General features: G+C 34.7%; 11 protein-coding genes, 1 long non-coding RNA gene and 1 pseudogene across 40 annotated transcripts in view; 3 read left to right on the top strand and 10 right to left on the bottom strand.

The window, feature by feature from the left end:
• LOC132033988 (bidirectional sugar transporter SWEET1-like) overlaps window positions 1–16276 on the bottom strand; it is an 18298-nt gene extending 2022 nt beyond the window's left edge. For 2 of the 8 annotated variants that reach the window (XR_009408911.1, XM_059424185.1), the window contains exons 1-2: window positions 16022–16256; window positions 2710–2981 (exon numbers count right to left, since the gene is read on the bottom strand). Coding sequence is in view for 4 of the 8 variants with exons in the window: in XM_059424185.1 (XP_059280168.1) it covers window positions 2710–2736 (27 nt within the window). In the remaining 4 variants the exon portion in view is untranslated. Of the gene's footprint in view, window positions 1–2709; window positions 2982–16021 lie in introns of all 8 variants that reach the window. The other 6 variants (XM_059424186.1, XM_059424187.1, XR_009408909.1 and 3 more) reach the window with 5 other exon arrangements.
• A 1923-nt stretch (window positions 16277–18199) lies between these two features.
• LOC132033987 (bidirectional sugar transporter SWEET1-like) lies at window positions 18200–20644 on the bottom strand. The gene is made up of 6 exons (XM_059424182.1): window positions 20428–20644; window positions 20291–20327; window positions 19993–20088; window positions 19308–19587; window positions 18723–18842; window positions 18200–18602 (listed from the first exon to the last, which is right to left on the bottom strand). Exons 1-6 carry the CDS (start codon window positions 20468–20470, stop codon window positions 18405–18407), a joined length of 774 nt encoding a protein of 257 aa, XP_059280165.1. The 5' UTR covers window positions 20471–20644; the 3' UTR covers window positions 18200–18404.
• An 11693-nt stretch (window positions 20645–32337) lies between these two features.
• Window positions 32338–37214, bottom strand: LOC132033986 (bidirectional sugar transporter SWEET1-like). Of its 2 annotated transcripts, XM_059424180.1 has the most exons (6): window positions 37025–37214; window positions 36862–36898; window positions 36569–36664; window positions 34565–34844; window positions 32949–33068; window positions 32338–32680 (listed from the first exon to the last, which is right to left on the bottom strand). In XM_059424180.1, the coding sequence occupies exons 1-6, from the start codon at window positions 37065–37067 to the stop codon at window positions 32504–32506; spliced, it is 753 nt and encodes a 250-aa protein (XP_059280163.1). In that variant the 5' UTR covers window positions 37068–37214; the 3' UTR covers window positions 32338–32503. The 2 variants fall into 2 exon arrangements, with proteins under 2 accessions (XP_059280163.1, XP_059280164.1); XM_059424181.1 differs by lacking the exon at window positions 36862–36898 and having other exon boundaries at window positions 37025–37179.
• An 8620-nt stretch (window positions 37215–45834) lies between these two features.
• Window positions 45835–48772, bottom strand: LOC132035479 (bidirectional sugar transporter SWEET1-like). The gene is made up of 6 exons (XM_059425762.1): window positions 48642–48772; window positions 48492–48528; window positions 48269–48364; window positions 47501–47780; window positions 46529–46648; window positions 45835–46029 (listed from the first exon to the last, which is right to left on the bottom strand). Exons 1-6 carry the CDS (start codon window positions 48691–48693, stop codon window positions 45850–45852), a joined length of 765 nt encoding a protein of 254 aa, XP_059281745.1. The 5' UTR covers window positions 48694–48772; the 3' UTR covers window positions 45835–45849.
• A 16565-nt stretch (window positions 48773–65337) lies between these two features.
• Window positions 65338–72652, bottom strand: LOC132033984 (bidirectional sugar transporter SWEET1-like). 7 transcript variants are annotated; one of them, XM_059424179.1, is made up of 7 exons: window positions 71825–71899; window positions 70881–70913; window positions 69070–69106; window positions 68838–68952; window positions 67442–67721; window positions 65909–66028; window positions 65338–65722 (listed from the first exon to the last, which is right to left on the bottom strand). In XM_059424179.1, the coding sequence occupies exons 3-7, from the start codon at window positions 69101–69103 to the stop codon at window positions 65573–65575; spliced, it is 699 nt and encodes a 232-aa protein (XP_059280162.1). In that variant the 5' UTR covers window positions 69104–69106; window positions 70881–70913; window positions 71825–71899; the 3' UTR covers window positions 65338–65572. The 7 variants fall into 7 exon arrangements, with proteins under 7 accessions (XP_059280162.1, XP_059280158.1, XP_059280160.1 ...); XM_059424175.1 differs by lacking the exon at window positions 70881–70913 and having other exon boundaries at window positions 71824–72652; XM_059424177.1 differs by lacking the exon at window positions 71825–71899 and having other exon boundaries at window positions 68838–68933.
• LOC132033978 (pentatricopeptide repeat-containing protein At3g29230-like) lies at window positions 71864–80206 on the bottom strand. 3 transcript variants are annotated; one of them, XM_059424166.1, is made up of 3 exons: window positions 77001–80206; window positions 75346–76826; window positions 71864–72000 (listed from the first exon to the last, which is right to left on the bottom strand). In XM_059424166.1, the coding sequence occupies exon 1, from the start codon at window positions 80176–80178 to the stop codon at window positions 78352–78354; it is 1827 nt and encodes a 608-aa protein (XP_059280149.1). In that variant the 5' UTR covers window positions 80179–80206; the 3' UTR covers window positions 71864–72000; window positions 75346–76826; window positions 77001–78351. The 3 variants fall into 3 exon arrangements, with proteins under 3 accessions (XP_059280149.1, XP_059280151.1, XP_059280150.1); XM_059424168.1 differs by having other exon boundaries at window positions 78053–80206; XM_059424167.1 differs by lacking the exon at window positions 71864–72000 and having other exon boundaries at window positions 76824–77458; window positions 78053–80206.
• Window positions 80207–84710: 4504 nt separating this feature from the next.
• Window positions 84711–86572, top strand: LOC132033980 (pentatricopeptide repeat-containing protein At3g21470). Its single transcript, XM_059424169.1, has one exon. The coding sequence runs from the start codon at window positions 84756–84758 to the stop codon at window positions 86385–86387; it is 1632 nt and encodes a 543-aa protein (XP_059280152.1). The 5' UTR covers window positions 84711–84755; the 3' UTR covers window positions 86388–86572.
• Window positions 86432–89266, bottom strand: LOC132033982 (psbP domain-containing protein 4, chloroplastic). The gene is made up of 5 exons (XM_059424172.1): window positions 88639–89266; window positions 88238–88341; window positions 87981–88092; window positions 86875–87102; window positions 86432–86789 (listed from the first exon to the last, which is right to left on the bottom strand). The coding sequence occupies exons 1-5, from the start codon at window positions 88961–88963 to the stop codon at window positions 86725–86727; spliced, it is 834 nt and encodes a 277-aa protein (XP_059280155.1). The 5' UTR covers window positions 88964–89266; the 3' UTR covers window positions 86432–86724.
• A 262-nt stretch (window positions 89267–89528) lies between these two features.
• Window positions 89529–95276, bottom strand: LOC132033983 (uncharacterized; annotated as a pseudogene).
• Window positions 95277–95403: 127 nt separating this feature from the next.
• LOC132033981 (probable glucuronoxylan glucuronosyltransferase F8H) lies at window positions 95404–101793 on the bottom strand. Its single transcript, XM_059424170.1, has 8 exons — window positions 101364–101793; window positions 98047–98193; window positions 97789–97853; window positions 97253–97322; window positions 96622–96840; window positions 96334–96477; window positions 96114–96249; window positions 95404–96026 (listed from the first exon to the last, which is right to left on the bottom strand). Exons 1-8 carry the CDS (start codon window positions 101718–101720, stop codon window positions 95797–95799), a joined length of 1368 nt encoding a protein of 455 aa, XP_059280153.1. The 5' UTR covers window positions 101721–101793; the 3' UTR covers window positions 95404–95796.
• A 581-nt stretch (window positions 101794–102374) lies between these two features.
• Window positions 102375–107342, top strand: LOC132035476 (putative transcription elongation factor SPT5 homolog 1). Of its 8 annotated transcripts, none has more exons than XM_059425760.1 (7): window positions 102375–102582; window positions 103772–103873; window positions 104058–104206; window positions 104951–105109; window positions 105215–105293; window positions 105636–106090; window positions 106161–107342. In XM_059425760.1, exons 3-6 carry the CDS (start codon window positions 104156–104158, stop codon window positions 105872–105874), a joined length of 528 nt encoding a protein of 175 aa, XP_059281743.1. In that variant the 5' UTR covers window positions 102375–102582; window positions 103772–103873; window positions 104058–104155; the 3' UTR covers window positions 105875–106090; window positions 106161–107342. The 8 variants fall into 8 exon arrangements, 1 of the variants encoding a protein (XP_059281743.1); XR_009409276.1 differs by lacking the exon at window positions 105215–105293 and having other exon boundaries at window positions 102380–102582; window positions 104951–105038; window positions 106161–106418; window positions 106534–107340; XR_009409275.1 differs by lacking the exon at window positions 105215–105293 and having other exon boundaries at window positions 102381–102582; window positions 104951–105047; window positions 106161–106418; window positions 106534–107339.
• A 1056-nt stretch (window positions 107343–108398) lies between these two features.
• LOC132033977 (peroxidase 43-like) lies at window positions 108399–111654 on the bottom strand. Its single transcript, XM_059424165.1, has 4 exons — window positions 111250–111654; window positions 110910–111092; window positions 109751–109913; window positions 108399–108840 (listed from the first exon to the last, which is right to left on the bottom strand). Exons 1-4 carry the CDS (start codon window positions 111472–111474, stop codon window positions 108410–108412), a joined length of 1002 nt encoding a protein of 333 aa, XP_059280148.1. The 5' UTR covers window positions 111475–111654; the 3' UTR covers window positions 108399–108409.
• Window positions 111655–135813: 24159 nt separating this feature from the next.
• LOC132033975 (uncharacterized) lies at window positions 135814–140979 on the top strand. 6 transcript variants are annotated; one of them, XR_009408907.1, is made up of 7 exons: window positions 135814–136052; window positions 136412–136499; window positions 137232–137353; window positions 138299–138404; window positions 139448–139621; window positions 139969–140133; window positions 140669–140979. It is a non-coding gene; the product is annotated as an uncharacterized LOC132033975 (long non-coding RNA). The 6 variants fall into 6 exon arrangements; XR_009408906.1 differs by having other exon boundaries at window positions 139938–140133; XR_009408908.1 differs by lacking the exon at window positions 139448–139621 and having other exon boundaries at window positions 135824–136052; window positions 139938–140071.
• The last annotated feature ends 3200 nt before the right edge of the window (window positions 140980–144179 follow it).

The following is a 144179-nucleotide window of genomic DNA, read 5'->3' as shown; positions in this document are numbered from 1 at the left end:
TCTTGAGAAAAACCAGTTTGTTGTGAAAAACCGTGAGGATGCACAGGTTGAGTGTCCAATTTACCCCCCGCTCCCCCCCCCCCCCACACACCCCTATCGAAAACCCACCCCTATCCTCATTCAATAAAAAAAATAAAAAATAAAAACAATTTATGAGCTTTTAATAACAACAAAATAAAAATTGGATTACTACTCTTTGGACACAATTTATGACGCAATTGGAATTTAAAAAAAAAAAAAAAATTGAAAATCAGATTCTAAGGGAGCTAATAATATTTCAGGAAAAAGCCAAGCCAAAGCCAAAAGAAGGATCTGAGGAAGCTACTACTGCTGGTGCTGCTGGAGAGAAGTGAAGGAAAATGAGAGGGGAGATGGAGCTATTTGCCACTAAATATAGTGCATAATAATTTGCACTTAATAATATTATCTAGTAGTAATGAATAAAGTGGCAGCTCTTATTGTAACCCTTTTCTTTCCTATGTCTATGAATAATAATAATAATAAATAAGATGTTGAGAAGTTCTCAACTTCATCTAATATTAGAGTTACTTGATGCGTTTCTTTAATTATTCATCTAGGGCTTTTTTCTTTTCCGTGGCTTCCATTTTGGATTCTAATTAGTCATGATAGGAGTATATTTATGACTAATTAAAAACTAATCATCATTATCAAAGAACTACTTAGTTCTTTTGCAAAAAGTGATTCTTATACGAGCTAGTATATATTGTCTCTAATTTTATAAGCTAATTAACTCCTAATGTATATTGAGATTCAAACTCTTTGGAGAAGTTTAAACCCTAAAGGATCGAGTAGTTTTAGGAAAATTCCATATAAAGTTTCGTATCAGTCACACAATATTTCGTTTATTTTATAAAATCATGCATGATTAATTTGTCGTGTCGTTTCAAGCATTAAATCAGAATTACACTATTCCGAGTCTACTACCGTAAACCAAATGGTATATACTAATTCTGGTATAACTTATACGAGAATCAACATAATTTAATATTAATATATGTTATACATACAACTAATTACTACAAAAAGAAATTAACTACAATTTTTTGCCAATCTGAATAATAGGATACCAACAGAATTTTGCTATTTAACGACATAATTTGTTAAGAGAGTAATTCCTTTTTCTTTTAAAGTATGCATTATTTTGCACGGGAGAAATATTTCAGATACGATAGAATGTAAGATAAGAATACGTGTATAGCAATACATTTATAAGAGAATTTAAAGACAAATATGCTCTTAAATTAGACAAATATATCTATATGTAACAATCAGTGTTTATTATTCACTGCGTAAAAATCCATGCATTTATCTTTCATCATATAAAAATTTCAACATTATTTTTCTCTTTTTTTGGAAATTAAGCATTTTATTAATCACCAAAGTAATATTCACAAAGCGAAGCCAGATAACTCATCCAGCTTGATCAAGAAAGCTATCTGGCTTCGCTTTAGAATATGCATTTCTCCTATAGAATTAGAATATGCATTTCTCCGAGAAAGTCCTACTGGCATCAAGAGCTTGAGCACTACAAAGACATACTATTCTTCTGGCAATTATATCCTCGGTAACCTCTTGTGCTCAAAGACTCTAGTATTTCTCTCCTTCCACAGTGCATGAACAAATTCTGCATACACTAGTTTCACCACTTTAGCTGCTTGGCTTTTGACCTTTGTTCAGTGTAGCAACCAGTGCAGATTTTGTGTCCAGTTCTGCCGTGTAGGCTGTTGAATTTGTAGCCATGCATAAGCTAGACCCCACCTTGACCACAAAGGGGAAAGTAACAAACAAATGATCTCGAGTTTCATCCTCAATTTTGCACAACACACTTGGAATCCACTTTTATACCTCAGCTTATGCAAATATTTTTAATGCATGTATTATTAATACCCTCATCTTTATTTAACATTTTATCCATATAAGCCTCTTTATCTGTAAGGTCAGGGTAAGATACACACTACCCTCCCTGCACTCCCACTGCTTGATTTTGCAGGTATGTTGTTGTTGTTTATCCCGTATAAGATAAAATATAAATTTTCACATATAGCTTATGCAAAATTTATTTATGAGAAAAATAAAAGTAAGTAACCAAACATGATATAACACTATACTTTGGAACTTAACGTAGGGATTAAGTCCCTTCAAACCCAACAAAACGACACCTAAGTGAAGTGGCTTAATCTTTTTAGAGCTATCGCCATTTGTAACGAAAGTAGGCTCCCTTTTAAGAAAATTGAACATCTAACAGCAAAATCATCCAAACTCCCATCCAAAATTGGAACTTGTCCATCAGTATAAGAACAAATATGAGTGTAGGAAAGAGAACAAATGGTGTAAAGCGCGTATCTTTTTCCATGTTCTGGACATTTTCTTATTACACAGGAGCACCTTATCTAGAACTGAACATCTAATAACACATTCTCCTAACCCCCAACCACCTCTTGCACATCCAAAGTTTGGACCTATCTATCTATCAACTTAACAGAAATTACAAGAGAATGGTAAAAAAGAACTTTAATTAATGGTGTTCAAGTGCTTATTTTTTTTAAGTAACATTCTAACAGGAACCCTTAAAAAGCTGAACATCTAAAGTTCGTACCTTTCTGTCAAGTTTACAGAAACTATGATGTGTAGACAAGAAAACTAAAACTATAAAATAAATAACTGCTGGAGAAAGAGTAAGAAACTTACTATGATAGCTAGAGGAGATCCATACATAATGATGGAGAAGATAGCGGCAGGGATACCGCAGAAGAGCTTCCTGTTATTCCCATGTAAAGCGAGCAGGGAAACAAGGGCTACTGCATCGAAAACAGTAAGGACTAATAGATGAAGTGCTGAGATTTACTTCTTCTCTTTCTTTGGTGCAAATGCAAAGCACATGAATGCTCTCAATTACAGCTCCAGTCCCATTGATTGTAGACACCAACAGATTGATTGGTGACACAAATGGTAAGCCATACCTATCCAATTGAGAGACAAACAAACCAGTTCAAGAAAACATACATCACTTCTGTAACAAAATCTAGAAGAGATAGGAACCAAAAGTATTTTTAGAGTGGGAAAATCATTTAAATCTTTATTATGTTAATGAACAAAGACCATTTCTTTCTCTAAAAACAGATGGCCACATCCAAAAATTTGAGGAACCAAACACGTTTTAATATCTTACTCATCCAAAAGAACAACTTTTTTGAGAAAGAGAACAGTACTCGCACAGAGGATTTTCTATTTGCCTGCCTTTGTACTTTATATTGAGTACAGTAAAGAAGAGAAACAAGAAACCAAAAACAAAAAACCAACAGAAACACAATCGGCAAACCAATTCAAAATAAAAGAAATCAAAGAAAAACACAAGAAAGACACGTTATGTATTAGTTGCAAACCTCTAATTGGCCACTTATCTTTATAGAAGCAGCCAATTTCTTTTCACTAAACCAAGCCTATACCATAACCCTGAAAGCTCTCTCTCTCTCTCTCAGTTTTTCCTTTTGAAAAAAATGGAAAACAAGAAACCACCACTCCCAGGTAGCCCCAGTAAGCTTGAAAGGATTGCTTCTGTTAAATCTTCCGCCATCTCTGATGAACTCTTCCTTGCTAGGGTTTGTTTCTTTTCTACTTTTTTTCTCCATCACTTAATCAAATCTAACACTTTTTATTTCTTTCTCTCATTCTTTGTTTATAAATGATCACTTGGTTTTTATTTCATTGCAATAAATTCATTAGATTATTTTTTGTGATTAAAGAACCACTCAATTCTACTTAAGTTTCACACAATCTTTTATAACAGAAAAATTACTCAGCGTTGCTTAAATATCGTAGAAAAACATTAGGAAAAAACAAAGAGATATGATACTTAGACAAGGTTGAATAGATCTTTTTTTGTTACAAAAAAGGTTATGTAGTAACTTTCTGTTATACTTGAACAAAATTGAGCGATTTTTATGTCAGAAAACTTGAACAAATTTCAGTGATTTTTATGTCAGAAAATATATATAATGTAATCGTCTTGAATTATTATGGCTTATTGGTGAATATAGAGAATACTAACAGCTATCCTTTTTAGTTCGTTTCAGGAAGCAGCGTTGAGGTGTTTAACCCAGTTTCTTGAGAAAAATGGTGACCATGCATTCCAGGTTGAGTGTCCGAGTTCTCCACCCCCGCACACACACACACCCCTTCATTCACAATAATAATAATAGACAATCCAAACTTGTACAAATGAAAAAAAAATGTACAAATGAGAAAAGTTTGATTATCCATAGTTTTGGACTTCTACACCGCCAAGACTCATAAGTTTTGGATCAGCTCATATATTTGACAACATTGCATAAATATAAATGATAGAGAAAACAAATTGACTACTTTGAAAATGACCAGTTTCAATAAAGTAGTTAGTAGCTAAACAATGTTAACCGACAAAAAAGCAAAAGTAGATGTTACAAAGTACATGTTGCAATTCGCATGCAACTCTTAAGAGGACAAAATTTGGTGGGTGGGTAAAGACAGAACATCTTCACATTTTTTCTTCTTAAATTAGCTTCTTCGGTTGTTTTTTGTCTTTGGTGCAACTAATCTTATCTTCTTGTTTTGTCACTCCTTTTATGAGCTTCTAACAACAACCAAAAAAGAAAAGAAAAAAGCAGTCAATTATTACTCTTTTGGACACAATTTATGACCGAAGGAATTGACAAAAAAATAATTTGAACATCAGACTCTGATGGAGCTAATGATAATTCAGAAAAAAGGCAAGCCAAAGCCAAAAGAAGGATCTGAGGAAGCTACTACTGTTGATGCAGCTGGGAAAGAAGGAATATGAGAGGGGAGATGAAGCTATTTGCCACTAAATATGGTGTATTATAATTTGCACTTAATAATATTATCTTGTAGTAATGAATAAAGTGGCAGATCTTATTATCTTATTCTCTGGCGTTTATCTTAGAATTACATTAATCCAAGTTTACTATCGGAAAACCAAATGGTATATACTAACTCTGATATAACTTATACGAGAATTAATATAATTATAAATATATTAATGTATCATATATATAATTAAATACTACAAAAAAGAAATTAACTACTACAATTTTTTCGCTAATTCGTCTAAATAGGATTACCAATAGAATTTTGCTACATAATGATAAAATTTATTAGTGACTAATTCCTTTCTTTATGGTATGTATTATTTTGTATGGGACAGAATGTGAGATAAGAACAGGTGCATAACAATACATGGATAAAAATATTTAAAGACAAAAATTCTCTTAAGTTAGACAAATATAACTGTATGTAACCATCAATTAATTATTATTATTATGATTAACTGCATGCAGGACAATTCCTACATTTATTTTCATCATATAAAAATTTTCAACATTATTATCTCCACATACATAATATTTATACTATAATCCTTGCATAATTAGAGGGAAAACTAAAGACCCCTAAGTGGGCCATTTGGTTTAGAGACAAGTTATGTAGGAGTTACAATGTTGGTATTAGTAACATTGAGAATTTGGGATTAGTAATGCAGAAATTAACAATTTAAGGATTATAATATAACGATTATTTGAATGTTATTTAACTTGATATATTACAGAACTAAAAATACAATTATTATTATTTTTGATAAGGAATTTGTCACACCCCGATCCTACTAGGGTGTGATGGGCACCCGACCCCATAATCGGAGCCGAGCGAACCCGCTGACTCTTATTGCACATATGAACTACGCCGTTTTTTTTTCCAACTAGCAATAACATAGATAGCACAAATATGAACATAGACTAATAAGCTTTACGATCATACTATACAGCGACGGGAACGATTCTGGGAGTACAAAACGACATCGTACATATATCCGTCTACGAGCCTCTAAACATAGACACATATACATAGGAAGGGCCGAGTACCGCCGTGCCCGAATATATACGCAAAAGTAATACCAAGGACCGGGGCTCCGAAACAACGGGAGCGCCGCAAAAATGCCGCCGAGGAACTCCTAGGAATCGTATCCCATTGTCCGTCGACTCCGCGCATGAAACGCAGCGCCCCGGTGTTAAGGGGCGTCGCACGAATAATGTACCGAGTATGTAAGACATGGAAAATAACATATACAGGGGTATAGATTATAAATAACAATATCGTGGAGTCATGGATATATATACCGAGGTAAGAAAGTAACCTGTGCATAGGAACACCTTTTTCAGGCCGAATACCATGCATGCTTATTGTCTCCTTTTTGAAAAACATTTCTTTTCATAGACATAGAAATAGAATTTATGTCATATCGTAGTATCATAGCATAGCATAGTATATATAGTATCATAGCATAGCATAGTATATCATAGTATCATAGTATAGCATAGTATATCATAGTATCATAGCATAGCATAGTAAATCATAGCACCGAACAAAGGTGTCGGCTCGCCCACATAGTATAATTCCCGCGTCCGGCATCCCGCGTCCGGGATGATATCAAGTCAAGTACGGATACATGCACCGTGAGTAACCCGCTCATAGCGCTCTGGCCTTTTTCCCGCTTTTCCCCAAATACATTTTTATACATATATATATATATATATATCATAGCATGCAGGGGAGCCCAAGAAAATCGTGTATCCATCGGAGTGACGTAAGGTCGGGAACCTCCGATTATATTATAGAGTAATTAAGGGCGCTTATCTCACCTTGAAGGGATGGTTAATATAAGGCAAGACTATTAGTGGAGAGCGATATTATGAGAAAGTATAACATAGGATCATAGGGCATCGTTTGTGTACTTAGAATCTTTAAAGGAAAACACTATTCATGAGTAGAGCCGAGGGTTCAAGAAATAGTTTAACGTTCTCATCTCGGCACTGGAATCATAGACTTGGAACCTTTAATCATAGAATCATCATTTTTTTTTCATCATAGAGTCATAGTCGTCGTCTTAGTCATTAAGGCTTGCAATAATATAAAACTTAGTTTTTGGAGAAAACGAGTATTTAGGAAAACATTTGTAAACTTTTAGGAAGGAAAATCATGTTTTGAAATCAGGATTAGTTAAAACAACTATGATTTAGTAGTTAAAATAATAACCAAAAACTTTCCTTAGTTATTAAATGAAAATAAGTCAAAGGGGACAATAGGGAAGAATTCGGGAATAGTGGGCCCACCTCGGGTCAAATGAGGCGGCATATCAAATTTACGTATATTACAATTCATGGCGTCACTTGGGAGGGTCTTAGGGTGATCGAGTCCTATTTGTGTAAGTTTTGGATGTCCAAGAAATTTTTCCAACATTTTATGCAAGTTCTAATTCAATTCTACTGAGTGAATAGTAACTATTTTCAATCTTAGATTCCGAGAAAAGGAATGGTCCTCGGGACACGTAGTCGACTTAGTACGTCTAAGACATGCCATAGAAAGAAGGGTGAAGCCTTACATACCTCTTTTTGCTCCTTATGCTATTCCAAATTCAAGCTCCAACTTCGCGTAATCTACAATTTGGTCATGTTTACCAAATGTTAGTTCAAGTGTCTAGAAGTAGAATCTCAAATGACACTTGTCTACCGAAATTTCGAAAGACTTCCTCCGTAAATACATCATTCCCCAAGAATCATCTTAGCCAATTTTCATCAACAACAATCCGGGAATTCAACCCGGCCAAACTAACAATCATAATATCGCAACTATAATAACAATTTCCAATTTCAATCCAAAATACATTCTAGCAACTTAATCAATATACTACTTCCTTCAAAGCCTTCCAACTTCAATAAAAACATTATAATTCATATGCCAACCACACCATACTAACAACATTATCCCTCATACATACAAGAACATAATATTCAATTTAAATACTTCAATCACAAGTCTCCAACTTCTACAACTTCACAAGATTATTATGCATTCATTAGCAACATAGTATCCACAACACCACAACAACCAAAACACTAAATAAAATCGGCTCATCTTCTTTCATCATTCTACACATATACACGGCTACACATACATCATGCCATTCACGGCCAACATCATATGTATATGGCTACAACTTCTCAAAATTTATTCAACTTCCATTATCAACATGGCTTCCAAAACAATAACAACCAAATACTAGATAGAATGCTTAAGACATAATTCACACACACACCTAGACACACACGGCCACCCCTCTATATTCATGTTCTTCATGGATTCCATTCATTTTCATGCACTATGACATGCACAAGCATCCATAACATGAAAAGGAAGTAAATTCTTACCTTTTTCCTTCAACTCTTCCCTTGGCAGGTTGTGACTTTGTGCCAACTAGTAGTTTCTCTCTCTAACAACTATACCACGTTAACGGGGACCCTTGAATTAGTAAGAATACTATGAGAAACAATTTTTTTTGAAGCAAGATTTTTGGTCTTCTTTTCTCCACCCCTTGGCCGAACTTGCTTGTCTTTCTCCTTCAAGTTTTCTTTCTTGAACTTTCTTGAATTATGAAGAAGAATAAGGATAGACACCTTATTAATCACATGAAATTTTAATTTCACATGGGCTTGGGCTATAGCCATGGCCGGTTGGGCCTCTTGAATTTCCTTGAAATTTTTAAGCCCAATTAATTCATAGCTAGTTCTCATAATTCATGAAGATTGTTCTCCCATTTCCAAATTTTGCCCTTCGTCTTCCTTACGTTTCCACGAGTCATATTGCGAATTTTTCCTTTATACCCTTGACCTTTCTTAATAATTCCACTTCTAAATTCCTCATAAGCCATTCATACGCTTAACAAGATAAAGATATGGCCTTGCTTGTTGTCCTCCCGCGATTGTCTTGAATTATCCAATTGCACAAAAATGCGGGATATAACATCCTCCCCCCCTTTGGAACATTCGTCCTCGAATGTTAAGCGGCCTTATAGGGTATTGTGACACTTTGGGGAGGTCCCCCCGCATAGATGCCTTACACGTCGCTTAACATATCTATTTCGGGAAGCCCGGGGTTACTTGTAGGCCGCGAGTTAATTAACTTCGCTCTGAGCGCTGGCCTTAAGTTAATAGGTCCTCCTTATCGAAACTTGAGTTGTCCTGGTCCAATTTAGGTCTAACATATCCTTCTCCCCTTTCTGCTAGTCTAGTCCGTCCCAACCTACACGACTTCTATCGAGTTCCTAACCCAATACGCTCAGTAATATAAGGCGCGATATATATATATATAACATTATAAACCTAAATTAGTCGATACATATACATTATAGAAAAATACTAATAATATACCTGGTGCGTCGTCAGGGGACAGCTCAGATCTGTCGGTCGGCCCTACTACTCTCGCGGGCCGAACCCTACCGCCACGTCGAGATGGGCGGTCGCGCATAAAATGACCCGCCTAGCACAGCATAGCAAACATCTCGCACCCGCGCGACACCCGCCCCCGCATGTAATCTACGGCACCGAAGGCATCGTGGTGCGGTGGTCTCCTCGGCTAGACTCACCGCTATACCGGAAACCCGTAACTCCATAGCCCCGACCGACCTACGGCCGAGCTTGATCTCATCATACCTCCGCGGCAATCGCGCATCACATGGCCAATCCGACCGCAAACAAAGCAAGCTCCCCGTATCCAAATAACACCGCCCGCAGCGCGGCTCGTCACATCGCGCGCACCGCGCGGGGGGGTAGCCCCGTACCACCGAAGTCGGCTCTACGCCGGGACCCCGAAACTCGGCACTCCGATCCGGTCCCGAATACTCAAAATGCCCCCGTACCGTCCCCTTCGTACTCCCTTCTAGCCCTTTTTTCTCGCGACCCCCATCACCAAATTCCACCCCGTCGTTGAGCCTCGAGTGGCTACTATTTGAGTTACCGTGGAAGGACACCGTCTCTCCCCGACCGGGGCCTCGGGGAACCGGGAGGTTCGGGACCGGAGTGGGAGCTCCTTCTTGCTCCCCAACATCGGAGAGTGCGAATAGCACGAGAGGTGGCCTCGTTGTGGGACTCACCCTCCTCAATATTTACCGCCTCCGCCTTTCGTCGCTTATCTTACCCTTCTCGGCGGCCGTCACTCTCATCTTCACAAGCGTCGCTGAAAATGTAACACTGGATTAGAAATAGGAAAACCTCTTATTATAGCTCTATCGCACGATCTAGGATACAAGGAAGGTCAAATTTCCTAAATGCCCTGCAGCCTCCTGTCTATAAGTGTGGCGCGCTACACACCCATAGACAGGGACTCTACCGGACACGACTCGTAGACAAACCCCTAGGACCGCCGCTTCGATACCACTTTGTCACACCCCGATCCTACTAGGGTGTGATGGGCACCCGACCCCATAATCGGAGCCGAGCGAACCCGCTGACTCTTATTGCACATATGAACTACGCCGTTTTTTTTTTTCCAACTAGCAATAACATAGATAGCACAAATATGAACATAGACTAATAAGCTTTACGATCATACTATACAGCGACGGGAACAGTCGGGAGTACAAAACAGCTACTGTACATATCGTCACGAGCCTCTAAACACGTACACATATACATAGGAAGGGCCGAGCACCGCCGTGCCCGAATATATACACAAAAGTAATACCAAGGGACTGGGGTTCCGAAACAACCGGAGCGCCGCAAAAATGCCGCCGAGGAACTCCAGAATCGATCCGCTGTCTGGCCGACTCCGCGCGGCATGAAACGCGCCGCCCGCAAAAAGGGGCGTCGGTACGAATAATGTACCGAGTATGTAAGACATGGAAAATAACATATATTGTGGGGGTATAGATTATAAATAACAATATCGTGGAGTCATGGATATATATACCGAGGTAAGAAAGTAACTGTGCATAGGAACACCTTTTTTCAAAGCCGAATACCATGCATGCTTATTGTCTCCTTTTTGAAAAACATTTCTTTTCATAGACATAGAAATAGAATTTATGTCATATCGTAGTATCATAGCATAGCATAGTATATCATAGTATCATAGCATAGCATAGTATATCATAGTATCATAGCATAGCATAGTATATCATAGTATCATAGCATAGCATAGTAAATCATAGCACCGAAATTGCTGTCGGCTCGCCCACATAGTATAATTCCCGCGTCCGGCATCCCGCGTCCGGGATGATATCAAGTCAAGTACGGATACATGCACCGTGAGTAACCCCGCTCATAGCGCTCTGCCCTTTTTCCCAGTTTTCCCCAAATACATTTTTATACATATATATATATATATATATCATAGCATGCAGGGGAGCCCAAGAAAATCGTGTATCCATCGGAGTGACGTAAGGTCGGGAACCTCCGATTATATTATAGAGTAATTAAGGGCGCTTATCTCACCTTGAAGGGATGGTTAATATAAGGCAAGACTATTAGTGGAGAGCGATATTATGAGAAAGTATAACATAGGATCATAGGGCATCGTTTGTGTACTTAGAATCTTTAAAGGAAAACACTATTCATGAGTAGAGCCGAGGGTTCAAGAAATAGTTTAACGTTCTCATCTCGCACCGGAATCATAGACTTGGAACCTTTAATCATAGAATCATCATTTTTTTTTTCATCATAGAGTCATAGTCGTCGTCTTAGTCATTAAGGCTTGCAATAATATAAAACTTAGTTTTTGGAGAAAACGAGTATTTAGGAAAACATTTGTAAACTTTTAGGAAGGAAAATCATGTTTTGAAATCAAGGGATTAGTTAAAACAACTATGATTTAGTAGTTAAAATAATAACCAAAAACTTTCCTTAGTTATTAAATGAAAATAAGTCAAAGGGGACAATAGGGAAGAATTCGGGAATAGTGGGCCCACCTCGGGTCAAATGAGGCGGCATATCAAATTTACGTATATTACAATTCATGGCGTCACTTGGGAGGGTCTTAGGGTGATCGAGTCCTATTTGTGTAAGTTTTGGATGTCCAAGAAATTTTTCCAACATTTTATGCAAGTTCTAATTCAATTCTACTGAGTGAATAGTAACTATTTTCAATCTTAGATTCCGAGAAAAGGAATGGTCCTCGGGACACGTAGTCGACTTAGTACGTCTAAGACATGCCATAGAAAGAAGGGTGAAGCCTTACATACCTCTTTTTGCTCCTTATGCTATTCCAAATTCAAGCTCCAACTTCGCCAGAATCTACAATTTGGTCATGTTTACCAAATGTTAGTTCAAGTGTCTAGAAGTAGAATCTCAAAGTGACACTTGTCTACCGAAATTTCGGCAAAGACTTCCTCTCGTAAATACATCATTCCCCAAGAATCATCTTAGCCAATTTTCATCAACAACAATCCAGAATTCAACCCGGCCAAACTAACAATCATAATATCGCAACTATAATAACAATTTCCAATTTCAATCCAAAATACATTCTAGCAACTTAATCAATATACTACTTCCTTCAAAGCCTTCCAACTTCAATAAAAACATTATAATTCATATGCCAACCACACCATACTAACAACATTATCCCTCATACATACAAGAACATAATATTCAATTTAAATACTTCAATCACAAGTCTCCAACTTCTACAACTTCACAAGATTATTATGCATTCATTAGCAACATAGTATCCACAACACCACAACAACCAAAACACTAAATAAAATCGGCTCATCTTCTTTCATCATTCTACACATATACACGGCTACACATACATCATGCCATTCACGGCCAACATCATATGTATATGGCTACAACTTCTCAAAATTTATTCAACTTCCATTATCAACATGGCTTCCAAAACAATAACAACCAAATACTAGATAGAATGCTTAAGACATAATTCAACACACACCTAGACACACACGGCCACCCCTCTATATTCATGTTCTTCATGGATTCCATTCATTTTCATGCACTATGACATGCACAAGCATCCATAACATGAAAAGGAAGTAAATTCTTACCTTTTTCCTTCAACTCTTCCCTTGGCTTGGGTTGTGACTTTGTGCCAACTAGTAGTTTTCTCTCTCTAACAACTATACCACGTTAACGGGGACCCTTGAATTAGTAAGAATACTATGAGAAACAATTTTTTTGAAGCAAGATTTTTGGTCTTCTTTTCTCCACCCCTTGGCCGAACTTGCTTGTCTTTCTCCTTCAAGTTTTCTTTCTTGAACTTTCTTGAATTATGAAGAAGAATAAGGATAGACACCTTATTAATCACATGAAATTTTAATTTCACATGGGCTTGGGCTATAGCCATGGCCGGTTGGGCCTCTTGAATTTCCTTGAAATTTTTAAGCCCAATTAATTCATAGCTAGTTCTCATAATTCATGAAGATTGTTCTCCCATTTCCAAATTTTGCCCTTCGTCTTCCTTACGTTTCCACGAGTCATATTGCGAATTTTTCCTTTATACCCTTGACCTTTCTTAATAATTCCACTTCTAAATTCCTCATAAGCCATTCATACGCTTAACAAGATAAAGATATGGCCTTGCTTGTTGTCCTCCCGCGATTGTCTTGAATTATCCAATTGCACAAAAATGCGGGATATAACAGAATTTAAATATTACAAAACTAGAAATACAATATATGATCTAAAATATGTGTGATTACTTTCTTAAAAAATAAAAACAATTATTTACTATTATAAGGGTTAGTTTTCATTCATGTATTATTAATACCCTCATCTTTATTCTACATTTTATCCCGTAAAGATAATACATAAATTCATGCATATAGCTTGAGGAAAATAAAAATAATGAAACATGATATAACATAATACTTTGGATTTAATGTAGGGATTAATTTAGATTTAATGTAGGGATCAAAACCCAACCAAACGATACCTAAGTGCATGAACTAGTCATGCGATGGAGTAAATATCTCAAAAGGTCACTCAAGTATGTAAAATTATGTAGCAAACTCACTTAAATTAGTTCTGTATCAATAAAGTCACTCAACTTATGATTTTTCTCTTACAAAGTCGCTTTATATGATTTGTCATCAGCAAAATATGACTTGGAAAAATAAATAAATTTTTTATGTCATGTAAATATATCGGATCTTTTAATATTTTATTATTTGTGGGGTCCATGTCTACATGGCATAAAAATTAATTTGTTTTGTCAAGTCAGATTTTTCTATGACAAACCTTGTAGAGTGACTTTTTAAGAGAAAACTCATAAGTTGAGTGACTTTTTTTATTATAAAACTAAGTTAAATGACTTTGCTAAATAATTTCACATACTTGAGTGACCTTTTGAGATATTTACTCTCATGTGATGCTAATGCTCGAATAAGTTTCCTTGTTAGGGTTCAAAACGTTTTAATACTTTTCACATGCCTCTTCATCTGTTTCTTTGTCACGTTCTGATTGTAATTCTAAACATTATATCAACGTCATTGACATTCTTCCCCTACTTCTTGTTAAAATTTATGTTACATTGTTATGTACTCACCGCAATCTTTGGTTTGTCGCCTTCTTATCTTCCCTTTCTACTTTTCTCCCCTTTATTAATTTTTGTTGTCTTTACAAGAATTTATTGATTTAAAATACAATCTTCATTTTGTCGTGTACTCTTTGCAAATCCTTATTTTGTTGCCTCCTTCATTACCCTTCGCTTCTTTGTTCTTTCTCCAATCATTATTCTTTCCGATGCTCATCTTTTCATCTCTTTCTTTGGCGTGTTCTGATCATAAATCTAAACATTATAATGTACTCACCGAAAATCTTTATTTTGTCGCCTTTTTAACTTCCTTTCCTATTTTTTCCCCCTTTTTCTAATTTTTGTTATCTTTGTTGGAATTTCTCAATTAAAAATATAATCTTCATTTTGTCGTTCACTCACTGCAAATCTTTACGTTGTTGCCTCCTTCATTACCTTCACTTATTTGTTCTTTCTAATCAATTATTTCTCCTGATGCTCATCTTTTCATCTCATTCTTCGCTGCTTTCCGATTGTAAACCTAAATATGGTATCAACATTATTGTGATTCTACTAAACAGGCAGCCTACAACTAAATACATAGGTGCAGACTTTGCAATCGTATGCCCCAAGAACTAAGGTGATTAAAGTTCTCTGGAAACCCCCAGATACTGGTTGGGTGAAATGCAATAATGATGGGGCGTCTAGAGGAAATCCTGGAAGAGGATCATGGGGATTCTGTGTGAGAAATGAGACTGGAGATGTGATAGTTGCTAAGGCAAAACAGATGGAAGATCCTAATTGTACTAATAGTCAGGCGGAAGCTATGGCTATAGTACACGCTCTGAGATATATGGAGGAAAGGCAGTATTATCAGGATTATAATTGAAACAGACTCTCTTTTATTAAAGAATATCAGTCTCAGAGCTTGGGAAATCCCCTGGCAGATAATTGAAATGGTGGAGGAAATCTGGAGATTAATGACTCATAAAACAGTTAGGGTGATGCATATAATGAGAGAGGCTAATATGTTGGCAGATCACCTAGCTAATTTTGCATGAGATCATGGAGAAGTGGCTTCAGATTCTTTCAAGGGGTTGGGAACTCAGGGGAGGAGATTGATTAACAATGATAAGTTACAATTACCAACCCGCAAGGGTGGCTCAGTTGGTAATGGAGGTCTCAGGCTTGAAACCCCCTGCCTACAACAACAGGGGATTTGCCTTCTGGGTTGAGCTCGTCGCACCAGGCTTGCCTACTGCGGGTTGTCTCTTTTGTGTGGTTTGCGGGCTATACTGTAAAAGAGCAGGGTTTAAACTGTGCGCACCCGAAGGGTAGCGGGCTGCGGGTTCCCTTGCCATCAAAAAAGTTACAATTACCATACCTAAGGATCAGACGGTGCAAGAGATGAATGAAAACATTGAAGGAAGGAGAACAAGTCATATTTTCTATGTTCAAATCTTGTTGTAGAAGGAGAAGATGGGAAATAAGTTTATCTAACATTAGTTCCTTGTTTTGGAGGTATCAAATACATAAGCATAAAGAACATAGCAGGACCAACACAAGGACAACCCAAAAAACAGAGACTGAATGGCACTGAAACAAAAAAAAAAAAAAAAAAAAAAAAAAAAGGAGTTGCAAGATTTACCAGCATACAAGTGAATGGAGAACAACATCTTCAAGAAACAACAGACGAATCAGCAGCAATCGCACAAGTTTCAACCACAAGACCACAATATAAAGATCGACCAGGGAAGCCAACGGGAAAGACATCAAATTAGTTTCCAATTAGGGATTTCGCTTTTGTTCTTCTTTTCCTGAACTACCTTACTATTTAGGATTTCATTTTGTGCATTGCAAGACATTTACTTTTAATAATAATAAAACAGCCCCTGGGACCTTATTTTATAAAATAAAAAAATAAAAAAAATAAAAAATTGGTAACTAATTTTGTAAGGGCAATTTGCACGATTGCCTTATTTCAGGGTCCCAGATTCGAACTCCGGCTCAATCAGAAAATAAAAGATGCAAGGTAGAATTTCGTAGCAAAATTAAGCCTATTCGGGCAAGGCCTAATTTTTGTAGAATTCCAGTCGAGTAAGAAAAAAACTATGCCTTGTGAAATTGTTCTTTTTTTTTACTGAACAGGGTTCAAACCCAAAATATCGGAATATTTTCGGTCACTTTTTTAAGCAAAGGGTAAAATTTAAAGACCGACAATTTAAGGTGCAAAAATTAAAGACTAGCGCCTTTGAAGGAAATCCGTGCAAAAAAATGATTTTGTAAGCCCTCGGCAAATTGCTCACGTAGCTGAATTTTCCAATCGAGTTAACGCTTAATGAAGGAGGTGGACTTCAACCAATTCAGCCCATCTTATGAAAGGGGCCACAGATTGATCAAGTGTGTTTATGGAATAATTACTTGGCATATCTAACTCTAAGAGGTAATTATTGATAATAATTACCTTTTAATTTATATATATTTAGTAGGTACAGTGATTTTGTAAATTATTATTCGTAGCTACACTAAAATGCATTAGATTTATGGGTTGTATTTCTCCCTCACTCCTCTCTTCTCCCTCACCTCTCTCTCTCTCTCCCCTCCATCGCCTCTCTCTCCGTTCCCTCTCAGATCCGCTCCCTCACCTCTCTCTCTCCTCCATCGCCGTCGCTCACCCCTTGCATGCATCGAAGGATCTAATTGACTTTCCCTTCTAATGCTTTTAGTTATATTTTACCGATTTTATATTCGCTCAGTGTTAATTTTCAAAAAGTAATGTTGCTATGTGATAGAATTTAGAAACCCAGCAAACTGTAAGATGACGAAATATATGTGTAGAAGTTATTCGTTATTCACATTTGACTGGAAATACGAGTTAATCTAATGGCGTTGAGTGGCTGATTGTTTTGGAGTTCAGACCCGGCGATGGCGCGTGGAGATTCACACACGTCGGAGAAACCGGAATCCTTGAACAACATGAGATCTCAGATCTGAATGTATTTGTCATTTTTTTAGTGTATTTTTTTCATTTGACCAAAGATCTGACTGGAATTCCTGGCTTCTTCTCCTTCTTGTATATCATATCTGAGTGTAATCGTCATTTTTTGAGTATTTTTTTGTATTTGACCAAAGATTTGATCAGAATCCATGGCTTCTTCTCCTTTTTGTAACTCAAAATTTAAGTGTATTTTCGTCATTTTTTGAGTGTATATATAAGTTTAATGTATTTGACTAATTGTATTTTTGGGAAAACTGGGTATATTTTATTTTATTTATATATTGATGTATCCACGGTTGCCTTCAAATGGGGTTGTCTTTAAATTTTGCCCTTTAGATGCGCTGGTCTCCAATTTTGTCCTTCAAAATAAAGAACTATGCTTAACGTGGCATAAGTTCTTTAAGGAATCCGGCATAAATTATGAGATATTATGAACGAAAATATAAATTTATGTCCGTGAAAAAATTGTTTGTCTTGACAGATAAAAATTAAAGACCAGCACAAAATAGGATCAAAAGTGCAAATGACCCTTTCCTCAGTTCGAACTATGGGGGCTGAGGCTGACCAGGTCCTCACATTAATGACCCATTCTACAAAATTACATTTGGCCCTCTGGTATGTTAATATGTTAGTCAGCATTCACACACACACTATCCATTAAAATTGATCCTCCCACCCTGTTCCCTCTCCCACAAAACACACATACATACACCAACCCCCCCCCCGCCCCCCCCCCCCCCCCCAAAAAAAAAAAAAAAAAAAAAAAAAAGGAGAGAAACAAAAGTGATTCATTAAACAGGCATTAGAATTTAGAAGAAACCAAAGAACTAAAAGAAGGATCATGGTTTATTTCAGCAGCAATGAGGAGAAAAAGTTAAAAGAAAAACTTAAGTGGGAATTTCTAAACATATGAACTAGTCCAATACTAAACAGAACAAACAGATGTGTCAAGGATCACTAGAGCAAATCGCAAGCATATTAGCACCTAAAAAATACAGATTTCAGAACATCATTCAAGAATTTAGCACATGTCCTAAACTTGCTCAACCTTTGACTTGTTATGGAAGCTAGATTGCTTCTCTTCATTGTGAGACTTGCCAAAGCTTTTGTCATTTCCCATCTCCAAGGACTCAACAGGGGTTGATTTCTTAGTAAATCCCTTCTTGTCACAGTATATTGCATATAAGATAAGCTGCACTGTTCCTAAACCAAAGCCAAAACCATTTGGGATCTGCAATGTTACAACATTTATTGTTTAGTAAATCCTTAATCAAGTGCAAGATCCATATTTTGGTATACTGAAAGAGTGAAAGTTGATCAACATCACTTCTTAATTCTAATAGGTACTTACAGCAACAAAGGGGTCCTTGCCAAGAAGGCCAAAGGCAAACCAGGAAGCACCACATAAGAACACGAACAGTGACAAGAAAAATGGCATAAACTCCACGCTCTTCGTCTTGGTTACCAGTCTCTGTATACATAAAATTTATCTTGAGTTTAAGGCTACTAATAAAGTAGGTATTAGGTAAAATGGCTTAAATTTTTGAAAGCCACTAAATAGTAGGTAAAGTGGCTTAAATTTTCTGAAAGCTATCAAACATTTCCAACAAAAGTAGGAATCCCTTATGTTAAAATTGAACATCTAACAACAAAATCATCCCAAATTGGAACTTATCCACCAGTCTATGAGTGTTAGAAAGAGAACAAAAAATGGTGTTAATTATCTTTTTCCAAGTTTTGGAAATTATCTTATTAGAAAGAAGCCCCTTATTTAAAACTGAACATCTAATAACACATTCCCCTAACCCCCACCTTCTTGAGCATCAAAGTTTGGACCTTTTTACAGAAAATTATAAAGTATAGTCAAGAGAATGGAAAAAAAAAGAACTCTAATTAACTGCAGAAAAAGATTAAGAAATGGTGTCAAGGAACTTACTATGATGGATAGAGGAGATCCATACATAATGATAGAGAATATAGTGGCAGCTATACCACAGAAGAGCTTCCTGTTATTTCCATGTAAAGCAAGCATGGAAACAAGGGCTACTGCAGCAAAAACAGTAAGGACTAATAGAAGAAGTGCTGAGATTTTCTTCTTCTCTTTCTTTGGTGCAAAAGCAATGAAGATCAGTACATAACTGCTCTCAATTACAGCTCCAGTCCCATTGATTGTTGACACCAATAGATTGTTTGGTGACACAAATGGTAATCCATACCTATCCAATTGATACACAAACAAACCAGTTCAAGAAAACATACATCACTTTCCACTACAAAATCAAGATTAATAGAAACCAACAATATTTTTAATGAACAAGATGATGTCTTTCTCCATAAACAGATAGCCAAATCCTAAGATTTGAGTAACTGAACACATCCTAACATTTTACTTGTCCAAAAACTGGGACAGCAATCTTTATGGCAAAAGAAAAGGAAGAAACAAAAACAAGAAAGAGTAATTGTTGAGAGGTTCAAAGTTTAGCACTGATTATCAGTGGAAATCATATAAGTAGAGTTCTTGAAATGACTTAATTACCCTAAAATTAACATAAAGTATGATAAAGGAGTTCATTAATTGGAACTGAAAAAGGTAACAATACAACAATTTTCTTTAAACTTACCATGCAGAAAGCAGGCAGTTGAGTAAAGTCATCACGTAAGGCAAGCCAGAGAATTGTTCAGTGGATCTGTTTTGAATAATCCTCTTGAATGTGATTCTAAATTCAGCCAACAAAAGAAGAAAGAAATCCAAATGAAAGTTAGAAAGTTAAATAAAAAATTCATGTAGAAACACCCCTTTTTTTCTCATCTGTCATTCCAAACAAAAGTTATAAAGTATGAACACCAAGAACATAATATACAAGAAAAGTAAAGAATCCACTTTTTAAGAAATGTAAAAGTTCTTGAAAATGCTCTCACATTGGTGCCAAGAACAGAAACAGAGCTGTGGCATTTCCTGCAAAACAGAGAAGAAGAAAACAAAGGAAATTGAGAATGCAATACACAAAACGAAAAATCAAATACAAAAACCCTTCAAGAAGAGTGAAGAAACATACCAAATATTCCAAACACAAAATGCAGAGTATGAACAACACCCATTGCTTCTTTACTAGTTCACAACAACTTCTTTGATTCAGAGATAGGGAAGACTGGTTTTTGAAGAAACTTACAAAACTCTCCAAGAATTTCAAATAATTGGATACCCAAATGAGAAAACTGAACAAGAATTCGAAAATAAGAGACTGTTTCTTTTGAAAATAGAGTCATATAGAAGGGTATATATAGGGCCAGATGAAAGAAGGACAGTAAGTCAGTAACTGCTAAAAAACACTAAAGTTTATATTAAGAGTATTTTTCTTTTTCCACCCTTTCCTTGTCCCTATCAGTTGGGTCACACAACTATTTCTGTGTGCGTTGAGCTTTCATATTTCAGGACGTTGAGCTTTTATATTTTTCTTACTAGTACTACTAACATTGCCTATTTTCTTCAATGTGATTAAAGTTTATTTTGATGATAATTGGTACTCCTATTTTATACGTGGTGTGACAGTTTCAGGTTGGAAGTTAAAAGTGAAAAAATAAAATTTCTCTAGACTTATATGTACAACAATAACAACATACTGAGGGTGATCTCACAAGTGGAATCTAGGGAGGGTCGGGTGTATGCAAATCTTACTTTTACCTTTGCAGTAGAAAGGTTGTTTTCGGTATATCGTCGGCTTAAGAATAGTGTTTTTTAAAACAGGTATGAGAAAAACATACGAGTAAAAATAAAGATGAAAATATGGAGAGAAAACAAGTATTGACAGCAAAAATAGTAAAATAGCTAAAGTAAAAAAAAATAACAGTAGTAATATATCTTCTTTTTTTAAGTTAATCATGCAGTGTCAAAATTCAATAATTAATTGATTTCACGCCATAAAAAGTTCACTATCAGAGTTTTAGTGCTTCTACCAGCAAGGACTTTCTATTCCCGGGACTTGAATACGATAATATCAATTAATTAAAGAAGGAAGAATCTTCTATCATTGCACTGCAGTTCCTGGTGGTGTTCACCCCCCCCCCCCCCCCAACCACCACACACTCTTCAATACTTGTCACATTTTACTTTTAGAGAGTCAAATTACATGAAATTTAACCAACATTATAAGATATACTAAAGTTAATTAAATTCACTCTCGGAAAACAACAATACATGACAATCATTTGGGAAAGAGGGAATAGAGGGGAAAAAGGAAAAGGCATACATATTGATGATATCTCAAATTTGGAAAAACAATATGTTCTGCTTATAAAACAAAGCCTTCTATCATCTTAAAACAAACAAGTTTCCTTCTTTCTTTTTTTTTTTTTTTTTTTTCCTTCCAAAAAAAGGGTAAACGAAGCAAGAACTAATTCTCACCTTTAACCAAATACTGTTCTCATGATGCTAATCAAAGCACTCAACGAAAGAAAAAAATGAAGTAAGGAAGTTATATACTCATATTTAGTACAATTGCTTGTATAGGTGACTAATTAGTCTAAGCCTATTTAACAAACCTTCTCTTTATTAACAACTTTAGCCATAAATACGTCAAAACATGCTGAACAAATTTGAGATGTCATCAATTAATACACCTTTTCCTTTTTGCCCTTCTGGTCACAATTAGTTAGTTGATCCATTTAATACCTTCGCATTTTGATATGTACATCCTTCTTCACTTTTCTCGCTCTTTCCTCTCTTTTTTCCTTATTGTTTTTATATGTGTGATCAAGTCTAAATTTTAGTTTTCTGCTCGTTTATTTCTCTCCTTTTGTTTTTCTTGGTAGTAATAAGAGTTTACTTTCTCGTGTGCCATCTGTATTTAATAGTTGCTTGGCGTTTTAAAAGAAAAAGGTAAAAGCACATAGAAAGACAATGATTCGATTGGCCACGAATGGAGTTATTTGGTGAATGAACCTCTATACTCATGTCAGAACATTAGTACGAATCGTTATATGATTTAAACTTCATTGATCTGATGGTACATTAAAAAAAAATTAACAATATAATTGTTATATTTCCCTAAAAAAATGTGCTTTACAGATGAGGAAAGTTGTAGAGTTCATTGATGATTAAATTATAATTGGATGTTGTAGCAAGTCAGTTGTGCAATAGAGCTGGCGCAAAGATAGTAATGAGAAAATGCGACGAACTGAAAAATGCATTATATATCCATGAAATATACTCTTTTCGGAGAGCGATCTAGGCGTGAATTTGGCAGCAAAAAACCTTTCTGAAAGCAAGAAACACCAATCTGGATAGTTATTCTCTTTTTACATAGTTTCCTATAAAGTAGTATATAACAATACCAGACCCCTTATATTATAGGGCATATTTTTGGTCATATTATTGCTAATATATGTATTTTTACTCCATATTATATGCTTTATAAAATAAGATAGAGTTTTTTTGCATAATTTAATACGGTATAACACCGCCAAATCAAACGATATACATTAGTTATGGGAAGACTATTTTGTTTAATCAGCCGACCAATCACCACATTACTTCGGTTATACGAGATAATCCGTCCAAGTTATTATTGTATTGTTTTACACGGGATTTTATACCAAATCTAGCTTTCCTAATTCCTTCCATTAAATGATCCTACCATTTTCTTGGTCTATTTTAGAGCGAGATTGCAAGTTAATCATTTTATATTTCCTTTTTATGTGGTGCTTATGTTGTTTAATTTTTCTCACTTTCAACTTTGCGTAATAGTCATTAGGCATCCGAGTTTAATGATATAAGTTTTTGTTAGAGGTAAGTGTTATGATTCAAATTCGTGAGTCGTGTTAGGCATCTATAGAAACATTATCTAATAGACGAACGCGGTATTTTTTTCAGTTCATGATTTATTTGTTAATGCCAACTAATTGACATGTTAAAGAAAAACGTCAAGCAAAAAAATGACTTGACCATGTTAAAGACAATAAGAACTTCATTGGTGCATCAACTGAAACAATGTCTATGGTAGAGTAAGGACTAGAAAATAGTCATACAACAACATGTGCTGATATTAGCTTGCTGAAAATGTCACTGAAGTTCTCATTTTTATAATAAGCAGAAGGAAGAGAGTACACACAACATCCATGCTCATTTGGATTAATTTTTCCCCAAAATTAACATCATAAAGTGTGTTCTTGTATGTGTGGTTGGAGAGCAAGAAGGACAGCAACTAAATGGAAGTCGAGAATGATGCACCAAGGTAGAAATCGACAATGAAGTCAATAGGTAGATATTTAAAGTTAATCACCTTAACTATCCTTTTTGGCCCTTTTTTCTCTGGTTAACTCCAAGTCAATCACCGAGCTACAAACTCGCAGTTTACATAGTTTTTTATCGATCTGAACTGATACCACTATAGTACTTTTGTAGTTTGTTTGTGTCTTAAAAGACTGATGCTTGAAACACCACTAAGATATTACATGTGAATGTGTCTCGTTCAGTTATAAAGAGAATCACAGGTGAAAGACCAATCCTATACTTGATTAGAGAGAATTCTTGAAATAGATTGTCTTTTTAAATATTACTTGTTTCCGTCATTGGAAATTATGGATGATTTTGGCCAGAAACTGATAGTCTCAATCATGCCATGAATTGAGCGACCGTTCACAAGTCATAGATGGTCGTCTTTAGCGAAGTTCCGCCTTTCCAACCTCTCCTACAACATTTATTTTGTCAAAGAAGAACGAAATAGGCACACTAACTACTCTGATTGGGCTTGGATTACTCACCCATCTCAACTAGTTGTGTACATTAATAGGTATAAAAAAAAGAGCAAAAAGAGTTGAGTTCGAGCTTTTTCTCTTCACTAGTGCAACAATGTATAATAAAAAAAATCTTCGTTTCTCCTTCTTTAACTAATAAGTTCGTGATTCAGTTTTGATTCATGTAGCAATGTATCATCTCAGGGCCTCCTAGCCGCCTCATTAATAACGTGCATTCAAACAAGTTCTCTTTCAACAATAAATACCATGATACAAAATGAAACACATATCCTTAATCTTTGACTTTTATTCTCTTTTTCCCCATCTTGAAAATGATATTCATTGTAAGAGGGTCATGGAATTGATATAATTTGGAGAACCTTATGCACGAGCCATCGTTTAATATTAGTGCTCCTAAGATTTCTTTAAAAAGAATAAAGAAATTTTTTACCCACTTTTTGTTTAAACATCAAAATGCACCAACTTAATAAGTGTTTAAAATGTGAGATGAATAGGTTATCGTTATGGTTTCCTTGCCTGTGAATGTGAAACAACATTTCAAAACAAAATATTGTAATTGTGTCCCGTTACTCCCTCGGATAATATTTATGGATAAGTTCTTCAACTTCAAAATTATGATCTCTCCCCAATCCACCGCAAGTAGTTATTGCCTTATTGACAATTCTTACATTTAAATGTACAACTAGTCCGCATCTATAAGTTACATTAAAATTGCACATTCATGGCCACATATATGATCCGAAATCACAATCTAATAAATAAGAAAAAGACAAAACACTCATAAAAGTTTAAAAGAGATGGTGAGATATCACTGATATTGGAAACACAGTTTATCAGAATTTCTCCCGATGGGAAGTATATATCTCTCCTTTGAGTTGAGTTTTTGGTCGTTTTGACTCTTTTTAAAAGTTCAATTAGGATGTTTTGGGATCTGCTAAATATGATTGAGGTGAAAAGTTGAAGAGGGAGTACTTTTAATTTTGATATCTTAAATTAGAAATTACTGCAGGGTAACGAGGCGAATAAATGACAATATAACGATATACCGTCAACATAACAATCATCCTCTATAATAATATTTAACTATAACGGTCAAGTTTTCTTTGGAATCGACTTTCATATTATGTCAACATCTCGCTATAACAGTCAAAAATATTCGGACAAATGATTCCACTATAGAGAGGTTTGACTGTAATTGGAAATCATGTCGAAAAGAAAAGAAGAATAAAAAACGGAAGGAAGGAAGAAAGAAAGGGAAGTACATTCATTGAAGGTTACAACTTACACTGCCCTAATAAACAGGACTCTCTTCAGTTTCTTACCTAAATCCCACTGGCTGCAAATGGGGTGTCTAAATCAAGAATTGGCCACAAAATAGAAATACAAGCATTTGCAGCAATTTGTTGTGATAAGAGTTCCAAGTATTATTCTCATCAATTTCATGAATCTTTGCAACCATGACATCCAATGCTTTTGAGCTTAGGGACTCCAATAATTCCTGTTGCATTCAATTTGTGGGGAAGCATAAGATCTTTTCTACACTAATTGGCCCTGTCCTGTATATATGCCCTTTGACCTAGGTAGGTTTTAGTCTTCCTATCTACCTTTCGTGGTTTTTAATTAGGGGTTTAGTTTATTATTTGCTATCCATTAAAAATAACTATTCGGTATTCAAAATCAACTGACCTGATTAATTCGGATCCGTATCATGTAGAACTCATTAAAGGAGGAATCGTACCCAACTAGTAGCTTCTTCATTTCCAAAATATAATTAAGAGTAGAGGAATCACATTATAATTAAGAGTAGAGGAATCACATTATAATTAAGAGTAGAGGAATCACATTCATCCTACCATGCACACTCGATGATAGTTTTATATAATTAAGAGTACAGGAACCACATTCATCCTACCATGCACACTCGTTGATAGTTTTATTTGCTCTCTCATTACAAGGAAAAGGCCAAAGATCATAATTATTGCCGACAAGTGTAACCTTCATAATTTACCTTTGACACAATTAGGAAGCATAGTTTTGTTACGTATGTAATTTTAAGATGCTACTAATTTTGTTCTTGAGTTTATGATTAGCTAATTGTTATGATAATCTTGTCAAGTTGCACCCTATAGCATAGGTGTCTTAAACAGGGAAAAAGACATGTCTAATTTGTCATGTTAGTTAAGATTTTCAGGTATGCACTTGCAATCATGAATGATTCGATACTCTTTTAAAGTAAATACGTAAAGTTAGCGGACGTTAGTAAACCAAAAGGTGCTTTATTAGTCAGAATATTCCACAATAGTGTCCGACCTTTCTTCTCTAGGATAGTAATATCTTTGTGCATTTCTGTGACAAAGTTTGAAAAGACAAAGTTAAAATAAAAAGGAAGATTTTCAAATAAGATTATAAAAAAGTCATAACATTTGTATAGTTATAAGATTTTTGAAATTTGGGTCCTAAATATATCTCACAACATTTGTGTTAGCTGCATTAAAGTTTCATGCTAAGGGTAAATTGATAAATTTTAGTTAATATATTTTGAAACTTAAGAAATTATCACTCTTTTTGGAACGGAGCCGGAAGGAAATGTTGCCTCATAAACTTTAATAGAGGGAGCATTGGACAAATCTAGCTAGATAGCAGATGTGCCCGCCCGGCGCCCGCTATGAGACGTGTATAAATTTGGACAATTTCATACTTTGATGAGTACGTGCAAGCAACAAGATGACAGTGTATGCCAAGAAAAAAATCTCTTTTTGTTTTTTCCTCAATCCTAAATTATAATTCGTTTTATTTATAATCGGATATAGAGTTTAACCAAAAAAAAAAAAAAAAAAAAAAAAGTAACACAATATATCAAAGGTACCTTTAAAATCTTATGGGAAACGTGTGCCATTCTCTTTTGAATTTACTGAAAAAGGAAAGATTTTTTTGGCTATAGTATTCTCTTGTTCTAGGATTAGTTTCATATGCCTTTGTCCTCTTCAAACTTCAAATATGCAAAATAAACAAACTCTACGCCTACCTTGACGCATTTTGTCAACTTAATTAGATGCAGCGAATACTATCGTAGTATAAGTCCATTAATGTCGGTATCAATGGTTAAAGAATGGAACGTGGATCACTTTGGAGTTCGGACGAAAAGTACTAAATATAATCTTCTTGGCTTTTATATTCAGAAGAGAAATATTCCTAAAGCATAGTGTACATATTAATTTAAAGGTTAGATGTTATAGATGATGATCACCCAACTTTCACTTTATTGCGTTAAAGTTATTGAACTATTTTTTGTAATGAAAAGAAAAACAAACTTACTTAAGTATCAAAAAAGTTACTTTCTCCGTCCCAATTTATGTGATGTAGTTTGATTGGGCCCGGAATTTAAGAAATAAAGGAAGACTTTTGAATCTTGTGGTCTAAAACAAGTCAAAGATATTTGCGTGGTTATAAATCATCTCGTAAAGCGTAAAGAGTAAAGTTTAAAGTTAAATTGTTGCTAAATAAGGAAAATTGTCATTCTTTTTTGGACTGATTAAAAAGGAAAGTGTGTCATATAAATTGGAATAGAGGGAGTATTAGTAACATATTTTTCACGATTAAAAAAAAAAATCGACTTTACGCAAGTATTATAGAATAAAGTGAAAAAATCGAAATGCACCCAAGGCCCAAGCCCAACCATCTTGATGGTGGTTTACGTAAGACCATAACAATATATTGTATCAAATTATTGGATGTAGAAATGACTGTGAGATAATATTGGAGACTGCACAACATCTGTTTGTTGATTGTTCTTGGATAAAATCATTACGAGGTGGTATTAGCAGCTGATTTGTCAACATATCCAACAAAGGGGCATTCTGCAAAGCATAATCCAGATTAAAAACAAGCATTGAAAGACATCCAAAAAAGAAATTATGGCAGCAACATATGGGGCCATAATCTACACCCTACCTGGAAAGCTAGAAATTGATTTTCTTTTTAGAGATTATACCTTACAGAGGTATTTTGTATTGCAGCAAATATAAGTAGCTAGAGATAAGGGAAGGAGTGGAAACACTTGGGGATCTAAGTGAGCGCGTAGACGTGAAAGTTTTATCCAAAGATCACTTTGTACTTAAATTAGCATTTTGAGGCCTATATCCGTGGTTAACCTGTGGAAGGATGCCATGGATGTCAGGTGTTCTTTAGGCATATTAAAATGTTTGTCTGTCTATGATAATATCCACATTTATTACCAAATAGGAATTTTGTTAACATTGTTGACGACGCTCTTTCACTTTTAGCATCCTTCAGTCTGAGGGAAAGAGTAATATATGAAGCGTTAATAAGATGTCTAAACTGATTCTGGCTTGCTAGCCATCCTCTCAGCCGCTCTTACTTGAAAAAAAAAAAAAAGGTGTTATGTTTGTGGGGGTGGACGAAGCAAGGATCTAAATCGGGTGTGCTCCAAGCTGTTTTCCAAGTAGGAAACGGACCACAACATATGATCTCACGAGTGGGATTTGGGGAGGGTAGAGTGTACACATACCTGTCTACCGTACCCTTACCTCATAGAGATAGAGAGGTTGTTCTCGATAGACTCTCGGCTCAAATAAAACATTCCACAGCAATTTGAAGGAGGGGATACGGAAATGATAAAAACAGTAACAACAACAACAAAATGATGCGCTAGGGAAAGTAGTATCTTTTTTAAATTACCAAATTGAACTTACAAGTGAGTTACTGTCATTCTTGAAAGCCAAGGAGACATTTTACAAACTTATTTTTATTGTAATAATAATGTTGTACCTAAAGCTCAGATTCCAAGATCTGTGGTATGCATGGTACAATATTTTTGAATCAGTTCCAGTGCGTCAGATAATCACGGCATTACTTGTTTGGTGTGGAGGAAAGGAAATCGGACAACGTTTCACTCGTCACAAAGTCATGTGATCTTTTAACACCATAATTTGGAGGAAAATTCCGAGACAGAAAAGGGTTTACAGTTCCAAGAATATATCCAGTTGTGCACATACTATTTGGAATGTTGTGCGTAGCAAAATCATACTGTTTGGATACATGCATCATTTAAACTTATCTTGGGTTTTAGTTTTCAATTATCCTTTATGGGAAACGAACAATTGAAGAAATACATAATATGTGGATTGGATACCACAAAATCACACTGTGGTACGTATTTTAGTATTAATTTATATGTAAATAATACTAGTACTTGTTTAATATATATAAAATATTTTAAATCTTATTTTATTTTTTAGAACTCTCGGTAACATATTTTTATAGCCATAAAATTCAACATATTTAAAATTTAAAGTTCAAAAGTTTTTGCTCTTCTATAAATTTTTTGCCAACTTAGACGCAGCAACATAAATCATAATGGATGGAATTATGTTTGGATAGATACGGTCCCCAACTTTATATTTGTTCTCCTTTCTTTTTTATTTTGTTTTATTATACGTATATATCTCTACTAGAACGGTAGAACCTATTTTATAATTCATACATATGTCAAGTATATGTACAAGGACGATTCGTTTACAGAACGGTGACTATTTGGTGTTTCTTTTTCTTTAATATTTCTATTATATATAAGTGTCCAAGAGAGACTAACATAGCAATGAATACTTGTACCAAAAGCTATATAAATTATACACTTTAACCAATTATTTTTTTATCTCACGTGGACATATGTCATAGTACTGAATATTTATTCTCTTCTTATGTATACGTGTATGAACTTTAATTTTAATTCTCTGACACATTTATTTCCTCCGCAAACTTTTAGTTGTCCACTTTTGATTTTTCACGTTCTTTAAGAATTAATCAATGAAGTACTCCCTCCGTCCCATATTACTTGGCCACATTACTAAAAATATATGTCTAAATTACTTGTTCATCTACAAAATCAAGATAAAATTAATTAAATCTTTCCAACTTTACCGTCTCCGTCCCATATTATTTGGCTACTGAATATTTATTCTCTTCTCATGTATACATGTATGCACTTCAATTTTAATTCTCCGACACATTTATTTCCTCCGTGCACTTTTACTTTTTCACTTTTGATTTTTCACGTTCTTTAGAATTAATAAATGAAGTACTCCCTCCGTCTCATATTACTTGGCCACATTAATAAACTACTTTTTTATCCCACGTGGACATATGTCATAGTACTGAATATTTATTCTCTTCTCATGCATACACGTATGCACTTTAATTTTAATTTTCTGACACATATTTATTTCTTCCGTGCACTTTTGACTTTTCACGTTCTTTAAGAATTAATAAATGAAGTACTCCCTCCGTACCATATTACTTGGCCACATTACTAAAAATATATGTCCAAATTACTTGCTCATTTACAAAATCAAAATAAAATTAATTAAAATCTTTCCCATCTTACCCTCTCCGTCCCATATTACTTGGCTAAATTACTTGTTCATTAACAAAATCAAAATAAAATTAATTAAATCTGTCCCATCTTCCCTTAGTAATAAATGTTCTTGAAAATAGTCAATTTTGATTAGAATATATTTATTGGAGAGAGATAGGGGTAAGATAGTAAATTATATCTTTTATTTATGATTTCTTAAGGGGCGTGCAAAAGGGAAAGTGGCAAGTAATATGGGACGAAGGGAGTATAGATTTTACCATAATATTCATATTTATTAGTGTAAGTTTCAATAGCCTTGTAAAATGATTTGAAAATGAGTAATTAATGTGAAAGGTAAAATTAATAATAAGAAGAATTTTTTTTCTCTTGATATGTTAAAGTTGACAAGTAAAAGTGAACGGAGGGAGTGACTTTTATTCCCGTTTTCCTTCTTTGTCAATACTTTAAATGTGAAGAGAGGACGAACAATAGCATTGTAAATTTGTACCAAAAGTTATATAAATTGTACATTTTAACTAACTACTTTTTTATCCCACTTGGACATATGTCATAATACTGAGTATTTATTCTCTTCTCATGTATACACGTATGCACTTCAATTTTAATTCTCCTACACATATTTATTCCCTCCGTGCATTTTTACTTGTGCACTTTTGACTTTTTACGTTCTTTAAGAATTAATAAAATGAAGTATATATTTTATCACAATATCCATATTTTTAGTATATAGTCTCAATAGCCTTAGAAAATGATTTGAAAATGAATAATTAATGTGAAGGGTAAAATAAGAAGAAGAAAAATTTCTTTCTCTTGATATGTTAACGTGGACAAGTAAAAGTGAAGGGAGGGAGTGACTTTTATCCCTGTTTTCCTTCTTTGTCACTACTTTACTTATTTTACTCTCCTTTGCATTCTCTGGTTATTGTTCTTTTACATTTATAAAATGTATTACTTTATATTTTCATTTCGGAATCAAAGGTGATTTACCATATAACATATATCTTTCTAATTTTGATTTCTTTTGTAACAATTCCCTTTTATCTATAATTGTTAATATAAAAAATTATAATGTAACTAATTTACCCCTTATTAACATATTTTTTAATTAATTTAACAAAAATATTTTATTAGTTTTGCTTTTAAAAAAATCAAATATATACAACAGTGGTTCTTATGTTTGGATCTGAACAGTTAATTAATTAAGATGTCTATCAACCTGTCGATATACATATAAGATATTAAATAATTTAAAACAAAAAATCTAGAATCAAAATATTAATTTTCCCTCATATTCTTACTAATTTTCTTTTTCACATTGATGAATAACTTTCATTGTCATGATAATGAGAAAAAAATCTGACTCTTTCCATCTCAAAGACTTAATTCCATCATATGTTTTTAATTTTTAAACTCCATTTTTTAATTATAACTAAAGTGATGGTACATAAAATACATTTTGTATATGTTGCTATATATAATAACAATTAGAATGTTTTTAAAAGTTATTTACAAAATACAAACCTTAAAGACTAGCTAATTAAAGTGAATAAACATGTTCGGTGCACGGACATATATTGCTAGTTTTCTTTCTATTTGTGAAACTTTAGAAGTTGGTATCGGTTGCCACTTGAAACGACCTGCCATTTTTAAGCTTTTCCATAAGTGCAACGACAAAACGTTGTGGATAAAAAAATGTGATGTGCAAATATTGTTAAAACTTATGATCATTAGTTTTCTTTTTTATCAAAAAGTGATGAAATTTGTATTTTTTTTCCTTGTTAGAAGAGACCATAAATATATCTGAAATACAAAAATGAAATTATTGGGAAAGACTTTCATTTCTTAAAGAACTTTCACAGGGGAAATAGTAATTATGTCTAGGTTATTACAAGTACACTTAATTTTTTGAGGATTACTCCTTCCAATTAGGAAAAAATGAGCATAAAGTTTAGCTACATATTTTTGATTAAATAATCCCATAATAATCATGCTTTTGCATCACCATTTTGGGTGTTAGGTACTTCCTTCTCTTGGGGTTTCCCTAATTCCATATCTGCCTTTCCATTTTCCTCAGCTTTCTTGCCTTTTCCTTTGTTGCCTCTATAAATTGCATACAATATCAGTTGTGCTGTTCCTAGCAAGCCTCCTACACCATTTGGTACCTGCGAAAATTTGTCGAGTAGTGACATTTACTCCAGTAAATACTTATTCGAGCTCAGTATTTACGACATATCAAACAATTTAACCTTAAGAATTGTATAAATTAAAAGTAGGAATATGTGTCACTTAATCACGGATAACTGATAAAACTTTATATACCCGACATAGGTGTTGGATGTACACACCGAGTACGAGTAAAAAAAAAAAAAATTCAATTTACCATGCCATTAATTATTTTTTTGTAAATAAATGTAAGATTATTGTGCTTACTGCAATGAATGGGTCCTTTCCAAGCAATCCATAGACAAACCATGAGGTACCACATAGAAAGACAAACAAGGACAAGAAGAAAGGCATGTACTCCACGCTTTTAGTCTTGATCACTAGCCTCTGCCAAAAAAGGAAATAGATCAATAACAACAAATTCCATGAAATATACTTGACAAGTTATTTAACCAACCAAAAAAGATAAGAGCTGTCAACAAAAGTAGCTTGGAATGATTTAGGACAATGATTAGTCTATTCTTTTAAATAGCACAGCTGTTCAAGATAAATATTGTTTTCCATTAATTTTTTATAATTTTTTCCGCAGGCATTTGATATGCAAAACCTACTAGGCCGACTAATCTGATTCGCGCCAGGTAAGTCCATTAGAAAGATATGTGCTCCGTATCAAGAGGTTTTTGTGAACTCAAGATCTTGGTTAAAAGCAAGGAAGTTCTGAAATTTAGGATAAAATTCACAAAATAGCCATTTTTATTTTGAATCCATATAATTAAAAAATAATCACTGTCACGGAGTTTCAAATTTCACCGGTGAAACACATTTTTCATGAAATTTTCACTTGTAAAATTTAAAACTCCATAACAATGGCTATTTTTCAAAGATGGAGTCGAAAAGTGGCCAAAGACGTTATTACTATCGGAACTTATTAGTTCAACTAAGGGAAAACTACGTATATATACATATTAAGGAGAAATATTTACGAAACGTGACGATAGTTTTTCTTATTTACAAAACATAAAGAATAATTACAAAACTTGATAGTGTATGAATACTGTATGAAGTCAAGTATATTGAGTCCAGAAAATTTTATTTTTTCTCTGCAGAGTGTATGATTAGTGTATGAATACAGTACGTATATTCATACAACTTTCATACACGATTCACACATATTTTTCATGCTCACCGGAAAATAGTCAGATCTGGCCGGAGCAATGAAGAAGACGAAGGGAACAGTGGTTTGGCCGGAGCAACGAAGAAGAAGATCTGGCACAGAATTTTTCCATTTGATGGTGGTGGGAAGAAGATGGATTTTTCCATTTGATGGTGGTGGGAAGAAGATGGACTACAATCTGGCAGCACTGAAATTGCTTTGCTCACAGCTACACAATGCCAAAGAAACCAAAACCTATCAAAACCAGCCGGCTTTCACTCTTTCTGGCATTCTTTTTCAATGTTCTTGGCTCCAGGTCTCAACAACACTCTCTCGTTTTTCATCTCCCCTTCGCCACCAGATCTGGCCGGTTCTCTGCCAAAGCTCCGGTAGATTCCACCGCCGGAGGATGGACGGAACCCTCGCCGGCGGGAAGACCATTAGCGGTTGTTAGAATTGGGTATTGGAATGGGTTTTTTTTGGGTAGAATGTGTATGTGTATAGGTATTGTAATATTATGTTTTGTAAATAAAAAAATATCGTAACGTTTCGTAAATATTCTCTCTAAATATGTAAATTTATGATTTGTGCAGATTAAGCCCACTAACGGGGTGACACACTCCAAAAGGTTCTCCATATTCTCGAACTCAAACCAAAATATTTAATTTAAGGATAAAGGGATCTCAAGAATCTCACTAAATGTCACGAGGAGTAAGATAAAGATACATACCATAATTGACAAAGGAGAACCATACATAATGATGGAGAAAATTGCAGCAGCAAAGCCACAAAAGACCTTCCTTTTATTGCCATGGAGGGCAAACATTGAGACTAATGCCACAGTTGAGAATATGGAAAGGACAAAAAACAGAAGTCCAGAGATTTTTGCCTTTTCCTTCTTGGGTGCAAATATGAGGAATACCAACACATAAAATGCCTCAAGTCCTGCACCTGTGCCATTGATAATTGATACCAATATATTGTTTGGTGACACAAATGGCAGACCATACCTGTTATAATGATATAATCCATCAAAGATTTAATTAATCACAAATTTTACACAACCATCATATAATTAGAAATTTCAGGAGCATAATGTTGGTATGAATCAGCAGAGGCAGATCTAGGATTTGAAGGTGACGGGTGCCACAATTTCTTCAATATACATCTTGTTAGGAACATATATTTGGGTCGGGTTCATCTTTTTTTAGTTTATTCGGGTCAACTTAATAGACTTTTTTTATTTGCAAATATGAAAATTACATCTCAAAAATCAGGAAACGAACATAATTAACATCTTAAACAAGGAATCACACTTATTAACACCCATTAACAACAGAAGTAAAATCAACATTTTCACCAAGGGACTTGCATCTCTTTTGTATATTAAAAAATGAATTTGCACAAGTAAAATAATATCTTCAATAAGGGAATTACACCAATCAAAATAAGAAAAATAATAGGAAAACTCTTCAATAGGTAAATACTCCCCATAAGTAAATGTAGAATTAGATAAACTTCAAAGTTCTCAAAAATAAATCATAAATTTCATGTTTTTTCTAAGCAGTGCTTACGAAATTTCCATCACAATTTAAGTAGTAAAGTGATTTAAATTGAACATAACAATTACAGAATAGCATAAATTTTTATAATACACTCCCTCCGTCCATTTTTATTTGTCTATTATACTAAAAATATATGTCCACTTTTACTTGTAAGTTATATAGTTTGGAAAACCAAGACATAATTTACCCTTTTATACCTATTTTACCCTTATTATTAAGTACTCCAATTCATTTCTCATTTTATTTATTACTTATTAAGAGTGTCTCAAGTCAAATATAGATAAGTAAACATGGACGGAGGGAGTAATAAACAAAAGAAATTATAAAAACAAAAAATTGAATTTTGATCTCAATCCAAAATTTTCATTGAGAGCCAAGTTTTTCGATTTAAATACTCACAGATTTGAGATTAAGAGAAATATTTAATTTAAGGGTTTTTGAAGTTTCTATTTGTGTGTTCTCGCTTGAGATTATAGAGAAAATAATAGAAAAGAGGAAAATCAATATAAGTAATAAAAAGATAAATAGAAAATTGGGAGGGAAAAGGGAATTACTGGTACAAAAAAAGTAAAAAGCGCAAAGGAAAATGGGAGTCGGAAAATATTCAAGATAGATTCAAACATTCAGTCTATCTAGGCAGACTTTTTTATCCCCTAATTTACGGTCGGAGCTAGCGGGATCAAATATTTAACCTAATTTAAATAAATTACAACATAGGTATATAAAAAATTTATTAATTGAGGGGTACTCCCATGGTGAAGAGTGGATCCGCCCCTGTTTCTGAGTCAAATCGGTACGGATATAATTTCTTTTATGGAAACACTTTCCTTCGCACCAAACACACCCTTAAGGTGAAACGCATTTTTCTTTATCTTTTTAACCGATGTGTCTTAATTCTTTTTTTATGTAAAGCATATCCATACTATAGTACTTCACCAATTTAATACCCACACCTTATCTAGAATTCTGCTTTTGACTGTTCAACAGGGGAAATTTGTTTCAATAAAAGGGACTTACAAGTACGAGGAAGAGGGAGCAAATTAAAAGATGAGACTAGAATAGAAGGTCAAAGTAAGTCAAATTTCCTAAAAGAAAAGAACTACTAGAAGAAAACTGAAACAAAATTAAAGCACATATATATATGTGTTAGTTTAATTCAAGAAATTTACCAAGTAGAGAGCAAGCAGTTGAGCAGAGTCATTACATATGGTATGCCTGAGAATTGCTCGGTTGACCTATTCATAATGACCCTCTTGAATGTAATCCTATACCAACAAGAAGAAAAAAATGTTAATGAAATGTTTTTGGTCAATAGTGTTCGGGCATTCTGTATGCACCTCGACTATTTTACGATTACTAGGTAATTTACTACCAACACAATATCAAGTAATTCAGCCCACCAACATTTTTCAGGAAACACATTTCATTTAAAAAATTGAAAGAAAAATTCAAGAAGGCTTACATTGGAGCCAAGAAGAGAAACAAGCCAGTAATATTGCCTATATCAAGAAACAGTAAGAAGAATAGAAGAAGTCATGAAAAAAGAAAGTATAATGAAAATCCAAGAAAACGAAAAGGAATTAAAAATGGAAGGGCCACTAGTGAATAGAACTGAGAAGTAGTACCAAAAATCCCAAACAAAGTGTGGAGAATTTTGATGATTGCCATAGCAGAGGTTTTAGTTAATTTCTTCAAGAAAGTTGGAAAAGAAAAGGCAAAAAGGAGATATTGTGCAGAGAAGCAAAACGGTGCTGTTTGTAGGAAATAATATGGGGAGGAGATATATTATGTGTATAAATAGCGCCATAAAACAAACAGGTTGGCTAAAAGAAACAATCTTTTTTGCTTTCTAGCTCCATACGTGTTGTATTGGTAGTAGTACTAGTATGAGATGAGGTCCTTATCCTTCTCTTTTTAGGTAATCTAGTGCTCTCTCTTCTTCTCTCCATACTTCCTTCAATTTTTCACCAAATCCTTTATTCTTTTGTTCTATATTTTTACGCACACAAATTGGATATATACAACCATGATTGAAGCTCAAGTAGATTCATGAAATGCTGGAAGTCACACCTAAAAGTCCAATATTTGCTCCTAATAAGACGGTTGGGCAATAGGGTATACATGGACCGAGTTGGTTCGGCTTTTTTAAAGACCAAACCAAATCAATTGCATCAGGTTTTTAAATCTATAAACCAAACCAAATCAATAAAAGTCGGGTTTTTCACTCTCGGATTTTCTCGATTTTTTCGGGTTGCTCGGGTTTTTTGGGTTTTTTCTGGTAAAGTCTTCATACAAAACATATAACTTGTACTTCAAATATTTCTTTAGTCCTAGTAAGACATTTAATGCCTAATTAAGATATTTATTAAGAAAATAACACAAAAACGTGAGATGAGAAATGAAATTGTACTAAAATATTCAACGAAAAAAATTAATGAAATTACAAAAAATAAAATGATCATAATCTAAAAGTATTAAGTCATGCTAAAATAAGTACGGCTAATAAGTATTAATTACATGACTAGATATTAAAAAAAAAAGTTATGTATTTTCACTTTCTAAACTAATATAAAACTAAAGAATAGATATCAACATTATTGTCATTAGGTGTTAGATATGAATTACTTTTGTCGACACATTAGTATTGATTTGATTTTTGTTGAGTTTTATTTCATTTACTACTATCATTGGGCTATAAAATTTATTGGACCATTCAAAATTCTAATTTCAAGCTTGAAATAATATGTTAAAAGATAAAAAAAAAAACGATGAAAAAGTCAAAGAAACATTTATAAATTACATTATAAATAAATATTTTTATGTATAAAATATGTTTGAAAGTTTATAAATGTAATGTCGGGTTGGTTTGATTCGGTTTGATTGTTTTTAGTTAAAACCAAACCAAACCAATAGTGTTCGGGTTTTTCTTTTCAAAATCAAACCAAGTCAAACCAAACCACTAGTCGGGTTTTTTTTCGGATTGGTTCGGATTATAGGTTTGGTGCGGTTTGTCAATTTGCTTTGTAAACCCCTATTTGGCAATATATTTTTTTTTTTTACGTATACAAATGAACTATCCAAAAAAAATTAGTTAAGATGTCATTTCACAATTATTGTAATGGAGAAAATGCAGTTCAAATTGGATGCTCAATGGATCAAATCACATAACTAATTAGAGAACTTGTTGATTGTGTCACCAGCGAGTTTATATTTTGGCCGACTAAAATTTGTAGGGCCTGTTTGGAAAGCCACCTGGTAATTGGAATTGGTGTAATTACTAGGGTAGTAATTACACAGCCTAGTAATTACACAGTAGTGTAATGATAACGACTATTTGTTTATAACGTAACGTAATTACAGTGTAATTGCAAGCGTCTTTATTTGGTTGCACAAGTGTAATTACAAATGTCGTTTAAGTTAAAAATAAAATTTAATTATAAAAAAATTAAAATTAATATTTAAAAAATATTTCCTTTATAAATGATATTAAATTAGTTATCTAATAACACATTGTTTCTTGAAAATATATTAATTAATAATCATATATTTGTAACTAATATTGTAACAAAAATAATTGATATATATTTTTCAAATTAATATTTAATTTTAATTAATTATAAAACTTAAAAGAAGACTTTTTTTGTGAGAACGTCATGGATTGGATGTTTGGCAAAAAAATAATATTAATAAATATAATGTCATAACATTATTCAAATGTTTGACACAAAAAATCCATCAAATGTAAGTGAAAAATAAACAAGATGCAATGTGAAAGCAAATAACTTAAAATTGAAGATATAACCTAAATTCAAAATCCAAAAGAAAAAGTTCAACATAATACTCTTATGTCAAATTCCAACATTACATAAGTAAGTTCCAACGTAACTTAAGTAAATAATTCAAAAGAAAGGAAAAATATAAGTCTATAATCTCATTCACAATGAAATTCTACTTTAATAACGTCACCCGTTATATGTCAAGTTTGTTAATAACTCATTCTTTCCAATATTAAGAGGTGTAGTTTCAAATATTAGAATAATAACACGGTTATGCTAAATGAATAAAATAAAAAAACACGAAAGCAATTACTTTTAATCACAAGAAGTAAGGTTGAGAACGAAAAGAAAGAAAATGAAAAATAAATAATATAAAAATAAAAATACATTTTAAAAAATAAAAATAATAAAAAAGTAAAAATAAAAAGAAATTAAAATAATAGAAATAAAAAAATATTAAAAATCAAAAAAATTAAAATAATAGAAATAAAATAAATTAAAAATAAAAATAAATTAAAGTAAAAAAATAAACAAACTAAAACCCTGTAATTACAGGGTGTAATTACACCCAATTCCTGCCCCCCCTTGAGAATTGGAGAGTGTAATTACACCCTGTCAATTACACCCAATTCCCACCTAACTGTGTAATTACTTGATCAATCAAACAAGCCAAACTGTGTAATTACACCCAATTCCAATTACCTGGGTGGCTTCCAAACAGGCCCGTAATAGCTTTAATGAATGGAATGAATCTCACATCAGCGAAGGACGAGAACCTAACATGATTTGGGCAATCCCTCCTCCCTTTGAACTAGTTTTTGGGGGTGTGAATCAGGTCCAAGGTCCATTTTATCAAGCTTTAGAGCTTAGTGTATCATACAAGACGATAATTGATTAGCTTCTTTCTTTTCAAAGAAAACCCTTCAAATGGTTTTAAAAAAAAAAGGGAGAAGAAAACCCTTCAATTACTACGTGAATGTACCGAAAAATCAAAGCAAAGTTGCTAGTGTAAAATATGAACAACATTTTAACAAAATTAAGTTTAACGGGAAAAAATCTCCATTATTTCTTCTTAATTCCTTTGAAATTAATGCAATCGGAATCAATCGCTTTTAAAATTGTTGGGAACAAGATTTTCCCCCATTTCTATTAGTAATACTCTCAGATAACTTTTAAAAATATATAGTAGTAATGTTGCAGCCTACTGAAAATGGGGACCCTAGTGGTGGTCCTATTCTACTTAAAGTAACATCAATATATCCATGAAAAGTGCGTCCTCCTACTCTTTGTATTTTCTTCGTCATATTTCATTGTAGTTACCAATCAAAATATCCAATTCCTATAGTTACAATTTTCCTAATCCAATTCATGAATAAATCCAAACATACATATAGAATGATAATATTACCAAATATCTATTTTCCCCAACAACGACAAGCTGCCAGTTGGAAATATTCATAATGTTTTCGAAGAATCATTGAAAATGTTAATATGAAAGAGAGAATTAACGGATTTTGGTGACTGAGATATAAAGTGTTGTACTCTAACCTTAAGCAAATATTTAGACAGAAATTTCAAGTAGTGGAACAAACAAACAATTGGTTTGCTAGGTTTGGAATATTTTCTCTGAAAGCTTTGCACCATTTGCCCTTTTGATGTGTGGTCTTTGAGGTTTATGCGTTCTATCAACAAAGTTGTAAAATGATTTTTATCTCATTAAAGTCACTAAATTTTATGTATTTTATCAATTTAGTCATAAAATCATTTGTTGTATCATTAGTGTCACTGAACCAAACATGAAAAAAAAAAAAATCTTAGAGAATCTATTTAATTATTTGAAAAAATTTCACCTTTAAAATTATTTTTTCCGACTAAATGTATGGCAAGGAGAGTAACCAAACATGACATGTCTGATGTCCCCACTCCCACCCCCCTTGTCTGATGGTATTGATCAGTTATCACTTTTCCATTAAATTTGAGAGTTGCATCTTGCAAGCCTAACAAAAATATCTATCTGAATTCTGTTGGAATTTGAAGGCAGTTTGAGAAAAGAGTAAATGCATTTGGAACTTAGCCTTTTTAGCCCCATACACGAATCCAAAACTTAAACTCTAAAAGAAATGCTATTATTTGTAGAGCTAATTCAGCTCAAAGATATTCTTAATTATATGATGTGACATTGTTCAGTTTGGGCCAAGTCCGCACGATTTTTCTCAAAGGTCTCACATCATTAAGAGATTGCACACCTTATATGTATTTTCCCTATTTTTTTGGCTATCAATGTGAGATTTTGTTCGCACACCCAACATGTAACGACCCGTTTGGCCTTTACTGAACTTCCCTTAATTCATCCTAAAACCTCCTTGATCAATTGTGCCGTTAGTGTTACGCGGGGGATTTTTCTATTTAAGTTGACCCGTAGTCAAGTTAGAGGGAAATTAAAAATCGAGTAGGGCCATTGGGCCCAGTACTTCGCAGAAGCGAGGGGTGGACCACTGCAGCGGGTCCGCCCTAGTGGACTATCTCTCGCTATAGCGGACTGTTCGCAATGTGAGGTTCCGCCCTAGCGGATTTCACTTCTGCCACAGCGGAAGAGGTGATTTCCCTTTAGTCTGCCCCCGCGACCTGTTTTCCTCCATAGCGGTAGCTCGCTACAGCGGCTCCACGTTCGCCACAGCGGGTGACGCTGGAAAGACCTAGTATTTAAAGCTCATTTCGGGATTTGACCCAATTTTTCTCCCAACTCTCAATCTAAGCCACCATTTGGGGCATTTCCAGAGCTAATCTCGTGGGTGCTTGGGAAAGATAACACTTAGAACTCATTTATTTCATCTCTCTTGAATCTCTTCCTTCAATTAGTAAGTTTTGATTATAGGTTCAATGAAAATGGTGGTTCCTAACTTGCAAAAACCCTAGAAAGGTAAAATGGGTTTTCATTACTTAAAAACATGGCATTTTCGAAGGAACCATTAGATGCATACTCTATGCTAGTTAACCAAACCCAAATCCTATTCCACTATTTTTGTAAATGGGTTAAGACTTGGTTTTCTTGAAATTCGGGATTTAAAAGGAAGAATGCTTATTATGACTTGTATTGACATAGATAACCATGAAAATCTAGATTATTAGTCAAGGGAAACCTAGAAAACCTAGTTTGAGGAAAAGTTTCGATTTTACCGTTGTGGGCCTGAAATTGTATTTAGATTCTCAGGAATCCTAGCGGGTATGAATGCCTCATTTCTCGACGCTTGCTTACTCGGATTTCCTTACTATTCCCAGACCCTTCCGCCTCGGCTTCCTGTTCGAAAACGGAAGATGAAGATCAAGTGGATGTTCGCGATACCTGCTCGGCCTCGAGGTAGGTTACGACTTACTTGAGTTAGACTCCGATTAGGATTTCATATATGTGCAATAGAAAGTAGCGGAGAAAGCATGCCTAAGTATCCAAACATAAAGTTGGGTTGGATAGTCCTAGGTTGGTACTGTTATGTGAGGTTGTTGCCTCATTATTCTTATTATATATCTCATTGGTTGTGAATGTTAGCGTTGGTATGACATGACTGAGTCTGTACCATATTGTTGAGTCCTACTGATGATTCTAGTTTACCTTAGGGTTAGACTTCGGTTAGCGAAACATATGTAGAGTTAGTGATTGTTGGAGAAAACATGTTACGCCTTCGGGTATGAAGTTAGGATGAATTACTTAGGTTGGTACTGTTGTTTGATTATGGCTTGTTGCCGCATTGTGATCTATTGGCTTGTTGCCACGTTTGTGATGCTAGGCTTGATGTTGAGTTGCCTTATCATGATTGTGAAACCGTATCTCTCATTTACTTGATATTGTCTTCTAAGAGGAAGAAAGTGATTTATTCGTGATATTGTGATACGTGTCCATGTGTGGCACGATTGATATTGATAGATTCTTGTGATATAAGTCTATGTGTGGCACCATTGATACTGATAGATTCTCATTGGCATTGATATCATTCATGCATTTATACTCATATATTTGGATCGGGTTGCGCGCCGCAACATATATTATACTTATATTGGATCGGGTTGCGCGCCGCAACATATTTTATACATATATTGGATCGGGTTGCGCGCTACAACATATATTTAACCTAATTAGGATCGGGTTTCACGTTCCAATATTGGATTGGATTCGTGTGCCGCAGCAGGTACATGGACTTCGTAGGTCCCCCATGGGTCATGAATATCGAGGCGTGGAGGTATTCCACTCAGAGCGTGTGTGTATCGTTGCATTGCATATGCATTCATCATTATCATCTCATTGCATCTATTGATCGGATTCGTATGTTGTACTTGTGTTGTGATCACTCTGAGGAATTGTGGAAAACTTGACAGACTTATGTTTAGATGCTTCACCATAGGCTATGATTCGGTTGTTAGTCTTTCTGTACTTGTGATGCTATGCTTGAACTGTGCTTGGTGGTATTGTTCGACCCCGTTCTTAGAAATTGAACTCCGAGTTGATTGTTGTATATCCTTGTTGTGCAAATTGGCCTGTTTATCTTGTTAAGAGAAGTGGAAGTTTATACTGTTGAGGGTAGTCATATCTTGAGTAGTAGGTGTGAACCTTTTCTATAATTGGTCTTAGTGTGGTTATTTCTATTTGTTGACTTAGGTAGTATTCGTGTGAACCTTGACCCGTATAATGTGTTTGGTGGATTGCGGAGTAGAAGTTCGTATCTAGGTTGAATGTTGTATTGTATCCTTGCGGTAGAACCCCTTTCCCCGTACTGATTCTGTCGATTGACTGAGTTACTGCCTACCATACTTATCTGTTGGTTGCTATTGTTATTATGATCTTATAATCGTTGTCGGCCTATGATACTTACAAGTACGAGTGTTGTACTGATACAGTGATACTACTCTTGTTACACCCTATTCAGGGTGTAGAGTTGTTACAAGTTGAGTTCGTGGATTAGTAGCTTTCGAGGATTCCCCGACGTATATCTTGAAGACTTCTGTTAATTCTATTCCAAACAGAGGTTGTGCTCTATTGTTTTAACATGTGCTGTATTGTTTTAACATTATTAAGTTGTAAATCTTAGAATCTCTTGTACTAGGCTAGACCCGGTTTTGGGAATTGATATTTGTAAAAGTATTTCTTGTATAAATTCTGATTTTTATGGATAACGGAAATTGTTTAGTGTTGTGTTATTCGTTCTCGATATAACGTGAGTGTTTTGGGAAAAAGGGTTCGCCTCCTAGGTGGGATTTGGGAGGTGCCCGCACGATCCCGATTTGGGTCGTGACACAACATTATTATTCGTAGCTAAGAAATTATGTGCACAGGAAAACCACTTGACCAAAACAACCAATTTAATGTTATTTGTTATACAAGTTATCTCAAATCATCTCCTGGTAATTCAAGAGTATGATTTATGCTATACTGTTAGGAGGAGGAGCAAATAACGGGGCTGAAGCTAAGGCATTATTTTTTGGTCTTAAGTGATGCATTGAGAGGAGCCATCGACTTATTATAGGAAAGACACATTCACTTCTTCATAATTGTATTATAGGAAAATGGTCAACACCCACGAGGATCAAAGGAATTATTTCTGAGATTCAACAACTAGTAGAGCATCATGGCAAGTTATTAGACATTATTTTAGAGACCAATAAGGTAGCTGATAAAATGACATCCTTGAGCCACCAACTGGAGAAGATATACATTTATAACCACTTCTCGACCTTGCCAAGACAGGTTAGATGACCAAGACAGGTTAGAGGACTTATTAAAAACTAATAGATGGCTATTACTTGCATTCGGGGTCAAGAAAGAAGTCTTATCACTATTATCTCTGATCTACCTTGATGTATAAAATTTCAACACCACCTTGAAGGCTTGAACCATTGCATATAATACAGGATGTGAGGAACTTTTTCATTTTTTGATTTGAACGTCTTGTAAAGGAAGGTTAGTCTTGGCCCACCCTTCATCAAATTGTAACTTTTCAAATGGTAGTAATATATTGGTTATTGGCAGTTAAAAAAACAAGGGAAAATTAAAGCTAAATATCATTCGGCCATCTAGTTTACAAAATATGTACACGGTGGATAGGTAGTGTATACTTTATACTACTAAATATACATATATATACACATACAATATACATACATATACATGTAATATACATACCTATATGCAACATATATATAAGTTTCCAAAAAACAAAGGAGTAGCGGTTGAAATTTCGGTCATCTCCTACTCTGTTTCTCTACCCTATATTGTTCCAAATTTTACAAGCCTATATACTCGGTGAAAACTCAAATGCGTACTACTATTTGATACCAAAATTTTCAGAAGCTAGATAATTCAAATCGAGAAAGGTAGATTCTACACAGGGAAAATGAAGACATCTGAGAAAGCTGCATAATTAGTGGTTGAAAGTTGAAACAAAGAGAAAAAAGGAAGTAAGCTGAAATTGCAAATTGATTGGATGTTGCTTGACTGATGAAGGGATACTCCTATTATTTCTACATCATTCGTTGGCTCCAAATGTTCCATTCTAACATGAGCCACTAATTAAGATGCTCTTAATTGCAATTATAACAAGCACCTAGCAAATTAACTGCATCAATGAATCTAATCACTGCAAGTAACTGCATACACATTTTAATAAAATAAACTTCCCCTCCAGTAGCTATAGTCTATTATCCAGCTGAGTTGCTTCCATATTTTTCTGTAACTCATTTTGGGGTTTTCCAAGCCCTGTTTCGATTGAATCCTCCAATTCGATGTCTTGGTTCTTCTTGTTATCGCGATAAATTACGTACAAAATCAGTTGCACACATGCTAATAAAGATCCAATTGCATTTGGTACCTGCCAAACAATACTAAACTTGTGAGATTTAGTCTTCATGACTTAATCTGTTACCCTAAAACCAGTGTTTATTGAACACTTCTTAGTGGAATTATTTTTCCAGCATTTCGAGGCCAACCAAGTATAGACAGGTATCATCGTTTTTAAGTAAACTTAGAAAAAAGAGTATCATGTAAAATGAAACGTAAGGAATAATAATTATTAGAGCTTCTCATTTTTGGCCTATCGGACAAAATTAATTATGGACACTAGCCAAAATATACAAAAAATATATATTGATTATATATACACAATATGTATATTATATGTATATTTATTCTTATTATACAAAACATATACATGTATAGGCTATTATTTTAAGGTGTCCCAGAAGATATTTATCCTTAATTATTACTGTAATTGTGAGCCTCTACAAAATACTCTGTGAGAATTCAGTTATGAAAAGAAAAGTAAAAGTTACTGAATTAGTGTTTCAAAAAAAAAAAAAAAAGCTACTCACAATAACGAAAGGGTCCTTGCCAAGCACGCCGTAGATTGCCCATGAGGTACTAGAGTTGAAAATAGATAGCGACAAGAAGAAGGGCATGTACTCCACACTTTTAGATTTGATCACCAGTCTCTGTATACAAAAGCAGAGTCAAATAAAATTATTTACAGGTGTTAGTTATATAAATAATCAGATGAAAAGTATTTATACAATCAGTGAACCAGGTCCAAGCAAATCAATATAATGCAATCATTAATCATATGATAATCAATCTTCTGTAATCAACTGAGCTAAACTGATCATATAAAAGATTTTAAGTTATCAATGTATAAGTTAAATGGGAAATTAGCACTTTTAGTCCCTCACATATTGAAAAATTCTAATTTTGGTCCTTGAAATTTTGGTTAAGCACATTTAACCTTCCATTAATTGATATGTGCACTTTTGATCTCTTTGACTCCGAATCAAACCTTCAATGAGTTATTAAGTGCTAAATCATCCAATTGTCAATGTATTATGCTAAATATGTGTTGTTACATAATAACTAAGAGCCCGTTTGGATTGGCTTATTTTATATAAGCGGTTGCGACTTATAAAAAAAAAAATAAGTTGGGGTAGTCAACTTATTTTTTTTGGCTTATAAGGCGTTTTCTAACTTATGTTCGCTTTTAGATAAGCTAAGTCAAATGGGTCCAATTATTTTTTTGAAAGCCTTATTTTAAGACAAATGACTTTTTAAATTTGTGGCCAAATTCAAACAAAAAAAAGAAAACGAGCATTTATAATGCCCAACTTATAAGCCAATCCAAACGGGCTCTAAGAGTAAAATAGTTCGAGAAATGGTCTAAAAATCTCATGTTTCCTATATAAAGGAACCACAGACACATATTTCAGTTAATTGAAAGTAGAGACCTGCAATTATCCCAAGTAAAATCCATTACGTAGGGTGATTTAGTATAATGGATAAAATTGAAAGAAACTTACCATTACAGTAAGAGGAGCACCAAACATCATAATACAAGTAATAGCAAAAGCTAAACCACAAAGGAGCTTCCTTTTATTGCCATGAAGTGTTAACACAGAGACTAAAGCCACGACCGAGAAGATGGAAAGGACCAAAAAGAGAATTCCAGAAATCTTAAATTTCTCCTTCTTGGGTGCAAATATGAGGAAAATCGACACATAAATTGCCTCCAAGGCACCACCAACTGAAGCCAGGACTGTTAACAACTTGTTGTTTGGTGACACAAAAGGCAGACCATACCTGTTTGGTTCATCAAAAGTAGAATTAATCCATAGTTAAACTCAATATATGTCGTAGTGAAAAAATTTAGCGGCAAAAGGACCCAGGTTGAGGTCATGTGTTCAGCTTTCGCTGTCAATCATTATTAAAAGAAAAAGAAAAAGAATTTTGTGGTACTTGTTCACAAAAAGAAACAAGGCAAGGTCTGCACTTGAGAGAGTGTGTTGCAATCTAACGTAAATAAAGGTCTTATATTTAATGATTTGAACCTTTTACACGAATGGAACGCAAACTCTTACATGGTGCACTTTGACATTCATTCGAGCCTTTTTGCCACCCATTATATTTTATTTAAAAAAAAAAAAAATCAGAACATTTGCCTGCTTACGCGTAGGCTTGGCTCATTTATTCATATATCAGGAATGTGGTTTCCCAAATTGAAGAAAACTTTTTTAGTTGGAAAGCTGTTTTAATTTCATGTTGAAGTGCGACTTGGAGAAGTAGCTTACCAAACTGAGAACAAGCAGTTGAACAGACTCATTAGATACGGCACCCCTGAAAATTTCTCTGTTGATCTTTTCATGATAATCCTTTTGAATGTTATCCTGTAGTCTCAAATTTTCATAATTAATTGTGTTATTAGTTTCAATGACAAAAAGAATAAGAAATAAAACGCACATGCATACACTGTTAAATACGTTAAGAGAAGTTAAACTTGAAGAAGAGACTTACATGGGCGCCAAGAAGAGTAATATGCCAAACACATTTCCTATTTAAAGAAAAGCAAATGAATAAATTAAAAAAAGATCGATCATAACCAACTCAAATAAATTAAACTAAGATTAAACAGAGGAAACTTGGACAATGAAATTAAAATCCCACCAAAAATTCCGAAGGTTGTGTGGAGAATTCTGATAACATGTACATGACCCATGGCAGAAAATTCTTAGAGTACGAGAATTTAAAAACCAGAAGCAAAATAATGCAGGCATAATAACTGAGCTTCTTGGGGTATATATTTACATAATGTTGTTGATTTGCTGATGAATGATCCACTACATAGCACTAGAATATTCAGTGTAGTCCAGGCCCTACAAACTCCACTTAGGGCCTGTTTGGAAAGCCACCCAGGTAATCGGACTTGGTTGTAATTACACAATTTAACATGTTTGTCAGGTCAAGTAATTACATGGTCAGCATGTAATTGGGTGTAATTGATAGGAGCTAATTACACTCTCCAATTCTGAAGTGGGGGCTGAGAATTGGATGTAATTACAACCTGTAATTACAAGGTTATTTTTTAATTTCTTTTCTTTTTCTTTTACTATTATTTTAATTTCTTTTTATTTTTATATATTAAATTATTTTTATTTTAAAACTAATTTTTATAATATTTATCTTTCATTTTGTTTCTTCTCATTTCCCAACCTTTATTTCTTGTGATTCTATGTAATTGCTCGTATTTTTTTAAGTTTTTTTTTCTTATTTTGTTCTTTTAGCGTAACTATGTTATTATTCTAGTTTTTGAAATTACACTTCCCAATATTAGAAAGAATGAGTAATTAACAAACTTGACATATAACGAGTAATGTTATTAAAGTAGAATTTCGTTGTTGAATGACATTATATACTTATATATATATTTTCACTTTCTTTTGAATTATATTTACTTAGGTTATGTTGGAACTTATTTTATGTTATGTTGGAATTTGACATGAAAGTATCATGTTAAACTCTTTTTTGGATTTTGAATTTAGGTTATATTTTTTATTTCAATTTGTTTGCTTTAGTACTATTCACTTGTTTTACATTGCATGTTGTTCGTTTTCAGCTTACAATTAATAGATTATTTTTTGGTCAAACATTGGAATAATGTTATGACATTATATGTATAAATATTAATCTTTTTTGTCAAATATTCAACCATAATGTTCTTATAAAATGTGTGCTTTTAATTAATATATTTTTAAGAAACTATATGTATCTTAAATACCTAATTTAATATATCAATTATAAGGCACATATTTGTCATGTGTTAATTTTCATTTTTAAACAAATCTAATTGTGTAATTACACATGTGCAACCAAACCGTGTGCTTGTAATTACACTGTAATTACGTTATGACAAACAAATAGGTCGCCATAATTATTATATTGTGTAATTACTACCCTAGTAATTACACCAATTCCAATTACCAGGTGGCTTTCCAAACAGATTGCTTGAGTCATATGATTGTTTTTGATGAATTAGGGGGAAATAGAAAGAAAAAAAGAAGATGTAAGCTATATATGCTCTAAGCGGGGCTATAGTTTGCAACCACGACTATCTTATTAAACATCAAATTATAATCAATACTAATCGACAGTGCCTCTATATATAGAATCAGCTCTATCCCTATACTAGCCTAAGAAAGCCCGTCTTTACGTCCGGATCTAAACTCAATATATAAAAGCAATAATTTTAATTAAATCATGGATATTTTATCTTTGAATAAATTTGTTAGTCAATCAAGCAAGAACTTTTGACAAATATTGAATTGTTTATAAAGTTTATATCATTGCTTTTATTTTCAACAATATGGTTATTATATAAAAAAACACCTACTTTGGGCATTTATAATGCATTACAAATACTTCAAAGTTAATGGATGAAATTATCGATCAAAAGTTTCTAGAAAACGAACCATAATAATACATGTAACTTCATACAATCACCAAAAGTCGGAATATGAAAACTTGAAGCGGTAAAAACTCTTTCTCGAATCTTCTACATATTACAATCTCATATTAATAACAAAAAATTTCAAATAAGGAAATTTTCAATAATAATAATATTTCATTTTACGATTTTAGCATCTTAATTTTCATTGTTGAGTCCATAGGTTAGGTTAGTTTGGTTAAACCTTAATAATTGGTAGTACAGTCGGACCTCTCTATAACAACTCAGTTTTTTCGGAATCGATTTTTTATGTTATATTTTACTTCTCTATAATAGCCTTTTACTTATAACAGCAATAGTCAACTTTAAAGCAGTACACTCTTTGTAAAAGTAACCTCATATAACAGCTATCTTCTTTTTTTTGGTAATATAACAATTAACCATCTTTATAAAAAAAAGGGAAAAGGCTTCAAAATACACTCAAACTATGGCCAAAATTGCCATGACACACCTGAACTTTGCGGGGGTCCTATGACCCCCCTGAACTTATTTTTTGTGTATTATCTACGCTTTCAAATGGACAAAGTCACCCAAACTCGTTTGAGTGTATGCACGCGCTCCACTACAGGAAATCTGATTTTTAGCGACCACTTCTTAACGAAGGGAGATGAATCCGGTCGTTATAAGTGCACTTATAGTGACTAAATTTTTTCCAGTCGTTAGAGCTAATTTTTCTTTCAATTATCGTGCCTTTTCCTTTGTGCCTTTTGTGTTGAGTTTGTGCTTGTTCAAGAATTTGTGTCTTTTGCTTTCCTTTGTGTTGAGTTTAAAAGATTTAATTATTCTTCAATTGGGTATTTTCAATATCTCCACTTTCCAAAATTTCAAACCCAAAAAAACTCCATTGTAACGACCAAATCAAACGGCTCTTTTTCGATATTATATAGGATTTGTGACATTGTCGACATTGAAAACATGATTAATAATAGTGGATTAAGATAGTAGAACCAAGTAAACAAAAACTCCATTAGGGACGTCGAGTTTCGACTTGAAGCTTTCGTATCCGGGTCTTCAAATTCCGGATTTGATGAATAAAATTCTTGGTTCGATTGTTTTCGAACTCGAGCTTAGAAGACGTCTGGAACGTGAACAAGAACTGAACGACTCCATGACTGCCATGAACAAAGCTTGAAGCTTCGAATTCGAATTTTCGGGTTGCCGCAAATGAGCTCCATTTCGAGTGGGTGATATATCAAAAGAACCAGAACGTCGAGAGGAATTCGAATCCGAAATTTGGTGATGTTTGGTTGAGATTTGAAGTGCATTAGGATCAAATTTCAGTCCGGTTCTCTATGAAGAAGATGAACGATGTAATTTGTCGCCCTTATTTTGCCAAAAGTTGCCATAACACACATGAACTTTGCGGGGGTCCTATGACCCCCCTGGACTTATTTTTTGTGTATTATATACACTTTTATATGGAATCTTACGCGCTCAAAGAGAGTAGATACAATCGCTTGTACAGGTCACCATATAAAGGCGTAGAAAATACACAAAAAAAATAAGTACGGGGGGGTCATAAGGACCTCGCAAAGCTTCAGTGTGTTATGGCAACTTTGGCCATAGTTTGAGTGTGTTTTGAACCCTTTTCCCTAAAAAAAATAGAATATCTATGATTATCAATAATAACTGTCGAGATTTTGACCAAAATATTTAATCCTTTAATACACTATTTGTGACAAAGAATATCATATGAATATATATTTTCATTATTAAAAGATTTTCTTTTATTATACAAAGTGTGATTAAGCTTAGAATTTAGCAATTAAAAATGAGAAATGAGATTTTGTGTATCTTTTTTGCGGATAACAGCGAAATATTATTTAAATTTCAATGTTGTTATAGGTGTATAATAGTCATTCTCTATAACAGTCAAAAAAATTCGAACCCAACGATAATGTTATAGAGAGGTTTGACTGTACTAATAGTTATTAGACATGTTTGGAAAGCGATTACGAGAAAATAAATTAGGGCCATTAGGCAATAAAAAATTTCATCAAGATTGAATTAGTAGATTGTAAGAAAAGTTTACATACGTCAAATGTTTGAGGTTGATAACTTACGAAAATCATACCATATATCAAAACTCAAATACAAGACGTAACGTGCAGTGCAAATATACGCAAGTGGGATCCATCAATACTTTACTTTTCTAAACAGAGGGAATTCTTTAAAAAATAAAAAATAAAAAAGGTACAACTTCACAAGATCCAAAAGCAAAATTCCTGATTTTGCCCAGGTTAGAACCACAAAATATATAGTAATGACTCATGACATTTGGCCCGTCCTTAGCCCGAGCCCAAACTGATAGTATTAAATTTGTAATTATTTTAAATTTTTTCCCACTTGTTGTGACATTAAGTTATTGAAAAAATAGTTCGACATTTTGCAAACTTCTAAAAATTAAACCATAATACAAAAGTATTTAAAAGTTAAAGAAGGATATTTTTCTATTTAGACTTTCTTTTTATTTTCAAACAAATGTATGATATAAAAGCTCTTCTCGTTTTTATTTCATTGAAAGTTTTTGAGAATAATATAGCATCTAATAATCCAAATTGAAATTTACCATATGTAGTATTAATGTCACTCTTATTTTTGTCCATATTCACTATGGGAAGTACTGAGTTAGGCGGTGTATTTGTTGTCTTACTTCTTTTTATCCTAAAATCAAACTTCTTTGCATTTTTAACTTCCGGTTGATTGATTTACTATTTTATCATTTTACGCGACATCAATATATTTTATTGATTCTTGAATATACTTACTTTAATACTAGTTAATATTCGACATGTAAATAATGAATTGCTTATTCATGGCCTTAAGATATCTGAAATTACCCTTTTGGTCTCAATTTAATTTTTGTTTTTTTTCCTTTTCTTTTGAATTTTTTAATTTTCTAATATTCTAAAGCTATATTTAACCCTTATAGAAAAATTAGATCAGTATTTATCTTACACAAGAATTGACTAGATGAAGTGATTAACCATCAAAAGAAACGAACTGGAACATTACGCAATGTAGTTGTAATCTTTGAAAATATTATGATTTATGACTGGGAATCCAACTAAGACATTTACTTTACATTTTTTTATAACTTTAAACGGAAAAAATGGAACAAATAAAAAAAAAGAAGAAGAAGAAAGAAAGTGCAATCCTTGTAGGAAGCAATGACAAGAAGAGTCAAGAATATTCTACTAAAGGTACATGTCCGCCAATAAGAGCTTTTGGAGATATCAACCATATATTTCTACATAGTATTTTTGCTTTTCTCTATATTTGTTTAGTCAGACCAACTCAGCCGCCGCTCTAAAAGAAGTATTTAATTAATTCAAAAGGTGATCATTTACTCCCAAGAAACAAACAGAACAATCAGTCACTTGGATGCATATTTGATAAATAAATATGTTTTGAGCCAATTGGCCAAACCCATAGACAGACACCTGTGATTGTCCACTTCTTTCACTTGAGCACCTAAAGTGATCCTTGTTTCATTTAAACACTTCAGGTGGGTCATTCCTATTCCACTTAGACACTTTTTGCACTGTTATCGGAGAAAAAACCAACACCAAAGGGCGCCACCTCATTGCACATCCAACCAACCCAAAAGCCCCAATTTTTAATGGTCAAAACTCCACGAATTTACAAATTAGTGAATTTACAATTAAAATGAGTTAGTACAATTTAATTGAGTTGGCACAATTTAAATGAGCTGACACAATTTAATTAGCCACTTAATCCACGTAGGAGACGACTGGTGTTGGTTTTGCTCCGATAACAATGCAAAAAGTTGTCAAGTGGAATAGGAATGGCCCACCTGAAGTGTCTAAATGGAACAAGGGCCACTTTAGGTGCTCAAGTGAAAGAAGTGGACGACCACAAGTGTCTATCGATGGGTTTGGCCAAGCCAATTTGAAGCAAAGAAAAATCAAAATTAGCGATGCTTCGTACAATTGGCTACATGTTATAAGCAATATAATCGGAAGGTTCTTCTCCAATACATCATTTCATATATAACTAGAGAAAAGGGAAAAAAAAAAAACTGTATGAGAATTAAAGCTTGGATATGGTACGTTAGTTGGTACTATAACAATAGTGAAACTAAAACTCATATAGTAGTGGGAAAAGTACTCAAAAGAAAAGAAAAAAAAAACATATGCACAAAAATTGTTAACTTGAAGACGAAGAGATAATCGAAGGAAGTTTAAAATTGGGACAAAGCCCTAATTGTAGAGAGAAGGAAGAGAGAAACCGTGTATCATTCCTTGTGAGAGAAAGTAAAATGACAAAAGTCCCAATTCAGATGGGCCCAGTCCTATTTATACTTTGGATAAATGGACCGGGTATTTACATTGGGCCAGCCTGGACTAATCAACTAAAAACTAATCAGAATTTGTTATATGTACAAGGAATGAAATATACACAATATACACACTATATAAAACCTATATAAAATCATCAAGTAATATCTCCAACACCCCCGTCAAGTTGGAGGGTGTAACCGGTCCAAGCTTGCCAAGTAGAGGCTTGTGAGTGCAGCCTGGAAGGGACTTGGTGAATATATCAGCCAACTGATTTGAAGAAGGAACAAAGTGTAAGGATATGAGGCCTGATGATAGGCAGTCGATCTCGATATGCTTCGTGCGCTCATGAAATACAGGATTCCGCGCAATATGGAGTGCGGCCTGACTGTCACAATAAATTGGAACAGGTTAAGATATGGAAAGCCCCAGATCAGCTAATAATCAGACCAACCAGGAAATTTCAGCTACAACCTTCCTGAGGGTCCGGTACTTAGCTTATGCTGAAGAAAGTGAGACCGTGGGCTGCTTTTTACTCTTCTATGAAATAGGGGAACCATCCAAAGTAAGGAAAAAACCAGTAACAGACCTTCTTGAAAGAGCACAGGCTGCCCAATTAGAGTCAGAAAAGGCCTTCAAGGAAAAATCAGCAGAACTGGACAGTAGAATACCCAATGCAGGATCATTCAATAAGTATCGCAAAATATGCAAACCAACCAGCATATGAGGGACCTGAGGAGCCTGGAGGAATTGACTCAAATACTGGACTGAGAACGAAATATCTGGTCTAGTGTGTTGAAGGAAATTCAACTTGCCAACCAGCCTTCTATACAAGCTGGGATCAGTCAAAGGTGCTTTCATATTAGGGATGAGCTTGATAGAAGGATCAAGAGGAGCACCAACTGGAGTAAACTGATCACAATGAAACTCAGCTAGTAAATCATTAGTGAACTTATGTTGAGACATGATGTATCCTTGGGGATGTGAAGTCAGTTCCAAACCCAAAAAATAATGAACAGACCCCAAATCTTTTATCCTAACCTGATCATCCAAGTAAGCTTTTAGGCTATCTAGTTTAGATACATTATCTCCTGCTAAGAGGATATCATCTACAAAAACAGCCAGGACAGTAAGGGAACCATTGGTAGATTTGGTGAATAAGGAGTAGTTATTCTTGCCTGAAATGTAGCCTTTAGAAGACAGACCTTCAGACAGCTTTGAGAACCACTGCCTGGAAGCCTGTTTAAGGCCATACAAAGACTTTCTAAGTCTACAAACTAAAGGAGTAGAGGTGGAATCAGATGATTGGTCCTGCATACCAGGTGGGATCTTCATGTAAACTTCTTCATGGAGATCCCATGAAGAAAGGCATTATTGACATCCAGTTGTTAAACTGTCCAAGCCTTTTTGACAGCAAGAGGTAAAAGGCATTTAATGGTAGTAAATTTAACAACAGGGGAGAAGGTTTCTGTGTAATCAATACCTTCTTTTTGGGTGTCACCTCTGACCACTAACCTGGCTTTGTACCTCTCCACAGACTCATTAGACCTCTGTTTTATTTTGTAGACCCACTTACAAGATATGGGCTTTTTGTGGGGAGGTAAAGGGACCAGTTTCCAAGTCTTATTTGCTTCCAAAGCTTTGAATTCCTGAGATGCCAGGCAGGATGAGCTGCAGCCTGCTGGAAGTTCTGAGGTTCATGCATGTGTATCTCACTAGATGAAATCTTGGAATCTAAAGGTAGAGTTGAGGAAGGAAGGACTGAGGAACAAATGTAGTCTGAGAGATATGAAGGAGTGTGATGTGGTCAGCTAGATTGTCGAGTGGGAATGGAGGAAGTGGAAGAGTTGGGAAGAGGTGGAGGAGGAGGCATAGAAGAAGGAGAATGGGGCAGAACTAGTGGAATGATGGAAGGTAGGGAAATGGAAGAGGAAGGGACAGATGAGTCTGCATGTGAAGAATCAGGAAACACATGTTCAGAGGAAGAAGCATAAAGAAAAGAGTGTTCCAAGAAAACAACATCTCTAGAGAAAAGAATAGAGTGGTTAAGGAGATTTAGTAGTTTGTAGCCTTTTTTGCCAGAGGGGTAGCCTAGAAAAACACAAGGGATGGATCTTAGGTGGAATTTGTCCTTGCCAGGTTTAGGAGTGGTAGCAAGACATTGACAACCAAAGGATTTAAGGTGAGTGTAATCAGGAGGAGCACCATACAGTTTCTCAAAAGGAGAAAGGTTATTTAGAACAGAAGAAGAAAATCTGTTAATTATGTGAGTGGCTATCAAAACACAATCACCCCAGTACTTAGGGGGAAGTTTGGATTAGAATAGTAATGCCCTATAAGTTTCAAGAAGATGTTTGTGTTCTCTCTGTTGACACCCAATTTTGTCCCTCCTTTATTCCAATTTATTTCCGGGAGCTGTTTAAATTTATTAACAATCTAAATATTTTATTTTCACCACTATTTTTTATTTTGCTATTATTAATATCATTACTCTCATTTTTGCTATTTTCACTATCAACATTACGAGCATTACTTTATCACAACTTTAATAGCTCATCATCGTTTCATTTTCGGATTTTGTACTCGTTAAATTAATTATACTTTATTAAATCTTTACTTTCTACATACTAATTATTAATCGCCTTTACATAGTAAATATTGTACTAGTTATTAAATTAGAAGCCCGAAAAATAATAAAATAAAGGAAGAGGGACCAATATTTTTCAGCCAAATTAATGGCCCAAAATACAAACACAATTCCACCAGTCCATATTTGATTATTTTCTTTACCCCTACAACCAACCCATTATCCGAAATTTCATGACCAAATAAATGGCCCAAACGCTCCAGCCCTCACCTTTTACCCGACCCGGCCCATACATTTTCATCTTCTAAACCTTTTGGAACAAAAAAAGAAAAAAACCTAATCCCTCATTTTCTCTCTCAGCCACAGCTCCTGTCTCTCTCGTCTCTTCCATTACTCTGTTAGTCGAGCCCACTTTCAACCATGGCGGAGTCAAACAAAGCTCGTTTCGTGTAATACCCTCTCGCCCTTGTCATCTTCTCTCCTCCCTCTCTCCTTCTTTTTTCCTTCATTTCATGCCATTTATCTCTCGCATACGAGTCCGAGGGACTCGCTTTTTCCATATTCGGTGTTCAAAAGCCCAACGCAATCTGCCTTCTCGAATCAGTCCCGCCACTAAATAAAAAAGACAAACAAAAAAAAATCCGGGCTAAGCCCAGCAAGCATTGGGACCGGACCACAGCAGTCCCAAATGGGCCAAGCCCATTTACATTATATCTATCCCTCTACTTTTATTTTTGTGTATATTAACATATATTGTGTGACTAACATTTTGCTTGTTAATTTAGATGAACTTTAGCAAATTAGTGGGATTTAGTTTAATAACGGGTAGTTAACTTAAGGAAAACTAATAATTAATTCCATAAATCTCATCTTTTTTTTATGTCAAGCTATTTATAATACTCACAATATTTATCCATGTTAGAATAATGGATTTTCAAATTAGCATGATTACCTATTTGGAACCAAAGAACCATGCTTTGTGGTACTATCTTAAAACTTTCGAGACGTCACTAACATATAAATACTAGTCCGAGTATACTTTATAAATATTATTTTAAGATTTATTCAACTATGCATACTTTTAGTCTAATGTAATAAAATAAAGTCAACAAAAAGGAAACTCATGTCCTTTGAATCATATTCAAATTAAAACTGGATTTTGGTTGGCATTGTCATAGTAATATAATTTTATCCAAAGTTTCAAATTCGCTAAACTTATTGCCTACATGAAAACCATTACATCTTCAAGTTCACCTTCAATAATACTTGAAGTCTTTTTTTCATACCAACCATTATATTGTGCAAATCTTATTTTTGATAACATTATCACATTATTACGTTTTACTTTAAAACTTTAGCAATATTTATAAGTTATTTTCCAAACATTTAAAATGTTATATCTACACTTAGCCTAATTAACTTTAAGTCCGGTCGGTTAACCATTGTTAATGGATCTTAAAGGATGCCTAATACCTTCCCTTTAGATTAATAGAACCCTTACCTAGAATCATTTGGTTTCGTAGACTTTAAAAAAAAAAATCAACTTTAGATAATTATTTTAATTAACCTTAGGTGCCCTAATTCACCATAAATAATTAGGTGGCGACTCCTTAACTTTAAATAACCCCGGAATTACCCGGATGTTATAAACTATTTTGACCCCGGTTAAAATAGGGTATGACACTCTCTACCACCCCATTTTGTTGGGGAGTGTGAAAGTTTGTTTGGGTGATATAATAGAACTAATGGAAGGAATAGATTTCATTTTGTTATAGGGCATATGACCCAGTCTTTGGTGCCAAAACAGATCCACTTTATTAATGGGAACATTTGGATTACAAGAGGAAATTGGGGAAGGGACAGTGTCAATAATGTCATCAGAATTTAAAAAATTACAAGATGAAACAGGGAATGGACGTGGATCTAGGAGTAGAATTGCCTACATAATGATAAAAGTATAATCCATTTGCAGCCCTATCAATTTCCAGTGGCTTGTTCAGAGAAGGGGCCTGCAAATAACAGGCAGAAATGGAAAATATTGCTAAGCATTGGAGTTGTTTAAGAAGTTAATAGACAAAAATCAAATTGAAATGAAAGGCAGGAACCGACAATACATTATGCAGAGTAATATTATCCTTTAGTTTCAAAGATCCAGTGGAAACTACTTTTACTTTGTAACCATTGGGCAGAGTAATTAAGAAAGGTCTAGATAGAAGTGTAAGGTTGTGTAAAAAATATTTATGGGGTGTCATATGGTTTGTGGCACTTGAGTCTAAAATCCAAGGATTTACACCAAAGTGAGAGGATGCACACACAGTATAGCCATTTTGACTAAACACAAAACCACAACTACCAACCATACCTGCAAACTTACCCTCCTCAGAGAAAGATCCTACAAAGTTGGCAAAGCCAGATGAGTCTTCCATGTTTGGAGCTTGGTAAGGAAACATAGGCTGATTCTGCTGAGAAGGGGAAGCCTGATGTTATTATAGCATATACATGATCTGATTACATTGTTCCTTGTTAAAACCATAGAAATCAGGCTGTTTGCAAGGTACAGGGGCGGGAGAACTAGGAGAGACACTGTTAAAACTGGGTGGAGCAAAGTTAGACTGCTGTTGTGTGTTCACTTGGACACAGGATGCTGCAGCCTTTTTGTTCTTAGTGAATTTGTAACCAGGTAGATACCCATGTAATCTACGACATTCATCAATAGTGCGGCCACTCCTTTTACAATACTTGCATACAGTGTTTGTTGAAGGATACTAAGGTTTCTTTGAGTCAAAAGAGACTTTGTGTTGAGTGTTTCTATTGTAGTTGTGGTGACTGGTAGAAGCAGAGACGGAAGCTGAGTCACCAGAAAAACTGGGAATACCATACTTAGCTTCTTTTTTACTTTCATCCTGCCGTCGGAGATTGTACACTTTACTCAGAGTAGGGAGATGAGCCATCATCAAGGTATTACTCTTAACAGTAGAATAAGTGTCATTGAGCCTACTCAGGAACTGAAACAATTATTGATCTTGTATGAATTTGGGCAAGGCACCACACGTGCATTCAGGTCCAACATATGAAGAATTGAGCTCATCCCAGAGGCTCTTCATTTTTGTGAAATACCCAAAAATATCTAAGGAACATTGGGCAGTGGATGCTATCTCCCTTTGGAGTTATATGTATTTGCAGCCATTGGATTGACCAAACCCGTCATTGATGTCCTTCCAGACTTCTTTGGCAGTGGTCATGCACATGACACTAATAGCTATTTCCCTAGAAAGTGAGTTTGTTATCCAAGCTTTCACCATATGGTTGCATCTTTCCCAAAAGGATTATAGAGGACTATTCTCCTCAAGTTGAGGCTCCCTACCATCTACTAAGGTTAGTTTATTCTTAGTTGATAGGGAAATTATCATGCTACTCCTCCAAATGACAAACCCAGTGCCATTGAAGGGAACAAGAACTAGTTGGAAACCAGAACTATCTGAAGGATGTATGTAAAAAGGGTGAAAATGTTCTATAGTGAACTCAGTAAAACCACTAGAATTCCCAGTCGAATTTTGAACATTATTTTGAACATTTCGAGGTTGATTTGTACCCATCGTAACTAAAAATTGATGCGGAAGAACAAGAACAACCAATACAACAAGAGAATCGACAAATCGGTATGCGAATCTAAAGTAAAACTCACTACAAAACTATCGTACAAGCAACCCTAACTATGAACTGGAAAAAAATCCTCAAAAGAGTGAAAATTGGAAGAGTTTACCGGTCTTCTTCGCAACCTGAAGAAGTAAGGCATTGTTTGGTTCGAAAACGAAAAATCGAAACCCCAGAATTCTCGAACATTCTCGAATCATCCAGAAAAATTAGAATCTAAGCCCGAGGGTACAATCGGACGAAAGCGGAGAACGAGAGGAGTCGGAATCACCGCTCTGATACCATGTTAACTTGAAGACGAAGAGATAATCGAAGGAAATTTAAAATTGGGACAAAGCCCTAATTGTAGAGAGAAGGAAGAGAGAAACTGTGTATCGTTCCTTGTGAGAGAAAGTAAAATGAAAAAAGTCCCAATTCAGATGGGCCCAGTCCTATTTATACTTTGGATAAATGGACCGGGTATTTACATTGGGCCAGCCTGGACTAATCAACAAAAAACTAATTAGAATTTGCTATATGTACAAGTAATGAAATATATACAATATACACACTATATAAAACCTATATAAAATCATCAAGTAATATCTAAAACAAAAATAATCTTCAGGATTCACAATTTCAGATGATTTGTTGTTGCTTATCTTTCGATTCCGGTTATTATTTGTTGTTGCTTATAATTCGATTATCATATTATTTTGCTTTTTATAGTATTTCGTCATGCCTTTTTATACTGCTTTGAATTGCTTATTTTTATCTCTAGTACTATTTGATTTTTTTTTTGTTGGAATTTATTTTAGGAGTGATTCAAAATTTAAAAGTACATTTGAAAAGACACAATATATTATGAAGATGTGTTACCCATTCTTTAAAGGATACACCTATTCATTGTGAAAATGTGTCATCCAATCTTAAGGGGTACATCTATTCATGAAGAGGTGTGACACTTTCTATAAATACTATCCCTATGCAAAAAATAAAAACCATCTAGATCTTTAGGCTCTTTATTATGTCATTCTCTTCAAGAGTCCATTTTTCTTCTTATTCCGAATTTCTACAAAAGCGGTTGAGATATTAAAAGAGTTCTCCAGAACTTCTATTTGAGCGCACATTAGAAGATTCCTGAGTGGTTCATTGTATCTTGGGAGTAGAATGTAACTTTGCTATTTGCACCGGGATAGCGACGGAAATCTACTCTGATGACAGCGCCATCCATAGCATGCCTTGAATCGGGTTTTCCAATTTCAACTTTGTATGATATTTATTGTTATTACTACACTTTATTTGTTTGTTATTTGTTCTTCTTAATGTGATCATCTCTAATATTTTTCTAACATCTTTTACTATGTTATTCTATTATCTTGTTGTTATTACTGCCTATTACATACACTGCTTATTTCCTAAAGCATTTTCATCTCTCTTTGAGCCGGGGGTATATCGGAAACACCTATCTACCCGTCAAAAGATAAAGATAAGGTGTACGTACACTCTACTCTCTGCAGACTCCACCCGGTGGAATTACACCGGTTATGTTGTTGTTTGTATTCACAATTTCGCATGACGACAATTTGATACTGCATTAACTGATTGGTACTATGTTTTCTTATTGTGCTTGCAATTTTTTTTTTTTCTTTTTTCCTTGCGATATTTGGTGTCTCTAAACCACATGACAATAAAAGCATCACGTCTAACACTCGCTCTTAAAAGAAATATAAGAAATAAGATAAAATAAAATAAAACTTTGCTCATGACAAATTTATGTGTAAAATCAAAGTAAAAGAGAAAAAAGAAACTTGTAGACACTTACTGCGACAATGTATAGAGTTAAAATTTTGGTATGTATACTCTTTAATTTCATTAAATAAATCATTCAATAAAAGGATGATTCAATGAATGTAAAATATGTGTCTTTTATGTATTTAAACTTAGACACTTAACCATGATTAGATTAGATAAGATGTATTCTTACTTTAATTTGTGGGTCTTAAACTAATACTTAGTGTAATCATATCTGTAATTCGATTTGTCATGAGATGAATATCTCACCAACCAGCCAAAGTTGATTGATAAAAGCACTATGTTTTCGTCACAAAATTGGGTCGGCCAGTGACCAAAAGCCAAAGCACCTCCAGCAGAAGAGCATGCTAAATAACTAATGTGGAGAACTGACCATGATGTCAATATTATTATTAGCTAATTCTTTCCCAACTTCTTATTGGGTTTTGTTTTGGCTGCGAATGAAAAATGAAGGTTTTTTCTAGTGCTTCTTTTTAAAAGGTAATTATTTTCCGAAAAGTCACTTATCTTTTTAGGAAAGGCACACCAATTTTTACTTTGGATGAACACTAGATTAGGTTGTACATTTTCATCACAACACCTATTTGTTATATATATCTATTTAATGAGACCTGGCCTCAGATTTTTGCACAGATTTCAAATTCGTCTTCTTTTCTTTTCTTTGTATTGTTTCAAAATAAAAGTAGTGTCGTGTGATTTGCTCCCCCGACCATTGCATCCGAACGTTGCCAGAGTTTAGGCACCGCTATTCCCGTAAAGATATTATGTTCTATCCTGGGAGAACATAATTAATCATATCCTTCAAGTACCGTGAAGAGATTAAATCCCTTAAGGACACACGGTCAATTTTGGGCTCAAACTTAAATTTTAATTTAAACAGTACTGTTTTTGTTTCCTTTAAGCATTATAAGTTCAGGTCTAATTATTTTGATTAAGAACACAGTGAATAACACTTCTCCAATGAGACAAGTAACCACTTGTTTAGATTAATTTGATTTTCTTTTTATCCCAAGATCTATACCTATAGATCAAATTTTGAGATGGTTTTTTATGGCTTGTTCCCTGTTCCAAATTCTCCGAAGCTCAATACAGTATGTAAGAATTGTGTAAGATTTTATATTAACAATTGATTGTATGTATTGCTTATTGCATAATGGTTACATGAACATAGGACACCAGAAGAGACTTACTTCTTGAAGCAAGAAGATGTTTTAATGTTTTGAATTCTCTCATTGAACTCGAGAACTTGCAAGACTTTAAAAGGGTAAATTAAAGCACTATCTCATAGCTCCAAATCTAATAGAATAAGTTTCCAAATTTTTTTCTTTTTGAGAGATAAGGGGCTATTTAAGACGACGAGTTTGGTGTTGAAAAAGCTTTTTTTAGATAACAAAAATGCATTATAACAAAATATAGGACCTTCGCGGACCAAATTATTGAGCAAGGGTAATTTACGGGGATGTTCTTCAAATTTGATGATTTTGGACTTTTGACCCCGCTTACTCTATGTATAAAATTTCAAATTTAATAAGTTTTAACTTTTGACCTTTAAGATTTTCCCATAAGATAAGCGGAGCTCAAAAGTTCAAGACCACTAAATTTCAAGGTTATCAGGTAAATCAAGTTTAATAGTAAATTTTAACTTTTAACCTTGAAAATTTGCTCATGAGATAAGCAGAGCTCAAAAGTTCAAGACCGCATTTCAAGGTTATTGGGTAAATCAAGTTTAACGGTAAATTTTGACTTTAACCTTGAAAATTTGATTATGAAGCGAGTGGAGCTCAAAAGTACAAGACCATCCATTTTCAAGGTTATTGGGTGTAATTTCCTGGCAAAGTAAAGGTTTCGATTTGCAATGTAACCCCATCCTACCTAACATAATAAAAAAGAAGAAAAAATAAGTATATTAGTGCGCCTAATCCTCTTTTACTTTTAAGTGGTTATTTAACGGAGTATAAAAGTATTACGAAATCCTTGAATTTCAGACTTGGAGATTCCCATGAAATGAGAAAGGGTTCCCGTGCATCACAGTTGCCTATCCGTTGAAATTCATTTCCTAAAACACTGAGTAAGAATATTTTTTTTAAAAATTAAATTAAATAAAAACAACACATATTACATCCCAAAAACTTAAACAAAACGAATTAAAATATTCCCAAGTTATTTTCCTTCTCCCTTGGATTTGCTCTCACTAAAATCCTATTATAAAGGGTCTTCTATGGACAAAATTGTTATCATGAATAGGTAAGACTTCTAATTTAGGTCCTATGCAAAGGTTCTTTGAATACTTTTGAAAAAGTTTTTTTAGCAAAAACAAAAGTTCTTACGAGTTAGTATCCACTGATTTAGAACTCAATAAAGCAAGATACAACGAATCAGAACATAGAAATTTACCTTTAGAAGGCCACATACTACATTTATAAAGTATACAGTGAAATAAAGGTGATTTGACATATCAAAACATAGCAATACCACTCAGATGATTCGAGAGGCACGCAATGCTGATGAATAGTTGGGTATGAGTTGAGCATTCAGAAGCTTAAGACTGCATTAACCACAATCTCAGTATTTAATTTTCTTATAGGTATAGAAAGGTAAGTGGTTGCATATGCTCCCAGACAGTTGAAAGAAGCAACCATAACTATCGATCCAAACGGAGTGTTACAGGATAATACTTTTTAAGTAGGCATATAACTTAAGAAACTTTGCGTACATTTGAATGAAATTTATGAATTTCCATTCTCATGCATTTTGGGTGTCAGCTAGCTTCTTTATCCTGGAGTTTTTCAATCCTCATCTCCACTACATCATTCATTTCATCTTTCTTGACTTCCCTTCTGTTATCACGATAAATTGTGTATAAAATCAACTGCACTGCTCCTAATAGAGTTCCAACGACATTTGGTACCTGTAAAATAAACACTTCTCTGAGATTTAATCTTAAGATTTCTCATTGTTATTAACTCAATCTTTTATTCCTTTATTTTGTTGGTACTGACTTCAGTATCATGATTCTCTGAAAATTTTACAAAAATTCTAGTCACAAAATGACCAACGTAAAAGTTACTGAATACTTCAAATAAAAGCTACTTACAAGAATGAAAGGGTCCTTTCCAAGGAGGGCGAAAATAGACCATGAGGTACTGCAGATGAGAACAGATAGCGACAAGAAGACTGGCATGTACTCCACGCTTTTAGATTTGATCACCAGCATCTATCAAGTGAGAAATGGAATAAAAATAAAAGAACATAAAAGAGTATTTTGTTTTACTGCATAATACATGCTTACTTATGAATGTCTAAATTTGAATCATTCAAATCTCAGTATATTAAGTGCATTTGTTTTTTTTTTCTTTTACAATCACTTACTCTGAATATGTCAGAATGACAGCTTAAGTGCAAAATCATAAAATCGTTAAGATGATGTATACTTAAAAGTTTTCTGTGAAGGTGACCTTTTATCATTATTGTATCCATTGCTACCGCACAACAACCACCATCAGCCTCCACTAAACATCCACTATTGCACAACTAGCACCGCCAACCATTTCCACCACTAGCCAAAACTACCAACCACCTCCATTACACAGCCACCAGCCCACCACCAATAACCACCTCCATCTCGACCCGCAGGCCACCACAGCCTCTATCACTAGCCTCCGCCTCACAATTAGGGGCGGAGCCAGCCCTTCGGGTGTGGGTTCGGCCGAACCCAGTAGCTTTTGTCCCTACCATATATTTGTATTAAAATTTTTGTCAAATATGTACAAATTATTAATTAAGAACCCAGTAATTTTAAAGAATTAGAACCCCGAACCCACAAGCTTCGAATCCTGGCTCCGCCTCTGCTCACAATCACCACCACAAACTTCCACCTTCCATACACCATTGCACAACCAGCCAACCACTTTTCCTGATCAGCTATACCAGATACAATCACCAGTAGGCATCACATCTGAACCATCAATATTGGCCACCATTACTGTCAACTACCACTGCAACTAGCTTTTAGAGCGTGCTTAGTCAAATAAACAGTTTTCACAATACCATGTAAATGAAGATTTTCCCTAATATTTTGTGAAAATAACATTTGATTGTTATTTTATTTAAATTTTTATTTTATTAATTTTCAAATAAAAATAATTAAACACACTCAGACATTGAGGAGTAAACAATCCTAAATATCCAGTGCTCATATAAAAAGAAAAATTTCCTAATAATTGGATATGTATCAGACTCAAATAATCTTAACAGGCAAACAAACGGGGCTTAGTCCACTGGAAAGATATTTGAATAAAATCAGTGATTTACTTACCATAATTGACCGATAAATCTAATAGATTAGCCAACGGATAGCAAAAGGTGGATAAAATACCTAAATTGGCAAACACATAAAAATAGATTATAGACGAACATACCTTTTGTAACCTGTCCATAACAATGATAAATCCATTCAGTAAATATACCAACCTACATCTAAAGGTAAATGAAATGCCTAAACTCAAACCAAAAAAACATCATAAAGGATGACATTGTAAAACTTTCTTACTTCTAGTACCTATTGAGTATACTAAAAACTGAATCAGCTAGTTACTTATCTAAACAAGAGGAAGATTGAAAAACTTACCATTACAGAGAGAGGAGAACCATACATCATAATGCAAGAAACTGCGTACGCAAAGCCACAAAGGAGTTTCCTTTTATTGCCCTTAAATGCTAACATGGAAACCAAGGCGAGGCATGAGAAGATGGAAAAGACCACAAAGAGGTATCCGCAGATCTTGGCCTTCTCTTTCTTGGAGGAAAATATGAGGAAAATAAGCACATAGGTTGCCTCCAGGCCAATGCCTATGGAACTAATGATAGTTACCAACAGGTTGTCTGGTGACACAAAAGGTAAACTGTACCTGTTTGCATTCATCAAAGTTGGAATCCTAAATTATACTCAATATTTATTTAAAGAAGAAAAAAGCAAAAGATCGATAATATTATGTTTGGACTTGAATTATATACACTAACAGTTAAGAGTTCTTTACACCATCAGTGTAGTTTAATATGTAACAGCATGTTAGTACCATTTTTACTAGGTTAGCATTTAATAATATTTATTATAGAATTTATTTCTAATTCTCCAACCAGACTGTGTTAACATTTTTACACCATCACTAACAAAAACTAAACTCACTTGAAATTTCGGAGCTAAATAAATATTCCATTGAGTCTCACCAACTTCTCTATAGGTGTGTTTCGTAGGAAAATATTTTCCCTAATTTTCTCATGTTTGGTTGGTCAAAAATTTGAAAAATATTTCCTCTAGAAAAACAAGTTCCTTAAGTAGCATTTCACACTAAATGTATCCTCCGCACCCCTAAACACCGTACCCCGACCCCAATACAATCCTCCTGCACCCCCCTTATGCCCGCCCTACCCCAAGACCCCCACCCTTGCCTATCCCACTCCTCCCCCTTCACCCACCCTCCTCGCTTACACCCCACCCACCCCCACCCCCCAAAAAAAAAAAAAAAATCACCACATATCCTGACACCATATTGTTTGTCTAGATTATATATAAATACTCTTGAAATAATATCTTTTACTTACTAAACGCCAGAAAATAAATAGAGAAAACATTTTTCGTGAAAAATAACACACCCTATATGTAGTTTTGTTTTCAAGTTCAAATTTGACTAATGACAAGAAAAACCCAACTTTTCATTAGCATATGAATTGAAACAGAAAATGGTTCCTTTTTTATCCTTTGAACAAAGATGCTAAAGGGGGAAAGAGAACAATGAAACCACCACTAGACTATAGTTTTGGCGGCGAAAATTGGATTTTTATTTTTCCCTCACGTAACATTGCCGCTTCAGAAGATTAAACTCCCCTGGCCATAGCTCTGACCTGAGTGTGGTCAATTATTCGATATAAAACTATTTACAAAGTATTAATAGGAGAAAGACCAAGGTAGGTAGAAAAAAGCAGATGCTTTTCAAGTTACAATAGAGCTAATTGAAGAAACTTACCAAGCTGTGACCAAGGAAGTGAGCAGAGCTATTACATAAGGCATGCAAGAGAACTGTTCTGTTGATCTCTTCCTAATAATCCTTTTGAATGTAATCCTGTATGTAGTGTCAAAATCTGATCATTAAAGTGTTCTATTAGTTTTGATGAGAAAAATAAACCAAAAAAGAAGACAAAAAGAGCGCGCACACACACAAACGTAACAAAATAAAGAAAATTTTCAAGAAGGCTTACATGGGCGCCATGAACAGTAATAAACCAAAAACATCTCCTATTCCAAGAAGAAAAAAGAAAAAAGAGTTATAATAACCAATATTCAGAGAAAACTAGGAATGAGAACAAGAATTAAGATGCATGAACCTAAAATTCCAAAAGCAGTGCGGAAAATTTTGATGTCTCTCATGGAAGAGATGCTTTTTTCAAGCTAGAAAACTGGAAATGTCCCAGAGAAAGTTAGCATATGGTGCAGGCCAGTGATGTTGAGCATATTTATATATGTTTTAGTGTTAATTTACTCCTACTTTTATCGTCCATTGAGTATTTTTGTGGTAAAATATGCTCAACTAGTCTAATGTTATTGATTTTATATTGATTAGGATTATTGTGACTTATTAGGACATGTTGAAGTTATTCGTTGGGCAATTGAAGAAAAGATGGAATAGGAATTTAATTTATCATTCATATTATATCATCCAATTTACTCGATCTCAACTCCTTCAACAAATCTATGAGACAATGCATATCTAAGGATTAACAATTGATAAAACTCAAAAAAATTATCTAGTACGTAATACCATAGGATTCACGATCCCTGATACCAGTTTATTGGTTCAAACCTTATTTGACCTTATCTGTAACAACACTCATCTATAGCAAGTTATCAACCAACTCTTGTAGAATCCTCAATACCCATATCAGTTAGGAGTCATAAACTCCACAAATTTGCAAATTCAAAATTCTCAGAAGCTTATATCATGAGTCAAGCCCTAACTCATGATCTATATATGATTCAGCCATAATGTGAATCCATCACAAACTCAAGCTTTAATAATGAGTCTCGTTTATGTTTACTTTTACAAATCATTCCAAAGCAGGTGAGTCCAGTTGCAACTTTGAGTGAAACCCAAGCCAAGGGAATGAAGACCAAGATAGTTTGCATCAACAAGGGCTCAATCCACCCAAAAGTTACTCAAGTTACTTTTTAATTTTGTTTTCCATGGATGGTAAGGATTGTAAAGGGTGAAATATAGGTGGATCAGGCATTACAATAATAATCATCTGAGGATTAACTGAAAAAGTATTTATCACATAACAGTAATAGTAGTATTTTTCTACTAGTGGGTGAATAGTTAATCTTAAATCAAAAAGAAAACCATAAAAAAAAGAGATACATAACTTTTGTCATCAAATAACTATTTTTCAAGATATTTGTGAATATTTCGTTATAAAACACTCATATGCCACGAGATTGATAAAAAGTTCTCATATGCCCGTGAGTTTAACCCTACTTTCTTACTTTAGCTATAGATTTATAATCACTAACATTTTCTCTATTTAGGGGGAAAAAGATTGTCCTTTAAACATACTTGTATAATCGCTCTCAAAGTCTCACCTCTCTTTTGCTTCTTCAAACATCTTTGGATTCAGAGAACATGTAAGAAAGTATAAAGAACGGAGATTTATTGGAAGGTGATATTTATTCTCAGCAAAAGCATAAGTACAGAACTATTTTAATAAAACTTCCTCATAGTGACCAAAAAGCATCTGCATTAAGATGTTCTAGGAACAAAAAGATACCCACTAATGGAACTTGTGTTAAACATTACCAATAATTTTCTTTTATTTTTCAGTTAATGAAAGAAAAAGATTCCATTCTCTCTTTTCCACCACTATCCTCTCTTTTACTTTTGACTCTTATTCTTTTCGGTCTTATTGTAAATAATTATTAGGAAGGCCTAGGGAATGGATGAGTACTTTTATAGAAGGAAGAAAACGTTATATATATGATAACTTCTTAATCAATTTGATTCAGGAATATTAATTACCTGGAGAAAAAAATGTCGCAACCTACATTCTCCCGTCAAAATCCAATAATTAGTTTAGTTCGACTAAGAACAAATGGGAAGTGAAGATGAACGAAACGAATGAATAAAGAAGAACTAGGTTGCTCGAACTATTAGGATTGGATCAACATTAGGAAGGAAACACAAAAAAAGAAGAGGAAGTAGAAGAAATACAAAGTGATTTTAGTAATTAAAAAGAAATCCGAAAGAATACATGTCTTTTCTTCGTTGTGGTTAATTAAATACATATCTCTTAGGAGAAAGGTAACAGAAACTTACTACTCTAGATCACCTTGCTCCCCTCCAGTTAAGTGTCTTTCAATTATTCTTAACTATCCAACAATATGATTATTGGTTCAGCTGTGTCCTTTATTTTAAATTTCTTTTCTTGTTCTTTCCAAATCATTAAATTCCTTATACGCACTTACAATTTTGGTCAAAAGAGAATTCAAAATCTTGGCCTTGGCAATCTTCTCTAAGACTACAGGCAAAAATCATCTTTAACCAAATATTTAAATCTTTTCAAAGCATTAGTGGCTCTTGAAAAGACAATGCAAGTTTTAAATTCTATCATGGCTTACGAATATAGTTGAAAAGATCACCTCCATGGTGGAGGCTCCACCATTACCACCTTTGTCTCGCAATCATCGTTCACCAGATTGGATTTTTGGATCCACATAACAGCACAGGTTCAAATAAATCTTTTAATCTCGTTTTAAATTATATATCTTTGATATCTATAAAGACAACAATTTTTCATGATTTTAAATAAATTGGTCAATTTTCATTCAACTTCATAATCACATTAGCTATTAAAGCTTAGCATAGCAAAGCATTGAATGTTAGATACAGGGAGTTCAATATACAGGAATATTTATTTCTAGCCAATAGTAGCTAGGAGTAAGGAAGCAGACATCTGGTTCACCTGATATCAGATCGGTTTGACTCCTAGTGCAGCTTTCTCGAGAATAGTAATTTTGGTTGACAACAAAAAGACAACCTTCGCATCAGTTCTTTGATTCTATAGGCCTTCCATGATGCTTGATGCTCATCCTAGTTTCCTCTCATCAATTCCTCGCCTCACTCTTCGATTCCTGACTTTCTAAGTTTCGCTCATGAAAGACAATAATACATCAGTCCACATGCTAGCCCTAAAAATTGGAGTCTACTCTAACACTCAAGTAAGGATCTTGAAAGATAGCCGAAGCAACATAAAAATGAAAATAAAAATAAAAAGGCAATAAGAACAATCTTAAAATGCACACATGTGATGCCACTTATGGACAATAAGACCATTTGTGAGGAGAAGACAGTACATGTGATATAACCAAGTGACATCCAGGGATAAGCTTTGTCTATTGTACCTTGTTGTCTCATTACACCAGCTCTTGGTAATCGTCGTTGCAAGTGGAGGCTCGTTCTAGCCACACTCAATAAATAACTACTCACTCCTAGACATATTGTGTAGACTGCTTGTTGGTCATCCAAACTTGTTTATTGCACCCCAAACAAGTAACAAATAGTACTTAGAAAATACCTAAGACTTGAAATCATAATTTGGAAGTCTTTCGGTGGAAATGAAGTTTGGCTGAGAAGAAAACCAGCAAAAGATACTAGTGCAGCCCAGTGTTATCAAAAGCGAAAAGCACAGAAAAGCTCTAAGGTTAGCTGGGGCTTTAAGTGCAAAGCGCAAATAAAGCGTGGGCTTTAATGAAAAAAAGCGCAATGGTGCAAAAATACAAATAGATATATGTTTAGTCCAAGATTGATAATAATAAGCATGAATGACAAATATATGGACAAAGAAATTGTAAAAATATTACGATAAAGTGAAATATCAATCATCTAGTGTCACCTTTTCAAGAGAGGCTCATTGGCAAGGAAAAGTATGTCTTAGAGCCTTGATGATGACACTGAAGCGCACATAAAGCGAGGTGAAGCGCTCAACATGTTTTGAGCCTCGCTTCAGGGATTAAGCGCGCTTAAAGTGCACCTTTGATAACACTGGTCCAGCACTACTGCATCGGGGTCAATGAAGGTCAGGGCTCCAAACACTCTTTCCCATGTCGCGGAAAGGATAAGCTACTGAGACGTGGTATTGTAGAGTGCCTAGCAGTATGGTATTATTTGAAATTTTCAGTGTTTTTGAATGAGATTTTAGTGTTTTAACCTTCAGATATATATATATATATATATATATATATATATCCGCTGCATAAACAAATCAAGTCTTGACCCCATAAATCGATGTAACTTGCCCACACACTGACACTAGCAGCTATTCAAACTCACTCTGTCCCATTTGACGTGTAACACGGCCCCTAAATGACCCATGCTTCACCGTGGTGTCCTTGGCAACTCATATACTTTGCGCCCTCCGGCGCTTGTCAAGTTCTTGGGACGTACTCCATGTGAGTGCTTCATTTTCTCAAAGTGGTAGCTTCGCCCATTCTGAATAACATCTTTGTTCTCAAACCGTCACTTCCTCGGCAGATCCTTTACGCTCCCGGTGTACCTCGGCACTTGGTCCCATCTCTATGGTTCCCCGGTCGGTCGATGTACCCCAGTCCTGTCTAGCTCTGGAAAGACCACATTCTCAACCTTGGAAATCCATCCAATTCCAAAGCTTAGCTAACCCCACTTTGACTTCGCCTCCTCACATACGTGATTCAGCATACTGCCTCCTCGGCTAACTCTTGTATCTCCCCACTCCGGTGGTTCGACACACTTCCCACATCTGCCTCTCCACGTTAAGTGGTTTGGCTCACCCTCAGCATCGCCGCCCTGCCCTTGCAGTTTGGCCCAATTCCATCTTTGCCTCCCTACAAAGTAGTTAAGCGCCCTTTTTAAGGATCTCCCCGCTTCACGCGGTTCGACTCCGTAATCTTTCTGCTCCATGCAATTCCACTCAAACCCATACTGCCTCTCCGCCTAGCGGTTCAGCTTGGTTTAGATCATGCCTCCCTACCTCTGTAGTTTGGCTCCCTTTTGATTTTTGCCTCCCCATGAAATGGTTTGGCTCTTCTCTTTCACAAACATGGTGGCTGCCTCCACCTAATTGTGACACTCGAACACCCTGTAAGGAATCCTGCTCTCAGGCCCTTCCTTATGTTGTTGCGGCCCACTGGCATGCCTTGCTCTAGCTTTGGCATCACCCAAACGTGTAGAGCTCAAAGTTGGTGGTGCTAGATCGTCTCCGCCGAACGTAGACCTTTGAAATATATATATATATATATATATATATATATATATATATATATATATATAACCCTCAGTTCTTATTCATCCTTAGCTTGGATAATTGGGATTACAACACTATTAAAAGTGGAGGGGACTCAATAGGGCAATCTACCATAGATTAAATCTTTGAAGAATCATTAGAATCAACATTTAAGCATTATCAAGGGATATTTTCAGTATTGCTCAAATACAATAGGCATTATATATATATATATATATATATATATATATATATATATATATATATATATATATATATATATATATATAACCCTCAGTTCTTATTCATCCTTAGCTTGGATAATCAGGATTACAACACTATGAACAGTGGAGGGGACTCAATAGGGCAATCTACCATAGATTAAATCTTTGAAGAATCATTAGAATCAACATTTAAGCATTATCAAGGGATATTTTCAGTATTGCTCAAATACAATAGGCATGATTAAGATTTGGTTAAGGTTAGTTTAAGCGATGTGTTGTCCTATTTGACTTAATTTTGCTAGATTCAAGAAGTATTTGAGTTAAAGGAACAATGAGAATCCAAGTTCCTGTTGGATTGAGAACTGGAGGTAGCTGAAAACCCGTCTTTAATTTGTATTCTCTCTAACTTGCATGATTTAAAGTCGAGAGTTGCATGGTATAGAAGATATCCGAAACTAATACCTTTCTGGCTCAGTTTAAGCACTGCATTTTAATTTCTCTAAGTTTTTACTCCCTCCATCCCAATTTACATGACACTCTTTCCTTTTTAGTCAATCCCAAAAAGAATGACACCTTTCTATAGCTAGAAACAATTTAACTTCATTTTGGACCACAAGTTTCAAAAGTCTTCCTTTCCTTCTTAAACTCCGTGCCTAGTCAAACACCCTCATATGAAATGGGACGGAAGGAGTAATAAATTTCAAAATGGAGATATTTACCTTATAGAATAAATAGATCACTGTTAATGCTACACCATAAATTAGTTAAATTAACAATGAAGATGCAACCTGGAACTGTATAATAAAGTGCAATGGCATCAGCTAGTTGTAATATTTGACAAGATATGATCTATGACGCTCAATTCCATGAAAAGTTTATTGATAATAATATTTATATGGAAAAGAACAACAGAAAAAGAAAGTGTGATCCATGTAACAAACATCCAATGAGAAGCTAGTGAGGGGAAAACTGAAGATAAGATAGTGAGAAAACAGTGGTGTACCATTATTTTATTAGCCAACAAGAGCTTTTGGACTTAACACTCCCACCCATATTTCCTCAGAAGAATTGGTTTTTGACGAAATTTTCAGCTTCTGAGGACCTTCTCATGACTGTTTCTTAATCTCAGACCCAACCAGGTTATATCAAAAGGCACCTGGTCCAAAATGCTTCATAAAACATGATCTAGTCAAACTTGGTGCATGCCACTTGGTTAAGCCCATGAAGAAATTAGAAAACTCAACTTGGTCGGGAACTACAATTTTTGCTAGCTCGACTGAACAAGGCTTTGTTCAGTGTTTACTCGTAAGTCTGTAACTTTTGCTCTTCCCTTGTCTGCTTGTGTTACGTTCCTTTCGAACTCATTGTCCGGTTCAACAATTTCAACACCAGAAACAAAATCTGAATGCAGAATTTCATTTTTTCTTAATACATTTTGGGAGCGAGTTGAAGAGGATACTGGCCTGCAAGGAAACTACAAGAACCAACAGACTTTGGGAAGCATATTTGACAAAAAACAAGAAAGCAAAGAGAAAGTCAAAGTTATTCTGATTCTATATTTAATTGAACTACGATTTACCAGCAATATTAGAAGGTTTTTCTCCAATAACTGAAGCATGTTTCCCTATTTCCTTTTCTCTTTCCTGAGATTGGAGGTTGTGTGCAGTAAGGCTGGAAGGCACAGCGTCATTTCATAACAAAAAACCAGTATGAGAATGAAAGGATGGATCTGATATTACAAACCCAACCTGCATTGCCATTGGGCGATCCTATCACGATATTATTAACTCCTTATTCAACTTCCCAACAAGGATCTGTTAGGACTAGTCAATTTTTGTTTATTTCTTTGTCTCATACTCGTTATATCTTCAAAAGTAAATATGACAAGTGAGATAGTATTCAATTGAATTTCTCGTAGGGCATCTTCTTTTAAAAATTCTTGGGGGGGAGGAGGAGATTAAGAGAGCTTTGAAGCAAACAGAAATTCAAAGATAGCAGATTCTCTTATAATTTAACTATACTCAGTAAATTGAAGGTCATGTCCAACAAACTGGAGTATTTATATTTTCACTTTGTACTTTTTCCTTTTTGGTTGGGGTGGCTGGCAGGATTGGGAGTTATTGCATCATTTCCATAAACGGAAAACACCAATATAAGATACAAACATGAGGTATAATGAAAGTGAAATCAAAACTGACATAAGTATCAGGCTTTTCATGATCAGTTTGGTAGTTCATAATGTACTTGCAGCATTAAAACCAGATGACTTTAAAGCTAAAAGGATTTTTTGATTTACTATTACCATGGTGAACAGCATACTAACCAATCAAAGTACTTCAACTTCCATATACTAGTGCCACCATCACATTCTCTTCCAACCAGCTTCCACTTTCAGCACTATATTTTTGACAGAAAGTTGGAAAAGAGACAGTGTTTGCACACAAAAACTGTTGTTCGATGTGAGGGAATTGATTGACTTGATTTCTGATAAGTAAAATGACAATGGTATCAGTATATTGATTAATTAACTACTGGTACTGTAGAAAAATAACATAGAGAGTTGTAAAACGGGTGTCTTAAAACGAAACAATTAATGTAGTAATGGTAGCTGTGTTATCCTGGCAAAAACAGATAGAACATGAGAATCTTGCAGTCGACCTCATGTTCCAAGAGTGAGAAGTTCCTCCTAAACTCTAGATTTGCTGCAATCTAGTCATCCTTCAACACTTTCTGACCAATCCTCCATCTTTCCATCCTCTAGATCCGTCTCAACTTTCCAGTCAACCCACTGCTCCTTTTTTTCGTTGTTCGGCCCCTTGTCTATATGCTCAAATATCATCTCTTTTTGATACTCTTTTTCATTCAGTTTAAAGCACGCTGTGATAGAATATGAGCATCCAATTCAAAATCTTAAGGCAATAGATGAAGTAGCCCGGGACCATTATAAACTCTTTAGTACAATCTGACATCCTCTCACACGTCTGACCATTTTAGGGTTTGAGGACTTGAAAACTCCCTTTTCTGATAAGCTCAAATTTTTGAGAAGTTCAGATTTGCTCAACAGGCTAAAGTGTGGTGTGGAGTACATAGAGAAAACTCAACAAGTTAAGGTGTGTCTGGAAAAGAAAAAGTGAGCTCAACAAGTTAAGGTGTGGGTGTGATCAGAAAGAGAAGACTCAACAGGTATAAATTGGGTTTGGAGCAGAAGTAGAAAACTCAACAAGTTAAGAAGTACACTTGGAGGAAAGTTTGTGCAAGTGCGTGGATTAAAATGTTTACCAGAAAGGGCAATGTTCAGAGACATTTGACTCCAACATATCATATCTTATAGTGATGTTGTACTTCAGGAACTAATATGTTAAATTTTAAAACAATGTAAGTATATTCTATAAAAGGACAACATTAAATTCTGCTAAGCGCACAAAAGTTTTTCCTCATAGTTAATTTCCTTCTTAAGGTAGTTAATTTTTGCATTAAGGCCACATAATCCTGCGAAGCCCAAAAACAGGAAAAGCTCAACTTATGCTTGTTGCCTTGTCCAGTATTCTGTGCCCCCACCCAATAATTTTAAATACTCATTGTTTATGTTCATCAGGAAGCAAGATGATCTAAGCAGAGGGAAAACAGGAACCAGACAAGTCTTTAATGCTGTCCCTTAATTCATTCTGATACATACTTTAGCTATGCTTCCACGGCCTGAGAAATAATACCTTCATGCATCTCATATTGCCCCAAAACTTCGACGCATAAATTATTCTCATGATTGGACATCACAGTTTCTCTGACTTGATTCCTCTCCCTGCAGCTTACTTTGAGAAATCTCAAATTTCATTTCACAAGAGTACTTAATTCAAATCAGTAGTCCATCCTCTATGATCATGCAACTTCAAGTTACATGTAAGATAACCAATGTCAGAATCATGTTTATTCAAGAAAGTAACCTTCGAGAAACGGACACTACAAGATCTTGCTATCTATAGATTCTCTAAGAAGCCATGGCCATTAAAATTCACTCGACCTCACATAATTTTAAGTGTCCATTTAAGAACCCTAATATTCTATAGATTTCCTTCCTCTGTGGGTGCTTTGTATCTTTAGCTAAGAACTCATGGACACTATTTCCTATTTGGATTGAGCTACAACCAGGAATTTTTTCTATTCCTTGGCCTCTAGTAGCTATACGGATGTTCAAGGCATCTTGCCACAGCCCAATAGAAGAGCTTAAATTCATTATCAATGTTAAATAACTTGGGTTGTTAGGCTCTTGCTCCAGGATCCTCCTGGTTAAGGATTCTAACAAATCCCCATTTCTATAAATTTTACAAGCAGAAAGCAAGATAGCCCAAATGACTGTGTTAGGTTCCAAATGCATGCTCTTAATGAAACTCAGTGCTTCTTCAAACTTTCCAGCTCGGCCAAGAAGATCAACCATGCATCCATAATGCTCAATCCGTGGTTTAATGCCAAAATCATTAACCATCTGGCAAAATATCCTTTTCCCTTCTTCCAGCAGCCTTCCATGAGTGCAAGCTGAAAGAACAGCAATAAATACAACATCATCCGGCTCTACTCCTTCCAAACACATCTCTTCATAGAGTTCTAGGGCGTTTCTGCAATGTCCATTGACTGCTAATCCTGAAATCATTGTAGTCCAAGTAATTATGCATCTCTGACCCATCCTTAAGAAAACTGCTTTTGCATTTTCCATATCTCCACATTTTGCAAATGTGTCAATTAAAGCATTTCCTAGTGGAACTGATAAATCAAATTTGTTCTTTCTTATAAAAGATTCAATCCATTTTCCATGCTCGTGAGACCCCAAATGTGAACAAGCCGAGAGTACACTAATCAAAGTGGTCTGATTGGGTTTACAATTTCCATCAATCAACATATGCTGAAACACCGAAAGTGCTTCATCAAACATGTGGTTATTTACATATCCAGCAATCATGGCATTCCACGAAACAACATTTTTCGCTGGTATTCGATCAAACATCTCTCTCGCCGATCTCAAATCACCAACCATCGCATATCCTGACACCATCGCGGTCCAAGAGATTATACTTTTCTCCGGCATGTCATCAAAAATAGTTCTAGCAGTTTCCACATCACCCAACTTTACATATCCAGAAATCATCGTATTCCAAGAAACGTCATTCTTCTCAGGCATACGCTTAAAAACAGAACGAGCCAACGCCATTTTCCCAACCTTCATTAATCCAGCAATAACCGAATTCCACGTAACTAAATTCCTCTCCGGCATAGCCTCGAACAAACAAAGCGCATATTCTTGATTACCAAGAATCATATAAGCACCAATAATCGTATTCCACGAAACAACATCTCTCTCAGACATTTCATCGAACACCTTACGAGCAGAACCCAAATTCCCACCACATTTAGCATAAAAATCCATAAGTGTATTCTTAGCAAACACACTTGATTCAAACCCCAATTTCACAATCTCACTGTGCACTACTTCACCAGCTTTTATAGCCTCAAAAGACTCAAAACACCTCAATAAAAACGTAAATGTAAAACTATTAGGTGTAATATTTGATACCCTCATTTGATTATAAGTATATAATGCATATTTAAATGTCTTTCCTATGAAACATTTAATCAAAGTGTTGTATGAAATAAGAGTTGGGTTTTGTAAGGTTTTAAATATATGAAGTGAATAATTAAGTGAAATGAGGTTTGAGGAAAAAGTTATCAACTTTGGTACTATAAAGTTGTTATTTGTGAAGCCATTAACAATAATCTGAAGATGGGTTTCTTTTAATTGTTTGCTAGTATTGCATTTTTGTAAAAATTGGAGTAATTTTTGGTCCATTTTTTTGTGTGGGTCTTGAAAATGTAAAAGGTTCAATACGGGCAATACAGTTAATAGAGGGGTCCTTGAGAAGTAAAGAGGAAATTGCATGTTAAGGATATATATTTTTCGGTATTTATGAGTTAGGACCTCGTATTATGCTTAATTTTGATTTGTTAGTTTTATCTAATAGCATTTGTTATTATACTAGCAAACTATACCCGTGCATGTACGGGGCCCAACATGATTAATTTAGTTCTTTTTACTTTAGTTAGTCTTTATGGTTTGTATATTTTGCAAAGGATACCGCGATTCTCCTTAGTGAATCTCCATATTTTGTTTCTTTTTCTCTTATTTTTCCCCTTAATTTCTCAATTGTTGTTAAAATTTGTCTCATTTTAGTTATGTGCGCCTCTTTTTATATTTAGTAAATTGACAAGTCAAATATCCTACATGTTAAGTTTATAACCATAAGATTCAAAGAATATTTTATTATATAATACACATTTTTAATTTAGAACCACAAAATTCAAAAGTCTATCGTTATTTCTTAAATTCCGTGTCTAGTCAAACTTAGACACTTAAATTGAGACAGAGGGAGTATATGCCAAATGAAGGAAATGAAAGGACAATTGAGACACTGCGGACACGTGGGGACCTAAAAAATAAACACAAAAGAGGTAGAATTAATGTTAAATTTCTGAAATGTGCACATGTTAGCCCCTGCTTAGAGCACAATTTCATGTGCTTTCTCTATTAGAATAATAAAATGAAGTGTAGAAGTAAAGAAATATGATAACATAAAAGTGGAATACACGTATACAAAGAATAGGTGGAAAACCAAATAGTAGTACTTGTTAAATGAAGTAAACCCACAACTGGAAAAAAAAACAAAACAAATACAATTGAAATAAATCCAAATTTAGTGTATAATTCAGACAACTTTTTGCACAATTTGTTGTTCTTTGTGTTAGTCCCTCTTGGATACATATATATTAGAAAAACATAAAATTGGTAGACACGTGTAGCCCTAAAAAGGAAAATAGAGGAAAGGGCAAGAAACTTCAAATTGCCGGCCAATAAAATGTGTCCAAATATAAAGTACAATCTAATTTACCTTTTTTACAATAAGGTATTGCGTTGTTCGTACCTCTTAGCCACTTATATATAGTAGGAATGTTTAAAATCCAACTTTTGTGGAGTATAAAGTACTTTTAGGATTTCATTAGAGGAAAAATTGAATAGATATTACATTGACTTTGCACAACTATTACTAGGGCTGGGCATAAAACACCGAAAACCGAATTACCGAACCGAACCGAGGGTTTCGGTATTTCGGTATTCGGTATTTCGATTTTCGGTTCGGTTTTCGGTAATAAAATTAAAAAAGTTTGGTATTCGGTTTCGGTATTCGGTATCGGTAATTATAAGTTCGGTAATTCGGTATTTCCCGAATACCGAAATAAATACCAATAAAACCTAAAGGCCCATAAGCCCATTGTATTAAATTACTAGTCATTGCCAATAGGCTAGGCCTCCCATCACTCATCTAAAATCACTCACGTAATCCCTAATTTTTTTAAAAAAAATGGGTCAGCCATTGAAGAATAAAGATAGTGACTTTTATTTTATTAAATAAATAATTGTCCAAACAACAAATACCAAATAAAACATCAAAAAAGGAAACTTCTACGTTCTACCCTCTATTTCAAATTTACACCTTTAAGTAATGATCTCAAGGCAGTGTTAATATTAAACACACGAATAGCTCCTAATTTGAGTCCATAACTATATAAGTTACTGCTATTAAAGAGATTTTGTACGTTGACATACTGCAATTGATAGAACAACACTTTTGCATGACATATTTTGCTTTCAAAACTATGTAAGAAGCATTGAATTGCTTTTTTCATTGAGCAATGGACAGTTCATTTTAAATTAGCATAGTAGATTATTGATCATTCTCTTTTGAATGGTAAATCCCGAATACCGTACCGAAATTTACCGAACCGAAGTTTGATTTACCGAACCGAACTTTTTTAGTTCGGTATTTGGTATCTATTTTTAATTACCGATTACCGAATTACCGAACCCGAAATTTAGAAATACCGAACCGAATACCGAACGCCCACCCCTAACTATTACTCCTCCTCTTTTGCTTTGTCGAGTGTTGTTTGATGAAGTTTCAAAAGAAGAATTTTGACATTTAAGATAAATATGGATTAAATATTAAAATTGTTTTTATTCCAAATCATCGATTTAATATTCAATATACAAGATATTGGCCATGTAAAATAGAAATGCAAACCAAAGTCATTAAACTATACTAGTACATGTACCCGCGCGATGCGTGGATTATTTTATAGAAAAAACAGTAAAAGATGTGTGAACTAAAGTAAAGAACCCAAAAGCACTTCTTATTGAACAATATTTGGTACAACAAACTTATTCATGATCTTTAAGACTACAAAATTAATATTTAGGACTCTACAATGTATTCAATAGAAGGACAACCTGCGAATAGCTTGATTTTATCACACAAAAGAAAAACAAATACTAAAGTGTAGAAATTCACTAACAAATCATTTTCACTTCAAACTTCAGCCTTCATGTTGAATAGGATTCTAAGTAGTTGCAATTGGATTATTATTTTCACACCAACTTACATGAACTTGTCTACTTTCTCTGCCTTGACTATTATTCCAGAAAGTTAACTATCTATCATAAGTAAATTTTCCCATGGATGATCATGGGCGGAGCCACCTTAGGCGAAGGGTGGTCAGGTGTACACCATTGCCGGAAAATTATGCGGTATACAGAGGTTAAATGTTGCTATTATGAGTATATATATATATGTATAATTTTACACACCCTTAATACAAGTGAGAAAATAATTTGCACATCCTTCACCAAATTTCTAACTCCGCCACTGTGGATGATAGATGTGCATGGAGCAACAATAATTATCAACATCACCAAGTAAACTCTTTACTTACTAAAGAGCAAGCTTACATAAACTATTGAAGAAGCCAATTTAAAAGTTACTTAGGAGCAATTACGGGACGGCTCTTTCCCCTTACAATTGTACTTAAGAATTTTCTTACACCACAAACACCAACAAACAGCTGCATCTGGTTATGCACTTCGTTATCCCTTCTTTTCATAACAAAGAGTTGGATCAGCATGGATCCCTTCTCTTTTATTTTTGTAATTAGAATGCTTGCCATTGAACATCCTTACTGCAAGGATATAACTATTATCAATCAAAGTGATAAAAAGAACATGGTTATGCACTTCATGAGAACTGCAGTAATGTTGTTGCATTTCATAGACAGTGGCTGAAAGGGAGAAACTTGTTTCTAGCACAAAGTTGCCCAAGTCTAATTCCTGAATAAGAGAACAAAACTTGTTTTTTTTTTTTTTTTTTAAAATTAGAAAATAGGATATGTACGACAGAGAAGAAAGCTGAGAAAATTCGCATTGGTTATTTTTCTTAATTGGAAGAGGTGAAATCGTGGGCGTGGGGTACTTATTTAACTGTTTTGCCGAGTAATTTGCTCAATTTTTACTTAATTGTTGCAGTTTTGTAATTTTTTAAATTTTATATTTTTAAATTTTAATTTTGTGGTGATGACACTTATCATATTTTCCTTCCTTTGCCTCTATTATTGTATATAGATAGATTTTGTGACATCACATATAAAGTCACTAAATAATTTTGTCACCACCAAAGGATGTGGTGCAGCGAATGGGGCTGCTCATCCTTTAATTAGAGGTTTCGAGTTTAAGTCCTGAGTATAAAAAAATCCTTAGTAGGGAGCGCTTCTCCCCAAATAGGACCCTACGCGGAGCGAATCCGAATATAGTCGGGCTCTAATACAGGTACCGGACACCGGGCACGAAACCAAAAAAAAAAAACGCAACCATTAGAGAACTTGAAATATACAAGGACTGGAAATATAATTATCAGAAAACATAAGGACTAAAACCCCAAAGAACCGTCTTTTGCATGTCAGCTAATGGACAATTTCAAGAACGGAAAGAAGTAAATTCTCGAACTTTAAAAAATAGTTCGTTAAATTTTCGTTATCTTTGCGCTAATTATCATCTTTTTGTTATCTTACGCGGGTCAATTATATCCTTGTGTCTAATGGTACATACATGCATCATCCGGAAATTTCTTCAAAATTATTTTACCTCAAATAATTTTTACCCACTAAAAATAACCCAACTTCGATTTTTGAATTTTTTTTTCGTGCCCAAACTAATACGGAAATTTTTATTTTTTTTTGCTAGAAAAATTATCCGTATTAGTTTTGTTGGAAAAAAAAAATTCTGGTTGGTTTATTTTAGCGTAAAAAATTATTTGAGGTGAAAATAATTCAAGCTTACCGGATGATGCCACGTGGCACGTTAAATTGTTAGACATAAGGGATAATTGACCCCATAATATAATCCAGAAAGTGATAATCGACCCTAAAGATAAGATAACGAAAATTTAATGAACTATTTTTCAAAGTTCGCGCAGTAATTTCTACTCTTTTCCGTTTCAAGAATGCAATGAAAACAAGAAACTCAGAAATTATCCTCACTTCACAATGAAAAACAACCATCAGAGTTGCCAAATCCAAAGTTCTGGATTAGACTCACTAAATAATATCACAAACCCATTAACAAATTGGTCTTACAACATAAAAAACTACATATCTCAAAGAAAATTCAAACAAGCCCTTTTAATATACACCCATAATCGTATAAATGGAAGTTCAATAATGGGTGCTATTCCTTTAGTTCTAAAAGCATGTGCTTCACTTACAATGCTTAGCTTTGGCAAATCCTTACATGTTGAATCTTTAAAATCAGGATTTAATTTTAATGTAATGGTAGGGACTGCATTATTAGATATGTATGGAAAATGTGGTGAAATTGAGAGTGCCCGGAAAGTGTTTGATTATATGCCTGAAAGAAATGTGATAACATGGAATGCTATGATTGGGGGTTATATGAAGAGTGGTGATGTAAAGACTGGATTTTTATTGTTTGAGAATATGTCTGAGAAGACAATTGTTACTTGGAATGAAATGATTGATGGGTATGCTAGAAATGGAGATATGGTTATGGCTAGGTGGTTTTTTAACCGTGTACCGGATGAGTTGAGAAATGTTGTGACATGGAGTGTGATGGTTGATGGGTATGCTAGTAATGGGGATATGGATGCTGCTAGAGAATTGTTTGAGATGATGCCAAGAAGAAATTTTTATGTATGGTCGTCGATGGTTTCTGGTTATTTCAAGAAGGGTGATGTTGAGAATGCTGAGGAAATATTTGCTAGGATGACTATGAAGAACTTGGTGAACTGGAATTCATTGATATGTGGTTATACACAAAATGGGTTGTGTGAAGAAGCGTTAGAAGCATTTAGGGAAATGCAAGATGAGGGGTTTGAGCCAGATGAGGTTACTGTGGTTAGTGTTTTATCGGCTTGTGCTCAGTTAGCGTTGCTGGATGTTGGCAAGGATATACATGAAATGATAATTCGGAAAGGGATTGAATTGAATCAATATGTTCTTAATGGGTTGGTTGATATGTATGCAAAATGTGGGGATTTGAGTAATGCTAGATTGATTTTTGAAGGGATGTTAGTGAAAAATGATGCTGCTTGGAACTCGCTATTATCTGGTTTCGCCAATCATGGCTACTGCATGGAGGCAATTAATTTATTTGAGAGAATGGATAGTTCAGGAGTGAAACCTAATGATATAACATTTCTATCAGTGCTATCGGCTTGTGCCCATGGTGGATTTGTGGAGGAAGGTTTAGAGGTTTTCTCCAGGATGGAGAAATATGCATTGACGGCGAGCATCAAGCATTATGGTTGTCTTATTGACCTTTTGGGAAGGGCCGGAAGATTGAAGGAGGCTTGTGACTTGATTAAAGGGATGCCTTTTTCACCAAATGACACAGTTTTTGGGGCTCTGCTTGGAGCATGCCGGGTTCACTCGGACACAGATGTGGCGGAAAACTTGCTGAAAGAGGTCAGTAGTAGCGATTCCGGTGATGATGCCCATTATGTGATTCTTTCTAATGTATATGCTGCTGCTGAAAAATGGGAGAAAGCTGAAAGGATGAGGTTTGCCATGTCAAATAAAGGGTCTCAGAAGACACCTGGGTGTAGTGTGGTCATGCTCGATCAACCAACGACTAATTTTATGGAAGTATTGCCTAAGTAATTAACTTTTAAGACATGATACTAACTCTAGCCAAGTGGAAACTGTTGGGGGAACAATCAAACAAAGCTATCAATGCCTGATTTAGCAATCAATCCAGAAGAATGCCTTCTGAAGACTTACAACATTGGTAAGGAAAACAGTTTACAATAATAACTGGTGGCTAAAATTTGTTACAAAACTCAATCTAGAGGAAATTCTCTTTTCATATATGTAACTGTATATTCTACTAGAGGTGATGTGGCTTCTTGTAAATATTAATGGTTGTAGTGACCGACTCTTCTTCCTTGTGTATTCCACTTCCACTTAGGTGATATCAAACATGGGGTTGATGTGCCAATCAGACAACTCTGAAAGACTCAGCAATCTTTCTCAAATCTTTGTAATGCCTTTTCCATTGAAGACCTGTGAAATCACAGCAAGTTGTAGCATTTGAACAATTTATAATAGCAGATATTCTGAAGATAGAAAGTGTGATTTGTTCCTTTACCATTTCCTGTGACACTGAACAAGTATAGGCGATTTCCAGCGGCTGTTGCTGTGATCATGACATGTGGTGGCTCTAATTCGAACTGGTAATATCTTCTGCCCAAATGCTCTGCTACTTCAGATCTTAAGACTTTACCTTCTACATTCTCTCCAATGACTTCAGGCCCAAATGCACTAATCACTTTAGCTGGAGGCCCAATTTGTTCTATGGTAGCTTCTTCACCAATATCTGAGTCATATTTTGAGAAGAATACAACCAAGATTTAATCCATTAGAGACAGATTGAGTTGATTATATTTATTTGCCAGTATGTTAATTACACGTTCATCCGTATATTCACCTAAGGAGCTGTTTGGACATGGTTTGAAACCATGAGATGAAATCATGATTTGAAATCATGTTTGGACATGCAATTTGAATTTCTTAAGTTGTATTTTTTCTTATAGACATAAAAACCCCACAAGTTGTGAAAACTATCAAAATATTCTCAATTCTTATGCAATCTTATCAAATGAGCAAATCACAATTCATAACAAAATTAATACACTAGAAGGCCTTTCTAAAAAATACAACATCAATTGATCAAACTTTAGTTCAATAAAAAAGAAAATTTAACATGAATAGTAATGTAACTACTCTTTAATATATCTGGGGATCTAGTAGCTCAGTTGGTTGGCTACCTGAACTTTCACTTTGTTGGTTAGAGTTCGAATCCCCATATTGTAATCCCCTTCCCCTACTCCCTATGTACTTTAAAAAAAAAAAAAAACTACTCTTTAATATAATCCTCCCACATGGTAGACATAAATAAAGGTTGGTAAATGGTTGGTGGGAGTAATTGTTAAAAATATCTACTAACTTATGGATCTTTTTATTCACAAAATATAAACTTATGGTCAAGTTTTATATTTAAAAATTTTGAAACCCCAAATCATGCCTTTTGGGATGATTTGGGATTTCAAACCATGAGATGAAATGCATGTCCAAACGCTGACTTCATCTCATGATTTCACATAGCATGTCCAAACGCCTACTAAGATCACTTTTTTCTTTTAGTTCTTAGCTTCAGTACTAGAATAGAAGGAAGCAAAAACATGAGATGCTTACCATCTGAAAATCTTTTAACAGGAGCCACAATTACAGAGATTCGCCCTTGTTTGGGATTCGCGAATCTCAAGTCAATCTCTGTACCACCTAGATCAGCAATTGACACGGGGACCTGTTCAACGGGTGAAAACATCAAAAGTGAACCTGAGTAAGGTATGTCTAATCGTTCTAAGTTGACTAGTATCAAGCTCAGAGGTAATTTCCCTGACATTGTCAAATATTAAGATACATGCACTTGTGAATAAATGGATTCTTACCTCTTCCCAATTATCAGGCACGGAAAAAGAATAAGGAATCATAGGACTCCATCCAACACCATGTCCACCTGACTTCTCATCCGGTCTTCGGTATGTCCTCCAACCTGCCTGAGCAATTTTGTCCTTGTTAAGATGAACATTTACTTGGAAAGAAAAAGTTCAAAAGAAAGACGCCAAGAATTTCAATCATGTAAGGAAGTGTTTGTCGGATTTCTGTATTTCTGATAGGATTATACGTTGAACGAGTGCTTTCTCATTATGTGAACGTAGTATATATTTACGTGCTTTTCCCAGCCTAGATACAATCTTTTGTTGCAATTTGAAGTTATGAATAATATTAATTTGATTCAGTAAGAGTCTACTAGTAAGCTTACTGTTAATTGTGGGATCATGAGACTAACCTTCTTCATCTGGTTCAGAAAGTCCAGGAACTCTCCCTGCTAGGAGGCCTTGTTTCACTACAGCAGATCCCTCTCCAGGAAAAAGTAGTACAGATGAAATCAAAGAAGCACCAGATACAATAGCTAACCTCCTATTCAATGAGCCTGCAGAATTTTCAGAATCTTGATTCACAGGAGCATCTTCTTTAGAACAAGCAGCAACCTTAATTCTTGAACACCCTTTTTCTGGAACACCACGAGAAATCGCCTGGTTAGAGGAATTCAGCTGTCTGCCCAGATTGTTTTTCCAAGAAAGGCAGCTGCTGCTGTATACAAATGTTCCCATTTCCTCCCAACCAAGAAAATAGGAGATAGAAATGAGGTTTGTGGAAGTTTTTCTATGCTATCTTGAGGAGATTTAATATGGGAAAATTTCAGATATGTGGCTTGCAGATTGAGGCTTCTTTGAATATGCTGTTTGAGCTGTTCTCTGAACTTATGGTGTCAATACTTCCTGCTAAAGTTAAAAGAGCTTTTGATTGGGTTGACACTTGACACCTAGCAAAAGCTGAGGTCCACAGGGCTTGGAATGTCTTAAGATTTTTGTGGTTGTGGTGTCACTTATTTGAAGATTTGGTTTTTGCTTCATCAAATAAAGTTCTTGAAAGTTCTGGTTTTACATGTTACGACTTGTCACCTGCAGCTCATCAAATTAAATAAAAAATAAAAATAAAGACCACATCGCGTGTATTTCTGCAAATTTTTGGCTCAATTTGGTGAAAGATACAACAACAACAACATACCCAGTGAAATCCCACGGTGTGGGGTCAGTGAGCAGAAAGTAGATACGCACCTTATCCCCATCTCGAAGACAGAGAGTTAAGCTCGAAAGACGCTTTCACAAGAGAAAAAACATGATGATAAAAAGTTAGACAAGCACAAACAAGACAAAGCAAAACGAAACGAAACTAACAAAAGCGACAAAAGCCATGATAAAGAACTCCGAGAAAAGAAGCAGTAGCTAGCACAGATAAATACGATAATTGTGGTACAATAAATGACTAATATTTGCAAGAATCAATGGACAAGAAAATGAAGATCGAAACTGCGACTACTAGTACGACGGGATACGTGGGACTACCTACTAGCCTTCTACTCTAATTTGAGTCCTCCATAGCCTCCTATCTAAGGTCATGTCCCTGTAGTCGGAACCGCGCCATGTCCCGTCTAAGCACCTCTCCCCAATACTTCTTCGGCCTACCTCTACCTCTTCTGAAATCGTCCATAGCTAACCTCTCACACTTCCGCACTGGGGCATCTCTGTCTCTCCTTTTCATATGCCCAAACCATCTCAGTCGCGCTTCCCGCATCTTATCCTCCACCGATGCCACTCCCACCTTATCTCGGATATCTTCATTCCTAATCCTATCTCGCCTGGTGTGCCCACACATCCATCGTAACATTCTCATTTTCGCGACTTTCATCTTTTGAACGTGCGAGTTCTTGACTGCCCAGCACTCCACCCCGTATAACAAAGTCGGCCTCACTACCACTTTGTAGAACTTGCCTTTAAGCGTTGGTGGCACCTTCTTATCACATAGCACTCCTGAAGCGAGCCTCCATTTCATCCACTCTGCGCCAATACGATGTGTGACATTATCGTCAATATCCCCATCTCCTTGTACAATAGACCCAAGATACTTGAAACTCCCTTTCTTTTGGATAGCCTGGGTTCCAAGCCTCACTTCCACGCCAGCCTCATGTGTCACATCACTAAACTTGCACTACATGTACTCTGTCTTGGTCCTACTCAACTTGAATCCTTTAGACTCCAGAGTTTGTCTCCAAACCTCCAGCTTAGCATTCACTCCGTTGCGAGTCTCGTCAATCAGTACTATGTCATCCGCGAATAACATGCACCATGGCACCTCACCTTGAATTTGCTACGTCAAACCATCTATCACCAAGGCAAATAAAAATGGGCTAAGAGTTGATCCCTGATGCAACCCCATCTCCACTGGGAAGTGTTCCGAGTCTCCTCCCACTGCCCTTACCCTGGTCTTGGCTGTCATGACCCGAGCTACGGGCCATGACGGGTATCCGGGGCTAACCACCGAACACCACTCATGCTGCCACTAATCTGCTCTCATTCATGATATATGTACTCGTAATCATGGAAAACTATTAACATTTGAAACATATTTACTTTTATAATCATAAGCCCTTCGTCTATCAAAATAATATACATACATGCATATACATGAGACTATGGGACCATGCTACCCACACTGCGTATCTACGAGCCTCTACTAGAGTACTAGACATAGGGACGGGACATGACCCCGTCGTGCCCAAATCATGAATATATACATATGTGTACCAAAAGAATAATCACTGGCACCTCCAGAAAATGGAGTGCTCTCAAATCAGCCGCTAGCTCCTATGAGTCTGGATCACCTCCCGCTCACCGTGGGCATGAACATACGCGTCCGAAGAAAAGGACGCGCACGAATATTGTATCGAGTATGTAAGGCATAAACAAGAATAAGATGACAATAAAATAAGCGAGGCATCAACGAGGAGCAATCAGAATCGATCGAATCATAAAGGAAGTAATGGCGTCGGCTTACTTTCATACTCATCATCATATCCTATATGCATAAATGTATAAGCCGCCCGACCATATAGGTGCTGTGTGATAATCAATAACATTAGCAATAGCATTAGCTCGCGTCTGTGCCTCCGCGCGTCCGGGGTATCATCTCATGCCGCCCACTAGTGGTGCTGCCCATGCCATTTGGCCATGGTGTATAGCTGCCCGCCTTGGCGGTGACTGCCCGGCCGTATAGGCGCGGTGTGATATCATCATATGCTCATTACAACATGCTCATTATAATATGCTTATCATAATATGCTTATCATAACTCATCGTAGTACATGCATAGAGACTCATAGACAATCATACTCTATCGGGGTGACGTAAGGTCGTGGACCCCCGACTTCATTATAGAGCATTCGTAAGCGTTCTGCCTCACCTTGAAGGAACCAGCATAAGGCGAGTGTATACAATGATCAACATCAATCGGCTATGGATAGCTTCATTAGCTTAACTGGAACATCATATCATAGGCTATAGCATCTCTAGACGTTAACTTATCATTATCATAATCGTAGCATATCTCTTATCTCGTATGGCTATTCATGAACAAGGACTCATAGTCTTCTCGAGGATAAGACATTCATAAGAAAAGAAGAAATTCATGCCATGGGACTCATGTCTTAGAAAGAAAGGACTAGCCTCACATACCTTTGTCGCTTAACTATTCTATCGCTTGCTCGTTCTCCTTTAATGTGCGCGTCTTTACCTTCAAGAGAGTTCATATCGTCATTAGCTAGGCAATTACAAGAACGGGCTTCTTAAGGCTAAAGAAAATTGGGCAGCGTTTCCTTTGTTTATACTACTTTCCGCCATATTCCATATCAACTCCCAACGTTTATAACAACAATCACAATATCGTTAGCAACAATCGTCATTCATTTACATTATTCGCATTTCACAATTTCACTCCAATTCTCCATATTCATGACCAAGGTCTATCATCGCATACTTTCACATACAATACTTATTCCATGTTCTAAATATCATTTATAACGCATTTATAATCGGGAAAATTTCATAAATGACTACATTTTAAGGGTTAAAAATCTGGCATAGCAACATTTTACTTATTTACAGCTCGTAGCTACTTTTTTGTTTGCTGTATTCATTTTTTTCGTCTGTATTCAATTTTTGTTTTTGCTGTATTCATGACTAAAATAATTTTTTTCCCACTGTATTCATGAAATAACTATCTGTATTCATAAGTTGGCTTATTTTATTCATGAATACAACAAGTAAAAAACTGAATACATATACACGAATAATTACACAAATGCATCATATTTTCCAATATGTATACAACAGATACAAGCGAAAAAAATTGTATACAACATAGATACACCAAAAAATTAACAAAAACAAGCGAAAAATATTGTATACACGGTAAATATACAACAAATACAACGAAAAAATTAATGAATACAATGAATTGTATGCTAAAAAATTAATGAATACACTGAAAAAGAAACGTGATTTTTCATATCTGGTACCGGAATTTGACCGGAAAAGCCATCGTTGGACTAGATCTGACCGTCAAAAGTTCGCCGGACAAGGATGGAAGGCCAATCGGATCAGATCTTAATAGCGACGGCAAGGACAGTTTCGTATTTCTGGAAAAAGGAATGAAAAATGAAACTTCCAAAGCAAAGGACTTAACAGAGACGTAAAGGTTGCCGGAAAATTAAAGGCAAAAGGCGGCGACAAGGCGTCTTCAGTTTATTTAAGGAATCAAGCGGCAAAGGAAATGGATAAGAATAATCTGGGTGGTCAGCGACGTAGGTTGGGTGGGGGGGGAGAGGAGAGAGAGATGGGAGGATTGGGTTGGAAGTGAATAATGTGATGATGGGGTATTTTACTTTGTATATATATAGCTATAAGATGTATTTAACATATAATTATTAGTTATGGAATGTAATTATTTTAAACTATAGCTACTAAATATAAATATATAGTAATGTTAGTTATGTTATGTAGTAATCCCTTTATAATCTCAACGTAACCATTTTCATGATTCACTCCAACCACTATTCCACAATGACATTATTCACCCATTTGTAACTCATTTTCTATACTCTCTTATAATCCATGTGCTTCAACTTAATAATACTTCAAACAACATAGAAAGATAGGCCTTGGATGACAATTCACCTTTTCCACCAAAACCCTATTTTTTCTTTCTTGAGATTTCTTGAGTTGAATGACTTTAGTGAGGTTTCCTTCACTTGATTTCTTGTTGTTGATCCTTGATTCTCTTTGTTTTCTTGTGGATGAAATATTTGGAAGGTTCTAGAGGTCTTGAGAGGTTGAAGACATTGATGGAAATGAATAAAATGAAGTGGGATTACATTTAAAGACTTGGAACAACTTCAGTCGTCGGGACTTCCACGGATAGCTTCACGGTCCGTGGATCATGGTGTTGGCCGTGAAACTGGTCGTGGTTCACGACCAGCCAGCCATCTTCTCTACTGGCTGTTCCACGGACACATCCACGGTCCGTGGAACATTATATGGTCCGTGGAACCTTGGCCGTGGAACTCACAGTTCCTTCGAAATTGTTCCCGTCGTTTCGTTTGATCTCCAATCCTTTTGGAACCTTCTTAACACTTGTTTATCAATTCATTAGTAATCTAGGGAACATTATAACTCTTCTCCACAACATCCTTAAGGCACCATTAACTCAATACTCATGATTTTGCCCGACACACTAACTTATAACTCGCTTTCCTTAACAACTTTCTTTCTTCAATCCGGATGTCTTTGGAAATCTTTATTAGGACTATCAATTACTATTTCTTGCTTATCCAAGCCTCGTATTCATCGTGCCCTTCGTGGGTCCATTCACTTGTACGCTAAGGGGAAATTTCCGAGGTGTAACATTGGCTCCCTCATAGATGTCCTTGATCGCCCTAATGTACGCCACAGGTACACCTCTAACCTCCAAGCATCTCCATAAAACCTCTCTTGGTACCTTGTCGTAAGTCTTTTCTAGGTCGATGAAAATCATGTGTAAGTCTCTCTTTCTTTCTCTATACTGCTCCACCAGTCTCCTCACAAGATGAATGGCTTCTGTAGTCGAGCGCCTCGGCATGCATCCGAACTGGTTCTCTGAAATGGACATGTCTCTCCTCACCCTCATCTCTACCACTCTTTCCCACACTTTCATAGTGTGACTTAGCAGCTTAATACCTCTATAGCTGTTGCAATTTTGAATGTCGCCCTTGTTCTCGTACAAAGAAACCATCGTACTCCACCTCCATTCCTCGGGCATCTTCGTCGTCTTAAAAATGACATTAAACAACCCGCCGCACCACTCCAAACCTTCCCTCCCTGCACTCTTCCAAAACTCTCCAGGGATCTCGTCAGGTCCGGTCGCTCTTCCTCTATGCATCCTACGAACAGCACCCTTAACCTCATCTACCTTTATACTCCTACAATACCCATAATCGCGATGTCTCTCGGAGTACTCCAAATCTCCCAACACAATGTCTCTGTCACCTTCCTCGTTCAAGAGTTTATGAAAGTATGACTGTCATCTTCGTCTAATGAGAGCATCCTCCACCAATACTTTGTCATCCTCGTCCTTAACGCACTTTACTTGATCCAGATCCCGTGCCTTTCTCTCCCTTACCTTGGCTAGCCTGAACAACTTCTTATCCCCGCCTTTGTCCTCTAGTTCTGCATATAGGTGTTCAAAAGCTGCCGTTTTTGCCGCCGAAACTGCCAACTTTGCTTCCTTTCTCGCAATCTTATACCTTTCCCTATTCGTCCTCTTCTGCTCCTCGTCTTTGCTATCTACCAACTTCGCATACGCCACCTTCTTTGCTTCCACCTTCCATTGGTGTCGTAATGAATTGAAAAGGAGACGATCATAAACGTAGGGGTGCTAATTGTTATTTGAAAACCGCATCTTCGCAAATTGAGTATGGCATTTATTTATTTTAATAATAAAATTGTAGGTATTAATATAAATCGATGACTTAACTGTACCAAATAACTCAGGTTTTTCATTTTATGAAAGAATCGAATAAATTTATATGTATTGAGTTCTTTTAAAAATAAGCATTAGAAATTAGATATAACTCGTCCGTTACTTGAACAAAATTGACGACAGAATGGATCATCCAATATCAAGAGTAAAATGCCGTGTGCCAAAAGCACGTCCAGATAATATATTTACAAGAATAATTTAGTTTTAAAAATGGCTTAACTAAAGCCACAGCACATAAATGAATCTAAAAATACAGTTAAAGCTTGAGGAGAACACATACGAAAACCACTAAGTAGGACAGCTTAACTCAGTCTTCAGTATAGCCTAAGGAACCACAATTCCTGTGACAACCTACCTAATACATCATACAATTTTTAAGGAAAAAATAACAAAAACGGAAGTGCAGATTTCTTCTACCAGTGTGAAAAAAAGAAAAAAAAACAATTCGTGAGATTTTCCTATATAGCTCTGTAACAATTACAATGCAACTATAGCAAAAGCACAATTGATCTACAAGTAGTGTAAAACATATTCAAGGCAGAGGCATGGGTGGTTTCCACTTGCTGAATTCCACCAAATTTCTGTTGACTATCGTTCTATTATGGAGCCAGAAAGTTTCTGATGACTGGTGGAACTGCCTTACTTTCCTCTGCAGTTCCCACATAATTGCATTAAATGCAGAGCAGGAGTCAGACTCGGGAGTATAAGCGAACAAGCACCTGATCTTTTGACCCCTAGCTATCATCTCCTCAATGTCTTTATCTGAGAAAGAAAGAAGTTTTGTCATAATTCCATTGGCTACTAACTTTAACCGCAAGATGCTAGAACAATAATAGGAAGTGTGCTGACCAGATATTGATTCTAGGTAGTCCAATAGTTCGGTTCCTATATGAGTAGATGGCCATTTGATTGATATTTGGGTGTAGTCAATCACATTCTGAAATGGTAATTCTACTTGATCCGACAGGACTACTGGAACACATTCCTGTTTAACATAACAATAGCATAAAGCAGCTTAAGATAATGCAATTTGTCAAACTTTAGTCATGCACAGATATGAGAGACTAACCACAAAGAAGGACTCATAAAAGCGAAGCGTCCATGATGATTCACCACGTGGAGCGAGGCAGAACTTGGCATTGCGGAGATGTTCAAAATATTCCTTCCTTCCTAGCTTGTCAGGACCACTGAATTTCAATTCTGGACATTCCAACTGTTGATAGAATCAAAAAGACCATCTTTTGGACAAAAAAGACATTATATGGGACTGAACTGGAAGCAAATATAATTAGTGGTTTTGGAGAACTATAGGATTCTCACCCATACATTTTATCAATGGAGACAAGGAGAAGCTTACCTTGTCTGGGAATTGCTTTGAGAGTTCTATCAACCGAAGGCGACCCATCTTTCCTTGTGCTCGACCTAAATAGTTCGCTAAATGTTTCCTCTTTGACAAAGGCAGAGGCTCAACTGTCCTAGAGCCATGAGTAGTCATCCCATCATCAATGTTTCCAGGTATGATAATATCTTTCCATGTATTAAAGGCACTAGTGTCTCTTTTATCTGTGCGATCGCCCTGCATTAGAGGCAATGATATTCCTCAACGTGGAAGACTGCATGAGAATTAACTTATTGAACATAACAGGCATGACTAGGTACAACCATGTTAAGACAACAAACTTGAGGAATAACATTAGCAAACTCATTAAATTAGCTAGGAACCCGCTAAAAGCCTCATGTCTCAGGACAGAAAGACTATAACCTATTTTCTTTAGGCTAGCTCTGCATGATACATTGAATTGTCACAATAAACTGGCCATGGAAACAACATATAAACTGTGTGAGTGGGTTGAGGTTCCATGAGAGAGAGGAAAAAAAAAAAAAAAAGATCACTGCATAGTGAAAGACAGTGTAACAACCCACGAAACAATTTCTACGACTGCACATGAGGTGTAATGATTATAGACTGACAGTTTGTAAGACCTTACCTCAGGAGTAAGAATTATAGACCGATTCAAGTATGTTGCCCAAGATTTAAATAAATGCGCTCCAGCCCCACTGCAGTTCAGCAAAAAATAACACATATAAGGCAAAGTGTTATTCTATCAATTGAAAATGCAACTAAGAGACAGTTAGCTGCATGTCTATTTGGAACCGCATATAGCACAGGTAACATTGGGTGATTAATATTTTTATCTGACTGCACCGGAGAAGTTGTGGCTTCACATCTACATCCCAGTTCATAACGTGGCTACTCCTGCCTTACTCAGATGGCAGGTTTAACAAATGCAGCACAACTACCATTACGTGATATCTTTATTGGATTGCAACTTTGAAGTTGTGGCTTAATATCTACATTCACGCTCATGCAGTACTCAGCTATGACCGTTTTATTCATATACCAGCTTTTACAAATGCCATACGTCATTGGGTCATCTATTTAATCTGTGAAGCAAGTCCTCATAATGATTCCTATTCATTCCCTTATCCATGAATTTAAAGATCTCCATATGACTACTTATACCTTGGGAAGACAAATATGTGATTGCGGCCGCCAGATAACCTGAAATATGGCATTTGACTTAATACCTGCAAGCAAAAGGTGTCGAGAAAGAAGATCATACATAAAGGAAAACCTATATTAAAGGAAATGGATACTGTGACATTTCAGTTGAAGCGATAAAGCAGAGCAAAAAAATCTTTACTATTAAGCTATAGCAATGAGGTTAGGAATCTTTTTAACAGCAAAAAATGTAATTTTAAGGATCCTGATCTTTACTACCTTCACATAGGTCTGATTAATCTCTTTGTCATTCAGGCCGCCCATCACTCTGACACATTTGGGATAAGCAGGCACAAAGAAAAGATCTGCCTCTTCTTTCTTTTTGGTGCGGAACCTTGACTGCAAAAGCATCCTATGTATCTTAACCTACACGCACATCAGAAAACAAAATAGAGAAGCATTAGAGGGCTATAACAAAAAGTCTAATAATGAAAATTTTCATGCTATTATTGGGGAGGTAACAATGTAATTCTTGCAGATTTTACTTATTTTGCCTCAAGAAAAAGGAACCAAAATAAAAATAATTAAGATGTTGTTCATAGAAGAAAAAATGGAGAGTGAATTCTCAGCCATAACTTGCATAGACAGAGAAATTTACTAACACGAAGAGTCATGTTTGTAACTGGAACTTTGGAAGTTAAAGAAATGAAAGCAAGAAAAAAAAAAAAAAAAAAAAAGGACAAATATACCAAAACCTCTGTATTCATTTCCAAATAAAGGTAGACAACTTTTTTTGATATGTAAAGAACAATCTATTCCATCACTAAGAAAGTGCTGGTTGGGAAACTACAGCAAAGGATTTACAGTCACATATACTGTAACGAGCTCAGGAAATGAAGAATGGCTTCGACATCATTTACAATGCCAACTTGAACCAAAAGTGTAGCAAAACTGCAAAAGTATAGCTGCTGAGGCCTGAGATGGAACACCAAATACTGATAGTTGCTTATGAGGTCTTTTTGCTGTGCCAACTCTTCAGAAAATCAAGGCTTGGTTTTGATGATCAGGATATTGAAGAAGAGTGGCCACATTTGATGTGTGAAGTGACAGTGCAAGAAAAGATCCTTGACTTCCTTAAGCTCCCGTTTGGCCATAGATTTTGGGAACATATTTTGAAGATTTGTTTTCAAATCTTTGTTTGGCCATAAAATTTTGACAGATTTTGAAAACAAATCTTCAAATTCCCAAATTCTAGCTCAAACCTGTTTTTGGGCCAAGATCTATGTTTTGGCCTTTTCAAAACTTAAAAAAAAAAAACTAACACAAACTTTTATATTTTATAAAAAACAACCCATCTAATTATTACCCAACTAATTCTATCTACCATGTTCCTCCATTAAAGCCGTATCTATCATGATTCCACAATTAAAGCAGTCTCTTCTATGAAGTGAAGATTGTTCGTACAATGTGGGAAATTGTATTAAAGAATAGCTAGTCACTACTGTTGTTTTTTTTTTCCTTGTACGGATGGATCTTTGTATTGTAATTTGAATTGTAGTAGCTAGTAAGTATGTTATTAGAAATTGTTATTAATATGATATTCTGCATAATTTGAAATTGTCAAGTATGTATGTTTTGTATGGTTGGGTATTCTCGATAGTTTTTAGAACTTAGGGGTACAAGTAATGTTTCATGTTTTCCAAAACAAAAAGTGAAATATGTTTTGAAAAACTATGGCCAAACACATTTTCAAAACTTGAAAAATTTCACCCAAATCAAGTTTTTCAAATTTTTTTTGGGAATCTATGGCCAAACGCTAGCTAAACCTTCACAAAGTGGACATCTTGTGCGCCTATCCTTTGGAGATTGTATTGGGTTAGGCAAGCTTCCTATGCAACTAACTAGACAAAACAATTAAACTTATAAGGAGCTTTCTTTTCCCAGATTTTTCTCCATAGCGATAGTAGATTGGGAATAGAAAGGTTGGACCGGATCTCAAGTAGTCAAGCAACTTTAAAAGTAATTCTCAAATGAACATAGAGAATTACAAGGACGGATTTCAAGTAACTTCACAAGTTGAGGGACAAATGCACTTTTCTTTAATATTTCCTCAGACCAAATGAAGAAAACGGATATGTTCCCTTAAATTCCTTTCTCCTTTTTCAATTTCCCTCCCTTTGCAACAAAGACTTATTCTAAAAGAAAGAGATAGTTACAAATTATACAACCACCTCATACCACTCTGACTTTCAGATATTAACCCCCTCAATGTTAGACATTGAAAAAGTACTGTTTGACAATAATTGGACTTCTATATTTTTGATTATGTAATAACTGAACTTAGATATACGCGCAAAATGCAGGCTCTTCATTTCAACTTATGCAACCTGCAGCCAAAACCCATCACAATCATTCTCTTGCATCCAAAGCACTAATCTTATCAGTGACCTGATTTCAGACTGAAAGTTATTTGAAGCTACCTAGTTTTGCTACTAGCTTTTGATAACCACATCTACACACACCATGCCCCCACAATAGCTATTACTCTAAAGCATCTTCAAACTAAGATACGCAATACATGACAAACAAAATGATAAGCTTCTTAGTGATCCGTCAATTTCAAACTAATATGTGAGTGTTACCGAGCTCAATATGTTAGTAAGTTGCAAAAATCAATGGGTAGAGCTGCTATTGACTCTGGTATACGAATACAAATTTACCCAAGTTCTTGAAAACCAAAATGGCACCTAATATTAAGTTTAACTTCAAAGCATTAACCTCCTCACATAACCCAAAACTGATACACAATAACAGTAATGCAATATAACATTACTAAAATGAATAACTTCCACTACAATACACTAAAAACTTCATTATCCGGAAAAAAAACCATCTCCCAAAATTCCAGTCTACCAACAACAGGTACCAGATAACTCTGTCCACCGAGGCTTAGACTGAAAAACTTGATTATCCAAAAAAAAAAAACTACACATTTCTCAAATTGAAGTCTGATAGGCAGAATAATAAGGACGCTAATACTTCTTTATATGAACAGAACTAACACAAACTTCCAGTTAGTTTAACTTCAACAAGTTTCTCATAATACTGGGAAAATGGGGAAATTACATAAAATTAAGTTGAACTTCAAACAATTAGCCTCCTATCATGCGCAATAACAGTAATGCAATACCCCAAATTCTTGAAAATCAAAATGGAAGCCAAACAAGTCAAACTTAAAATGAATACTAACTTCCACTATATTACACTGAAAAACTTGATCATCCCAAAAAAAAAAAAAAAAATCTAATCATTTCCCAAATCCAAGCTGATAGGCAGAATAATAAAGCTAATACTCCCTCCCGTCCCAATTTTAGTGACTTACTTTCCTTTTTTGTTTGTCCCAAAAAGAGTGTATCTTTCTATATTTAGTAGGTTTTCCAATTCCAACATTCTACATGATAAGTTTAAGACCACAAGATTCAAAAGTATCCCTTTGTGTTTTAAACTCCGGATGTCCACCCAAACTAAGACCCTTAAATTAGGACTGAAGGAGCGATAAATTTTAATAAAACTAACAAAAAATCATATCAATATACCTGAGTACCCCATTGTCCTTTAAGACAAGAATTAGGAGAAATTTTTCCATCACGACCATACAACAAATGTTTTAACCCATCAATCTCGTTCTCATCATACACATAAATCTTCAAGTCAAGATGTGTCCCATACCCACGTTGTGGCCACCCACCGGAATCAGATAACCGTACGACATCGTTTTCGGATCTGTACGAAGTTGAGAAGGAACAGGAATTTAGGGAGCGGTCGAAGATTCTGGTAAGGAAGAAAGTGATGATGATGAGAGATAGAGCACCGATCTGGTGAGTGCGAGTGCATGGGGTTGTTGTGGTGATGGAACTGTAAGGTCTACTCTTGCTGTTGTGTATGCTTCCCATTGTGTTGCTGTAGTTGCTACTGAGCAGAGCTGTCAAGAAGATGGAGATCGAAGCAGTACACGACGTCGTTTTACATTTGGCAGCCTAATAACACTTACGATATACTATTACTTTTTGTAATTCATTTCTTTTTGCTCCATTGGCTTCAATTTACGTGATACTTTTATTTTTAATCTTTTTGAGTTTTAAATTATGTAAATTTTAGGTATTTTAACCACATTATCATAAGAAGAATCTCCCACTTGTAGAATTACACTGGTTAATTTGTTGCTGTAATCGTATTATCATGAGAAAAATTATAATTTATTGGTGTTTTTTAATAATTTTTAATTATTTAAATTTAATGTAATGTATCCAATTAAGCTTCGATAGTAGTTAAAATGACTCTTAATAGATAAAAAGCATCACATAAATTAATTCCGAGAACAAACTCATATGACTTTGTAACAGTTAAAAAATTATAAAATCAACACCATTCAATTTGATACAAAGAGCACTTTATTTAGTCCGAGAACAAATTTTCAAACAAGCCTTAGGCCCCATTTGTTTGCACTTAATGGGGTCTGAATCTGAATGGTTAACATTTCAGCCCATTAAGTGCATTTGTTTTTTTTTTTTTTTTTTTTTACTAGTCTCTTAATAGATCTGGGAGCATCTGACTCGGTCAGATTTGGAAAAGAGTTTTAATGGGATTCAGACTAAGACTCTTTAAAATGTCTAATTTATTTCCTTAAAAAGCTCACACGTCTGTTTTTATTTCTCTTTTATAATTTACGCCTTCTCTCTCTCTCTATCCAAGTATCAATGACGGCTCTCTATCACTCTTATTAGTCAGCTATTCAAATTCTTTCCTCTTGAACCGGTAAGATTTCAAAATATTTACAAGTATTCACCTATCTAACAGAAATTCATTTGTTAGTTAAGACATGAACGGAGTGTTCTTTTTCCTCTCTTAAGTTTGGAAATTCATTGTTTGATGTTGTTTTTCCTGTCCTCATTAGCCAATTGCTAATTTTTGGTATCAGAGGTGTGCATTATTTAGTTTCAACCAAGAAAACTGATAGAACTGATTCGGAATATTTTATTCATCACCTAGCGAAAAACCAAATTCTAGTTGAGAAAGAAAACCTATCTATGTAGATTGTTTACACGCATTTCATTATGCCAATGTGCACGTATTATCTGCATTTGTGTTTAGTGATAATTATTATGTTACTTCAATTATATCAATTTTAGACTAACAAAGAACAGTTTGTGAGGGTTGGGGGGGAGGGGGGGGGGTGTGTTTAAAATAAAGGGCAAAGCACATGAGGCCTAAGTTCTACAATCAGTTTGCTGCATTGTTTTCAACGCATCATTGTTCCATATTAGAAAACCAAAATAGCGTTGTTGGGAACTTTGTTACTAATTTATATATTCACAATATTCCTGTTTTTTCATTCTGTGTTCAGTGTATTTATTTTGGAGTTCGACTAATTTGAATTCATGCCAAGAAATCTCACTTTGAAGGTAAAACACGTCATATCAAAGACTTCTCCTTTCTTAGGACTCAAACTCAAAACCTCTAATTAAGGATGGAACAAAACTAAAAAATGGACTGAAATTCTCGCATTGCATTATAGACCCTTTACCATTAGTCCAAAATTTTCTTGAATAATTTAAGAGGTATGTTAAATGAAGATTTTCCTTCATCTTTAGTTACACCATGATTTGACCATCATTGGTGTTTCTCTGTGTATTTTACAAGCAATCCAAATATCTCGTCCTGCACTTCTCATTCTAAAAAAAAAAAAAATGTTCTGCACTTTCTTGTTATTTATTATTAAATTTTTTATTACGACTTTCATTAAATATAACAGTCTAGTGAGGTAAAAGAAAATGGTTAATTTTAACAAACTTAAGGGACATAACCTGCTAAACTTTATACTCCAGTATTTAAGAGACAATTTAAACCATCTCCAAACGTAAGGGACCAGTTTTGTCATTTCATCTTTTAAAATGCACCCACCAGTATGAAATATAAAACCGTGCCTCTCTGCATGTATGTATAGTATAGGGTAATGGAAACCTAGTTGAGAGAGGAGAAGAAGATTTGGGAGTGTGAAAGGAAATGGGGAGCGGCAGTGAGAGAGATATATAATCATGAGCCTTACGTTTGGGCTCTATCTTGATATCGACTTTTCGGGACGATTTTTTAGATTATAGCAAACCCTTCCAAATTCCAATTCATAACCTACGCCTACGTACCAGCTACACAGAATTTCGTAACTACTACACCTCCTCTATGTGGCGGCAACGGGACTACCACCACCACGACGATGTCGACGACATGGCTAGTCTATCTACTTTGATTGCAAATAGGAAAAATGATCATTTTATCAAGGGTGATCACGTTTTTATTGTGGCGAAGGGGTATCTCTATAACTTGAAAGGCCATGTTGACAAAGTTGAACAATATCAAACCAAATCATACTGACCTTCCTCCAGTAGTATTCCCCTTTCGTTAAATACGTGTGTTGTTTATTTGCATCAAGTGTTAGAAATTAGACGAAGAGAATAGGAAGCAAAGGCTTGAGGCGTGATATATCACTATGATTGCCTATCTATAGCGTTCTAGACAATGCTCATGTGGGATAGAACAAGCCTATTATGATTAAAAGTGACCCATATAGAGTAAGTCCCGTTTGGCCATAGATTTTGAAGTTGAAATTTGAAACTTGAAAATTTGAGTTTTTGAAGTTGTGACTTTTGAAACTTAAAGTTGTGTTTGGACATGCATTTTACTTGAAATTTTTTTTAAGTTTCATGAGCGGAAGTCCCAAAAACTGGGTTGGACCAGTTTTTGAAAAAAAAAAAAATTGAAAGATAGATTTTCAAAATTTGATCCAAAATCTATGACCAAACAGATATTTGAAGATAAATTATTAAACCCTGATCCAAAATTTATGCCCAAACGCTAGCAAAGTCTCTAGCACTTGTCTGGAAGGTTGAATTCCTTTTGCAGAACAAACACATAATACCTTTTAGTTTTACTAATTATTTCACCTGTGTACCTAAACTTATTTCAAAGATGGTATCCAAACCAGTTATTTCAAACTGTGGTACCCTTTTTCTTAAAATAATTGGTTAAATAATTACTCCAATGCTACAAACAACTACTAACATCAAGTGCCTCAAAAGGAATTCCAAGTAATGTATTTTTTATTAATACATTGACCTGACTTTGGCAGGAAGCCGTTGTTGTTTGTGCAAAGAAAGATCTTTGCAAGTACTTTGAGCCTGGAAGACACGTTAAAGTAATATCTGGTTCATCTAAAGGTGCAACAGGTTTGGTTGTTTCTGCTGAGGGGCATGTTGTTAATTTGTTATCAGATACAATTAAGGAACTTGTAAGTTGAGCATACATATGGTAATTTGAGATCTCTAATCTGAAGTATTCAGAACAATGGTGATAGATACTGTTTTTTTTTTTTTTTTTTTTTTTATATTTGCAGCTCCATGTATTTGCTGATAATGTTGTTGACATGTCTCAAGCTCTACAGAGATTATTTAGAGGTCGCCTGCCCATGAGTTGTAAGTTTCTGATATTTTGTTGTTTTAAAGTTAATTCTTTTTATTTTATTTACTTGTGGAGTACTGCAGTCCTTTTGATAATTTGGATTTTATAATAATGCTATTTGTCACATTTGTGATATTTATTTTGCTGTTTTCCATTAAATCATTAGTCTCTGATAATGGTGATATCTTGATGATGTAAGTTATTTTTTTTTTTAAAAAAAAAAATTTATTCACCTGTGGACTCCTGCTGATCATCTGATGTTTATTACTAAATGCTTGTATCACATTCTCTATCTTTATTTTTCTGTTCTTCATTTAATCTTTAGTCTCTTAGCGTTTATGCTTGGTGTGCTCTAGATAGAGGAAGACGTAGAGGTGGAAGAGGGCATGATGCTTTAATTGGAGCTGGTGTGAAAATTCGCCGTGGCCCATACAAAGGTTGTAAAGGGCGCGTTGTTGATATCAAAGGAATGTCAGTTCGAGTTGAACTGGAAGCCCCCATGAAAGTTGTTACAAGCAAGTGTTTCTTCAATGTCAAGAATGGCCCTCATTTTTTGTGTGTTCATTTTTTTTTTGGAGAGGGGGGGGGGAAGTGATTTGTTAAACAATAAGGGCCCTCTTTTGCAATCTTCGCGGATGGAGGCTTTGTTGAATCTGTCTTTTGGACAGTCATTCAAATTGAGGCAGGATTTCCTTTTTGAAGTTTCTGTTTATCGTACTTTTGATTGCTTACATTCATTGCTTACGTCAATGTTTCCTGCAGTTCATCACAACCATATTTCGGATAATGTTAACGTGTCAACGCCATTCAGGTGAGTATATTTCCGTTCTAAACTTTGGGTAATTCAGTGGTCATTGTCTAAATATTTTTTCTGTTTGTAGGGAACCATCTAGATATGGTTTGGGAAGTGAAACACCATCACATCCTTCAAGGACTCCACTTCACCCATTTATGACACCTATGAGATATCTTGGAGGAACATTTTTCTGCTGCCCTGTTCCAATAGTGTTTTTCATTCACTTTTTCCCAGCTGTTTGACTTTAGCTCTTTTCGTCATCTTCCTCTATAGCAACACCTATCCATGATGGCATGAGGACGCCAAAGCATGACAGAGCATGGATTCCGAGGACTCCACCAAGGTATGTTGTATCACTGTTGAGGATAAGCCAAATGGCTTAAGGTTTTGAAAATAGAAGAAGTGAAAGCCATGTAATCTGCCTAGTTTTTATTTGACCTGAAACTAACTGATCTCAGGTTGGAGGAAACTGACTCCTGAAAGTGGTGGGCTGGATATGATGTCATCTGTAGGAGGTGTGTCCCCTATTCGACACAATAGTTTGTCTTTGGAATTTGGAATAACTGATAACTTATAATAATATGTCACTGAAAAATTCAAATCAGAAACTTCTTACTCTATTGAGCCAGTAAATTGGTGATCTATGCAGCATTTAGATATTTTACTCATAATCTCTTGCATTCTAGCAAAAGAAAACATTTTATTGAGATCAGATCTCTTCCACTTTGCAAGTGATGAACTTTTGTGCGTTGTAATTTTTTTTCTTCATACTTCTTAAATCAATGTTTTAGCGTGTAAGTTTCGTCGATATTTTTGTTGGTATTTGTAGAGTGTGTTCAGTAGTATAGCATTGCAGTATCAGATTGAAATTTGAATGAGTCTTTTACCTTTATGAGTTCAATTTTTTTCATATTCGAGAATGATTTTGTTGATAATTATTGTCAAAGTTACTCGAATACTAGTCAAAATTACAATGGTGGGGGATGCAAAGAAGTCCGAACAGTTGCTTCTTTACAACTCAAAGCTCAGGCATAGAGGAACCTGAGTGGAATGACCTTTAATGCTGTTCGTTATTGCAATTTATCTTACTATTATTTAAGCTCTGAGTATGTAATGCAATATACCTGGAATCTCTCCGAAAGTTCTATACTACTAATTTCTTCATCATTGGCTTGTGCTTTATTTGTTGCAATGTAGGAGGGTTGCATGAAAATGCCTGATGTTAATGATGATATACTCTGTAGTCAAGTGTCTGCCCTGAATGTAATCATCATATCATTGTAACTGGGTTAGCTTGAAAATACAATTACTGTTAAAAAAAAAAAATACAATTACTGTTAAAAAAAAAAAATGAAGAAAACAAAAAGTTCTTCAAGCCATTCGATATCTCGTTTTCTTTAAGGGGATTCAAGCTTGTATTGTAGAATCTTCATAAATAGTGTAGTACTAACTCAAGCTTGTATAGTAGAATCTTCATAAATAGTGTAGTACTAACTTGTTCCCTCCAAGGTATAATAGTCCAATAACGTTGTATGACTCAATCAGAACTAGTTATTGCATCCAAAATTCTACTAGCAAGATCAGCACTTTTCTTCAACAAATAGTAGTTTCCCCATTCCGGTGATTACTCTGGAGACTTAGATATTTTTTCTTTTGTAATAACTCCTTTTTCTCACAAATATGCACCTTACTTTTGATGCACTGCAAACCTTTTCTCATTCAAGTTATGGAGGAAAGACTCCTATTTTTATGATTGAATTTCTACCATATATAGTAAATAGGAGAATAATGGGGTTATTGATGTTGAAGAACATGAGATCATGTGTTGACGGATAATAATTCAATATTAGTGGGATAAGTAGTGAGATAGATTATAGGAGATCAAAGGGATAAAAAGAAATTATGACGAGTTTCAATATCACGGAACAGTGAACACAAAGATATTATGAGCCTGTTTGGATGGGCTTGAAAAAAGTCAAAAAAAAAAAAAAAAAAAAAAGTTGGGGTAAGCTAAATTATTTTTTTTTTTATTCGTTTTCGAACATTTTTTTTAAATTTAAATTAAATTGCCCAAACTATCCAATTATTTTTTTGGGTTTATTTTAAGCAAAATAACTTTAATTTGGTAGTGACAAATTAAAAAAAAGTTGAAAACGTTTATAAGCAATTTATAAGCCAATCCAAACAGGCTCTATATGGCCACTTTCCAATCTTCATCGTCATGCCGTAAGAAAGATTAAATGTCATATATTTTAATCTTAACATTTTTTAACTACTAAAATGTATATGATCTCCAACCCTAAGTAATTATCACCATTACTCATAAAATGTTAACTATTTTTTATTAAAAGAATTACAAACCTTTCTAATCTCTCCTAATAATCCAGTCTTCACCTCAAGCCTTCCCAACTTTACCATGGCTAAACCAAAATCTTTTCCAAATGATGATGAATTACGATTTGGACTCTGTGGCTGAAGATAAGAATCAACCACTGCTCGTGTAATATTGTCATCATAAAGCCTTGCATCTGATGCTATAACTGCAAATCCATTCTTTATGTTGTGCAAAATTTGATCATCAAATTTTCTCTCACTCCCATTATCAAGTGATATCCGAACATTTATGTTTCCATTTTTGGGGCATTTTCTTCTCAACTCTGGGAGGAACTTGGGATTGATAGATGGATCTGCATCTAATTTTCCAGTAAAGTTGTATAATCTTTTAGGCATGAAAAAACAAGCTGTGGTGCCAATTGTATGTGCCCCTGCAGGATGTTTGACATGATGCATAAATTAATATCAACTTATAATAAAGTGACAAAAATGTATGATATGTAGCTAGAAAACCAAATTATATTGTATCGAGATACAGTAATTATGAATGTTTAATGTGAGTTTTCTGCCCCAAAAAAAAAAGGGTCCCTTATGTTTGAGAATATATTCAAAGTAGTCCCTTAAATATATTTTGAACAATTTTGGCCCTTTAGTTTTGCTAAAAGTGAGCATTTAGTCCTTGTCAAATATTTAAGAAATATTGACCATTAAATTTGGTATAACCATCTGGCAGTGAGGTCCAAATTCACGCCGTGTGAGACTCATTAAAGGGGATGTTTTGGTTATTGTGGAAAAATCGATTATATTTTAAATGTGGAATAAGGATCAACTAGGATAGAAATAAAGCATTGGATCGAACTCTTTTTTTAGTATCGATGTAATAGCAATGAATAATCATTGACTTCCGGGTCTTAGTTTGCTAATGATCGAATGACATTCCTTCTTCAGCTCGAATCGAGCAATCCCTTAAATATGATGCAAAAGGGAAGTAAGAAATTCAGTGTTTCACTAAGATTTTGAATAACAGCCCTCAATTCAAGTGTTTCACTAAGATTTTGAATAACAGCCCTCAATTCAAGTAAGCGTTCCCTATCTGAAATTTTTCAATCCAAAACATGAACTCGAAATCTTTAATTAAAGATGAAAGAATCTTATCCATCACACATTCACCCCCCCGGTGGTGTTCTAGTAGTTGATTGTCACTACTAATTAGAGCTATGTTAGAATGTTGTACCTCCTAATAAAACAATGCTTTTGCTCACTCACATAAGGAATGAAATAGATGGCTTAAATTATTATACCGATAGAGTAAAAATGAGTAGGTGGAATATTATATCATACCACTCAAAATGACGAGGTCCTTTTCGGTAAAGCCTTTGGTTTTGAATTTTTCTTTGAGAACTTCAATAGAGTCATCCACTTCTGGCATTTTAGCTGCAAATGACAAATCGGATACTTTACCGTCTCTTCTACCTGTCTCTACTTCATAAAATGGTCCTCCAGCCTATATCCAATGCATTAAAACAAATTAGAATATCACTATCTCTTAAGAAAATACAAATGCATAATCATGAAATATCACGAAAGGTTGAATTATTTAACCTCTTTCTTAATTATTAATCTCAAATTACCCAAAAAGAACATCAATTCTGTTAGAAGACTAATTTAAAGTTGTAAGAAACTAAGTTAATTAGCATTTTGCTCTATTATAAATAGGGTTGTCTCTACTTTTTTTCTTATAGTGATGATCATTTATGAGAATTTGAGTAAAATTGTTTCCTTCAAATAAAAAAAGAAAAACGAAAACTATATGTCATACACTTTTTTATGTGATTTAAAAAAAAAAAAAAAAAAGCTATAAGTCATACACTTAACTAAAGACCATTAATTAATACAGTCGTTTCAAAATAATTTAAAGCAAAGTAATGGTATATTCAATCAATATATGTATGGACAATAGTTTAGTTTCCGTCAACAATTTAAGTTTTATGTATTGGTAGTATAAAAATATTCAAATAATAAAATCACCTGTATGATAATTATAGATAAAAAAAATTATGATAAATATTAATTAGTAACCCGATAAAAATAGTAATTGACCTGCTATCACAAATTAAACTATACAATTAAACTATACAAATTCTTATTTCCTCCATCTTAAAATATTTGTCCTATGTCGCTTCTTGAGAATCAGTTTGATTAATCATCAGAGTCAAATTATATTAGATTAGTTCAATATTTTAATACTAAAACTTAGATATTCGAAAACTATACGATAAGTACTAAAAATTGCGATTCTTCACATATTAATACAACTACAACATATGGTGAAAAACAAATATTTTCAAATATTGGTCAAAAATCTAATTCGATTCCCCATAAACGAAACATGACTCTCAAGAAATGAAACATGATAAGTATTTTGAGACGGAAGGGTATTTTCAAATGAAAGTGGGCTGTTGAAACAAAAAAAAAAAATGAAAGTGGGCTAATGCATTACCAAGACGACAGCGTCTCTAGCAGCTAAAGCAACAATATCTGCACAAGATACAACACCAGGACACTTAGCTTCCAATTGAGTTTTGGCTTTTTGGATCTCTGCAAATCCTTCAAGGCCTTCATGACCAAATGCATTTTTTTCAGCTTGTTTAACATGATCAATCAAAATTGATCCATCACAACCCTTTAACATTGTAAAAAAAATTAAGGTTACTGGTGTAAATAACATAAAGAAATGTAATCAACGTTTATTGGAAAAAGCAACCCCCAGAGGGAATGTTCACTTAATTTTGCTTTAGAATTGATTAAAATTGACATACTAAAAAGTGGTTTAAAAAAACCTGGACAAAGCAGTCATGGAAATGGAGTCTAAGTAACATGGCTGGCATTCTTGGTTCTCTTTGAGAAGCTTCTTTAACCACAGAGCTAACAATGGATTCAACATTATGACATCTTTGAGAATAAAACCCAACTCTAAGTTGTCCATTTAGAGCTGTTACTTGTAAAAAGCATATAATTGAAATTAGTTTAATGAAACTCTTTGCATTTTTTTTTAACAATGCCATTGTTGTTAGAAGAATTAGGTGGGGAATTGAAATGAGAAAGGTTACAAAAATGGAGGAGGGATATGATCCAGTTGATGATCAATAGAGATGAGTGGGAAATAATAAGGCAAAGTAAAAGAAGTAAAATGCCTTAAATAACTAGAGGATTCTGTGAAATCTGTCCTATGTACTAACAACACTACATGTCATCCATGCAACTCTGCTTTCCATCAAGAGCTTTTTGTTTTTATCCTGAAATTTCTGTTTTTTCATTTCACATTTACTCCACTTGTCCTGTTTAACACTGTGTCAGATTTTCTTGAAGTACAACATAGATAAATAATTTTTATTTTCCAAAAAAAAAAAAAAAAAAAAAAAAAGGTCAAACTATGACTGACCTGTTTAAAGCTATCTTTCTAAGCTGAATAGAATTAGAATGCTGTTTGGGTGTAAAAATAGTTAATACGCGTTAAGTGTTGAAAAACATTTTTAGGTGTTGAAAGTTGATTTATCAATAATGCAGTTATGTGATTGTTTTAAATTGATGAATTTAATAATAAAGTTAGTGTGTTTGATATTTCTATTAAAATTACTAAATTGTCCTTAATGTTATTTACAAACAATATAAATTTAAAGTATGTTTTAGAAAGAGAATTTAGAAATCACAAAAAATATAAGGAATAAAATCGTAAAAGGTTTGCTCAAATAAGAGAAAATCATAAACCGTAAAATCATAAGTTGGAGATGACCAACTCATGATTTTGGACTTACTTTAGCTTATTGATATATAGCACTTTTTGTGTTCCTCAAATACATAACTAAGCCAAAAAGTGCTCATAAGCTAGTTTGATTAGTTTACATACTTAATCAAACCCCCTCTAGACAGACGTTTGGCCATGAAAACCAAATATTTTTCACTTTATTTGGTATTTTAGAGTTGAAGATGGAGTTGTGTTTGGATATAGTTTTTGCAAAGAATATTTGGTTGTTTGAATGTATTGAAAGTAAAAAAGGTGGAAAAAATAGGGAAAACAAGTGTTTTGGTGTTTTCCAAATTTTATTTGAAATTTTCATGGCCAAACACTGATTTTCAAATAAATTGAAAACGTTTTCCGGGAAAAAGTGATTTTTTTTTTATGGCCAAACGGGTCCTAAATTTCAGTCTGATTTTTTCGCAGAGCTGAAGTTTGCTAAAGAGTTTTGTCGCATTACCGCTTTCTCAAAATGTATAGACGATATTGAAACGACCGGCCGAGAATTAATAGATATGTGTCTGGAAAAAATATTTAATTATGATTTTCTAGTTAGAAAATAAGAATGAGGGAGGTAATATCCAGCTATCATAACATTTGTCTGTGCCTATATATACAATCACAAGCTTAAATTTTCAACAAAAAATCCACAAAATGAGAGAAAAAGAATTAATTAATGGTCCAACAACTTGGCTCTATTCTAAGGATCATTGTAAAAAACAAACAATACCAGTAGATACTTTTGCACCGACCTCCTCACCATGAAATAGATAAGGATATTGAGCTCAACTATCATGTCTCTTTCTAAACAGCCATGTGCTTTTGGTTGAAACTTGACATTTTTGGTAAAAAGAAAAAAAAGTTTAAGAGCATTTTTAGTTCTGAGAAAGATTGTAGTTTGTCTATGATAACATGACAACTTTATATTGTTATTTTAGATACATAGTAAGATAATGTTATCCACGAAAAATATATGTGACAAGGAAGGTCCTTGGACAAGGGTGATTAGTGCCTGATATTTTTCTAAAACTGGGTGTTCGATTGAATGTGTGAGCAATTTCATGTATATATTTTATCTCTGTATTTGTTAATGACTTATACTGAAATACTTTCCTATAGCTTATTAGGCTTATTTGTCACTTCTTTTTACATCTAAACATTCACAATCACTCATTTCGGATTATATGCATCTATGATATTGGGGTATGACTTTGAGTCCTACCTTACTATACAAAAGATAAGTAAATAGAGGAGGGATATGAAACATTACCTTCTCAAATATCCTATAATTTAAATGAACAGGTTTATCCCCTACCCCTGGGAATTTAAAAAAAAAAAATAAATAGCTACGTGCTTGTGAAAACTCAATGATTCTATTCTACAACAGGACGACTCCTTTGTACATGCCCAAAATTTATAGTGTAAGATCAAAGGAGCACAGATTTCCTCTACCTCATATGACATATTTAACAAAATATTGTGTTACTACATACCATATGCCCAAGAGATCACATAATATTATCAACCTTGTGATATTCTTAATTAGTTCATTATAATTCTTTACCTGACTAAACATAAAAGATGCATACATGGTGTTCTTTCATATTCTTAATAATTGTTTGTACCTGCATAATTGGCAGGTTGCTCATGTTGAATTGTACTAGTATTATGTTGAAAATCTTGTTCCTGAGTTGAAAATATCCATTGTTATAACAAAAAGTGGATCGTGATCTTATAGAAAATTCTTAACCGATAATTTTATTTTAGGTTGTCTAGTTCTAAAAGTAGGGAGTTGTGCACAGTGTTTTAAAAGGCGTTTTCTAGGCAAAACACACCCAAGCTGATATGATCCTAATTAGCACACTTCATTTCAAGACGTACATTCAAGAACGAGATATGAGACTTCAAGCTCTACAAGCTACATGGAAGATGAGGAAGTTGTTTGAGGCCTTTGGAGGCTCCTACAAGCCACACAAGATGGCTTACAACGTATGGAAGGTAGCTTGGGCAAGAAAGAAGGCCAACACTCAAAAGTGGCTAGATGTGCAAAGGGGTAGAAACGCAAAAGTGGCCAAACATGCAAAGAAGGGGCATACATGCAAATGGTCGCAATTCCAAGCTTTGAGGATTGGATGATGGCTATTTGTGCAAGGAGAAACATTTCGAATTCCAAGTCAACATCCCAACTAGCCAAATAAAGCCCTTGCCTCACTAATGGCATTTTTGTAATAACTTAGTCTTCTTTAGTCTAGGAGTATAAATACTAGACTTCGAGATTTCATTTACTTAAATTATGTTGAATTGAGATGAATACTCTAAATTGAGTGATAGTTTGTTTGGTAGTTTAGTGTAGTGTCAATTTAGTGATTAGTGATAGTTAATCATGGTGGATTCCATATTGGCTATAAAACCCTTTTCCATTGATTTTCAATAGAGTTGTTCATTTGTGGATTCATTTGGATTACTCTTGGTTTATTATCAAATAGTATAGGTTCGTTAGTAGGAATCGATTAGGAGGGTTTAGGTTTCATATACCTAAGTTTGCCTATAATTCCTTTACTAATTGGGTCTTGCTTTTATCCCTCTTCTTCTCATCCCAAATTCTTCACTTCTCATCCCTTGATTTCTTCGTTATCTTTGTTTTTGCATTTTTGTTGTTTGAATCTGTGTCTTCCACAAGCCGAATCGTATCATTTGGTATCAGGGCTAAGGCGAGAGTGTTGTTTCTACAATCCTCAATCCTAGGTTCTTCATATTTGAAAAAAAATATATTAAAAATTCAAAATTTCCCAAAAAAAAAAAAATCAAAAATTTATTGTAGTTTTTTGGTGGATTTGAGGTCAAATTTGAGTTCCTTGATATTAAAAACTCCTAGATTTCAAATTTCATGGCATTTGGAGGTGTTTTGAAGATTCTACCATTGTTGAAGCTTGAAAGTGGGTCTTGATGATTGAAGGTTAAATTAGCTTCAATTGGTGTTGGGCTTTGTTCTCCTAGTTGAGGGGAGCTTAGATCCGAATTTTGGTGCAAAATAAGTCGATTTGAAGGTGACTTGGAACTTGGGTGTTTTTCAAGTTCATAAGCATCTTCATATCTTCATAGTGAAGAAGAGGACTCAAAAGAGTGTTTGATTCAAAGCTCTTCAAGTCAAGAGGCCAAAAGGTGTTTGTGGGCCTAAGTAAGTATCAAAAAAAAAAACGGAAATATTAAGTTCAATTTTCTGATTTTTCAAAAAAAAAAAAATGCCACGTCATATGCCATGTTAGCCGACATCGGTACGACGCGCAGCACGCGGTGTGTGGCATAAAGTCGGAAGGCGATTTTTCAAAAAAGTCTCAATTTTTTCTAAGTTTTGGCAGATTTTAGTCCAACTTGATAGGGGCATATCTTTGTGTGTATGATGAGTTACGAGAGTCATAACCTATCTACATTGAAGTTCATCGAGTCTACTTTCCAAATCAACAAACCATTCATCAATCGGAGCTATGTAGAAAGAATTATTTGCATTTTAAAAACATGTCGCAAACAGCTCCGAATTTTCTAAGTGTTGGCCAAAAACTTCCCAAATTTGTCTAAGTGTTTGGCCAAGGTTTGTTCACTTCTTCTTCTCATTTATTTGATTCTCCTAGCTAATTAACAACTAGTAATTGATCCTTACTTGGTTGTTAACTAGTTCTTGAGTCCGAATTTCATTTCGTGCCAATTTCTTCCAAGCTTTTCTCTTTTATTTCGTTGAAACTTTATTGGCTCTTGTCCGTTCGCTTTGAGTCGACCTTTTTTCATCTAAACAAGAATCTATTCTTCCAAAAAGATTAGAACCTTGTGAATTAATTTGGGATCAGCGGTTTATTGCCAACTTTGGGAGAAGCTTTAGGTTGAGAGGTAAGCTTGAGTGCAAATACGAGTGACGTGAGGAACTTTACTACTAATCTTGTTTGCTCGTTTTGTAGGTACAAGGAGAGAAATCATAAGGAGGAGGAGATAAGGATGTCATCCATAGCTTCGGAATCTTATGGTGATGACATAGAAGGTTGTGCCTCTAGTTGTGACACCTCGAAATTTTTCCGTACTTGAGTGACGAGCAGAACGATGAAGAGCTTGAGTATATGATGTGTTGTTAAGTCGGGAATGGCCAATCATGAAGTTTGTGGAAATAATAAAGTTGCGAAAATTTCCCGGCCGGTGGTCGTATAGTGCCGATACGGCCGTAAAGTGATTTACGGACCGTATAGTGCGATCGTCCTCACAGTCAAAAATCTCAAGTTTACGGTAAGTGTGAAAAAGGTTAAATACGGTCGGTATATGGCCGTAAACCGACCGTAAACTGCCACATTCCTCAACCAAACTTCTGTTTTTCTTAAGCTTAAATACGTGCATAGAGGACGGACCGTAAACGAATACGGTCCGTATAGGGTGCTTTACGACCACCGTTCATCCCGACAATAATTCATTAAAGATCGGATTTTGGGATTTTTAAAAGGGACTTAAGCTCATTTCATTTCATTCTTCTTCAAGACACCTCAAGAGACTTCTAGAAAACTCCCAATATTTCCTCCACAAGAATTCAACAAAATCAAAGGAAACATCAAGATCAACACCACTAATTGGTGAAATTAAGTGCAAGAACACGTCGAGGACCATCTAAGCCAAGAAATTCCAAAGAAGGTGGAACTAGGGTTTTGGCTAATTGAAGTATTTCAACTTAAGACTTGTTCAACCATCATCCAAGGTAAGTTTCATGATTATTCCATGTTGTTTGAAGTATTGGAAGGCTTAGACACTTGAAATGTAGAAGAACCTAGAAATGGGTCATTATTGAGTGAATATTGACATAAACAAATGATAGTGGAACCGGACAATAAATGTTGAGGGATTGTGAATACAAATACGTTATAAATGATGTTTATATCATGAAATGAGCATTAAATGCGTGAAAACATGAAGATGAGTCATAAGGCTAAATATGGGGGGAATTGGGGAAATATGGTGGATTTTGCTAATTGCACGTAAATGACGATTGTCGATTGTGATATCGCGAGTAATGTTATGAGTGTGGGGAGTTGATATAGAACGTGAGAAAAGTAGTACGAGTAAAGGAAACGCTGCCCAACTTTCCTAGACTTAGCGACGCGTTCTTGTAGTTAGTTACTAATGTTGATCCGAATTCTCTCATGAAGGTAACGACGTGATATTGAAGAGGAGCAAGTGAGCGATAACTTAGCTAAGAGACCAAGGTATGTGAGGCTAGCCCTTTCTTTCCAATGGCATGAATCCCATAGTATAAGTTATTTTACTCTTCATGAGTTCATGTATTCCAAGAAGCTAAAAGCCTAGATCCATAAATGTCTATATAAGATAAGAGATATGATATAATGATGCCATATTGATAATGATGTTATTTATTGCTTACACTCATCTTATGTACTAATTTGAGAGGTGAGGCAGAATCTCAATAATTGCTCCATAATGGAATCGGGGAATCACGACCTTACGTCTCCCCGATAGAGTATAGTTGATCTTGAGCCTTATGCGTGTACTATGATAAGATAAGCATATTATGAGAAGCATATTATTACAAGTATTTTATGATGAGCATGTGGCGAGCATATTACACGCGCCTAGTTGGCGGGCGACCGCTAAGGCGGGCGGCTATACGGACACACCATGACCTTTTGGCATGGGCGGACACCACTAGTGGGCGGCGTGAGACGGTACCGGACGCGGGAAGGCCGGACGCGGGCTAATGTTGCGATTATTACACCGTTCGACATGGACGGGCGACACTTGCATATTTTGCATATATGATATGATGATGAGCATGAGTAAGACAGCTATATGATATGATGATGAGTATGAGTAAGAAAGCATGCATTATCTCTCTTATGACAGTCATTCAGATTTAGATGTTTTATATGGATATCCGTGTTATATCATTGCTATCTTTCTTCAATGTTTATGCCTCATATACTCAGTACAATGTTCGTACTGACGTCCGTTTCTTTGGACGCTGTGTTCATGCCCACAGGTAGACAGGGAGGTGAGCTTGACCCAGATCCGTAGTGACTGACAGCTGATAGAGAGCACTCCATTGTTCGGAGGTGCCTACGAGTGATTCTTTTGGTATATTCATTTTGGGCACGACGGAGTCTTGTTCCGTCCCTATGTATAGTATGTCAGTAGAGGCTCGTAGATGCGCAGTGTGGGTTAGATGGTCTCACGAGATGTTGTTGCATGTGTATGTGTATATATATATATATATGATTTTAATGGCCGGAAGGCAAAGTTATACAGATATGTATATTTTTGTATAAATCATGATTTCTTATAATTCATGTATGGCGTAATCAAAATGGCATTAAGTGAGTAAGATGAGCAGTAGAAGAGCGGTGCTCGCGGTTAGCCTCGGGTACCCGTCGCGGCCCCTAGTTGGGTCGTGACACTAGTAATGGAGGATATGGCTTTGATTGTGAAGAAGGTTATGGGGAAGATGGTGCAACATATGACTATGATGAGTATGGAATTATGGAGACGACAATGGTCAATTTGATCATGACCCATATGATGGTGAGCCTTACTACTCCGAGGGTGAATATGAGACAAGTGATTCTTATAGGGCTTATGAAGATGACGAAGGAGTAGAAGAATTCTTATGAAGAATCCTATGGTGAAGATGAAGGCTATGACGATTTTCATCCTACACACCAAGGATATAGAGGCGACTTGAGGTATATTCCTTCCTCACACTTACGTTATGAATCTCTTGGTGAGAACTTGCAAGAATGGGAAGAATGTGGTGATGATGAGCCTAGCGGCTATGCACTTCATAGTGAATATGTTTGTGAAGACAATGAAGTTGCAAATGGTTCTTATGAGGGGTCTTCTGGTAGATATTCATGTACACCTTGTAATACTTCCTATTCCAAGCAAAATGGTCTAAGTGTGTGGATTGGTCTGAGTAGGAGTAGTCTGAGGAGGGAAGAGATTATACATTTCCTATTCTAAGAAACACAATGAACTATGATTCTTATCCTAATTCGGAAGTGCCATGTTCTCATTATAATTATGGTGTGGAGGGTAGGAGGAGAGAAGTGTTGACGGGAGGTGACCAACTTGTTGGTTATGGAAGTTCTTGTGGTGACTACTCAAGTCCGACATCTTATCCTAGTCCAAAGATTGTACGACTAATCAAGGAATTCGGATTCAAAGGAAGGAGAGCTTGTCCGTGGAGGGAGCAAAATTGATCAATGAGAGGATATCGGGGGAGATAGCAAAGATGGATAAAATATTACGTGGGATAGAGTAGAGACTAGGGAGTATGGAGAGTAGAAAGGGGCTAAATAATAGTCCGAGTCTTGTTGGGAACCCACAAGGCTCACATCAAGAACCTAACCTAGTTCACCACCAAATTAACCTGTCCCAAAGGATGCTTGCCACTTATCCCAACTCCAATGAAATTGAGAGAGAAAAGATTGAGAGGAGTAAGAAAGTGAAAAGTGACAACTCTAGAGAGGAAAAATGAGAGGATGTGAGAAGTGATATGAGGGAGTTATCACAATCTTTATCTAACCCTTGTGACTTTTCTTTCTTTTCAAGTGGTCTTAATGATAGTGCAGGTATTCTCAGAAGCAAGCCTAATGACTAACCTCAATCTTTGAAGGTTCTAACCTCAATCTTTGAAGGTTCTTGAGGTGGTTGAGAGCTTCCCAAAGGAGCAAAAGAGCTCCAAAGTTGAAAACCAAGGCAAAGAAGATGAATGCGAACGTCAAGGTAAAATGGCTAATCTTAACTATCTAAGTAATGTGAATGACCATGTTGTTGAAATGAGTGTGAATGTTAGTTTTACCTTAATTGAGCTTAATGAATCTTTGCCTTGTGATGAGCTTAGTGCTATTGTGACAATTGACAATGTATTTTATATGGGTAATCCAACACTAGTTGATCCTATTGATGACTATCTTGACTCTTCTTTTGAGTTCAAGTTGTGTCCACCTAGTGTTGATCCTCTTGATATGCATGTTAGTACCTTGTCATGTAAGTTGTTAGGAAACCCACTAGTTGATCCTAGCGATGACCAAATTGAATCTTCTAGTAAGGTTAATTTGTGTCCAACTAGTGTGGATGGCGATTGTTTGGGTCAACTTGCTTGTATCGATAGTCCACTAATTGAGAAATATCGTGATGTGCTTAATGAATCTCAATTTAGTGATGAAGTTAGCCAAGTTGATATTGAATGTGAAAATGACACTCCACCCGTGTTTGACACTTATGGAGATGAGTCCGACCTCGATTTGTTGTCATTTGTTGAGACTCAAGATTCTAAAGGTGTTATGTGTCAAGTAGATAGTCATGAGACTAAAAATGCTTTGAAGAATGACCTTTGTCTTTTTTAGAGTGAGATTGCATGCTTTGATCCTTCATTGTCCATTGATTCTTCTCTCTTTATAGATAATGCTTATTTGATATTGACATGACTATTGGGAATGATGAACCTAGTGGGGGGTTTGGTAATGTTGAGAATTTTGTTTCCTTTGGAGGCTATAATGTGATATATAACCCACTATGGGATGACGACACTCTTCCCTATGATGGAAATTTTCCCTTGAGGGGTTGTAACTCACTTATGGGGAGGGAAAGTGTTGCAAAGGACGGTGATTCTTGTCTAGAAATTGCTAATTCTTCCTTTCATGCTCAACTTCATAGTAACCTATTGGATGATCTTGTTCTAGATTCTAGTAGTAAGGTTACACTTGAGGATGACATAGAAGAGGAAGTTGCTCTGCGCAATACCTTTCTTTACTACTTGTTTGGATTTGATGACGCTTATGTGTATGTTTTGGGTGCATCTTATGTTAAGGGAGACTCTTATAGGGTAAATGATTGTGTCCTTGACCATACTAGGTGGGTAATCTACCCATTTGATCCGGGTGATACCTTGTGTGATTTAGGGACACTATCTTGGAAGATTCCTTGCTTAAAAATTGAATTTTCACGGTGCTTCATGTCAAATAGAACCAATGTAGTATTACATGCTTCGTATTTTGCATCCATTGGATTTATTACTTTACCCTTATGTCATGAACCTTGGAGGAATCAACTTCTTGATACCTCATGTGTGCACTTGTTAGGCATGATTGCTATTGATGTGTGGTTGTACCACAAATTTGTCCATCCTTGGCATGTATGTGTGGTTATTACTTTGTGTGTTATCCCTCAATCCTTGAGAAGTATGTTTTCGTATGTCTTCCTTGGGTTTTGCTAGGGTTCGGATTCGAGGACGAACCTTTTCAAGGAGAGGATAATATGATCCTATTTAGCACACTTCATTTCAAGACGTACATTCAAGGATGAGATATGAGACTTCAAGCTCTACAAGTTATATGAAAGATGTTTGGAGGCTCCTACAAGCCACACAAGATGGCTTACGACGTATGGAAGGTAGCTTGGGCAAGAAAGAAGGCCAACACTCAAAAGCGGCTAGATGTGCAAAGGGGTAGAAATGCAAAAGTGGCCAAACATGCAAAGAAGGGGCATACATGCAAATAGTCGCAATTGCAAGCTTTGAGAATTGGATGATGGCTATTTGTGCAAGGAAGAAACATTTCAAATTCCAAGTCAACATCCCAACTAGCCAAATAAAGCCATTGCGTCATTAATGACATTTTTGTAATAACTTAGTCTTCTTTAGTCTAGGAGTATAAATACTAGATTTCGAGATTTCATTTACTTAGATTATGTTGAATTGAGATGAATACTCTAAATTGAGTGATAGTTTGGTAGTTTAGTGTAGTGCTAATCTAGTGATTAGTGACAATTAATCATGGTGGATTCCATTGTTGGCTATGAAACCTTTTCCATTAATTTTCAATAGAGTTGTTCATTTGTGGATTCATTTGGATTACTCTTGGTTGATTATCAAATAGTATAGGTTCGTTAGTAGGAATCGATTAGGAGGGTTTAGGTTTCATATACCTAAGTTTGCTCATAATTCCTTTACTAATTGGGTCTTTCTTTTATCCCTCTTCTTCTCATCCCAAATTCTTCACTTCTCATCCTTTAATTTCTTCGTTATCTTTGTTTCCACATTTTTGTTGTTTGAATCCGTGTCTTCCACAAGCCGGATCGTATCACAGGCATACCGGTGAAGCGTAAGTATCATGAGGCGTAAGTCCCAACCTTCCGGGTGTTCGCCTAGTCGTAAGCCCCAACATGTTGGGCGTAAGCCTCGAGAACTTTTCGAAAATTGAGCCAAAACTGCTTAATAAATCTTTTTTTAAACTTAAATATCTAAAAGTTAACTCATAGTAAATTCTCAAACTAAAAATCTCAAAACGTCAAAAGTATTTTTCTATTTGTTTATCCTAATTTTATAATCTTTTTTCTTTATTGTTTACAAAGTAACAAATGTACTTTAGAACTTTATATGCAAAGTGCACACTACAAAGTAACATATTTTATCCTTCAATGCTTACTAAGTTTCCATACTTGCATTTTCATTCTTTATGCTTTATTTTCTTCAAGATTCTTTTTAGCATTCAATTTCGTCCATACATGACCTCAGAAGCGGAGTCAGAATTTGAGGTTTGTGGGTTTAAAATTTTAAGATAGGACATCAACCTCAAGCTAAGTTGCATGTACTTGACTTTCTTCTCTTTCTACCCATCTCTTTATTTGACTTCATTTTCTAGCCGGAAAGTCATTTTCTCCGATCGATTGACCCACCCTTCAACCACAAAACTGAAATACCAGCCTCTAGATTAAATAACCTCTTCAGTTAAGCTCAAAAATACCGAGCCAAAAATAAATTCAACACCCATTTCACTTTTTAATATAGATCTCAACACACTGATTTTTCGGCCTTGCCATTGCAATTAGATTTAAAAAAAAAAAAAAAAAAAAAAATCTCAAAATGGGTTTTCTCAACGGTACCCACTCAAAAGGAGAAAAAAATAAAAGTGGGTTTCTTTCCACGGTCGAAGGTTCTGAATTTAAAAGCATAGAATTGGTGAGAAAAGCTTTGCTGAATTACCAAATTAGAGATGCTTTGACTAATAATTAGCTTAACGGCGGAAGAGCTTTTGTTTCTAATAACCTCCTCCCCATGCATTTTTCGAGGAGGACGAGTCCAGTTCAAAGAACAAAAACTCAATTGTGAAATCAAATTCTACCGATCATTACTGATTTTTGAAACTTGAGATCATTGATAAGAGGAATGATTTTCTTTATCAAGACTTAATCCATAGATTAAATACCCTAGAAGATTGCCAGTCTAAGCTTGATGCGGACGCCGTTGGGTAAACTGTCGAAGAAGAATATGCTAGGTACTTATGGGTCGTTTGGTTTAAGGTATAAGGTGGGTTATCCCGGCGCTAATTTTTATCTGCACGTTTGATATAAGGTATAAAATAATTTCGGGATAAATTTATACCTTGTACCAAATGTGGTATAAAAATTATACTTGAATTACCTAATTTTATACCTTCATAACCCACTTATACTGGGATTATTTTATACCATCTTTTAGATGGTATAAAATAATCCGACTATATGGGATAAATTAGTCCCGAGATTATAATCCCGGGACTAATGAGTCCTTAAACCAAACGACCCCTTAGTTTATTGTCATATTTTTACACGTTTCTTTATCTTATTTGTTTTAGCCATGTCATTAGCGTGTATGCTACACGTTTACTTTTGTTGTATGGTTGTTTTTTACGTGTCCAATGGCACATATTTGACATACCTCATGTGTTCAATAGGTCACACCTTTAGTTGATGTGTCTAAATGAAATTTTGAATAAGTTTAAGGGGATGTCTATGTAATTAAATTAGGGTTGTTAAATAGGCAGGTATGATTGAATTTGGTGGGGTTAAAATTGGCTGAGTTAATAAATGGATGAGTTATTGACCCCATCCCCCACCCCCAAATAAAGTTACTTGAACTGAAATGGGCTGGTTTAAATCGGGTCATAACCTAACCCACCTAATTCTTATTAAGTTTTAATTTCTTTATTTGTTCTTTTATATTTTTTTGTACTTAATAAAACTATTTTCCTTTTATATTTTTTTAGTACTTAATAAAGTTATTTTCTTTCTTTATCTTGGTTATATATAACATATCAAATAAAAATTATCTTTTTGACAAGATTTTTCGTGGTTTAATCTGGGCTGCCAACTTTTGAGCTGAAATAGGTTGAGCTCATAATTCAGCAGGTCAAACCTCAGCCCAAACTTGAGGTGTTGGGTGCGTCATGCTTTCAAGGGCTGATTTTGCCCGCCTTAATTTAAATGATATAGACTTGGGAAAGTCACACAAATACAATTTTTTCAAATGGTAATTAGAAAGATTACAACTACTTTAAAAAAATAACATAAATACAACTTATTCAAAATTTTAACTTCTTAATTACAAAAATACAACTTTTTATATTCCTAAAATATCAATAATACTAAATTTTAGGAGTTACTATCATTAATGCATATCCACTTTTTACTCTCTTTCTTTCAAAATCATTAGAATGTAATTTTCCAAATAAACATACCAAAATCAACTTCAAATACCATATTCTATCTACCCTTGTAAAAAGACTTTTTTTTTCCTTTCGTTTCCTCCTTTTTATTCTTCTTTTTTTAATTTCACTTGATGATGATTCAATTATTTTTTTGTGACTAAAAGAAATTATTTGAATATATTAATATTAAGAAAAGTACATGAAAAGATATGATATATGGAAATATGGTATAAGCAATGTACATGAATATCTACCTTAGAAAGTATATGGTATATTTAAATTGGTATATTAAATTGAAAAGGTGATAACAAAATGTTTGTGAATATAATAGTAGATATTAGTATATTTAAGTTTGTCTATTATATATAGTACATAATATAATAATATTATTTGTGCATATAATATATAATATTACGATATACCTAATATATGAATATATTACTCTATGTGTCAACCAATTGTACTCTACAATAACATATAAAGTATACAATATACAATATATAGATAGAACAATATAACTACTTATGGATTACCACTAAAATAGGATCTTAATTAATAATTGACACTCCGTCCCATTAAACTTGGCTTCCTTTCTGCCATCACATATTTATTTTTCAATTTCTCTCTCTTCCATGAAATAGGAAAAGTAACTCAATTAAATTTATATTTGTATATATTTAATATAATAAACAATATATGCCTAATATATACAATAATGTATGTGGTCGAGACATATATATATATATATATATATATATATATATAATATACATAAGAAATTATTTTATATATAGTACTACAAGAAAACATGGAATTAGCGACGGTCAAAATTTCTTAGCTAAACAGCAAAATCCCATGCTAATATCATTTAGATACGGATTAGCGACGGATTATAAGAAAATCTAATTAGTGAAGAGCTATTTAGCGACGGATTAGCTAGAGATTACCGACAAATGCCGTAGCTAATTCCTTGTTCTTTTGTAATATACATAAAAAATAATATTATATATAGTAGGAGTATATAATAGTGAAATATACGTATATATAAGTACAAGAATATATATACTTGTTCAAGGAATTGTATAATATATATCATATAAATAGTAGTATACTCTTTTATGGATTAATGCTAGATGAGTCTATTGGGATGTTTAGAAAAGTAATTAATGTGTTTTGATATGTATTTATTTGGTTATCACTAATATAGGAAACTCTTTATTATTAACCTTTTATTCATAGCAATATTTTTTTTATTTATGGTATAAAATTATACATATACCCTAAATATAGAGCATATATTGTAGATTATGTAATTTAGTTAATAGTTGTAGATTATGAAATATTTTACTTATTTACTTGTATTTATGTAACTTCCCCTACAGACTTTACTACCGAAAAACATCAATTAACACACTTCTTCTTCGACATTTTCTCCTCCTCCTCCTTATTGTCTCGTGCTTCTTATCCTTATTCTTGCTTCTCCTCATATCTAGCCAAGACAGAAAAACACATTTCTTTACAAAACTAATCAATACAAAACTAATCAATATTGAGCGGTTTCTTAATGAGAAAATAATATTACGACACAGATATCCCTAGCAAAAATCAATGGCGGAGCCAGGATTTTACCGAAGGGTGTTCAAACTTCGAAGAGGTAAATTAAAAAAAAAAAAAATTAAAAAAAATGATGATTTGGTGCGAAAACATGAAGTCAAGCTACATAATATTTAGTTAAGTCATGAAAGCACTTATTATAGTACTAAAAGTTGTATAAATTTAAACTAAACATAAAAGAAGGGGAAAAAAAAATTCTTCTAGTGAAAGCATAATCCAAATATATTGTTGAATCCTACTCGAGAAGATTTATATCTTGAAATATTCTTATAATAGCCTCATTAAAAACTATACTAAATATCTCTTTTGTACATCAGGCACTACAAAATCGCCTAAAATTTCATCATTTATTGTAGAACATTTTAATTTGTATAAGATGAATCTTTTGGTATTTAAAATATTTTTTCTATTCTAATTGGAAAAATAACTACAAGACACAATATAATAATCCAAACCAAAAAAAAAAAAATATGCAAAACGTAGCTAAGACACTAAGTAATTGTCACCAAAATATTTAAGAATAATGAAAAAGGCTGTCTATGCATTGTGACTAGTTTTGTGATTCCTATAACTGAAATCCTTTTAAATTTATGTGACATTTTTTGGTTCTCGAGATTCAAATTGACTAATTTTAAAGTTAAATTGAATTAAATCAACTCAATATTCTAAAATTAAAATTTAGATATTTAAAAATTATATGAATAAGTATTATAAGTTGAAATTCTTCTTATGTCAATATGATTAAAAATATCATATAAGTTGAAGCATTATTGCAATAATAACACAAGACTTAACAGCAATACTTACCTTCTTTATATGAGAGAATATTTGCGAGAGTTGGTGGTGAACCGCTCCATTAGTTGTTCTATTTTGCCTACAATAATAGAAGTAGGCAAAAGTTAGCAGCTGCATGGATTTGAACCCGCGTGTCTTTTGATGAGCTGAACACCCTTGACCACTGCCCTATCACTGCTGGATCTGTCAAGGGTGTTCAGGGTTAAGTAATTATCCGATAACAACGATATTTGACCTACACATACGATGGAATTTTCCGGCGAAGGGTGTTCACCTGACCACCGTTTCAAGGCTATAGCTCCGCCCCTGGCTAAAATAAAGAATTTTTTTAGTAAAGTGTGTTTTGAATTTGGAACTCCAACAGTAAACTCCAGCAATACTCTGCTAGAGTTCGAAATTCTGGAGTTTGAAAAATCCAAAAAAGATCTATGGAGTTTGAACCTTTTTCCATACATACTTCAAGAATTTGAGTACTAGAATTCTTGAGTTTGAACATTTTTTCTAAAATTTGAATACTGAAAATCCTGGATTTTCACTTTTATAGGTGTGAACTCTAGGATATTATATTAAAATTTGAACTTTTATAGCTGAAATTTGGAGTTTCACTTTTAGAAGTGTGAATTCCAACACAATGTATTGAAGTTTGAACTTTTGCTCCACCCTGCTATTTAAGCTATTGTATATCTAATTTTTCTCTAATATTTAACGTGTAGCCTTCAGAAAAAAGCATCGCTTTTTCTTCTTGATCATGAAAAATCTCTACAAAAGACTGTTGTTACAATTGGTTTAACTATAAGAGCAACTAACCAAGATAAAAAAGCTTCTATAAAGTCATCGCATATGATTGTATGATTTCAGCAACTAGAACAAACAAAACAAAGAACACGATTATCAGATCCATAATGCAAATAATTTAAATGCAACAAGAATGAGAAAAATATAATTGAATATTACTCACATGTAGAGAGGGTTTATGGAGTGTTCGCCAAAATGCCTGCGGCACGAGTAAATCCATCATAAAACTTATTGTCATCAGTCCAAACTAGAAGCATGAAAAAGGAGACCAAATTAAGATATTGAGATAGTTACATGTTCAAATATAAAACCTTGAAACCATCTACCATATTTGGAACAGGATATGAAATCCATCTAAACATATAAGAACATAAGGTTCAGCAAAATTATTTATAATTCAGTCATATATGCTTGAAGTTAATTAAGACATAAATACTTGAAATTAAGACATAAATACTTAAAGTTCAAGCATAAATGCTTGAAGTTCTTGAAGCCATGATCGATCACTTTAAAAAATGCACTTTCTTCTCCGTATCTATGTCGTTGTTTAATCTTATAAAGAAAGCAAAAATATTTTAATAAACGAAATGGAACGACCCGTTTGGTCGTTATTGCATTTTTGAGCCATTTACCCCCATTGACCCTTCTCCAATCCCTATTAGTACAATTTTGACCCGCAGGGATGGGTGGCACGGTTTCCGAGGTAGTCGAGCGAGTTTTATGATGACTTATGAGAATTGGAGCCTTAAAGTGAAAACGTTTGACCGATAGTTAACTTTTGGGTAAATGGATCTTTTTCGAAAATCCGTTGATTCCGAGAGGTCCGAATGATCGACTATGACTTGGTGGGATGTTCAGTTCAGTTCCCGAAGCACTCGGGAGCATTTTGAGTTATTAGTTGGAACGTTGGTCTTTGGCCATTGGGTGTTGATCCGGTCAACTAGGCCTCCGTTGGGAATTTTGAGAACACGAGTGAGTACATAACGTGTTTTTATGTATGTTTACATATCTGGTTTGCATCTGGGAGGTCTCGGGTGATTGTCGGGTTCTGACAAGAAGTTAGTGAAAAACCAGCAAATTTTTTGTGACTGATGTCACGCTGGGGCGAGACCTCATGCGTCACAATGGACCCGCCTCAGTGAGGCCAAGTTCGCTGGCAGGGGTCATTGGGGTTCTTGGGAATCCGCTCCAGCGGACGTGCTATAGTGATTGGTGGACCGTGGGAGCGGTTCCGCTGTAGCGGACGCTTTTCCCCTGCTGTGGAAAACGCAGAAGCAGATTCTATTTAATGCTAAGTGAAACCATTCATTTTCCATTCCCACATTTATTGCTCCTACGTGTCTTTAAGGCGATTTGACGAGGTTCTAAATGGATTCTTCTTGGGGTAAGTCTCTCTAACCTTGACTTCCTTTAATTACCTTTCCTAAGCTTGAATCTATGGTAGAAAATCTAGAGAACTAAACAAAGAAGGTGAGTTTTGCCCTATAATTTGTTATTTGAATTTTAGTTTTCCAATATGAGATAAATTGATGGATTTGACTAATCTAAGCATGATATTTCATGAATTATCAACCAATAGGCTTGAATCTTCCTTTCTAGTTGAGAAAATGAAATATGGAAAAGCTAAGGTTCATGCCTAAATTGCGGGATTTGCTTTGAATGGTGAAATTGATCAATACTTGAGCTAAATTAGCAATTGGGGAGTGGAATTGAACTTCTAGAACGTTGGGTTACCTATTACACATTTGAAACACCCATTTTACCCTTGTGGGCCCGTTTCTCCTCTTTACTTAGTTGATTTTGATTCAAACGAATGTATAGTAATATGGGTACCATTGTTTCTCATTTGTAACTTAGAACTCAATAATGGCTTGACCTTGAGCATTCGGAGGCTCTTCGGAAGGGCAAGGCTCAAATCTGATTGCTCGTGGCTCCAGCTCAGTAGCAAGGTTGGTTACGACTTTCCCTTTTTGGCTAGACTCCAGTTAGTGAAGCATATGTAGAGTTAGTTATTGACGAAGAAAGCATGCCAAGCCTTCGGGTATGAAATTGAGATGGATATTCTTAGGTTGGTATTGTTGATGACTTGTGGGCTTGTCGCCTCTTTGTTGTGACTTGGCTTGTTGCCACGTGCATGATGGTTGTTATATGGTTGTCTCCCACTTATCTTGACATTATCATTGATAGAGGAAGAACTTGCTTCGGTATTAATATTGTGATATGTGTCCATGTGTGAGACGATTGAGTTTTGATATGATTTCACTTGAGACTTGATATCTTGCATATCATTCATACACATTCTACATGATTCATCGTTATGAAGTATGATTTGATATTAGTAATGCTAAAAGGGAAAGCGAAACATCTGAGGCTTCTTATTATGATGTTTGTTATATGCATATTTCATATGGCATCTCTTGCATATATTATTTGGTGTTACCTATGTGGTCCGAAGGGAAATTGTTCCGGACGTGGCCTTGCACAGATATGAGTGTTACATCCTGAATTTTTGCACGTTAAAGTCACATTATGAGTTAGTTGGCGCAAGTTCAAAGAAATTATCTTGAGGTTAAAAGGGATTGAGCTTATTAATATAAATGGTTATAAGAGTCTATAAATAATATTAGTAAGTGGTGGAAGGTTTGCAGGGTGAGTGAATCAAAGAAGGATGAATTTCGTCAAAAGTCGGTAAGATAGGAATACGATAACTTGTACTTTTGGGTGAGATTAGGAGTGTTTCACATGCTAAGCAAGTATTATATGAATTATTTGAATCGTATAATGGTCTCTTGTTAAGTTTGGAAGTCAAATGAGTTGTAAAACGAAATCTGACAAAGGGCGTCGCAAGTTAAGTGTGTAAATTTCACTAAAATTTGGGTCAGATGTCTTGGAGATTTTCTCTCAATTCACTTGGATTTACGGGGTGATCCACCTATCTAATTGAATATCTACGAGTCTAGTTTTCACAGCATTTTACTATTCATCGATTCGATGTCGGAGGAGAGAGATATTCGCATTTCCGTCTCTGGGTGCGAACTGTTGCGGGAGAGAGGACCTTGGTCGGGGGTTTAATTTTTGCCCTTGTATATATATCACCTTTTTCACGTTTTTATCCCCATTTCTTCATCTTTAAAGACAAGGAAACCCTAATACACTCTCCAAATAAATCCCCCATGAATCCTAACCAATCCAAGTGCAAATCAATCAACTTTAACATGAAGAACAACATGGCGATTACGGAATCGTGATTTCTTCACTATTTTGCTTCTCGGAAGAATTCTTCGACTTGAAGTAATCTTTGTTTTGGAGTGTTCTTCATAAATCAAGGTATTTTTCCTCGTTTTAATGATTCTCTTAAGCTTCTCCAAGTATTTAACTTAGAAATTGTGGAGAAAATCCCATGAATACCACTCTTATGAACTCATATAAATTCTTATGGCTGAACTTGATTGTTAGGGCTGTTTCCTGTGGTTTAAATGCATTTCTCGGAATTATGGAGTTATGGATGGAACGATAATGAGGAATAGGAGTAAGGGAGAAGAAAATGGTAGTTTTGTACAGAGGAATTGAACTGAAAATGACCCTACGAACTTACGCCCGCAAGTTGTTTGGTGAAAAGCCTCAATGAGTATTTCCGTAAGCTATGAACTTTGAATTGATCCCAAATTGGTCATATGATGTAGGTTATCGTTCGTAGGGTATTCGAGAACTCGTGGAACATGAAAAAATTCGTCGTTAAGGTATGTAGGGCTTTTCTTGGCATGACTAGAATTCAAATGCGTTTTTTTAAAACGTTATCTCGTTAACTTGTGTCGATCATATCCAAGAACGAATGAGCTAATCTCTACTTCCTATATGACTTGTATAAAAGAACTCTCCATGCTTCCATATTCCGTTTGGTTATCATTTGATAGGTCTTCCGTTAAACATGCATCGAGGGTGTTCCAAAATGATTAAACTTACTTCTTCTCACGAATAGTTCACATTGAAATATTTTCTCACATTCCTTATCCTTCTTGTTTACCGAGAGAAGTATAATGTTCATCGTGGTACTTTCCCCGTTAAATATGAGTTGATTTCATTCCCTAATGGTGAAGGTTGTTTCCTTGATTTATATATGGTTTGTGTTGTAGTACTTTCCCGCACCTCGTATCTTTCTTGTCGATTGGAAAAAAGTTGTTCAGTATGTTATTCTTTATGTTGAAGTCGAGCTAATGGTATTTTATTTAGTTGAGCCGATCTTTATCACTTATATAATCATTATTGAAGTATATCTCCTATTCTCCATGTGTTGTTTCTTGAATTGAAAAGATAAAAAACGTAGCGACAATAACGATAGTCGGAGGATAACGACGATAGGTCACTCCGACTCTTCTTGTGATATCTCTTTTTTAGGTCAGTCTTGCATTGCACTTATATATATATATTTATTTTCATTACCGAGCCGCCCAATAGTCGGCCCGGTACGGCAACTATTGTGCACACCACTGCAGTGGGCAGGTTATGATGATACCCTAGACGCAGGATGATATGATATATGGATCGAGCTGTACGTTCCGTAGCACTAACATTTACGGATCGGGTTGCACGTTCCGCAGCACTGACACTTATATTATATATGTATGAAAATATTTTTTCTTAAAAGCTAAGCATGCATGATATCCGCCTTAAGGGGCAATCAGCTATACAGGTTACTTTTCCTATCTCATGTTCCTTCCATACTTTTATTATGTTGTTATTCATGTCTTACATAATCAGTACATTATTCGTACTGACGCCCTTTTTGTTTGGGGACGGTGAGATCATGCCCACAGGTACAGGTAGACAGATTGGTGTACCTTTCTCAGGAGGGTACTAGAGTTCAGCAAGGATGTTCGCACTCCATTCTCCGGAGTTGCTGGTCAGAGTCATCAAATAAGATGTATGCATGTGTATATATATATTTAGATGGGGTTGGATACGGCAGGGCCCTGTCCCGACCAATTGTTGCATTTTAGTACTCTTAGAGGCTTATAGACTATCATTTAGTGTTGATGTGTTTTGTTGGCCTTGTCGGCCTCAGTTAGGCATATATATATTATTGGACCTTGTCAGCTTATGATTTATATTACAGAGTTCAGATATCACAATTAGTTCGCTCGGCTTTCAGGTTCCAGGTGCCAGCCACACCCTCTCAAGGTTGGGGTGTGACAATGAGAATAGGATTGTACTGGTAATTGATTTACGAATGTTGTTATGTTTATTTGCCCTCATGATTATTGTTGAATTTGACATTCATGCATGCATTTCATCCTACATTTCACATGATACTGTGATGCGGTTCTAATGGAGAAAGTGAAGGAGTAAAGTCATCTCTAGGTTTTGTGCTAAGTGACTATGGACATACTTGATATAGTAGCCATCTCTGGGCTGTGTGCGGAATGGTTGGTGTTGTGGAGTCATTTCTAGGTTGTGTGCGAAGTGACTGGTACATGGACTTCACAGGTCCCCCGGGTCATGACTATCGAGACGTGGAGGTTTCCGTCCGTAACATATGTGTACGATATGAGACAGTTGCCCAGTGCATAGCATTGCATCCCACATGTTTTCATATTACATCCATTCATATCTCTGATTCTAGTTGTTGTATTGTATGGTACGTTTCAGCTTTGATTCCTTAGTTGTTGATTCATTTGAGATGTTGCGTGCTTGTTAATCACTTATCTAGACACTTGATGGATTCGAGGACTAGAGATTTCCGCCTCGACTATGATTGTAGACTACTGAGATCTATGTGGTTCACATTATTACAAGTCTTACGCGGATGTGCTTAGTGACTGTATATTTGACTGCCTATATGCCTATCTTTCAGTTTCTTTCTTTTATATATGTTAGCTAATTGTTGTCGGCCTATGATGCCTACTAGTACGTGTTGTTGTACTGATGCTACCTTGCTGCATTCTTTCGAGTGCGAGTTTGTTATCGATTCCACTTCGTGCCCCCCTGTGTGAGTTCCCGAGGGCAAATAATTGGAGTTTCCAGGGTGAGCCATGTTCCGATCCGCTGCTCGGAGACTCATCTATCTCGGTCTTTACTTTCTTCCATTTAGACAAATATTTTATCATTTTGGACCTGTATTTCTAGACATTTACTTGGATGCTCTTGTATGATTCAGACCAGATTCCTTAGGTAGTTCATGTTGTATTCCCCATTACTATCCATCTATGATTTTAGACTTCTGTTGCTTTTATTTATTATTTATATTGTTGGATGAATCTTTAAGGGACGGGTTCGCCTGTCAGGTGGGAAAAGGGTAGGTGCCCGCATGATCAATGATTTGGATCATGACACGAAACTGCGGACGTCAAAAATTTTACGCAACAAATATCCATTAAATCTAGAAAAAATGCCTTCAAACATTCATATGGATAATAGGGCAAACAAATAATTGATGACTAGATATAGACCACGTAATATATACCTAGTTTCACGCATTCAATGTTTCTAGTTTTTATTTTTATACTATATATAAGCATGGGTTGGGGGATGGATCGTCGTCCGTCACCAACTCATGTTTAAAAAAAAAAAAAAAAAAAAAGTGGACCCCATATTAAAAAAAAAAAGCAATATCAAAAAACAAAAAAAAAAAAACGTGCACCCCATATTAAAAAATCAAACAATATTCATGTAATCCCCAAAGTATTCCCATTAAGTCAATAATGGTGGATTCATTGTCAAATGCGTATCAACCCATTAGTGAGAGCAAATGAAATTATTGTATAGCAAAAAACGTGGACCCCATATTATTGCTTTTCTTCAAAAGATTAAATGGTCAAACCATACAATTTTCTTTCTATTCTTATATTAGCCTGAAATCTAATATAGATATTTAACTGTTGTATTTGTTATTCCGCCATGTCATTTATTTGTTATGTTTACTAAAATAAATATACTTAAAATATTTATATTTTAATTTTTATTCTTACACTAATAAATGTGAAAAGAGATTAATGTCGTAAAAGAAGAAATAATATTAAATGGAGATCAAATAATAAATAAGGTAAATTAGTCAAATTCTAATTGTCGTTTCCTTAAAAAAAAGTGCAAAAGACAACATGACAAGTAGAATGAGCTAAACCAAGAATATTCATTAAAAATTAAAAAATAGTAGTTCTTCGTTTAAATAGAAAATCAAATTTCTACTTTGTTTCGTTTTAAATATGTAATATTAATTTAATAATTTGTATTAGAATTATCCAAATCAAAATTTGATAAAAATAATAAGTATTGTTTAGGTCCAATCTACATAAATTAACAATAGAATATTTTACACCTTTAAATTAATCGAATTAAAAGTTAAAGTATCAACTAATGCTTAAATATTGCTATTATTTTGTCTAAAAGAGAGGAAAATAATTTCGTTTTAAACAAGTCTTCTCTTTTAAAAAGTATTAATAAATTTTTTCAACCTTTGTATTCATTGCAAACACTAATATAATAAAAGTTTGGATACGGAGCACAAACTACAATGTTATATTAATCGTATTTTGAACATAGTATATATGTGTGTGTTTATTAGCAATATAAAATATATATATATATATATATATATATATATATATATTATCACTATCCAAACAAACTACATACACATAAATACACTATAATCCAAAGTGTTGGGCCCGTGCTTGGAGGTGATCGTCGTCCACCTCCAATTCATGTTAAAAAAAAAAATAGTGGACCTCACATTAAAAATAAGCAATAAAAAAAAGACTCATATTAAAAATCAAACAATATCAAAAAATAACTGCACACATAAATACACTATAATCTAAAATGTTTGGCGCACGGGCATACGCCAGCTAGTCTACTAATATAGAAACATGAGTGAAAGCTGGAATGTCATCTGTCCTAAGGGCAATTATGACATTTTAACCAAACCCAGCATTCTTTTTAACCAAACCGACAAGCTTCTTCTTTTTAACCAAACCCACAAGCTTTTCTCCTTCTTAGTAGATACTAAAAATACAGTATAATCACCTTCTTCACATGTCACTTTTTGTAAAAAAAAAAAAAAAATCTATCAGCAAATCAAGAAGCTTTTAGTAGAAAAATATAGTGTAATTTTCGCTCAGACCGTTGCTGCAATTTTTAGGTATTTGTTTTTAAAGTTTTATTGGTGAAAAAGAATGATAAAAAATATTGAGTGTTGATTTTGACTTCGATACCATTTTGATAATGGATATTCGAGATTCTTTGTCTTTTAACTGATACTTTGAAGATCATCACAATTTGGTTCACAAAAAAGATTAGTTATAAAATGGGTACGATGCTACCAGTTGGATTTTCGTTGATTTTGACTTCCATATAAAAAATATTGAGTGTTGATTTTGACTTTCATACCATTTTGATAATGAATATTCGAGTGTGTTGTGCTTAATATTCTTATCTTAAAACCTCAATATATGTTATGGTAAAATGCTTCGAAAGGTTAATTGTTTCTTGATATAATAGGTGGACATTTTTTTTTACCCAAGAAAAAAAGGCTAAGTGGACACTTTTTATGATCCGGAGGGAGTATGAGATAATCAGGACCAGGCTGGTAATTATTAAGTCATCACAATCTTCACAAACATGACTACTCCTAGTGCTTAGATTGTTTTTTTTTTTCTGGATATCTTTTGTTATAGTTGTCTGCTAATACTTAGTTGTTTTATTGTCTTTTTATCTTCTTTTGTTATTTTCCTTTCTGTGTTCCATTGTGGCTGCTGTTTATTTGTCCAACTTTGTAGCATTTTGATTAAAAGGTAAGTTTGCTGCATAATTTAGCTGTTTCGACTGAACCGTCTATGCCAAGAATGTCAGCACAGTTTTTATTCATCTTTGTTTTTTTAACCTAAAGAAAGTATTTCAGTTACCGAGAAATTTATGTAGTAGACTATATGGGTTTGCAAACTGAATGGACAGATTTATTATGATCTTTAGAAAGATATAGGTCTTAATGGGTTTTGATAAGACTCTTTATAGATTATATTTGGGCATTTGATATTTAGTTCTGTGGTTTCATAAAGTTTTGAATATTACCAAGATATGAGTCAAAAAGGGATTGCGAGAAATTGATTTTTTATATCATTTTTTGGGTGTAGTGTATCACTCACATTTTCTTTTGGTTATTATCAGATCTATCTCAGATTGATTAGTCAGGTTAGCTACTCTCAAGTTTCTGGCAAAATCTTATGAAACAATCTTTTCTCTTTCTCCAGTTAATTCTTTTTTTATTTTAGGTTTTCTTGATTTTTGAAGCTGAGCATAATTCTTTGGTTTTTGGTTGTAGGTTCTCTGATATACTTTTCGGTGCTGATTATTATCTTCCATTTTTTATCTGAACAAAGAAAATTCTCAAGCAGGTTCCTACCCCAAGAGTTTTGTCGGACGACTGAATGGGAAAATATTGAGGTATAACCACTTGAATTTTTATTTTGTGGTAGGCATAACACATGTGAAAAATCTAATAATCGTTGATTAATTTGTTTTTTGAGGTATAACCCTTTTGGGGGTTCTATTTGCTCAACTGTTTTGCACACTAGATTGATAGATTTCTCATTATGCTTTTATAATCCTCCTTCTGCTCACCTACTTCTGTGTTTTCTCATTGTTGGGAAGGACTGAATATGGAGGCTATAAAGAAACATGAGATTAAATTAAGGGAGCAAGTAGCTAAGCAATAACGGGTTTCGTTTTTATATACTTTCCCCTTTATACAATGATATATTTTGAGTATTTTTGGTAGGAGAAGTGACAATGTAGCAAAGGTTCTCTTCTTGGTTCTAGAGAAAAGTGGCGTTTTAATCAGCGTCCGATAGTTGTTCCTCATTTAAATGGACAAAGATTCCATTTTTATTAATATCACTACATCTTATTTTGATTCACTGCATTGTTTGATTATTTTGTCTGAAATTTATTTTTGTATCCTGTTAGAATTTGTTTCTATGTGGCAGAAGTTAGATAGTTCAGTGATGCAAACTCCATGCAAAGTTTTCAAACATGCTATTTCAATGTTATTTGGTTCGTCTCCGGCGCTGTCGTTTGCTGAATTGTGTTGAGGTTGAGATTGTGTCTTCAGAAACAGAGTAGTCGAAATTAAAAAAATTCTTTGAATCTGGGAATAAGAAATCCATAGATTTCATCTCCCCTGCATTCAATGGAATTTTAGAGGTCATTAGTTTTTCTTTCTTTTACTTTGTTGTTATTTATAGATTTTGCTTCGACATTATCTAAATTTTCCGTTTCGATCCTTCTCTGCTCTTACTTGTGCCTGCTCTACCATGGACCTCTAGTCATTTTTTTTTTTCTTTCCATAAGGCTTCTTATGTGTGCTTACTAACAACGCTTGGGTAGCAGACGATGGAGATGAAAATGAGCTTGGATAGTGGAAGCCCAAGCAGAGGCTGTGTTATTTGCCGGAAATCACTGCATGCAAATTATCTCCGGTTTAATTTATACCCAAGTAAGTGTAATTTACAGATGCGCAAAATATCTTTGATTTATTTTCCATATGGTATCTTCAGTTTTAGTCAATATTTTGGTAACCTTAAAGGTTTTCATTAGAGAGAGGAACTTTCGAGAGTTTAGATATTTAGATTGTTTAAATTTGGCTACAAAAGTTATTAAAAAATTATAAATCGGTCAAATTTCTATGCGAGTGTGTGCGCATGTAGTTATATGGTAGTCATTTTAAGTGCAACATAAATTTTTGGAACTCAACAAGAGCATTGAGAAAATAATAGGTGAAGTACTAAAACTTGCATATACACGAACATCAATTCAGGTCTTAAATTTGAATTTGTTTATTCTCCAGTTTTCCACCAAAGATTCCAGGAATGGATTGAAGGTTTCATTAGTAATAGGTATTAGCATGGTACAACTTCCATTTTCAGTGAACACTAACAGAAAATTTTCTCAGTAACACGATTTTGATGCCACGAACGTACGTTTTACGAGCATATCAAATTATAAAATAAATAGTAGTAATAAATTATAAATTCATCCATGTCTTTCAATAGAAGGAGATTGAAGATGAATACAAAGACAAAGGTTCTGTGGCACTGACCAAATGGAATGGCTGAACAAAGCTATAAAGAGCGACCAATCAGCTCATTCAAGTTTCATGTTGCTGGCTATAGCGCGCTAATATAATCTGGTGTTTATATTATATTGTCGGATTGATTTGTTATTCATTTTGCTCTGGGCATGGGCTTAAACAATGAACTTTTTTTAATTTTTTTTTTTTCATTTAGTGTCCAATATTGTCACTCTCAGATTCATGAGTAATGTCTAAGAATATAATACAGGTATCCTACACTACTACAATCGAATTTCTTTCAAAAGGTACTTAAATAATATCCTAGAGAAACTTGATTAAAAAATATCCTAGAGAAAATAGCACGAGCTAATAGTTTACTTCAGCCGAATGTAGAGAGTAATGAGAGTTTTCTTCATAAACTTTCGTTCAGTATTGTTGATTGCTCACTTTTTCATGTTGTATTTAAGGGAGAGATTTTTAAACATCCTGAGATAAAATCAAACATATACTGCCAAAAAATATGGATTTGTTTGGGCAAAAAAAAGACCTGCTCCTGGATCATATGATTTTGCATGCTAAAGAGGCTCATGTATGAATAACCTTCAAAAGAAAGCTATCCAACATTGCAGCAGATCCCAAAGGTACTAACTACTAACCATCTCTCTCTACGCTGCAGAACGCATCAACTCTTCATACTGTTTATTTTCATCATGTCTATAATTATATAGCTTTCTACGTAAGCTGGTTTATTAGTGACTTTTCCTAAATATAATAGTTAATGAGAAATATAGAGTACACCGATTTTTTATTTTAAAAAAAAAAAAATTGTGTCCGCTGTTCTAGGATTGCATTGTGATACCTGGTGCAACTTCTGCATCAATTTAGTACTAAAAGTAGGGATGCTACAGGGGGCTTTGTTAGTTTTGATACTAGAATTTTGTATCACATCTCTTTCAGTGCATTCACGAAGATCATATTTTCCTAGCAGAAACTAAAGGGAAACAAGGAAAATGGTGTAGGGAGGAGAATGTGTTCGAGCTATTGCTCTGCTTGGAATTTTGAGGAGGGAGACGAGCTCGCATTAGTCCCAGGTGTTGTACAGAGATCTTATGAATATAGCATAATTCAATTAATCAAACGGGCGCTTAATTTGGTAAATTCTGTTTAATTATTTTTCATGTCATTAAATCTTTTTCATGTCCTTTTGTATTATAACATCTCTGTGTCGTTGAATTGAACTACATAACTCCTATCAAGTGACTTGTGGCTGAATAACCAAGTAGCTACCTTTGTGTTTTTTGTTCATTGGTTCTATTTTTTCCTGTAATGACATGAAATTTACAGATAGCATGATGTTTACTCAATTAACATACGTTTAGGGAGTTCTTTCTATATGGCTAATCACCAAAACTCACACTAATTTATAGTTGTATCTTGGAAGTGTGTGGTTTGCTTAAAAGTTTATATATGTAAAGTCAATATATATGACTTTGCTAAAATCTGATTATGGGGAAATATAAATACTGCAGCATATTCAATGATTACTGATCTTATTATAGTGTAGCCAATAAAGCTTAGAAATTTAACAAATAAATTTATTTATAGCAAACAATCAGGTTAGCTTGGGATTCTGTTGCCATTTGAGATCATTTGTATGTAACTTTTTTAGCATCTTTCTTTTTTTCCAGTGTCAAGCTGGAGTGGACATATCAACCTGGATAGAGAAAAAGACTAGCAATGAATGCCAATTCTCTGGAGCTTTTCTTATGTGGTGGATTGGAAATTGATGCATTTAGTATTTTTATGTGCGGGTTAAAGTGGGTATAACGTAAGACTTTGGGTGATTTGTTTTTGTTATAGTATATATTTCCTTAAAGGAAATATTCACTTTGTTAAAGCCAGACTGTAGAATTATATTGTTCATTCGCCTTTGAAGACCAAATAATTAAACGACTTGGTTGTTCGCTTAAAGTTATATACAGATATTTCAAACGGAAAAGGGCCAAAATTACCCTTGAACTTTGAAAAATAGTTCATTCATACCCTTCGTTATACTTTAGGGCAATTATCTCTTAGGTTATCTTATGGGGTCAATTATATTTTCTGCCTAATCGTTGCCTGCGCATCATCCTGTTTCTTCAAAATTATTTTACCCTCAAATAATTTTTTACTCACTAAAATAACTCAATCCGACCCGAATTTTTTTTTTTTTCAAAGAAAAATAATACGGAATTATTTTTATATTTTTTTTGAAAAAATTATCCGTATTATTTTTGCTGGAAAAAAAATTTGGGTCGGATTGAGTTATTTTAGTGAGTAAAAAATTATTTGAGAGTAAAATAATTTTGAAGGCTACTGGATGATGTCACGTGCATAAAATGGCTAGATTGTATGTGATAATTGAATTTACAAGATAACCGTAAGTATAATTGGCCCTAAAGTATAACGGGGGTATTTACTTAACTATTTTTCAAAGTTCAGGGGTAATTTTGGCCCTTTTCCGTATTTCAAATTAAAAGAATGGAAGCAAAATATGTGTAATCTACCTATAGATAGGTAGAAAAGAAGCCACCCTTCAACCATGATTCGTAAGTTAGCAAAATTTTGAATTATTCCTTGGACATGTGATTGTATTATCTTATCATATTTGAATTTATATGGTTTTATACTGTTTTATTACACTGCAGCAATATATTTAATGACATTATGTTGGGCACGGGCAGCACCTATCTAGTAATAATTATAATTAACTATTGCAGCTACATATACAATACGTCAATTTTCATATAAAATTTGTTAATTTGTGATTTGGCACACAATTTTTTTTGAGTGTAGTCCCACATGTCTAGAATTAATTTTGTAGTGGCTAAACTTACAAAAACTTATATATTACGGCAAAACTTAAAAGAAGGTCCCAAATCGACTATCTATGTACTTTCCTCAACACAGTGCTAGAGTTAAATATGAATCTTGCTCGGTAATAAAAATGCAAGAATCCCATGACTTTTCAAAGGTTCTCGCATAGCAATACAACAACGAAAAGGTATAAAAAAAACTTTTCTTCGTTTCTTAATCGTTTCATTTCGTTCCTTTTAAATATTAAAAGTATGCACTCTCAGCTGAAATATATGAACTCGAATGACAAAGGGAAAAGAAAAAATTATGAAAAGTAATAATAAACACTAATCTAACTGACAATCTAACAAGTTTTATCTTTGTTTCTCAACTTGTGGCTGAAATATAAGTAACATATATAAAATTATATAATTGTAACAAACTTTAGAGCTTTGAAACTTCAAAAGTGTAGTGGAGTTAGACATTTTCTTTTTTGGTAAATAAACTTAATTCAGTGCTCATGGAGTTTCGTCCTATCACAAGTGAAACTTCAAAAATAAATATTGTAGTTTGAAATTATGCTAATTTAAACTCCATGAAAAAAATTCTAGAGTCTGAACTATAGGTTCTAGGGGAAAAGCAAAGAAGATAAAGCAATGCCATTTGCCGAGAAAAGGACAAAAATGGTCCCTTAACTATGAGAGTAGGTTCAAAATAGTCCCTTAACTATGCACTTAACGGTTTTGGTCCTTTAAGTTTGTCATAAGTTAAAAAAATGGTCCCTCAACTATGAGAGTTGGTTAAAAATAGTCCCTTAAGTATGCACTTAACATTTTTGGTCCTTTAAGTTCGCCAAATGTTAACACTTTTAGTCTCCGACAAAATATACATCGACCTTTGTTTGTTAGATTTGACTAGAACTATAAATAAATTAGCGAGAACTCACATTTGGGTGTATGCATTACTAAAGAAAAGGCCAAATATGTTATACCCTGCATTTTAGAGCATGAGCGTGACACGTGCTTCCTCAAGAAAAATTGACAGTCATGTTGTTGCTACATAATTTAAACTCTCGTTGATAGTGTCGTATCCCGTACTTTTGTACGTTGGAATATTCGTAAGCTGAGGTGGGGCCCACACGTCGAGATTTTTTTTTGAACATGTGATAAGTTATATGAATCACATATGTGAAGTTAAACACAACCCAAGAAGGACCCTTGAGCCAAATCAAAGTAGAAGCCCTCCAAAAAAATATTTTTAAGAAAACGTTTTTAGGTGATCTGACTTCGAGGGGCAAAAACGGTATTATAAGTTTAGAATTTGGAAAGATACCCAGAAATAGAAGTTGTAGATAATTGAATTATATTTCCAACCATAGGTCGTGGGTCCACAGGAGATATCGGGATAAGGAGATATGGACGTTTTAAGGCAGAAAGGTCAGTGGGCTAGGCCCAACTCGGGCCCAACCGGGTTAGGCCCATGACCCATGCCTTTATAAATGAAATTTCAGCCCTTCTCTCCTCATTTTTCATACCAAATACCCATAAAATTATGGAGAGAGAGAGAGAGGAGCCTTGAAGAGAAGAAAAATCAATTTTCATCAAAATCCGAGCCCCGAATCCCGAAGACCATGAAGAGAAAAGTGTCGTACGTCGCGTTGTCTTCAATTTGAGCTAAAAATCAACCAAGATGAAGAGGTTGGACGTGGTGGCTGCACACTTGAGGTAAGATTAAGATTCTTTTTCAGTGTTAACAAGTTTGTTTAAAGATTTAACGGATTAGAACGGAGAAAATAGCGATATAAATTTGTTTGTTGGTGTTGTTGAATTATGGTTTGAGTTTGAGGGGAATTTTGGATGAAATACATATACATCCATCTTGTGGGATGTTAAGAATGTTGTTATTGATGTCGTTGATGTTAGTTTCGACTTTTTTTTTTACGGAAATAATTATTAAATAGTTATATCGCAAATTGGTTGGTTGGAAAATTTGGAAAACAGTGTGCGGGCTGTTTTACGGCATATGTTGGTGTTGGAAATGATGTTAATGTTGTTGGTATTGTTATTGATGTTGTTGGTTGCTGAATTGTAATTTTGGGCTAGGCATATAAGCAGGGAAGATGCTGCCGAAATTTCAGCAGATTATAAATGAATTTATTTGAAAGACTTTGAAAGACTAGGACAAGTGTGTGTGATGATGAACCTAACGATTATGTGAACCTTCTTGTTTGTAGACTAGCAAGCTTGGACAATCAAGCGTAGTTAATTGGACGCGGAGCAGGTATGTAAGGCTTACCCTTTCTTTCTTTGGCATGTCCTAGAGCCAAGTAAGGTATGATGTCGATATGCACATTGTGGTTACTCT

The sequence above is a fragment of the Lycium ferocissimum genome, chromosome 10, assembly GCF_029784015.1.
Source record: "Lycium ferocissimum isolate CSIRO_LF1 chromosome 10, AGI_CSIRO_Lferr_CH_V1, whole genome shotgun sequence".
NCBI lineage: Eukaryota > Viridiplantae > Streptophyta > Magnoliopsida > Solanales > Solanaceae > Lycium > Lycium ferocissimum.
The sequence above is the reverse complement of the archived record's forward strand: the minus strand, read 5'-3'. Positions and strand labels throughout refer to the sequence as shown.

What these genes read in the sequence shown, in the direction of transcription:
- LOC132033987 (XM_059424182.1), bottom strand. Translation starts at nt 20,470, where the DNA reads ATGGGTGTTGTTCATACTCTGCATTTTGTGTTTGGAATATTTG. An exon ending in TTTTGTGTTTGGAATATTTG is followed by an intron (nt 20,328 to 20,427) that starts GTATGTTTCTTC and finishes TCTGTTTTGCAG; the next exon opens with GAAATGCCACAGCTCTGTTT. An exon ending in TTTCTGTTCTTGGCACCAAT is followed by an intron (nt 20,089 to 20,290) that starts GTGAGAGCATTT and finishes GGCTGAATTTAG; the next exon opens with AATCACATTCAAGAGGATTA.
- LOC132033986 (XM_059424180.1), bottom strand. Translation starts at nt 37,067, where the DNA reads ATGGCAATCATCAAAATTCTCCACACTTTGTTTGGGATTTTTG. An exon ending in AACTGCTTGCTCTCTACTTG is followed by an intron (nt 34,845 to 36,568) that starts GTAAATTTCTTG and finishes TCATTATAACAG; the next exon opens with GTATGGTCTGCCATTTGTGT. An exon ending in GAAAGGACCCATTCATTGCA is followed by an intron (nt 32,681 to 32,948) that starts GTAAGCACAATA and finishes AAATTTTCGCAG; the next exon opens with GTACCAAATGGTGTAGGAGG.
- LOC132035479 (XM_059425762.1), bottom strand. Translation starts at nt 48,693, where the DNA reads ATGGGTCATGTACATGTTATCAGAATTCTCCACACAACCTTCGGAATT. An exon ending in TTACTCTTCTTGGCGCCCAT is followed by an intron (nt 48,365 to 48,491) that starts GTAAGTCTCTTC and finishes TTGAGACTACAG; the next exon opens with GATAACATTCAAAAGGATTA. An exon ending in AACTGCTTGTTCTCAGTTTG is followed by an intron (nt 47,781 to 48,268) that starts GTAAGCTACTTC and finishes TGAACCAAACAG; the next exon opens with GTATGGTCTGCCTTTTGTGT.
- LOC132033984 (XM_059424173.1), bottom strand. Translation starts at nt 69,238, where the DNA reads ATGAGAGACATCAAAATTTTCCGCACTGCTTTTGGAATTTTAG. An exon ending in CACTGCTTTTGGAATTTTAG is followed by an intron (nt 69,107 to 69,195) that starts GTTCATGCATCT and finishes TTCTTGGAATAG; the next exon opens with GAGATGTTTTTGGTTTATTA. An exon ending in ACTTCCTTGGTCACAGCTTG is followed by an intron (nt 67,722 to 68,837) that starts GTAAGTTTCTTC and finishes GAATGCAAACAG; the next exon opens with GTACAGTTTACCTTTTGTGT.
- LOC132033978 (XM_059424166.1), bottom strand. Translation starts at nt 80,178, where the DNA reads ATGGACCAAAAATTACTCCAATTTTTACAAAAATGCAATACTAGCAAA.
- LOC132033980 (XM_059424169.1), top strand. Translation starts at nt 84,756, where the DNA reads ATGAAAAACAACCATCAGAGTTGCCAAATCCAAAGTTCTGGATTAGAC.
- LOC132033982 (XM_059424172.1), bottom strand. Translation starts at nt 88,963, where the DNA reads ATGGGAACATTTGTATACAGCAGCAGCTGCCTTTCTTGGAAAAACAAT. An exon ending in TGTTAAAAGATTTTCAGATG is followed by an intron (nt 87,103 to 87,980) that starts GTAAGCATCTCA and finishes AATATGACTCAG; the next exon opens with ATATTGGTGAAGAAGCTACC. An exon ending in GTTCAGTGTCACAGGAAATG is followed by an intron (nt 86,790 to 86,874) that starts GTAAAGGAACAA and finishes GTGATTTCACAG; the next exon opens with GTCTTCAATGGAAAAGGCAT.
- LOC132033981 (XM_059424170.1), bottom strand. Translation starts at nt 101,720, where the DNA reads ATGGGAAGCATACACAACAGCAAGAGTAGACCTTACAGTTCCATCACC. An exon ending in AAGGACAATGGGGTACTCAG is followed by an intron (nt 98,194 to 101,363) that starts GTATATTGATAT and finishes ATGTGCGTGTAG; the next exon opens with GTTAAGATACATAGGATGCT. An exon ending in TTAATCAGACCTATGTGAAG is followed by an intron (nt 97,854 to 98,046) that starts GTAGTAAAGATC and finishes TTTTGCTTGCAG; the next exon opens with GTATTAAGTCAAATGCCATA.
- LOC132035476 (XM_059425760.1), top strand. Translation starts at nt 104,156, where the DNA reads ATGTTGACAAAGTTGAACAATATCAAACCAAATCATACTGACCTTCCT. An exon ending in CAGATACAATTAAGGAACTT is followed by an intron (nt 105,110 to 105,214) that starts GTAAGTTGAGCA and finishes TTATATTTGCAG; the next exon opens with CTCCATGTATTTGCTGATAA. An exon ending in AGGTCGCCTGCCCATGAGTT is followed by an intron (nt 105,294 to 105,635) that starts GTAAGTTTCTGA and finishes GGTGTGCTCTAG; the next exon opens with ATAGAGGAAGACGTAGAGGT.
- LOC132033977 (XM_059424165.1), bottom strand. Translation starts at nt 111,474, where the DNA reads ATGGCATTGTTAAAAAAAAATGCAAAGAGTTTCATTAAACTAATTTCA. An exon ending in CTAGAGACGCTGTCGTCTTG is followed by an intron (nt 109,914 to 110,909) that starts GTAATGCATTAG and finishes CATTGGATATAG; the next exon opens with GCTGGAGGACCATTTTATGA. An exon ending in GGACCTCGTCATTTTGAGTG is followed by an intron (nt 108,841 to 109,750) that starts GTATGATATAAT and finishes AACATCCTGCAG; the next exon opens with GGGCACATACAATTGGCACC.